At 43.2% G+C, this 121,896-nt stretch overlaps 7 protein-coding genes across 7 annotated transcripts in view; 4 read left to right on the forward strand and 3 right to left on the reverse strand.

Moving 5' to 3' along the window:
- The window catches only part of rdh14b (retinol dehydrogenase 14b), a 4,832-nt gene extending 2,182 nt beyond the window's left edge, over positions 1–2,650 (forward strand). Inside the window, exon 2 of the mRNA XM_084560164.1 lies at positions 476–2,650. Coding sequence (XP_084416290.1) covers positions 476–1,093 — 618 coding nt within the window. The 3' untranslated portion in view covers positions 1,094–2,650. The remainder of the gene's footprint in view (positions 1–475) is intronic.
- Positions 2,651–3,656: 1,006 nt separating this feature from the next.
- Positions 3,657–34,286, reverse strand: LOC311499007 (brain-enriched guanylate kinase-associated protein). The gene is made up of 7 exons (XM_084559817.1): positions 34,087–34,286; positions 29,637–29,674; positions 16,227–16,388; positions 12,617–12,683; positions 11,091–11,198; positions 8,624–8,704; positions 3,657–5,904 (listed from the first exon to the last, which is right to left on the reverse strand). The coding sequence occupies exons 1-7, from the start codon at positions 34,168–34,170 to the stop codon at positions 4,492–4,494; spliced, it is 1,953 nt and encodes a 650-aa protein (XP_084415943.1). The 5' UTR covers positions 34,171–34,286; the 3' UTR covers positions 3,657–4,491.
- Positions 34,287–44,873: 10,587 nt separating this feature from the next.
- On the reverse strand, positions 44,874–51,500 carry LOC311499836 (cytosolic 5'-nucleotidase 1A-like). Its single transcript, XM_084560973.1, has 6 exons — positions 51,274–51,500; positions 50,934–51,101; positions 48,191–48,320; positions 47,966–48,088; positions 46,747–46,931; positions 44,874–46,138 (listed from the first exon to the last, which is right to left on the reverse strand). The coding sequence occupies exons 1-6, from the start codon at positions 51,385–51,387 to the stop codon at positions 45,773–45,775; spliced, it is 1,086 nt and encodes a 361-aa protein (XP_084417099.1). The 5' UTR covers positions 51,388–51,500; the 3' UTR covers positions 44,874–45,772.
- Positions 51,501–61,990: 10,490 nt separating this feature from the next.
- LOC311498957 (synaptotagmin-14-like) lies at positions 61,991–68,231 on the forward strand. Its single transcript, XM_084559754.1, has 7 exons — positions 61,991–63,046; positions 63,247–63,375; positions 64,432–64,694; positions 64,833–65,270; positions 65,350–65,530; positions 65,882–65,938; positions 66,929–68,231. Exons 1-7 carry the CDS (start codon positions 62,110–62,112, stop codon positions 67,243–67,245), a joined length of 2,322 nt encoding a protein of 773 aa, XP_084415880.1. The 5' UTR covers positions 61,991–62,109; the 3' UTR covers positions 67,246–68,231.
- Positions 68,232–69,391: 1,160 nt separating this feature from the next.
- On the reverse strand, positions 69,392–103,711 carry extl3 (exostosin-like glycosyltransferase 3). Its single transcript, XM_084560974.1, has 6 exons — positions 103,526–103,711; positions 76,584–79,214; positions 75,916–76,043; positions 74,609–74,753; positions 74,401–74,529; positions 69,392–72,897 (listed from the first exon to the last, which is right to left on the reverse strand). The coding sequence occupies exons 2-6, from the start codon at positions 78,714–78,716 to the stop codon at positions 72,688–72,690; spliced, it is 2,745 nt and encodes a 914-aa protein (XP_084417100.1). The 5' UTR covers positions 78,717–79,214; positions 103,526–103,711; the 3' UTR covers positions 69,392–72,687.
- A 1,483-nt stretch (positions 103,712–105,194) lies between these two features.
- Positions 105,195–111,224, forward strand: riox1 (ribosomal oxygenase 1). The gene is made up of 15 exons (XM_084559874.1): positions 105,195–105,295; positions 105,464–105,634; positions 105,752–105,891; positions 106,412–106,511; positions 107,058–107,171; positions 107,482–107,588; positions 107,684–107,791; positions 108,885–108,919; positions 109,006–109,184; positions 109,833–109,937; positions 110,019–110,160; positions 110,258–110,378; positions 110,469–110,568; positions 110,646–110,732; positions 110,824–111,224. The coding sequence occupies exons 1-15, from the start codon at positions 105,206–105,208 to the stop codon at positions 110,881–110,883; spliced, it is 1,659 nt and encodes a 552-aa protein (XP_084416000.1). The 5' UTR covers positions 105,195–105,205; the 3' UTR covers positions 110,884–111,224.
- Positions 111,225–112,970: 1,746 nt separating this feature from the next.
- On the forward strand, positions 112,971–120,911 carry cpsf2 (cleavage and polyadenylation specific factor 2). The gene is made up of 15 exons (XM_084560811.1): positions 112,971–113,192; positions 113,567–113,734; positions 113,820–113,979; positions 114,068–114,173; positions 114,782–114,911; positions 115,006–115,121; positions 115,219–115,406; positions 115,555–115,845; positions 116,028–116,128; positions 116,397–116,600; positions 116,691–116,843; positions 118,011–118,233; positions 118,366–118,680; positions 119,192–119,326; positions 120,683–120,911. The coding sequence occupies exons 2-15, from the start codon at positions 113,586–113,588 to the stop codon at positions 120,773–120,775; spliced, it is 2,364 nt and encodes a 787-aa protein (XP_084416937.1). The 5' UTR covers positions 112,971–113,192; positions 113,567–113,585; the 3' UTR covers positions 120,776–120,911.
- Positions 120,912–121,896: the final 985 nt, after the last annotated feature.

A 121,896-nucleotide genomic window follows, 5' to 3' on the forward strand; every position in this document is an offset into this window, starting at 1 on the left:
TCTTCATTTCTCTATCACACTGAGAAAAGCAAACAAGACAGGCATTAGCATTTATAGTAATATAAATCACAGTGCAGTCAATGGTAAACATTTGGTTCTGTGCCACTTGCTAACAATTACCCCCTGTAACCACTGGGTGTCTCAGTGCTGTCACCAATGAGACCACATTTGTTATATTTCAAAGAATGCTAATTAGTTGTTAAGTTGTTTTGTTAAACATTGTGTTTTGTCACGTATGTTCTTGTGATAAAGCAAAGTCTAATCAGATATTATCAGCAGTCAGTAATCAGCAGGACTTAGTAGGACTTGTTAGACTAATATATACAAGCTTATGTCCTACAGGTGGCTAATTACAATGGCAAATGAAACCACTAGCAATTTTAAGGTCATGTTTTAGATGATTATCTTTGCTGTACAGATGTTATTAGTCTGATATCAGGAAGTCCTGAATGTTTAATTGTCTCTTGTCTTTTAGGAGGAACCCAAGATTGATGTGCTCATCAACAATGCAGGCATCTACCAGTGTCCCTACACGAAGACAGAGGACGGCTTTGAGATGCAGTTCGGTGTGAATCACCTGGGTCACTTCCTCCTCACTCACCTGCTCCTGGACCTCCTGAAGATTTCAGCTCCCAGCCGCATCGTCGTGGTCTCCTCTAAACTTTACAAGTACGGCCAAATCAACTTTGACGACCTGAACAGCGAGAACAACTACGACAAGGCCTTCTGCTACAGTCAGAGCAAGCTGGCTAACCTGCTGTTCACGTTAGAGCTGGCTCGTCGGCTCGAGGGAACGGGGGTCACGGTCAACGCCCTCACCCCGGGCATTGTGAGGACCAGGCTGGGCAGACACGTTCAAATCCCTCTCCTGGCAAAGCCTCTCTTCTCCCTCGCCTCGATGGTCTTCTTCAAGAGCCCGCTGGAGGGGGCCCAGACTCCCCTCTATCTGGCCTGCTCCCCGGAGGTGGAGGGAGTGTCGGGGAAATGTTTCGCTGACTGCAAAGAAGAGGAGCTGCTGCCTAAAGCTACAGATGGACAGGCGGCCAAGAAGCTGTGGGACATCAGCAGGAGGATGGTTGGACTCGATAAGTGAGCAGGGTCCGGTTCTGAGTGGATTTAAGTGTTCTTGGACCACATGGTTAATCTCTTGCAGCACCATTCCCCAAGAAATGGGATGTAAAAAGACCAATTGCCGCCGTGGGAATACAAATATTAACTGCATGACATGTTGTGCCACTGAAGAGTCATAATTAAGTGTCTGTGAGCAAGAGTGCTTTGTTGCAGTGGGCTATTAAAGATTGAAATTTAAAATGTGTCTGTAAAAGGGTATTGCAACATAAAATGATCTACTTTCGTCTCAATAACTCTTCAGTTTTCCCATAAAATTCACATGTGTGCGACACTTAAGAAATCTGCTTACTGCGGGAAATACAATGCTAAGAACTTGTGACTGGACTTCCTATAACATCGCTCTGGAATGGGGAACTACTATCAGACTGTCTGCAAAGGAAATTAAGAAACGTTTAAATAAAAACAGATGAGAAATTCTGACTAAAACGAATTTTCTGTCACCTGTCAATCCAAGACGGCCTTGTTTCTTGACCCGAACAAGATTCAAACAAACACCGACGTCAAAGGGAGTGAAATCTTGAGCAAATTCGCCTTGTGGCTTCCATCAAAGCCGAGCTGAGTTGTCACATTTCCCTGCGTTGTAAGGTCTCATTACTGCTCGTCTTCTGCAAATTCCTGAGAGCGGAGTGAAACCCCGTCCTTTTCGGCCTCTGTTATTGCGTCTGAGCGCTAAATGTGTGCATAGTTTAGCATCTGTTTTGCCAAGGAGAGGTGGGGGAGTTAATCTGGTTTCCCCCTCTTGTTGTGTTTGAAGTGTAAATGCTTTGGAACAATAAGGTCGACTGTGCAGATCGGTGAGCTGCTGCTGCGTGACACGTCTCCCCCTATAGGATGTTTTTAGACTCGCAACTAAATCCCTTCTCACCTCTGCAGGAAGGAAAGACAGGGGGACGCTTACCTGAAAGACAGATTCAAGCTATGCGCTCGTAGTTGACTGACACATGTGCAGACCAGTCAGCATCGTGTGAGGAACCACTAGCGGGTATAGGTGTGTTTTTAAGTGTTGCAAAGACAGCAGGAATCATCAATATGCTTGTCTTGTCTTTTTTTTTTTCTTTTAAGTGCCTGTCATTTTCCATACTGTTTATAAAGACAACTGGTTCTGTCGTTTTAAGGAGAAACAGCAATAAAAATGTGAAACTAAGATGCATAAGAATAAACTAAAGAACATTTCTTCCACAACTCAACGCCTTGTCACTTTCCAAAACATCATGTGCACCAGTGGAAACAAATATTACAGTCCTGAATTAAATCTTGATGATTTTGATGGATGTAGTTTGTGGTGCTGTTGAACTGTATTGAAGTAAACAGCTAAGTGTTTCTGTTATTTAGCCCACTGACTACAATTCAGCAGCACTGCAAACCACAGCCTCTAGATTTCAAACACGGTTTAAACTACGACTCTCAGTGATTTTAAACTAATTCTGAACACCATAACCTTCATGAAGATAAGATTTAGTACAGGACTGTTTTACTGGAATGTGTTCATTAATGAACCGGTATGTGAGTATGTGCTAACAGGACAGCTGCACCTGCTGCAGCAAACCACTATTTTCACTCGGGAATCATCTGTTGTCCGACCTGTGAATTGTGAGAAAAATCCTCAGATTCGAGAGGACGACGCAAAGGCGTGTTTGGCAATTGTGTCCATTAGAAATTACTAGAAAACTATTTTTTGTTAACGCTACTCCTCATTATCGACCTATTATTTCCCTGAAAAGAGTAGAGTTGGCGGTGCAGCATTCAGAATTGGAAGCACGTCTGCGGCGGACCATTATTTCCATTACTGAGTCATCTGACAGTTATTTTGAGGAACGATCACTTGTTTGGTCATAAATCGTGAGACCAATAACTCAGCCAATACAGAAAAGCAGCGAATCTGCAAATTTGACTGGGTGGGGCCAAGATGTGGCATCTGGGAAAAAATGAAATGACTAATCCCTTTTTTTTTTTTTGACATAGTTTCAACAAATAAGCTTCACAAAAGTGTTATTTTCAGAATGACATGTTGTTTTTCAAGTATTTTGTCCACCCCCTGTATATTTATCACTTATTAAAGACATCAAAAAAAGAGTATATACTAGTGTATACTGATAGCAGCACTTATTTAGTGTATTAGACATCCTAGAAACTCACCGCTCATGATACATTGGCTGATGCTGCGGTGTCTCCGTGACGACGACCACCACTCTGAAAAACAAAAATAAAAACTTCCTCTCTGTTTTGAGTTTGCTGATCTTGGCAAAAATGAATTTTAAAAAATCCCTCTCTCCTAACCTATTTTAAAAGTGCACAACGGTGATGAAGCAGATCTCCACAGTGACTCAGCAGGCTGGCACCACATGGTTCCAGCAAGCGCGAGTCTGAACGGTGAAAGTTCGGCCTCTCGTCTCAGAGGACTTAACGGCAGACGTGTAATTATCTGACCGCACGTGACCGCACTCCTTCACATCACATCCCCACATCGTGCAAGCATTAAAGGAAGGCTGGCAGCTTCTATGTGTAATTTGTGCTTTATTAGGCGAACAAAACAACCAAAATATATAAACATGCATCGTCGTCAAAGAAACGGGGGTTACAGTGGCCTGGTGGGATGTGGGCATCCAAATTTGAGGTAGAAAGGGGGGCAGGAAAACCTCTCTGAAAGGATATACTGTAGAAGGGCGGGAATAAAGAAATACCGACTGCTAAGACAGACGTTTACATCTCAAAACGCTCCATCGATAACAATAAAAACACACCCATCGATACTGTCAGTTAAGAACAAAAAGTAGGTTTCTCGTCGTTCGTTTTCAGGGACTCGTTTGTTTCTATTTCTGTGAAACTCCACAAGGCCGGCGCCGTTTCAGCCGGGTCAAAATGAAACGAAACGCAGTTAATGTCACGGGGCCAATTAAAATACCTCAAATATAGCATTGGCAGTTTTTAATTTATATACAAGCTCCATGATTAGATTGGTTTGATTGTGTCGGATGTATTTCTCGCTAACAGCTACATACAAAATATATCACTCAATTTGGACTTAGTATATATTTGTACATTCGTTATTTAAATACATAAACATTATTACAGATTTGAAGAGCTGCTTTTTTAGCTTTTAGCTCCTCTCTGCCTCTTTACAAACTTCAGCTCTTACTATGACTTACTTCCTCTGGACAATGTAAACGGTTTCCATACGCTGCCGCACAATTAGCGCCTTCAAACCATCAATAGTTACATGTTTGTGATTTATTCGGCTCCTGGCTCCCGTTTGGACCATCTTCTATTAAAAATGGTCGCGCTAACAGAAGGTGTAGCTGAACACGCCAGGGGCTTTGCGTCTACTACCTTATCAAAGATTGAACCTGATTGTAGAGTCCTTCAGTTCAGAAGTGTCCCGTAAAGCTGGGCCTTAGTCAGACTGTCCTTCCTGGAAAGACCCAGGGAGCCGAATGTTTGGTTGTACGGAGGAGGAGGGGGCGGAGCCGGTGGTGGCGACTGGCTCACCTGTGGAGGCAGGTTGTGCATCTCCACTTGATAGTGCTGCAGCTCTGCCGCCATCTCCAGGGACCTCTGGTTGAGAGACTCAGTGGAGCTGTTGGGGCTGGGGTCCACGTAATCCGTGCTCTGGCCCCCTGCTGCCACGTTGCCTTCTCTCTCTTTGGAGCTCCCTGAGTGGTAGAGGCTGTGCTCTGACCCCTGGCTGTCCTCAGCTCGGTACAGGTGGGCTTGGCTGTGTGCCGGCCGCAGCCCTGGGCTGCATTCGGGGCTGGGGCTGGCACCTACCCACACCGGGTCCATGACACTCACTCCGTGATGGTAGTAGTCAGCCCCTTCCTGGAAACTGCTGTAAAGCGGTCCGAGCCGGATCTTAGCGGGGCGGACGGAGAAGTGCTGCTCTGAGAAGCTGTAAGGTGAGGCCCGGCCGGGGCTGCGGTAGCTGTGAGCACTTAAGTCCTCCACACTGAGTTGCCTCCATCGACCGATCAGCTCCTCCTCCTCAGGGGCTAATGTGCTGCCCCGACGGCTGTCTCCGTAGGCGACACTTGGGGAGGAGGATGGAGGGAGCGGCTCATAGGGCTCACTGAAACAGGAGGACATGGTGCGGCTGTAGACAGGCGAGCTGCCGTTCTGGTGGTGGCTCAGCTCCGTCTGCTGGAAGGGATGAGCGTTGGCAAAGCCCCTTGGACTGTCCCTCTCCCAGGATGAGTCACTCTTTCTCTCATAGTCCCCTGCATCTCTCCACTCCATGTAGAGGGAGTGATGACGCGGGGAGGAAGCTGCACTGCTGGGCGGCCCGTTGCCTTTGTCCTCAGACCCACCTCCACTGAAGCTGGAGTAGGAGCTGGAGCCTCCACCCAGAGTGGCCGGAAACTTGGCAAAGTGCTCCTGGGAGAAGCCAGCCGTCAGCCCCATGGAACCCTCCTCCGGGTTGCTGTCGGTGGAGTTCTGGGGTCCGTACAGCAGCTTCCTCTGACCGTGGAGATCCATGCTCGGCCTGCGCTCCCGGTGGCGGTCATCGGGGCAGTACAGAGCCGTGTCGCTGCTGTACAGGTCAGATTTGTAGGCTGCACGGAGCCCCAGGCGCTCTCCAGGGCCCAAGCTCTCCAAAATAAAAGCGTGGTCCTGTGCCTGCGGGCTAGGGGAGCGAGAGGCCTGGCTGCTGCTGCAGGCCTCGTCCGGCTTCTCGAGCACTTTGCCTATGAGGGAGGCTGGCACCGAGTCGGAGTAGGTGTGACAGAGCGGAGTGTCCTCCAGGTGCATGGTGAGCCGCTCCTGAAAGTCAGCAGGCAGCTAGACGAGTGAGAGAAAAAGAGAAGGCCGGGGAAACACGTGTGATAAATGTGTTGACGCAAGAAGAAAACAATCCTCATGCCCTTATTCTGCTCAGTGTAAACTGTTTCTTTAACTCTGTTGACTTTTTACTACAAAACCATAGTCATTGTAATCATAAAGATCAATTAGACTGTCTACGTTTAGCCTCTTTTAAACAACAATTAAAGAGATTACGGTTTCTTGAATGTCACACTGAGCAAATAAAGTCCCATTATCGGAGAGACCCTCCTGTAAAGCGCCGCGGGACACTTTCAACAACAAACATGACATTTCTGTTGTGTCAGAGGTGGTCGTATAATTGCGAAACCTTCCAAGCGTCTATATAAAAACTTTTTGTTTTGCTAGCGTGGCGTCGTCACAGCGTGGCAGCAGACCCACAATCTGGGAAAACAAAAACTTTTAAACCTTGGTATATGATATATGGTTTATTGAATGCGTGGTCCCTGTACCCTGCAGTACGTGTGGCTGTGACTATAACGCCACAACATAGTCATTTGCATTTACCCGCCCTGACTACAACAATCGTCTCCACGACTCTCAGTCAGACTTTCAGAGCCTCAACATGACAGGAGAACGTGTGCGATGATGAATTCAAACTCAGTCGCCTTCCCTTGAAATGAAAGACGCTCTCCTATTTCAAGCGTCTCTCAGTAAAGAAGCCTCCATCCACTATCTGTACCTTCTCCATAGCAACAAGCAGCGAGCTAACTGCAGCACATCATCAGCAGGAATCTAGTCAGTTGTTCCTAATTGGCAATGAAAGGCGAGCTTATTATAACTTTGTAGATAGAGAAGAGACAAACACTGCGGAGAACATGAAAAGACGTTTTTATCATAACAGTTTTATTACAACTCGGACCAAACTAAATGCCGCTTAATTGCCGTCCACACATCCTCTTCTTTTTTTATTCATTTGGGGCTCGTTTTGATCACAATTAGCTATTATGTGGCGCTTGTAAATCCGACCCCGGTCGTTTCACTCCCTCTCCCTGCTTGTTTTGCAGCAAAAACAAACGACTGAAGCGCTTCAGTCGGCGCTGAAGAGCCACTGCACTTCTCAAAATGCTGCAACCACCATTTATCAATATGCTTTCGATTAGCCCCCACCCGGCAGGAGCGTCAGAACGGCAGCGGACATGAAGGGAGTGCATGTATAGCCTCTGACCCACATTTGGCAGTGAGCCTGCGGTATTTGCACTTTATGATAGACCCTATACAGCGTCGGTGGCTCTGTCCATGTTCAAGGGGAAGGGGTATTTTATTAGCCTTACTTAACCTAACGCAGTTTGCATTGACATTTCCGTTCAGTCCATACGGGTAAAACGCGGAGAGGCGTACTTTAAACCCGTGGATACTTGCCAGCTATAAAATTGTCACATGGGCACGAGGCCCACGGCTGACGCAGCAGAAAGTGGCGCAAGCTGGCCTGGCATGGAAACGCTCATCAATACAAACAGAGGAGTCATATAGATCGACCGTATGTGCAGCTGTTACCGCTCAGGTTCAAGTCTTTGTGTGACTTCGGTTCGCCGCCAAGAGGAACTCCATTTGGACAAAAGCACAGTTGCAGAAATGCACTTGTTTTCTTGTTTGACGTACATTAAATGCATCATTGAAACTGAGCTTGAAACTGTTGAAATGCTTCGTAACAGTTACACTTTAATGACACAAACGTAATCCACACAGAGCCAAATCAGTGTCTATGGCCTTCAGTGTTACCGGTTAACAATGCACATGATAACATGCACCGATCAGCCTCAACATTACAATGTAATAAGTACCATCACCTGAACACTGCTGCAGACCGAGCACACCTCCATGGCAACAACCAGGAGGTGTTTCTTGAATCCAGGAAGAAGAAAACGTAATCCATCAGACCAGGCCACCTCCTTTCCATTGCTTCAGAGATGCTCACGCGCCCATTGTAGGGGCTTTCAGCAGTGGACAGGGGACAACAAGGGCACCCTGACTGGTCAGAGGCTACACAGCTCCATATACAAGAAGCTGTGACGCATCCTGTGTTGTAACTGACTGGGCATGTGGAAGGTGTCCATCATAAGAAGATAACATATGTTATTCACATGACCAGTCATAATGTTCTGGCTGAATGGTGTTCAAATAGACTGTATCTTTTTCAATAAACCTCTTATTTGAACCCGTGCCTCTTTCATGTCTCTCAGGTTGTAGGTTATTTAGCTAAAAAAAAAAAATCACCCAGCTTTAATTCTTCAGTCTCCGTCCTTCCTGCACCGCTCCACAGAGTCTTGTCTCTTATCTTTTTCTCGCTCACAAAGGCAAGATGACCTTCCCGTTACAGTCGAGACAGCAAATTCTGAAATTTCAGCCTAGCGCTACTCAAGAAACACCTCACTCGCACCTCTCCATTTTAGCACAGCGATTCCACCAAAAGCCTTCCCTCTTCTCCACGAGACGACCGCTGCTGAATTGAACAATTATTGGTTTTCCTCTTTTCTGGTTCACAAATGTCAGCGCAAAAAGCCCGAAGCTCTCACGGCTCTTGCTCCTGGTCGCGAGTGACCTTGGCGGATTTTGGTGTATTCTGTTTAAATTGACTAGAACCCAGATTAAACGAGCACAAACGTGCGTCGGAAAGGGTAAAAGAGCGGAGGATGTAAGTGGAGATTCGGAAGCTTGTAAAAGTGAGTGTGGGCCTCACCTCGGAGAGCTGGGCCCTGTAAAGAGACTTGTTGCACTGGAGAAGCTGAGCGGCCAGGTTACAGTCCTTTCTGTAAAGGTCCTGTGGAGGAACATCAAAGATTTGTGATATTTCTTTTACTTCTACCTAAAACTTGCTTTTCTTGTTCAGAAAATATGACTAAACCATTTATATCTGCAAATAAAATCACCTGTATCTATCATGGCGACACACCTTTTTGTTCCTTTTGTGCTGCGTTACATTAAAAGCAATTTGCTCATCAGTTTGGCTGCCATCATTTCTACCTTCTCTTTCTGTAAACTCATTGTGTCTCACTACCATACTTTACAATTTCATGTTGTTTTAATAACTCGAGTTCACTGAACAAATTAACATGCGGTGAAATATGCTGCGACAAGCTTCGCAGAATACCGACCAGAGGAGTTTTGCAGAATAATCCCTTTAGTCTGGGCTACTATCCTCTATCTGTTTATTAAAATGTGTAACATTTGAGAAGCGGATTCATGCCTCATTGCCTAATGCTGTGTTCACAACAATGCTGCGTTCACACTACGAGCTGCAAAAGCTACGACATGATCAGAGAGGCCAGGGACATTGTCGGCAAGACCGTTAAATCTGATAGATTAAAGCGTCATTGAACGGTTGAAAAAAGCCATCGAAAATAAAAATGATTTGTAGACAGTCGCTCTATCGCCGCTGGTGTGATAGCAGCACAGAGCAACAAGTCATATCAATGCAAGCCAGTGTCATGAATTGATATAAATCAAATGTGTTTGTTTAACTTTTAAGGAGACGAGGAAATCCAAGAGCATTTGAGCTGCTGCACCGACACTGTAGCTGACCTCGCTTGGCTGCTTTGTAACCTTTGTTGCTCGTAGCGTGAACACAGGACGAGAGTCCTTTTAAATGTGCTTTCTGACCACAGGGACATTTTTTTCAGGGTTCATAGAAAGAACTTTTCATGTGTTTCCGCACTGCAGGAGCTGAAGAACTGCAGGAATGAGTGCAGTCCTAAGAGCCCTGACTTTAGCTCCCACATCATGGTAGGTACCTTTGTAGAATAACGGAAACCTTGAATGATTGCAAACTGATTGGTTGAACATGAATGCAGCACCAGCACCTGCTGTTAAGAAGACAACAGCAAAAAAAGTAATTTTACTTTGACAAAACACGAGAGGTGCCGGTTTATTTCTGTGTGACTTTGATGTTTTAAGACGTTCACTCCAATCCAAGCAGGCATGTTGACACCCCAAAGTCACACAATAAAAACCGAGGCGAGGTGAGACAAGCACCTCTCGTGTTTGACAAGGTAAAATTACTGTTTTTGTCGTGGAGTCGGTTGGCTTTGAAGACATGGATATGATGGCTTCCGTTCCTTGTAGGAAAAGACTGACAGAAAGGTCCACCGAGGCTCATATAAATATGCCATACAGCCACTGCGAGTGGCTAAAATACATATTGCGGGAGATCCCATCCACAGCGGCTCATTACTTCGCTTGCACTCCTCTCTGATTTTACAAACTGCGCACGGGTCTTCACTGACTTCATACCTCATGCAAACCTTCTTCTAATAAACTAAACTATCCCGTTAAAGGGGAATTACCATTTTTTACAACCTGGACCTTATTTCTGGCATAAAATATGATCGTTTACTCATCCATATAACTTTGGTGTCATTTGGAGTCATTCAGACGATATTTACGATATTTACATCCGCGTATGTCCATATAGTGGGAGTGACTGGGGCACCGAAACGCAGCCTCTAAATAACACATTATCTGCCGTGAAACTCGTTCATTTCACCAATATTTTGTTATAATACGCTAGTGCTATTCCCCGTTGAGTCCGGATTTACCTGTTATCATCATGTTGAGCAGTGCGATATTCACTGGACTCTTCCTTGTGTCTGTAGATTGACCGACTAACCTCTGACCTGGATGATGTCATCTCTGAGCACCACGCGCACCCGCTGTCGGCTTGTTTACCTGTAATTTGCTACTGCTAGTTTTTTGCAACATGGCTGAATATTTTTCCGATTCTGAGGTTGTGGACGACAACTTTGTTTATGATGGACGTCCTTACTGTTTTTAACCAGAGTATACGGATGAGGAGCTTGTTGAAAGGAGGATGCGGAAGCAGAGAGAGGAACAGTGGCCAAAAAACAACAAACCGCTGCACGTCAGTGAATAGATAACAGGTAACTCCGGATTCAACGGGGAATAGCACCAGCGTATCATAACAAAATATTGGTGAAATGAACGAGTTTCGCGGCACTCCCACTATATGGATATATGAGCCGCTGGCTCTAAATATCTTCCAAACGACTCCAAATGACACCAAAGTTATATGGGTGAGTAAATGATCGTATTTTATGCCAGAAATAAGGTCCAGGTTGTAAAAAACGGTAATTCCCCTTTAATGTTGAGGCAGTGTTGAGCAGTGCGATGTTCACTGGACTCTTCCTTACATTGTCTTCTTGTAGCTTCTCGATGGTGAGCTTTGCCTCCATCAGGTGGTTGTTGAGGACGATGATCTCTCTGCTCAGGGCTCGCTTTTCATCGTCATGGTGCTGCGACTGTTGGCAGCAAAGCAGGAGTTTAAGAGAAAGCATGGAAAAACAAAATGACTACATTTAAAAACATGCCTTTAGCTGTGTCAAATAACTGGATTTTTCTTTTCCGTAATGTGCTTTTCCTAATGAAGAAAGAATACGTCTACGGGAAAGACGCAAAGCCTTTAAAGAGCAACTGAGCTTTTTCCAGTCTAAATATGGATCTTGATAAATTTGTAAATGGAATGGAAAACTAAAAGTAGACGCACAATAGATCTGAAGATGCACTACGCGGTTTAAATGGTAGCGAGATATACAAAAAAAATAATAATCCAATTCAGTGTGTTCAATTAATCAGAGAGATCACTCTAATAATCTGCCCACATCAGAGTTACGCTGTCCCATTTTACAACACGCTGTGGAGTACCATTAAATCCTCTCGATGGTGCTGAGTTGCTGCCTGTTTTTATACAGGCTATGCATATCTGTATGTAGCGCATGAGCTGTCTGTTCTCAGCATATGTATTCAGGTCAAGAATATAGATTTCATTGTTGCAAAGCATCACTTTCTGCTGTGTTTTTCTTAGTGATCAGAGAGCAGTCTGAGCTGTAATCCATATGTTTTCTTGTGGTTTCGGTGTGCCAAAGATTTGTGGAAAACTATGCAAGTAAAGGCAGAGACGCTCACAGTGCATCGCTGTGTTTATCTGTCTTGTAATTACGTTCTCGGCAGTCGTGCGGGGCCGAGGGGTCAGATGGGTTTGTGGCACCTCAGGAGTAAACAAGCTTTACGATTACAGAGAGACTCAGCACCTCTCTCACCCTTGAGGAGTCTATACGTGAGATGCATCAATAACAGCTGATGAGAACGCTTCATAGTGGGGGGAAAATAAAGCAGTTGGCCTTTATTTTTAAAATGACGAATTTTCTTTACACACACACACAAAAAAAGCTGGATGACCTTCAGCTCCTTATTATCTGTACCTGCTATCTCACATTGTAATCACAGCAGCCGTGATGATTATTATGTTGTGCTGTAACAAACGCACTCGTCGAGCTTTCTCGGCTGTCTATTCAACAGCGGAGACACCTGATGGTCATTGAGCGTTCTCAGGAAGACTGGTTAATTGTATCTTTCCACCGGCAAAAGCAATGTCTGACAAATGAAGTGAGGTGCGGGTGCACTGAGGAACAATGGGTGTGCGATCACTCTGCCACTGGAAGGAGGACAGCCAATTGTAATAGGCCCTAATTAACGTCAGTGGTACCAACAGCGATGGCATTCATATTCAAAGTGGCTCTCAAAGAGTGTTCAGTGCCATCTCTAAACCCCCGTGACTTGCTTACATGCATATCTCGCTTCTCTGTCTTCGGGTACTTGACCACAATCAGGAGAGTTTTTCATGCGTGGGAGCAGGAAACACACAAACACAGACTCTTACATTTCTGTGGATCTTCTCCTCCAGATCCTGGTTGATCCTCTGCAGCGCCGAGTAGCCGCTTTGTATTCTAAAAAAGGACACAGCAAAAGACGTTGCTCGCTTGCAGGTAATAGCTTTTACATGCGGTGTGTTTACAGTAGCAGCCGGGGACCTCTCCGAACTGCAAATGGATAAATATGCAGACTCAGCAGTGTACGAGTCAGAGCTAAATCAAAGTTATCCATCTTATAAGAGTCATTTTAAATATCTCGCTGAGGTGATATGATAATGGAGGGACATTTGCTCTATTAATTGTAATCCAGAAGGCAGACAGGTGCAGTACCTGTCTGCCTTCAAATAACATCACCCACTCCCTATGAGTTCGAAGTATTTCATTACTCTTTGGTTGATCTGGCAGTCTTAATCATTTCATTTTAAGGGCTGTGGCACACCAAGCCGGCGATGAGCCATTTGCCGGTGTCGAGCCATCGGTTAGAGTCTGTGACCTTAGTCTTTTGGCACTAGAGAGACCACTGTCAGCAGCTTTCCAGCCGATTCAGCACGTTGACTCGCCAGCAGAGTGAGTCGGTGATAGAGACCACCCTGATTGGCTGTTGGGCTTGGAGAAGCAGCGGAGGAGAAGAGAAATTGAAGTGGGGAAAGTGGACAAGACAACAAAGTTCGGAGGACACACGCAGGAGGCTCTTAAAAATACAAATACACCGATCAGGCATAACATTATGACCATATTCCTAATATTGTGTAGGTCTCCCTTGTGTCTCCAGAACAGTTATGACTCATCAGAGAATGGACATGGTCCTTCTGAGGGTGTCCTGTGGTGTCTGGTAACAGGATGTTGTTAGGGTCTTTGGGTCCTATGAGTTAAGGGGAGGGGCCACAGTGGATCATCCCACAGATACTTGATCAGTTTGGGATCTAGTGAATTTGGAGGCCAGGTCAACACCTTGTGCTGTTCCTCATGTTTTTTTTGTTTTTTTTTTAGTTCCTAAAAAGTTTTTGTGTGTGTGTCTGTGTCCTGCATCCTGTGCGGGGTAGCTGCTGCCATCAAGGAGTGTCATTGCTATGGGTTGGGGGTACCTCGTCTCGTTTAGGTGGGTGCTACATGTCTAATTAACATCCACATCAATGCTAAGTCCAAAAGTTTCCCAGCAGAACATTGCATTGTCACAAGATGGTCAATGTTATTTACTTCTCCATTGGTCATAATGTTATGCCTGATCGGTGTAGCTAATATCTTGACATGTGACACCATTGCAGTTTGACCTAATAAATAAAACTGCCAAGGATTAGGAGATCCTGCATTGCACCACTTGTTTTACCAATCGTCTGCATATATTGATGGTCCCAAACCACATCTCCGTGAATAATAATAATTGTCTCTCAACAAAAACTGTTCAAATATCCTGTCAGAAATCTTCTCACATCTTGTATTGTGCATCGTTTTCAAGTTCACCGTTTTTTCCTACTTTACTGGAAATTACACTCTCATGTATGTGCAGAGGAGGTTCCATCTTTCTACAGCGCATTTGTATAATCGGAGCCTGATTTGCTTCACAAAATCACTTCACATGCCCGCCCACTTCAACTAAGCTTTAAGTGGAGAACTAGAAACTTTTTTTCCCCCTTCAGCAGATGGATGTAACTTTGCATATACAGCAGTTAATGCCACTAAATGGTCTCAAATCTTGTCCGTCGAAAATTCCCCTCCTGTAAACCTTCTTGAGATTGGGAGTCAGTATCTGGGGACATATTTGCCTTCATAGCTTCATCTGTAAAAGTCATCTCCGCTATACAGGTTTTTCATTCATGCACCTCCGTATCAGCAAACATCCACCTCCATGTTTTTTTTAACAAATTGCACTCTATAGTCATTGGTCATCTTGGCCAGCTCCAAGCCAAACACGCCGGACCTCATCTGATCCACACAAATTTATTTTGCTTTCGTCTGACTGAAAAGCATGCTGCCAATATCCATCTGATGTGTTCTCATACTCTTTGGCAAAGTTTAATCTTGCCTTTTTGAGCTGTTCTGTGAGCAATAGTTTTTTTTTCATGAACCCCCATCTCTGAGCCAAATAGCAAATTGTGTTAGGTGCCATTTTGTGATGATGGCCACTACACCTTCAGTTATTCGTAGTGTTGTGCATCCTACAGCTCCCTGCCAACGCTGCAGAAGTGTATCAGCTATATTAAACAGCTTGTTACACCTATATGCACCTCTACTGGCAAATGTCTTCGGCGGGTGCATGTTCTTGACTGATGATGTCCTGATCAGCCAAAACTGCTTCCTGATTTTATCTAATTCATTAAAAACTCCAGGTTAGTACATACCTCAGTCTAAATGAAGTTCTATGTTGTGACTTGTGTATTCATATGATCAAACACGCAACATTATATATATATATAATAATCAAAATCACATTCTTTAATTATGAGGGATTTTTATGGCGTACCACAAGGCGCTACTCTTGGGCCATATGGTTTTGTTTCTTTTTAAATATGTTTTTGCAAATTAAATTGTCATAAATTAAATGTGTTTTTTAAAAAATTGTGTTTGACTCCTAAAACAGCTGTCTTTAATTTACAAGAACCCATATTTTCCTGAATCCACTTCCCTTTTCTCAGTATTTGTGCACTGATACATACTTCCTTAGGATTTCAGGGAAGTCTTCTTTCATAATCTGATGCTAAATAAAAAGGAAACAAAATTTGTATGTAGTTTTATTTATACTGTATTACTCTTTACATGATTGGAAAACCCAACCGTGCCCGTGCTTAATCCTTTCATATGGCGCTATAAGGGTCTCTCTCTTTCTAAAACCCACAATATTTCATTTCATTTCCTCGGTTTCAAAGTTTCTGTTCAGTGGACCAGAACTCCAGGCTTGCTAACTGTTGGACACCCATGGGTAAATGTTGAATTTGAAAAGTTCAGTGCGGCACTTTGCAGAAATAGAAATAGTGTGAAAAAGATGGTTTTAAAACTCGAACGTCTAATCCCTTTGGATTACTTTAGACTCGTAGCCATTTGGACCTTTTTTTTTGTTTGAATATCTATTTATTTGTGTGACTGAACTATATTTGTCACTATGTCATCGGTGAATTAACATTTCCTGGATATGGGTTTGGATTTAGGTTACAAAAATATACCTCTTTTACATACTAAAAAACAATAATAAGATACTTTATACAGCTAGTTCATCACATTTGAGAGATGCACTTTTAACTAAACTACATTTATATGACAGCTATAATTATATTTATAGTTCTTATCAATACCTGTGTATGTTTAATATAAGACTGACTGTATTTTACATTGGGTAATTTTGCTTTTATTTCAATACTTTAGCAAAAAGATCCACTGATAAAGTTTTTTTGAGCTTTCTGCTGCAACTGACACCCATATTGAGACTATGTTTTTTCATGATATTTTTAATATTTTTGTCTCCACATCTACTATTATTGTCATTTCTTCTCTCTGCTTGTGTTTCCTTTGCTACAACGGGAGAAAAGAAAATAATTTCAAACTCAAATCTTCTGTGCCACAGAGCAATCATCTTCTCCCCCCTTTTATATCCTGAGTGTTGTGCAGCAAGTACTCTGGGCATACCTGCGCAGTTTATCAGTAAACTTGTCCAGCTCCTCCTGTGCTCGGCGCAGCTCCGTCTCCAGGTACTGCCGCGTGGAGTCAAATTCGCTCTGCAGCAGCTCCAGCTTGTGTGTTGTGTAGGAAAGCCTCTTCCGTAAGTCCTCCTTCTGCTCCAGCAACGAGCTACACATAATAGACACACACACACAGAGAGAAATCGTATGATGGAGGGAAACAAGCTTGCAACTTGGCTGTACGCTCATCTAAATGGACTTGTACGGGTCTGCATATCTTTTTAATGCACCCCTGAATGGCCATGCAGCTGTGATGAGAACATCATAACAGGATGATAGAGGCGGAAAAGTTGTTTACAAAAGTGCTTTGTATGAAGAAAACCTGGAACCAAAACACTGATCTCTAATTAAGAATCTCAGGCAGGGCTGAGCAAGAGTCTAGAGCTTTCTAAGACATTACACCTTTGAGCATTAGATGTGTTTTCTTTTTTGGTATTAAAGCTCTGCAGCACATCAGAGAAACCCAATCACCTAGTGAGATTGGTCCCACCGACAAAAAAAAAAAAAAAAGAAAAGAAAAGAGGGTGTAATCTGTGATGAAATATGAGCCAATGAACTCCAATACATCACATGAATAGACCCTGAAGGCTCAGATTTACGAAACAGCGATATCCCCCACATGCAATTCAGTGAGACAGCACAATGATGACTATTTTTAGAGTATGTGCATTACCTGGGCTTCAATCTAATAAAAGGGCAAGTGTGAGTAGGAAAAGAGGAAATGTCTGTTGCCGTGATGGATCTGAGCGTGCGCGGCTAGGCTTAATGGACCTTGTATTGACGGACAGATGGAGGGAGGGAGGGTAATGACTCTATCTGCAGCCAGATAACAGATAGCACAGAGTGGATGGAGATGTGGTCGCTCTTTTCACTTCCTCTCTTTGTCTCTTTTTCTGTCTTTTAACGAGATCATACAGAGAGAGACACGGGGAGGAAAAAATGGGATTAGGTTCCTTTCAATGATCTTTTCAGGTCACTAAGTAGACGTATCACCTAGTTTCCATCTAATTAGCAAGCATGATAATATTCCTGCAATCATTCGGATGAAAAGTAGACCGGGTCAATCCAGAGTTCATACTGAACTTCAGTTTCTTTGCCATCAGTTTCTCAATAGTTTTAATGCAGGTAACAAAAGTGTGCTGTAGATTCATGGAGACAGAGCTCCTCCGGAGGCAAAAAGACTTCCCGCTGAAAAGATATTCCACATGACTTCACTTGTCTTACAAGCCCATTTCCTGATCTGCCAGAAGTGTTTTTATTGCGAAGGCGCTCTGTTCCTGTGCACACTTAGCTGAGGCAGAAATAAAAAATGAATGAAATAGTCAGTGAATATAATTCCTAGAACTGAACTGAACATCGTGATTCAAAGTGAGCCTTGAGTGTAACTATATTTAAGCGGCGAATGATACTCGATTAAAGTTAGTGAAACTTTATATTTACTGATAAAAGACAGAGACGAGATGTTTTGTACGACAGTGTCAAAGGTTTTGTAGCCGCTACTTTCCACTGTAAGAGGATTTATGCTGATCTGTTCAGTCTAAAGCAGCCTTTACCCTGAAATAACATATTTTAATGTCACAGGTAAAGGTCATTGTGTTGGTTAAAGTCCCCATGAAATCAAATTTGAGCTGTCAGTTACTATGGGTCACCTATACATCACTATCTACTTTAACATTATTTATTATTTACTGATAAACAATTTGAAAATGTTGATGACTCATCCTGCACTTGGGGGCGTGTGGTAATCAAAGTAGTTGGGGCTTTTTTTGGAGTTTTTTTTTTTTTTTTTCTCCACAGGACACACGCAATCAAATGTCTCTGAGAAGTGTTTCATTGGGACTTTAAAACGGAGGACATTTGACGCAGTTGTTAAAATATTTAACACAATCACAGTTTAAACAATCACCGATAACTGGTTTCAAATGGGAGACAAACACCAGTCTTTCACGTTAAATGGGAACTACCGTTTTTTATAACCTGGACCTTATTTCTGGCATAAAATACGATCATTTACTCACCCATATAACTTTGGTGTCATTTGGAGTCCTTCGAACGATATTTAGATCCACGTATATCCATATAGTGGGAGTGACTGGGGCACCGGAACGCAGCCTCTAAAAAACACATTATCTGCCGCGAAACTCATTCATTTCACCAATATTTTGTTATCGTACACTAGTGCTATTCCCCGTTGAGTCTGGAGTTACCTGTTATCATCATCTGGGGTCTTTAGATTGACCTACTAAGCTCTGACCTGGATGATGTCATCTCTGAGCGCCGCGCGTACCCGGTCAGCTTGTTTACCTGTAATGTGCTACTGCTAGTTTTTTGCAACATGGCTGAATATTTTTCCGATTATGAGGTTGTGGACGACAACTTTGTTTATGATGGACGTCCTAACCATTTTGAGCCAGAGTATACGGATGAGGAGCTCGTTGAAAGGAGGATGCGGAGGCAGAGAGAGGAACAGCTGGCCAAAGAACAACAAATAGATAACAGGTAACTCCGGACTCAACGGGGAATAGCTCTAGCGTATTATAACAAAATACTGGTGAAATGAACGAGTTTTGCTGCAGATAATGCGTTATTTAGAGGCTACGTTTCGGTGCCCCAGTCACTCCCACTATATGGATATACGCGGCGCTCCGCTCCGAAGTTGCATTTTCGAACAAGTCACTCTAGCTAGCAGCTATAAAATATAAAATAAAATCCTTTTTTTTTTCCATTTTGACAATCATTGCAAGCAGCTAAAATTTTGTCATTTCAGTGTTTTAAGTATTTTTGCCTCCAGAACAGCTCAGCCCAGTCTCCATTCAGTCATAAAGAATGATTTAACAGGCTAAATGCTAAATAAGGAGACACCTCTTGGTAATTATGAACGTTATCTTCAGACTGGATCTGAAATATTGTTTATGTGAAAGCTGCTGCGTCTACAACTCTGTCAGTGAGTAAAGAATACCTGCCTACAGAGCGATTCAATGAACGTCTCAACTGACTGGATGGCATTTGAGTGGTGCATTACTCGGCAGCCCCCACCTCCTCACCTCCGCCTGCGTTTTTTTGATTGGCAGGCATTAGCATGGGAATACAGGTGTTTGTTGTTTGGTAGAGGATGAGTTTACGTGAAGTGGCTCCAGGGATGAAAAAATAAATAAAAAAAATCCCCCATTAGTGACCTTCTCTGTGAACAGGAGCTGAGTCAGACATAATGAGTGTTTTCATTCCAGTGAGATGAGATGACGAGGCAGCATGACTTCTGGGCTTGGAGAGGCGGGATGAGGCTGCTCTAGCACCACTGGACGGCGAGAGGAGACACCTCGTGGGCGGATGGACGGACAAACAGATAAAGAAAACGAGGACGGATGGAAGGATGGCGTCTGAGAGATTCGCTCTTACCTCTTTTTTGGATGTTTGCCACCATTTCGGGGGACTTTTAAGGCTGTTTTGCCAATGTATATCTTTTTCATGGTTTGTCTGTGTTCCTTCCTTCTCATGTGTTTATAGGGCTTGACCACAGGGAGCCGGCATGTATGTTAGTTTCCCCAAAGGAGACCAGCTAAGTGTGGCCTGCAGAGTAACTGAGTGCTCTATCTGTGTTGACCCTGCCAAACAAAGCAAACAGACAAGGTCGGCAACTATTAGAAACTACGCTTCAAGCAAGGCGTCCTGTTTGAAGGACACAGTCGATATTCGAATACCGTGCTGATGCTGCAGACATTTTACATTAATAGTCATTTTAAAGGAAAAAAAAAATACCCACAGCTTTCTCCTTGGTGGGAAAAGAAAGACTTAAGCAGAATTAATCTCCGCACTAAACGCGTCTGAAGGTCAATATCTTTCAAAAGATTATAATCCATCTTCAGTAATGGAGTTTTGAGGATTTTCTTTTTTACTGTTTTTCACTTTTTCCACTGATGTTGTTTCCACCAATGGCACAGTGGAAGGGAAAATGAAAGTACAGCTATCTCAGACATCAGTGGTAAATGTCAAGCTATAGACTCCGTCCTTCAGAAATAAAGAGCACGGGCTTCTATCGGTTATCCTTCAAAGTTCAGCGAGGGAATCCACAGAAGGAGAGGCAATATGTGCTCCACAGGAAGTGTGGGATATATATATTGTTTATGAAATGAAAACAAAGCTCCTCGCAAAAAACCTGTTTCTTTTTTAAGTCTGGGTTTCCCAACTAATGTTAAAACGGCATGAAAACATGGTTTCGGATTAAACATATTTCCCTGGGACGATAAATATAAAAAAACCTCCATTAATAGTTTGACTCCCTAAAACTTTACACACTAAACGGCTTCATCAGGACCTTGGGGGTGGGTTTGAGCAACAGTCTCACAACCGCTGTCGCAACTTAATTTATATTTCGATTACTGCAATTTGTCACACCCATTTAAAACCATGAAGGAAAGGGGAAAAGCACAAAAGTATCACATTTGAAACAGCCAAAACAGTTGCAAATTCAGTTGAAGACAGTGGAGAATTTCTTCGTTTAATGTAGAAAATGTGCCGTCAGGTCCATTAAAAGGAAATGCATCATATCTGTAGGTTTCATTAACTACGTTTGGGTTCTTCTGGTGGGATGCAAACTGACTTCATGTCACTGGTGGCGGTGGATGACTTATCCACTAAAACAAACACGGCCCAGCGTCTTCATCTCCTGCATGTCCAAACACGAAGGACACGAGCTGGCACTTCCACCCAGTCTGAGTGAAAAGAGTGTGACAAGGCCAAGAGAGTGTGAAACTTCCTGTTTAAACATTTCCTCCGTCCCTCCAATCCACCGCGTCGTGATGGCGTCCGTGGCACAGGTGCAGCCTTCAGCGTGGATAAACGGTGCCGGTTATTAGATGAGACAGGCAGAGACAAAGCTTGATCAAAGCTCCTCTGATCCGAGCGCCGGACTGACCATCCGGGGAGGAAACAATGACAGACTAGGGATGTGACTGCAGTAGCTCGGCAAGGCGAGGCGAGACGAGGCGAGGCGTCCTGTTTGGGGCCTAGAAACTGCAGGTACTGTGCAAAAAAAAAAAAACAGCTGACTGCAAAGACACGTGTTGATCCATGGACACCCGCTTGTTGGGAGGTGATTTGTGCTGCTGCTGGATGAGGAGGCAGGGAGACATGCACTCCTCCAGATGGTGACAGCTCACCGCCGCCACTGGAGCCTTCACTCCAGCTGCTCCCTTCTGAGTCATAGCTCACCAGATGAATGTGTGCGTGAGATCTGGCAGGTGTGTGTCTTTGCGTGAGGTTCAGAAATGTGTGCGATTATTCCATGTAGGTGCGCACTTGCCTTGCAATATGTTTGCGTGTCTAAGTGTGTACCTGCATGTGCGTCTGTGTGTGTGTGTGTGTGTGTGTGTGTGTGTGTGTTTATGCTGCGGCATCAGCTCTGCCTGTTCAACCTCTTTCTTTCTCCCAGGAGCGAAATAAACCAATATTCATCTGGCACAAAAGTCAAGAACAACACGGCTGTTAGCGACACATCTCAGACCAGGTATCTGCCGTCAAACTGAAAACACACAGCACACACACACACAGGCGCACACACTGCCTCGCTCATTCACTCTCCTGCTTCTTCGTCTCCCTTTAGCCGATCCTCACACTGCAGCAAAACCTTAGAAGGGGCTCGTTCAAATGGCGCTGCCTGCCACCCACTCGTGCCATGCTGACATTTGAGAGGAACTCGGAGCATTGAAAAGGAGAGGAAGAGGGAGGAGGTAAAGGAGGAGGAGGACATTAAAGTTGCGGAATGGGAGAAAAGGGAAAGCAGGAAGCTTCTGGGGATGGTGTTAGCCAGGGTATTTAGCCAAAATGCAGTAAAGAGGAAGCAAGCTTAGCCAGCTCGGGAAGGAAAAGCAAAGCGAGTGGGTGTGAACTCTCCGCGGAATATCACAATTTCTCTTTCCTTTCCCTCGCCTCTTGTGTCTCTCTGATTCCTCCTTCTTGATCGCATCTACCTTGCAGATAGACCGGCTCTCAGGAGAAGCCCTTATCACAGGCCCAGACCTCAGCATTAGAGGGAAGCCGAGTGGCTGACTCATCCAGAGAAACACAGCAAAGATGAGACACCATCTGCCCCGGTATGCCTTCAGATTAACCCTCAGCCGTCACTCAGTCCGCTCACATGTACAGTACGAGTCAGCCGGCGCAGAGAAATAAAAGTCAGCTTTCAAATTAAGGTGCTGTTCTGCTAGCGTGTGTGGGGTGGGGGTAGAGGTGGGGGGGGGGCTTATGTCTTTTGCTCTACCTTTGCCCATTGTTGATTAGCAAGGGAGCAGACAAAACTAAGTAGTTACACCCCAACTACCAACATCATTAGCGGCAGCAGGGGGATAATGACCCGCTGAACGGATTTCATGTGCCGCTGATGGCACTCGGCACAGGGGAGTGTGTAATCACGACAACATCCCGGGAGGGTTTGAGGACGAGCGAAAGAGGTGAGGTGAGGTTAGCCGAGTCCCGAATACAAGCAGACAAATATATGAAGATGTGTGCTGTTAAATTAATAATAATAAAAAAAATGGATCCGACATCAAAACAAGCTGTAAGATGACACTGGAAAAACACTGAAAAGGAAAGAAGATCCCAGAAGAATTACACCAACACCTCTAATCTACACCGCTAATTAACACCTTCAGTCTTCTTGATTTAATTTTTATAAAACAGAACATTATTGTAGGTCCTTTAAAACTTAAACACTGCATCACAAAGCCATCGCTGTCCAAACTAAAAGTAAATGAATGTTTTTTTTATGTTTCACATAAGACGTAAATGCCGTGAAGACAGGAAGAGACTAGAGACGTTGACGAAATGTAGTGAGCTGTAGCGTTGATGGTACGAAAAAGACTTTGGCTTTGCTGGACTAATCTCAACTTTGTGGAAAACTGGCTGATAAATCGGAATCTGAAATATCTGGGGATGGGTCAAATATGCAAGGGGGTTACCTAGGTAACCAGAGCCTGCATTGCCACTAGCAACCAGTTGTCAGCTACGAAGCGATGGGCGACAGTTTAATTGCTTCATGCCGTCCGTATGTCGATGGAGCTCAATAATTAATAATGTTGTTCTTGGTCAAATCTTGGAAATATCAATAACATTTAAAAATTATTGAAATAAGATAGAAAATGCAATCAAACCTTAGGTCCCTCTAATTAATTTTTTTTAAAAAGAAAGAAAATTAGCCAGTTTTCTACCATTTATGATCTCCTATAATCAATAATACTGTTTCTGAATATGACAAATCATATAATAAATATACACAAATATTAGCAAAGACGGCAGAGAAACAACTGAACATATTGTAAAACTTGCAGGCACTGAAAAACGCCTCGAGACATTATAGCACGGACACAAACACACACACACAGACTGAGCACATTAAACGCACAACAAGCACATGCTGTTCTAGAGAAAGAAGAAGAAAAAAAAAAACACCACCACCACCACCACCAGCCTAGAGACATGAAATTCATGTTACGGTGCCAGCGAATCCTACTGAGAGCTGTCCTAGCAAAGCCATCGAGACGTCGTCTTCCTTCGACCCAGAACGCACACGCACTCACTCCGAAACTTTCCGAACTGTTCTACTCAAAAAAAAGTTTCCGGTGATGGCTCCGTTCCAAGCCAGTGATCCCGAATTGCTTTCGGATTTCCTAAATTGAAAGAAAAACGCTATTTCTGTCCGCAGTCTTTTCCGCAACCTCTTCATATTATTAGGCTCGGACGGCTCTAAATAAAAGCTAAGTGTTGCGGCATTTCTGACTCCATTGCGACACAAAAATAAGGCCATCTTTGCAGCCACGACCAAAAAGGAGATGGGATGGAAAAGCACAGGCAGCTTTCCGAAGGGTTCAGCTCATTAAAAATAGAACAGACACAAACACAGAGGCATGCACGGACACACACACATGAACAGCACGCCACCCACCATCACAACATATTGTTTACAAGTGGAGCTTGAACGGACAGGTAGTGATTAGACGCAACAAAGGAACATATCTCCGAGCCTGCAGTGCTACTGCTCTGTGTTTCTGTGTGTGTGTCCATGAGCTTTTCCCTCAACCACTTTTACATATATAACAGGAGGCTCAGATGTACTTACTGGTCCATCCATGACTCTCAAGAGGCCGCCTAAAAAGCCTCAACTCGGAGCTGCATGAATGGAGCTTTTACTAAAAAGTCTATATTCAGATAGTATAGAAAGCAATATAGCACTAATAGCTTTCCAGCGCTGTGCTATTAATGCAGAGGCTGAGGAAAACTTGTGTAATCCACGACCTCCATCTCAGGATCATCACAGGTAAACAACCTGCAGAGATTTGTTAGAAAAGCATTAACTTATGGGTTTAATTCCCTTCTAAACTCCCTCACAAATCGCTTCTTCATATTAGAAAGGTGACTGGGATTTTACGTCTAAAAGGTTTACGGTTAACGTGAAGGTTTAAAGGGGAACCACTGTTTTTTACAAACTGGACCTTATTTCTGGCATAAAATACGATCATTTACTCACCCATATAACTTTTCTGTTATTTCTATTAGTTTGGGAGATATTTAGATCTGCGTATATCCATATAGTGGGAGTGACTGGGGCACCGAAACACAGCCTCTAAATAACGCATTATCTGCTGCAAAACTCGTTCATTTCGTTCATAGACCCCGGATGATGTCTTCTGACCTGGATGATGTCGTCTCTGAGCGCCACTCGCACCCACAACAGTCGGCTTGCTTACCTGTAATTTGCTACTGCTATGGTTCGTCCACAACCTCAGAATCGGAAAAATATTCAGCCATGTTGCAAAAAACTAGCAGTAGCAAATTACAGGTAAACAAGCCAACCAGAAGACATCATCCAGGTTCTGTAGGTCAATCTACAGACCCCAGATGATGATAACAGGTAACTCCGGACTCAACGGGGAATAGCACTAGCATATGATAACAACATATTGGCGAAATGAACGAGTTTCGCGGCAGATAATGCGTTATTTAGAGGCTGCGTCTCGGTGCCCCAGTCACTCCCACTATATGGATATACGTTGATCTAATTATCTCCTGAATGATTAGAAATGCCACAAAAGTTGTATGGGTGAGCAAACGAACGTATTTTATGCTAGAAATAAGGTCCAGGTTGTAAAAAACAGAAGTTCCCCTTTAAAGCAATAGGCTGGACAGTTTTTGGAAATTGATTTGTTTCCTGATCTGCTCAAAGTTTTACAAGAGGACAAACCTTTTGTCTTGTTTAAGACAAAGTGTAGTTTTACGTTGGGTATATGCTTCATATGTGTACGACAGATTCAAAGGCACAAGAGTGGCTATTTTATATGATCATTTTGATTTTATAATTTGTGTAGAAATACGTGCATGAACAGGAACAAACAAAGATCAAGAAGCCATGGTTTTACAGATGCCACCACTGTCACTTTGACACCATTTTACACAAACTCTTTGTTTCAATTCTTCATCTTCATTTTTCTAAATCGACTGCTCATTGCTAAACCGTTAGCCTTGGTGGCTTCTAGATGCTAATGGTGCATTCACCTTAGCAGAGAGACAAGCTACGCCGCTACATTTTGCGAGACGTCTGACGTGAATGTTGAGCTGGCTTCAACTCTTCTTCTGTCACAGTGACGCGACCAGTCGTCTTGCTCTACTTGTTGCCGTGTTATATCACAGTCAATGTCCCTTCAAGTGCTCGAACGGGAGACTCTGCGGCAATAGCAACACTGTTTGAGTTGTAGCTTTAGTCGCTCTAAGTATGAACGCACCGTAACTGTTACGTAGCAGCGGTGTTCTCACAATTTACCGCTGATGCTACCACCAAACATTTTGTGTACACGTCTTTTCACGTCATTAGCTTAGCGTTACAGCTAAATGGTTGATGCTAGTTGAGCCTAACTGCATACAGTATTGTGGCGTTGTTCCATTACTATCACTGGAAGAAATACAAGTGTCTGCAGTTCAAGCTTCAATTAATAAGTCATTAAATCGTGGAGCAATTCAGATTAATATGCAAATGTTTCATTCAAATTACCAGCTGTCACATGAAATATGAAACTGTTTAGGCAGCTTCATCACCATGAGGGTAAATCTGACTTGCGCGATCTGACCACTGGTGCAGAGGAGGGCAAAGGGGAGGAGGAATAATGTGGTTGAGATGATAAGATGCACGTAATGACCCCCAGAGGAGCTGTCAGGGCTTCAGGAGGGAGAAACCCACAGATAAAGTGGGAGAGAGAGAGAGAGGCTGACGGTTCAGACCACACAGGACAGAGGAGAGTCTGTTAGGGTAACACTGTCCACTTAGACAGGTCAGAGCTGTGTTTCAGCCTCTTCAGTACAGCCTCTTTTTATACACACACATCCACTTTGTCTGAACTGATGCGTCAAATTATTATGAACACCTCCGGGGAATGGACTCCGGAGGATCCCTGAGGTTCCAGCACATCACTTAAGGACCATCACCTCACAAGCCCGGCTATTTCAGAGATAAATCAACCAATCGTTTGGTCAAAGGATCACTTATTTAATCCCAGACATTCAAATTAAGTAACTGGTTGGGGTAGGGGCGCAATCTTAGGACAGGCTAACCAAGCATTCGTTTGGCAACACATCAGTAATTGATGTGAATCCTGATTTGATTCTGCAAGCTAATTATTGGGCTTTAGAGGTGCAGGATCTATTCATTTTTTTACCATCAGGCGAACCGTTTCTCTTTTTTCAGTCTCTCTGCGACGCCAAATGTCTCAGAGCAAGACAAGACAGTGAACGTGCATTTCTCGAAATGCCAAACCGTCATTTTAAAGGAAAACAGAACAAAGTAGTTGAGAACTATAACGATTACAGATGCTTTCACACGAGGCACAGAGTGGTCACGGAGTGGTTTAATGAGCATGAAAATGATCGCGCACCGCGGCCTTCACAGTCACCAGATCTCAACTCAAGTGAACACTTGGGAAATAACGTGTTAGAGCGATAGCGCTCCTCACCATCATCATTAAAACTTCAAATGATGGAGGAACTATTCAAGGTATTGATGATATTGAGGATTTAAGCTGTTCTTTTGACGCTTTCAGTTCCTTATTTCCCTTAATCGACTCTTCCGTGAGACTAATATGAACAAAGAGAACTTAAATGTGACTGGAAGAGTGTAAAGCACGTTTTAAATGCCTTCTTTTTGCCACTTTAGCGTGAGGAAAACTGAATACATATTATTTAAAAGCGACACCCATGTTTGTTGCAATCATTGAGAAGGAAAATGATTCTCATCAATCATCGTCTTGAAAGTTTAAAGTCCAACTTTTGTTTTCTTGCCACCCAAGGGCGTCATCTCACCATCACTCTTCCAGACAGCAGCATAATTGTTTTGCTCAATTCTGGGCTGTCAATCACCGGGGGCAGCTGTCACTTCTTCTTTTTTTTATTTTCTTTTTTTAACCGTTGTCAGTCTCATTTTTTAAACTGAAACTCTTCGCATTGTTAGACATTTGCCGGGATATTCTGACAACACTTTTTTTGAAAGTTTTAAATCTGTCCTCCAAGTGAGGTCTGGAGCTCCGATGCTCCAACGTGTCACCATGTAAAATTTACATCTCTATCTCTGCCACAGGGCCCCCCGGCGCTGGAGCCCAGCCAAGGGAGGGTTAGAGAAAAGAGACAGAGAGACAGAGGGGGAGATTTCAGGACATTTCATCATCTAGGCTAGAAGGCGTCTTGGAGATGAGGTGTGTGGGCGGAGGTGTGATGGAGAGGTAGGGTTCACGTTGGCCCTGCTTGCCGTTTAACCTCATCACGGCTTATTCCGAGGCCACAGGTGACCTTGTTTCCTATGCAAAGCGCGAGGAGAAGCAAGGCGCAGGACTCCCCTCCTTCTTCTTATCTCGGGCAGAGCTGCTATAATTCAATCAAAGCCGCGACACAGAGGTGAGGACAATTGATGCTTCGTATTAGAGAAAAACCCCGTCAAGATTAATTACCCCTCATCTGCTGGTTAAACGGCTTTTAAGCTGTAATCTGCCTGAAATCGTAATAACACCATCAGCAATTCCAACACAAAAGGAGAGAAGAATCTATTTCCATCTGCGCCGGATTAATAATGGTTCATTAGTGATAGTATTAATTAAATCTACTGTAGGACAGTGAGGTGAAAAAAAATGAAAAGGTAGAGGAGAGGAGAGGAGAGGAAGGAGAAGCTGCTCCTGCATCTCGTCAGGTTTCCGTTGCCGCTTTAATTCCTGCGTAATGCAACTTTAATCGGAAAAGTGCAAGAGAGCACTTGTCATTTTGCGACAAGCTCGTTAAAATCTGTTCACGCAGGCTTCAGTTCGGTTATCACCCAGGTCTGAGCTAACATCTGAGGCTGTCGCACTCATTTAAACACATAACAAGAACCAGAACCAGAGCTTTCATTGCTTAGTTCCTTGCGGTGGTGGTGGTGGTGGTGAAGTGGCGTTGTAATGCAGAGTAATTAATCAGTGTGACGGGTGCATTCCGACAGGTGTTGTTCGAATTCACGCACAAAACAGACACGGGCAGACATTTTTACAACCTTTAACACACATTTAACACTAATTTAAAAAAAGATTTGTTAGAGGAGAAGCAGCTTTTACACTACACCACGTTCACTGCGGTGGATTTTGAGATTCCCTGCACACAAACATCAACCTGCAAAAAACACAGAACACCTTTAATGTTTGACAAAACTCACAGGAAAGAGAGAGATCATTCCTAGCAGCTCCGCATCGGCACAACAGACGGCACAAAACTGACACTGCAAGCGCGGCCACATCACACACATCACACACACACACACGTTCTCACAGAAGAGGTGCAGACACAACCGAGCCAGCTTTCCTAATCCAAATCAAAGATGAGAAACAGTGAAGCAGTACCTTCCGCTCACGCAGAGCTTCATCCTGGAGACCGAGAGATGAAAAAATCCTGCTTCCTGAGCCTCGCCGGGGATGGAGAACCCCCTCCACCCCTATATATATATATATATATATATATATACCCAGCTCTCCCTTCAAGCTCAGAGAAAACCCCAACACATGCACACCTCACCACCACCACCTCTGCTACCGCCGCCACCAACGCCACTCCAACACCAGCAGCAGCAGCAGCAGCTGAGCCAGCCAGGAGGAAAGACAGAGGGAGTGAGAGAGAGAGAGACTGTGCAAGAGTAGAAAGACAGAGAGGAAGAGTGGGAGGGAAGGAGCTTAAAGGAAGAGGACAGGGGGAACGCGGGGGCGTGATGATGGAGCGCTGAAAGATATGTGCAGAAAAAGAGAGGGGGAGATGGGAAGACAGAGAGAGAGAGAGAGAGACAGAGTGAGAGAGAGAGAGAGAAGCATACCTGATAGTGTCTATGTGGTTCATCTCCTCGTCCGGCACCTAAAGGAAATGACAGCATGTTAGTGGAGGGGACCCGTCAAACTGGTCCAGGAGCTGCCAAGTAGAGCATCGCTGCAGCACACATCCGAAAAGAAATAAAAAATAAAATGAAAACATACATATTCAGCAGGCACGCTCTCTCTGTGTTTCCCTCTGTTTTTGTTTATGCCCCCTCCTCATCTTCTCCATCCTCCTCGCTCTCTCTCTCCCTCCCTCTTCCCTGCTCACTCATTCCCCCTCTCCCCCTTCCACTCTCCCGCTCGTGAGAAAGCTCATCAGACTGCACCCGGATGTCTACATCTGCGCTCACTTGAGGTGAGAAGAGAACAATCATATCATACTAAGAGTGTGAGAGGGGAGAGTGAGAAAGAGAGAGAGAGAGTGTGGGGGGGTAAAGAGGAGAAAGAAGGGAGGGAAGGAGGGAGGGATTGAGAGTGGAAACCTCCATTGCAGCCAGACTGCAGATACATGGCAAGCCCCCCCAACGAGGGATACTGGCAGCTACCCTGTATCTCTGTCGAGGTGCTGAATCGGAGAGAAGACGACACGGAGAGAGAAAAGAGGAGGAGGAGGAGGGGAGGTGGAGAAAGAAGGGAGGAAGGGGGGAGGTGAGGGGGGGAACAGGTGGTTCAATCTGTTGAATCTTACATCAAGTCCCCAGGCTGTTAGGGAGAATACGTCGTAGTCTGCTGCTGGCCTTTTTTTTTCCTGAAGGCAATGGATTATGCATCAATTTGAGAGAAAATTCCCCCAGATTTAGGGCCTGATTGAGCGCGGCGTCCACGCTGCTGCGGTATCATGTCTGGGGTTTAACACTCAACGCGTGTTTGTCTGGTGTAATTAACGCAGCCACGAAGAGATTATCTGATCTCGAGGGTCAGTGGGAAACACCGCTGAATCAGAATCCGAGAAGGGAGACGCTTAATGAGTTGAGCGAGCACTGGCAGGGGAAGGTCGAGTGGCCGCGGACGACGTCTCGTTACTCTCCTCGCACGAGTCCTTGTACTCTTGCGAGGAGATGAAACTTTGCACCGAGACTGAGATGAACACCAGCAGGCTCACATGCCTGCCTGCCTCTCAGCCCCCACACCGCCCACCTTTTTTTTTTTTTTTTTTTCAAGCAGTTGCTAAGGTGACGGCAAAGGCTGAATTTTAATCAGACAATAAATTAAAGCAATGTGATCTTCTGTTTTATTACTAAATGACAGCAATGCTGCTTTTGAAGATCTGTGAAGTTTTAAGTAGAAACTGATGCTGTTTGAGCTCTTTAATGCTTTCTAGTGAGGGAAGTGATGTGCATCTCTAAACAAGATAGCCAGATGGATTGTCATCTACCAGTGAGATGAATGTCACGCCGAGACTGCAAATACATTCGCTTGTGATACAGTAATTGCTGATTGAGCCTCCGGTCCCCATGGGAAAGGCGCACTACTGCCACCGAGTCTGTCTGTGGAAACACCAGTTGCTATTCCTGACGACGCCAGTTGCTTGAACAGGTTTTCTGCTTCCACGTTCATTTCTCAAGCTGGGTAAATGATGGATGTCACACTATAAATGCAAGCGAGTGGGCTGAGTCTGTAAATGGCTGCATTGTTGAGTTTGAATTGTTTATGTGGAGGAGTTGCTGATGGGCAGAATGCTAATGAGCAGTATCGTGAAAAAATCATCAGCTACTCAAACAAGTGGATCAGCTCAGTGAGTGTTAAAGGGGAACTACTGTTTTTTACAACCTGGACCTTATTTCTGGCATAAAATATGATCGTTTACTCACCCATATAACTCTTGTGTCATTTGGAGTCGTTTGGAAGATATTTAGATCCGCGTATATCCATATAGTGGGAGTGACTGGGGCACCGAAATGCAGCCTCTAAATAACGCAAACTCGTTCATTTCACCAATATTTTGTTATAATACGCTAGTGCTATTCCCCGTTGAGTCCAGAGTTACCTGTTTTCATCATCTGGGGTCTGTAGATTGACCTACTAACCTCTGACCTGGATGATGTCATCTCTGAGCGCCGCACACGCACCCACGACAGTCGGCTTGTTTACCTGTAATTTGCTACTGCTAGTTTTTTACAACATGGCTGAATATTTTTCCGATTCTGAGGTTGTGGACGACGACTTTGTTTATGATGGATGTCCTTACTGTTTTGAGCCAGAGTATACGGATGAGGAGCTTGTTGAAAGGAGAATGCAGAGGCAGAGAGAGGAGCAGCTGGCCAAAGAACAACAAACCGCTGCACGTCCGCGAATAGATAACAGGTAACTCCGGACTCAACGGGGAATAGCACTAGTGTATCATAACAAATTATTGGTGAAATGAACGAGTTTCGTGGCAGATAATGTGTTATTTAGAGGCTGCATTTCGGTGCCCCAGTCACACCCACTACATCCGCGGCGCTCCACTGGATCTAAATATCTTCCGAACGACTCCAAATGACAAAGTTATATGGGTGAGTAAACAATCGGATTTTATGGCAGAAATAAGGTCCAGGTTGTAAAAAAACGGTAATTCCCCTTTAATTCTAACTCTAAACTCATCATTTTAAGACTTTTACTTAGCCCTGGGGAGCAACATATTTTTTAAAATGTTAGCAAACACAGGAGATTTGGAGTAATTTGATCATTCATTTCAATTATGTTTTTTGATTAATGCAATGAAAGTTCAATATTAATCAGTTTTTTTAATGTTTTCTTTTTTTTTTTTCCTGAAAATAAATTCCTGCTGCAGCCAAAAGTGCAAAAACAAACCAAACTTGTGTGGCGAAAGTGGCTCACAAGGGCTTGTATTATTTAAAATGCACTTTTTATCATTATTTTTGACCATAAATAAGTGTCTCCAGAGTCTCTAGAGCCCATTGACTTAATATAACCCTCCGTTACATCACCTATAAGCTTCCTGAAGATTTCTTCTGAGGCTGTGAGGTGTGGGGGGCACTGGCCGTCGCTATCTTGGCAGTTCCTGACTCCACCTAACTCCCGGCTTATTCAAAAGTAGGCAGAGCTTCAAAAGAGGTGGAGCTTGAGTAGAGTTCTGTCACAACACCACATTACTTCAATCATTCACACACTTTAAATGGGTGAGTTAGCAAATCTTTTGTTTTTTAATTACCAGGCTGTTTATTTATGCTATAAACGTGGAGATCTTTGGGGATTGATTCACTTTTAGAGCCAGCCTGCAGTCTTTTTGGCACTTCTCCCTTGACTTAATTTTCCAGTCTTGGAGTTTTACTGCAAATATAAGAAAATACAGTCTTGTTGTTTCTTTCCATTCCCCATTTATCAAAATCAATGTGTCTGAATTAGTCCTTCAGATCTTTTTTTGCGAACCCTTGTTTCATCGGTTAACTTTGACAGCTGAACTCTTCTTTATTTGCTTCCAGCCACACTGGTTCGCGCACTGAAACAGCTCGTTGGGAACAGAGTTAAAATCACCAGGGATAAAATTTTGGTTGTATGAACAATCTTGTCTGTATTTTAAGCTGAAACTTTAAAGACACGTTCTGAGAACACGTGAGATTTAAATCAAACTTGTTAAAAGTAATCACAGGGGACCTTTAACTTTTAAAGGTGCCACAGTCCATATTTCAATGTTCAGCAGAGAATCCGATAAGTGTGCGCATGTGGCCGAGAGAGAATCATCATTCAAATATTGATGTCCTCTCAGCTCTGTGAGGCCATTCAGCTCATTGGTTTTCTGGTCTCGAACATTAATGTTGAAGCTTTCAGCAGCAGGAGGACACAGCACACAGTGCCAAACAAGAGACAAACTAAGTTAGCAATTAGCTGGTGGAAACAGTGGAGCATTTATCAGCTAAAGAGTCAGATATGGATTAAAGTAGCCACTAAAAGGAATTAAATGTTAGACAAATATGTATTAAATGTGTCCAGAAACACTTCAACACCAAAGGTGTCAGTGTGGAAAAATAAAATGTTAATGCGGTCTTTAAAAAAAATGCTTCAGTGTAAGAATAACTCTAGGCTCTAGGGATATACATTACAATAATTTCTTTTTTTGTTTGTGTATGCAAGTATATGCATACATTTTTGCAAGAAAATGAACCGACTGAAAAAAATAAATCCCCTTGTGGGACAGTAAAGATTTCTTCTATTTATTTTTCTACATATATCTTACTATAAGAATTTCCAGTTTATTTTTTTCTTGCATACCGCTGCTTGGATTATTAAAACAAAAACCCTAGAGGCTGCAGTAATAAAAAGAAGTTGTATCTTTATGATATTTGTTTTTCTGTAAACCAGAAGAGGCCTAGAAAAATCAAGAACAGTTCGCTGAAATCCTTGATTTTTTTATTCATTTCAGACACTATAAGAAACAATTTGCACTCCAATCATAACATATGTTCAGAGGCCTAGCTTTGATTAAAGACTGGGACGACTTTCATCACTCACCATGTTGATGCCCTTGGGCAGAGAGGCAGATCTGTAGGGGGCTCTGGGGAAGTCGCAGTGAAACGCGGGGAAGAGACTCTTCATCTCAAATCCTTGACAGAACTGTGGAGGAGGCGGGATCACGTTTTGCTCCAGCTGCGGCGCTGTCTCTGTTTTTATCTTCAGGTCCTGTGGCTCGACCTCCCTCCTCACAGCGTCGATGTCCGTCTCCAGATAGGTTTTCTGCGTTGGCTCAGGTGAAGTCTGCTCGTCTGGAGTCTTCTGCTCGAGTAAAGTGGTCTGCTGCTGGGCCATTGAGTGGGGCAGCCTGGGGCTCTCCGGTTGGATCTGGTCTTCAGGCTGATCTGGGTTTGTGGTGGCGAAGCCGGGGGGAGGTGGTGGTTTACCAAATGCTTGCAGGCTGTTTGGGTCGAGCACGTTGGATGTCACCTCATCCAGAAATTGAGAAAACTTCAGTTTGGCTGTGATCTTTTCCTCCAGCAGCCACTGTAGTTTTACACTCTCAGCGCTGGTGTGGATTGGTGTAGGGCCCCTCCCCTGACACAGCCCACCCCTTTCTGGCCATGCGGGGAGTTTGTTATAGTAGCTGCCTTCTCCCTGCTCCACCTCTGGACGATGCCCGCCATGAGGCCTACTGGAAGCTGGAAGCTTCCCACACCCTTTGTCTTGTCTGAGTCGAGTTTTAAAAGCTTCCCGGCTCTGCCTCTTGATGGAGCTGTGCAGGTAGCAGGTCACCCCGGAGCTCCAGCTGTACAGGCTGCCGGTTCCTGCGCTGCTGCTCCTGCTGCTTCCTGGGCCACTAGGGCTGGATGCATGGCTTGTCGAGGACTGGTTAGAAGATTGGCCTATCAGCTCCTCCAGCCAGATGTGATCACTGTTAAACACGGAGCAGGTGGGACTAGAGAAGGCCCAAGCTCTCGGCAATGGCCGCCCCTGATTTGGTGCTCCTCTCTGGGCGAGGTAGCTGGCCGTGCTGCTTGTCCAGTCCATTGGCTTGAATCCAGTCTGCACAGATGTGTCCTCACTCTAACAGCTTCAATTGGCAGATGATCCATGGTCCAACGGATAGCTCCGATTTTAAAGAGTTTTACCCCAAATCCTGTCTCACTATTGTGCAAGCCTGACCTAAAAGTGATCCGATACTTTTCACTCTAGGCAGAACAGATGGCCTCCTTCAGTGCCAGCATAACCCCCTGCTATGTCAGGCAAGGACATCCATGTTCTGAGACCAAAGTCAAAGACAATAAGAAATCACAGCTCCTGAGCTGTTTATCTGCAGAGGCTTCGGGTTTGGGTTTAATGAGAGGGAATTTTCATACACTCCTAGCGAGCGTCTTTTGCTAGTTGAGCAGCGATTACTCTGAGGGTGCTGTTCTTAATTAGACTGTCTATTGATAGCGGAGCAGGCAGAGCTTTTTCAGCTTTTTCCAGGTCAGTGGTCGTATAAGAGCATTGATCCAGCAGAGCACATGGCAGCTGACACAAAAACACAGACTAATGGACACACTCGTTGGGTAATGGATTACGCTAATCTCATCAATATCTCTCATTAACAAAACAGCACTGCTTATGAAAAAGTAAATATAAGGCGAACTGTAGTATACCAATTTGTGAGTTTTCTGCTTTGCCTTATTTAGTATAATTACTCCCTGGAGATGAAAGAAAGATCAGGTTAACCAGGAGATAGAACATTTTAACTCAAGCTCGAGCTTTGGAGATATTGTTTTTGATAGTTTTGAGATCTAGATTAGGTATTCATGATGAGCGAAAGGCAAGAGAAGAGCGTGTAAAGGCATAACTCTTTATACTAGCCGTTGACAAAAGTTTGCATTTGCCTTTCACGGTGGGAAACTGAAGGAGCAACTTTTAGCATGGAAGCTAGGAAGAGCAACAAACCATCGTACGGAGTCACGCCGATCAGTTCAGTCCACAGTTTATCAATTATAAATGATCATTTTGTCGTAGTAATATTTTTGTTTTTGAATGTTCTGGTGGCACGAAGGTGAAAGCTCAGCCACAACATTAAAATCGCTGACAGGAGAAGTGAATACAATGTTCTGCTGGGAAACTTTTGTTGTTATGCCTGATTGGTGTATACTTCAGTGTATATGTGTGTGGTCAATCTAAAATGTTCACAGATGAGCTTTACGGTTTCTTTTAATTTAAAGGAATAGTTCTATCTTTTTCTAAAATGTAATTTTTCACTTTCTTATTAGATTAAAGGGGAACTACCATTATTTACAACCTGGACCTTATTTCTGGCATAAAATACTTCATATAACTTCGGTGTCATTTGGATTCGTTCGAGAAAGAAGATCAGCATATATCCATATAATGGGAGTGACTGGGGCACCGAAACGCAGCCTATCTATTCGCGGACGTGCAGCGGTTTGTTGTTCTTTGGCCAGCTCCTCATCCGTATACTCTGGCTCGAAACGGTAAGGACGTCCATCATAAACAAAGTCGTCGTCCACAACCTCAGAATCGGAAAAATATTCAGCCCTGTTGCAAAAAACTAGCAGTAGCAAATTACAGGTAAACAAGCCACGTGGGGTGCATGCGGCACTCAGAGATGACATCATCCAGGTCAGAGGTTGGTAGGTCAATCTACAGACCATAATAACAGGCAACTCCAGACTCAACAGGGAATAGCACTAGCGTATCATAACAAAATGTTAGTGACATTAATGAGTTTTGCGACAGATAATGCGTTATTTAGAGGCTGCGTTTCGGTGCCCCAGTCACTTCCACTACATAGATATACGCAGATCTAAATATTGTCCGAACGACTCCAAATGACACCAAAGTTATATGGGTGAGTAAATGATCGTATTTTATGCCAGAAATAAGGTCCAGGTTGTAAAAAATGGTAATTCCCTTTTAAGAAGATCGATACGATTTGTGGAGCTGTAGCCATAATACAGTTAGTTTAGGTGTCCTGTTCAGTAATACATTAAGTAATCCTATCAATATGGAAAAGATTTATTGTGTGTTTAAAACATAAAGAGACCTTGGATTGTGGAAGTATTGATGATAACAATATTAATGCACTCTACATAAATGGACAGGGTAGAGTCAACTTATCTGCTGAGGAAGCTGAAGGTCCTTCAGTGTCCAGGGAGCACTCTCGAGGACATTTTTTGACTCTTAAGTGGCGTCAGTAATCTGCCACGATGTAGCCTGATGGAGCAGCTGCATCTCGACTCTAATAAAGTGGTCGGGAAAGGTCGGTTCTGTCCTGAGATGCTCCCTTGACCCAGCGCAGGTGGTGGGATACAGGGGGCGGCCAAGCTGTCATCTTTAATGGAGAACATGTCCCTTCAGTGACCGGTTGCTTCATCCGCAGTGTCAACCACAGGTCCTCTCCTCTGCTGTCAGACTCGATCAGACTAATCAAGCCTCTAACCAATTACGCAATACCTTCACACATAGTATTATTAATATTACTAATATTTCCAGTGTACAACAATGTGTGCACTAATGTCAACACAGCGTTTGAGAAATGTTTTGGAAAATTTAAATAGTTCTTTGCTTGAGTATGTCTTTTGTACTTTTTACTTATTGATCGTATTTACTGTTTCATGTTCTCTTAACAATATTTAAACGATGTGACACACCCAGCATAACATTATGACCACCTTCCTAATATTCTGTAGGTCTCCCTTGTGCCTCCAAAACAGTTGTGACTCATCAGAGAATAGACATGGGCCTTCTGAGGGTGTCCTGTGGTGTCTGGCAACAGGATGTTGTTAGTGGGGGCCTTTGTGTCCTATGGGTTGAGGGGAGGGGCCTCTGAGGATCATCACACAGATACTTGATCATTTTGGGATCTAGTGAATTTGGAGGCCAGGTCAACACCTTGTGCTCTTTTTCAAGTTTTTTTTGAGTTGTTCCTAAACAGTTTTTGTGTGTGTGCCTGTGTCAGGCTGCATCCTGCTGGGGATGGCTGCTGCCATCAAGGAGTGTCATTGCTATGGGGTGGTGGTGCCTGGTCTTGTCTAGGTGGGTGCTACATGTCTAAGTAACATCCACATGAATGAATGCCAGGTCCAAAAGTTTCCCAGCAGAATACTGAATTGTCACAAGATGGTCAATGTTATTTACTTCTCCCGTCAGTGGTCCTAATGTTATGGCTGATTGGTGTATATTATATATTCATGCACTGCAAAATGTGTCCTAACCTACCAGCCACGGCCGCTGTTAAGTTCAGATTTTCTGGCCTCACTTTACTTAACTCCCACCATAATCATTTTCCTGATACGCATACAATCTGTATCATGGAGACAGCTCTCCAATACTGAAGCATGTATTCATATGGGCATACTGTAGCTGTACTGTTCATCAATATTCAGGCGGTTACATAACTGCATCAATAACACTTCTGTTAGTCTGTGCATGGGAGGACTGTAAGAGCGATCGGGATTAGTGGCAGTTTGACAGAAATAAAATAGCACATTCAAAGAGGTGTCGGGTGGAGGGGGGGTGGGTGGGGGTTATTAAAAGTGTTAAATATGTACGAAACTTGATTGAAGGTTTAATCTTCTACAGTACTCATGAGGGAGGGTGGGGGGGGGGCTCATTGCAGCATCCGCATTTAAACTTCTTATTTTCCACTGGTGTGCTGGAAAGTTTCTTTGTCTTTTATTATTCTGAGCTGCTACCATCTAATTTAATGTCTAAGAATAAGGCCAGGGAGCAGACCCACGGCTTGTCCTACCTGCACAGCCTTCCCCCAAGAAATCACCTTGGATCAGATGGGGATAATAAACTGCATAGTGCATCCTGTCATGTATAGGAGCCAGACTGTTTGGGTCTCCAGGGGCATCATTAGCGCTGCATCCGATATGTTCTAGCCATGACTGGGTGGCTTGCTGCGCGCACAGACTTGGGCCCCACACCCTGGCCGCTGCTGCAGCCCATCCGAGTCACCCATGGGACCACCATGTTTGTCTGGAGGAGGCTACAGGAACACCAAGCCTTCAGCGCAGACGCATCTCTATATCATTTCCTCCCCGCTCCATCCCTCCTTTTTTTTTCCCCTTCTCTTTCCATTGTGCCACCATTTCTCACCATTTCCAGGAAGACTCAGGTCTCTCCTATGATGAATGTCTTTAATAATCTCTTTTCAATCTCAGGAGGAGGAGAGGGGTGGGAGCCAATTTAGAACTATCGCCCTGACAGGAGAGACTGTCAGCCCGTGGCTGCCCAGAGGTAATGGCGCTGAAATGGATTCCCGCTACAAGCGCAGAAGTGGATATAATTGGTGATGCTTGCTTGCTCCGTGGTTGCATTCTGCTTTCCCTCGCCGGCTAGTTGTGTCGCTGCCTGGCCGGGCCGAGTCTCTGCAGGGGCCGCAGCTTGCGTCCCTCGCTAAGCCTGCAGAGCTGATTAAATGCCACAGCTGATCAGCCCCGGCCACGAAGCAGTACGGCTGCTCAGCTGTTACTATGGCAGTGTGTTTTGCCTCTGCTCAGGCTGCCTTCCCCGTCAGATCAAAGACTGCTCTCCCATCTGTCCACGCAGCTTTATGCTAAACACTGGCTGGACAGGAAATCAGTGTGATGCCTTTCAGAATGACAAAAGCAGATTTAACGGGAGTAAAATAAAATGGATGTATGTTGGAGAAAAAGTAATCATCTGCACTATTTAATTGAAAACTTGAGGCAACATGCTATCAACGAGATCAGTGTCTCCCTCCCCTGCTCGGTTGTTCAAAAGCAACAGGAACAGGCGCCGATTGATTTCAGATTGTTAGAAGCACTTTCCGAGAATCACTTAACCTGTTCCTATCTTTAGGTCTGCATATTGGATGCTCGAGTGCGGAGCTCGCTAACTGCGTCTCCATCTTAGCTGAGCCCGTCAATAATGGCTAACAGGTGCACCCGCGAGAGGCCGGGGAACAGGAAACGGCAATCCGTGTCGTGCAGAGACTCTTGTCAATGCCTCGGGACCCGCGCGGTCGCTTTCAGAGAAGCACACTGTGCAAACAGATGAGGACGGGCTAAATTGAATAAGGGCCAGCTCATCACGGAGGTGCAGAGATGGGTTTCCTGGGATCACCCGCGGAACAAACAGTGAGGCCTGCAATAACATCAGTCAGGCAGCAATTATAGAAAAGCACATAATGCGTACCACAACAGCGATGAGCATCTGTTTCTGACAGGCGGCGCGTTGCCACAGTTTCGTCTTTACAGAGCGCTCAGAAACAGCTCGATCAAAGACTTCAGGAGTGTAAACACGCGCCTCTGAATACAGTAGAGTTACAGTCTGTGACTTGTGGCTTTGACTTGTAGCCGGATGATGATTCTATGAGGAGGTGGACCGGCTGACCTCAATGCATGTCATTATCATACCACAGTCTTCTGTCAACAGAGTCTGTCATGTCACCGTGTGTGTGTGTGTGTGTGTGTAGTAGCTCAGTCGCTCTGCAAACGGCGACCGTAGCATCGTGCGGCAGATTCCGCCGAGCTGTGATCACGAGCGTTTTCACGACTGAACAGACGAAGAGACGAGCGCCGCCTGCAGAAACTCCCCGGAAAAAAATCAACAGGGATTCATTTTAATTATCTTCACAGGAGCAGCGGTGGGATGTCGTGAAACGCATTCACAAAGCATGTGTTTGATTTTTTTTTTTTTTTATGCAACGTCTACTGCTTTTCACGCTGCACTCTCATTTGACAGCACGGTACCTCATAGTATGTGCAAGTAAAGCTGAAACCGTTAATTGATTCACCATTCAGACATCTCAGAAAATTGGAAAACCATGTGTATGTAAAATGCAAAATATGCTATAGGTAGGCTACAACATGTCAATTCTACTTAAAGTTTTTACGTTTCATTGAGAAATGAACCTCCAAAATAATCAAAACAGAACATAATGAGGAATAGTAACAGTAAAAGCTGCATAATAGATGTGTAATGATAATTACACAGTCATATAATAGCAGAGCTCCCTCTTGGGGGCATTTTTCGTTTTCAGAATGGAGTATTAAGTGTCCCCTCCTCCACAACCTTCTCGTAAGTTGCATCTGATAAGTAAAACCTCTTTGGCCTAAGAAGGCTTCCAGGGCCTCTGTGATGTGGGACTGCCAGTTCTATATTTCTTGAATTCATAACTTTAAAATGAACCATAAAAAGGCCGTGCCTGCTTTTCTTTTAAATGATGCACGATAGGCATCTAAAAACATCAGTGCAGGTTCTTGTCAGTAAGTGTAACTAAAGCTAAGAAGAAGTGTCTTGTAATACGGCTGCTGTTTGGCTCTGCATCGCTCACCTTGGACCTATTAATGTTTATTAAAAAGTTTGACCCACTTCCTGTTTTCATATTTAATAATGCAGCCTTGGTGAGCTGCATATGATTAAGCGAATCATTTAATAAAAAAGTCGATTGCTGCAAAGGGAAATAATCTGGGTTTCTGGTGATTTTGGGAAGCGTAATAAAAAACTGCAAACAAAATAAAGAAAAAAAACAACATGGATCGTCAAGTTTCTGTCTGCTTTTGTTGGCCTCTGGATCAGAGCCTAAAGTAACCGAGCCCATACTCCATGTAATGCTCATAGTTAAATAAAGAGACACCAATTATCTAATTATAAATGTGGCATTCATGTCCCCTACGATGTCCCGTTGAGGCATCAGGGAGCCCACCAAAGATGACGCCCGGTCCAAATAAATTACTTTCAGAAAACATTTTGAAACACCGACCAAGAAAACATATTTAGAGCAAATTGCTTGTCAGGAAGATAAATGCAGCAGCAGAGAATGAGAGCACTGTTTCCACGGTTATTTATTTTTTTTCTTTTTCCAGCAACTTTCCTTGTGGCGTCCACACACACACACACACACACACACACACACACACACAGACAGGGTGCCAATTATAGTAACTGTGTGATGAGGTTTCTCATACTGAGCCCCGTGCTACCTTTCCCTCTAATCCTTTGTTATTAATTATATCTTCAACAAGCCTACACAGTTCTTGTGGTGTCAGCACCGGGTATCCATGGCAACAGCCGGTCGGTCCCAGCTCTGCAGGATGCACGCACGCTCTGCTGCCTGACAAAACCAGACCGCGGCTGGCTGGATGGCTGGCTGGCTAGCTGGCTGCAGAGATGCCTCCTCTGACAAGACGAACAACTGAACTGGACCGAAATCTCACCTCGGACGAGACTCGTAAAGATGGACGTTACCAAACTCTGAAGCGTGATCAAGAGGCTGCCACTAAAATCAGCGCTGGAATTTAAATGAGTACACTCTGTACCTAAATACATCAATTTAAAGTATTTCCAGTTTATGTCGGTTTAAGCTTCTACTCCGGTACATTCCCGAGTGACATGTTGAACTTTAAATCTATTTCACGGCTTTAGCAACTTTGCACATTATAATTTTACATTTAAACATGGCAGATTTACACATGAATTCATCAATATCTCTAATACCTAATTAGCATTCTGCACTTAACTAATTTAAGAACATTTAGATAATAACACTTGTTCATTAGCGGTCTGGAAGAAACCAGTGCATATACCAAATAAAGCTGCCTTCTTTTGGTCCAGAGGGAGATGCAGTAAGTCTGGTAAGTTGCACATGAGCCAGCGTAGGTTGGAATAGAAGCCAAATACAAATCTGAAAATAAATAAATAAATAAATAAATAAATGCGGTTTGAAAGAAGTTCTCCTGACCTCTAGTAACCTTTGCTTTAGCAGCTCGAGGCGATACCAGAATAATATGAGCGACTCTCCAAGCCACCTGTTGGTGGTGGAGTTGCAGGAAGGAGAACACTGTGGACTCTACATCCACATCTTGTTTGCATCATCTTTACATGCTTCTCTCTTCTCCTCCATCTTTTTTCCTGCCTCTACCCCGACCTATATCAGTCTGAGCTGGGATCTGCTCGAAGTGTCTTCCTGTTTTTTTCTTGCCGTCGACAATTTAGTGCTTTCTCTGGGGGGGTTTCGGGCTCTGGGTTCTGTCAGTTTGGATTTTTATTGATGCTACATAGATAAAATGAAATCAAACTGAAATAAAAGAAAGATTTATTCTATGGCGGCGCTGCATTTTAAACTCTTTTAGTGTCAGAGCACGCTTTAATGTGTTTTTACAGTCTGATAGTCTTACATTTATTTAAAGGGCCACTTCACTAATTTTTAACAGGCTTTCTATGCTTATAAAACAAGAACACCTGTGTTACAGTACTTTCAGTTGCCTACATTGCCTTTTCATTCACCTGCAGCACTCACATCTACCAGAGGAGTCTGTCTAAAACTACAAAACTGACCTCGAAAAAAAAAAATACCAGTGCTGCTCCCAGCTCAGATATTCTAATATATCTGGAACTGCAGGATAGCTCATTAACTTCCAATTAGAGCTAATGTTCAGTGAGAACAAAGTGAATTGCATGTTGCTGCTGTTCTCGCAGCACTTGGCGGGAACACATACGGGCCAAGCGGGAGCTCAGTTGGAATAAGAAAAGAGGACATATATTCTTCAAAGCGTACAGGAGATTTGACATAGTTTCGACGGCGGTGTTTCGAGGAAAGGCTTTCAATATTTTAAACAACGCTCTCTGCGGTGATGTGCTTGAGAAAATGTGCTCACAAGAAAACCTTGGGGTCTTCCTCCTCCTTGTTGAATCTTAGTTGAGCAGCGGCGCCCCCTGGTGGCTCCTGTAATCACGTACACCACGTAAGGCGATAGTTGGCTGAACAGAGAAAGAAACGTGGAGGTTTTAATGACAGCACAGATCTGCACAGAGATACGCTGCAGAGATAGAGACAGTTGACCTCCGAGGGTTTAGGTGACTCGCCGCCACGAACACGACACTGTGGGGCAAACAGGCGAAAGAGTGAGAGCACGGAGGGGAGCAATTACAGCTAAATGCCATCATCTACTGCTGAGAGAACCCAGTAAAAATGCTCAGCCTTATTTAGTTAAGAGTGCGGATGTACTGTCGAGAAAATGTATATCAACACAATCTGAAATATTATACTGGTGCAGCTGGTCTTCATATGGAGATTTAATCTGGTGATTCCCAAGATCAGGGTCGTGACCCCTAAAACGGTCGCGAGACAAATCTGAGGGGTCATGAGCCTTTTACTGAGGTAGAAGAAAATATTTGAAAAACTGTGTTATACAAATTTACAATAGTTTTTCGGTCTAAACCACATGAGAGAATGATTGCTTGGTGAAACTTTGAACCTCAGTCGGAACAGACCAGCCCAATCAGAATCAGGAGTTTTTATTTGATCGGAAGAGGTGGTTAATCCGTTCAGTGGGAAAATATTAGCGCCTAATAACTATGCAAATGCTTCGTCTGATCGTTTCTCTCTGAGTGGAATAACTACAGTCTCTCTGCGCGTGTTTGCCCCATGTGGGTTAAGCTGCAAGGTCCCGGGACCGAAACATGGAAGGAGCAAAACAAACAATGCAATGACAATTATTTCTACTTATTTATTTATTCTTATGTATGACACGTTGTATGGACTGCTTGTTGTTTTTACTGTTTTGATGGTGTGAAGTACTGCTGCCGTAACACTACAATTTCCTTTTAAATGATTAATAAATTATCTTGAATCTTAATAATCTTTAATTTCTTTCTTTTGTTTTATTTCCAGCGGGTTCAAAGTTCCACTGTGGGCAGTAGAATTAATTTATTTCAGATGCTCGTCGTGTTTTAAATGCAAACTCTCTTGTTAAATTAATGCAACAGACTTTAAAAAGAAAACAATCCCTCTGAAATGATCCAGAGCAGAAACATAAAGCAGCAGAAATACTTCCAACTCCAGCAGCTGGGGTTTAGCCTCTACCACATTCCTTTATTATAACCAGCCACATCCACGGTGCTCAGTGCACTCACATATTCATAGAAAAGTTGAACGGCGCAAGACTGATTTAACAGTGTTCCCACAAAAAATATTTTAGTTGTGCAGATGTTAACATTTTTGAGAAAATATTAAATATACGATATGCTGCCCGGGAACGTGCAGTGAGTCCGACCGACGTAAAACATGATGCAGAAAAGTTGTAAGTGTAAACAGCCTGCAGAACAGGAGCATAAAAAAAAAAAAAACACATAGTTTCATGGTCGTTTGTGCGCATCAGCAGCAAGAATGGTAAACACAGAACTACAGCATCGGTGTAAGCCAAAGCACGTCTACCCTGATAAATCTCCCTTTTAAAACTCTTAAGCCCATTAAACAGCTGAGATCACTGCCAGACACCAGTGACGTTTTTATGTTTTTATATCAAACAACTACTACGGAATATACCTTCTCTGATCCTGGCCGTGTGCATCTGCCTAAAGCGCAGAAAAATACGATTAAAAAAAAGTGTTAATGGTATAAAAGTGTATAAAAACATGACATAAACTCACGTGTAAATGAGGACGCATGTTGTTCCTCAAACAGCAACCCTTCATAGTGTAAAGAGATATGCTTAAAAGCTGCAAAGTGCGGTTCTCGTCCAAAACAGTATTAAGTGAAACAGTGTATACGGCACCTTGTGTAACTCTTGCGTCCCCCCACTCAGTAATTATATCCTCTCATGAAAGTATAAAACACCTTGAAACTTTATCGACTGCATTACCAATTAACTAAATCTTGTAAAAATGTCAATAAGAATTTAATTCAAAGCAAACCCATTTCTATGCAGATGACATCGTAGTGTGCGTTTGACATCTGAACCTCAGTTTACTCCTTTTTCGCAGGCTGCTCGATGAGTTTCCCTTTGTGGTACTTCTGTCCGATCCCGTAGGGGACGTGTGCGGCTATGGTTCCCAGCTCCTTGGCGCCCTCGATGTGGAACATCTGGTCGTCGAAGAAGATGTGCGGCCTGATCTTCTGCAGCAGGGGCCCTTTGGGAGCCCCGGCCAGGAAGAGGGCCTCGTCGATCTCCAGGCCCCAGCTGCGGAGGGTCTTGAGCACGCGGGCGCCGGAGCTGGCGGCGCTGCGGGCCGTCACCAGGAAGGTTCGGATGGGACAGTTCATGCGCTCGTTCTTGGCGTAGAATTTTCTCTGGAGCTTCCCCAGGGCCTCCAGGAAGCACTTTAAAGGGCCCTGAGAGATGCACACAATGAAAAGTATGTTATCTAATATACTGAAGAAAGTACCTCTTTCCTCTTTTAACTTTATCACCCAACCATTCTGTTATATAAATCTCATAGAAAGATGATAGACACATAAGGACAAGCTGTAGCCGTTGATTCAAAACATATTTACAGCCAGTCGAGCAGGTTCCTAGACCCTGCAGACATTTCCCACAGCCCGACGTGCACGTATCAACACTTACAGACCTCAGGAATCTATTAGGCTGCATTTGTATGCAAGTCAGCGACGGTCGGTTCTCTCTAGCGATTCTCAGACAGCTATTCGGCCACCGTGGCACAATAAAACTATCAACTCCAACCCTGATCGAAGAGCTCGTTTAAGAGGGTGTATGACAGCGAAACACTACGTCGGCAGTATTCAGAGAAGACTGAAGGGTAACTCGCAACAATAATAAAAAGAAAAAAAAAAAGCAATCAATTTTGGCTGAGAGTTTCTACACAGCTTTTACTAGAGAGCAGCTTATGGTGCCTTATATTAGGATCGATATCAGGCCTTGTGTTTGTGGTTATTCTATTAAGACAGTTTCTACTCTCTATGAGGTCAGGGCGAAGTGTTACCTGAGCGAGGGGCTTGTTCTCGTACTGCTTCTCGTGCTCGAAGAAAGTGTCCAGGCCGTGCTGCTTCACGATGATCTCCGACTCGTCCGAGAAGAGGACGGCGTCGCCATCGAACGCCACCCTCAGCTGAGTGTCGCTCAGCTGAACCTCTGACTCCCGTGCGAACATTGTGGCCGCAGCGATTCCTGACGGAGGGGAGGTTAGGGTGAAAAGTGAATGCATCGAATGCATCAAAAGTCCGGCAGCAGGTAATCTCCGACTTCACATTTTAGGACGTTTTAGTTTGAGGAGTGACCGAAACGTCACTTTCTTTCCTTCCAGAACGACATATTGGCGCACACTTTACTCTACATGCTCACAAGCAATGGCATACTGAATAGTGTGCGGATTTTGCAGTCACGGATTTACATGCAGGCCAAATGAAGTCATGTCAAAAAGCCTGGCTTGTAGTGTTAGCATGCATACAGTAATAATGAGCTTTATTTAAAAGGCACTCTTACAAAATGTTTGAGGAAAGAATAAAAAAAAATACACAATTTGAATAAATTTCACAATTTTTTCAAGCAATATTTTGAGAAGAGATAAAACAGATTTTAGATCATCCCACAGAACAGCCATTACTCACAGACTGTGCTCTGGGAACAACGAACAAAGATCGCAACCTGTTAGTATATGGAGTATATTGATGTAGCTGGAGGCCTGGTGGAGTAAAGCCTTGAAAGTCATTAATAATATTTCTATGCATGATGCGAGCAACTGTGGTCTTAGAAAGTTACGAGTCGATTTTATCTACAAACACATAAGTGGGGCTAATTTATTAGAAGCTAACTTATTCCATTTTGCTTCTTTTAGTCTGAAAACTCAAATACATTCAATTTATAATGACATATATCTTATTTTCATAATGATATCCTTGTATTTAAGAAGCGTATTATTCATTTCAGTGATATTTAGAGCCTTTCTGCTTCATATATATGTTTGTTTATGTGTTCATTCGGAGCCATGAATCCCACGCCGTCTTCAACCGGCTCCTTCTCGCAGCTCAGCATGAGGTCGTGATTTCCCTCAAAAGCGCGAATGAGTCACGCGCAAAGTCAACATGCGAGCGTGTAAATATCAGAACTGCATAAACAACCCAAGGCTAATGAACAAAGCCGACAGCCTCAGCTATTCACCGGGACACTAAAGGGTTTCAATCAAAGCCGGCGGCAGCGCTTACCTTCCTCTATGGCCTCTGTGACCTTCTCTGAATCTTTGGAGAGGTAAAGATTCGTCATGTAGGCCTTCAGGTAACCTATAGGACTCTGCCCTCCCGTCATACAGAACCTCTCTATGGTCAGATCTGAAAGACGGAAAGCACGATGGAGATGTTTGAAGAAATAAATAACCCCTTTCTTTCCATTCATCCGGCTCCATCACGTGTTTGACTTAAGGTGCAGCGTACCGTAGTGATTGATGCTGTTTATGAGGCGCACTCCGACCTGGGCATGGTTGTTAGTCATTAAGACGATGTCAAACAGCTCCTCGCTGTCGGGGTAGAGCTCCCGCAGCCGAGAGTTGACATTCATCAGCGCCTGAGAGAGAAGGAGAGAGAGAGGAGGGACAGCTTGGTTTACAAAGCCCAAAGCCAGGATATTGAGTCAGTTCATGGTGAGGTTACACCAGAGGTTTTACAATAGTTCAACCACACGGTTAAATCAGTAAATGAGGACATCAAGGCAAAGCAGAAAAAAAGCAATCTTTGTATGGACACAGAGGGTAAAGCCACAGTCAAACTCAAGGTCCTTTTAGAGTAGTGCGGGACATAGACGCGAGCCATTTACACATCAGTCTGGCTCGCCCTGTAAGAACGCCACCCAAACGCTAGTCAGAGCTGTGTATTTTTTGCCAGTCGGGTTCATTTTTGTTTCTACTTCCTGCTTCACTTTCAACAATCACATCTACTTACAGCAGAAGTCTAAACCACCTATATAAGAGTTCCACTTCTGCAAAGGAAGCAGGCCGGTTGGAGGGTGTGGTGGGATATCCTTCTCTGACTCATAACCCGGACAAGTCTGAACGCACCAAATGATGTGAATCATTTTCGAAAATCCCGTCAAATCTTTCAGAAGGAGCTTCTTATGTCATAAGTTGCCTGAGAGTCATAATGATTTTACATTTTCTTCAGTATTAAAGTAAATACACTGATAGCTGCCCGTACTTCAATAAGTACATCTGCTAATAGCTCATGTGGCGTACGTTTAATGGTGCCAATTGACCAAAATAAGAACAAACATATATAATAGAGCTTAAAGTTTAGCCCGCAGCTAACCCTACACATATTACACTACACTAACTACTACATGACTATGACCACCAATAACCAAGACAACGTCATGTCATGTGACAGTTTATATTCTTTCAATCAGTTCAACCAGATGTTTTCACGACAAAAGTGAGAAAATGTGCACTAATTAAACAATATGTCACATTCCTATCCCTTTAGAGCAGAGGTGTCAAACTCATTTTTGTTCAGGGGCCACATGCAGCCCAACTTGATCTCAAGCGGGCCGGACCAGTAAGATAACAGCATGATAACCTATAAGTAATGACAACTCCAGATTTTGTCCATTTGTTTTAGAGCAAAAAAGAAATTTCTTAACAAAAGTAAGTGAAATTTGGGTACATTGCTGTCTGCTGTTTAGTCCTGGGTCTCAGTGTTAGTGTTCTGTCCACTTCTCTTACTAAAACAGTGGACAAATTAGGGATATCAGATATTTTCATTGAAAAATTGCAGTCTATGTGATTTTTGCACTTTCCAAATTCATGCTGCGGGCCAGATTAGACCCTCTGGTCGGCCGGTTTTGGCCCGCGGGCCATATGTTTGACAGCTGTGCTTTAGAGTGATGACATGGTCTCATTATTGTCCTCTGCCAGTTTATTAGGTACACCTTGCTAAAATTAGCCGAGCCTAATCCATCCACCCTGAAACACTTAAATGAAAATAGCTTTAAAGATGCATTAATTAATCTTACAAAACTTATCATCATTTTTGGAAGCCACCATTTGTGCCGTGATTGAGTTTTATTATACTGGGAGGAACTTCTAATAGTTTGTCCAACATGTTTTGTATCACTAAGACTAAGCAGACAAAGCGTTTCTCATTATGCCTCAACACAACTAAATAGCTCCTTGAACTGCATCGTCCGAATGATCCAACAGCTCAACATTATTACCGTCATGGAAGTTGGATGCATTGCAGGGCTGTAGTTGTAGAAGTTGTACATGTTGTAATTTTAGACAGATTCATAGTCCTACAAGTGACTGTATGCAGTAAAGAACTGAATTAGCGTTTCCAGAATCCCAAACACGGGAAAACAATCAAACAGCACAAAGATCGACGTTGTTATCCCTTCACATGGACGGGTTTGCAATAAATTGATGCCCACGGTGCCTGTTTTCACCTGTGCCGTCACGTCTGTAGACTACAGAGACAACGATTATACAGCTAAGGGATGCAAGACTGCACCTCTCGATAACATGACGCTAAACGTGCCCGAGAGCGGTCTGATGAATGCCAACGCTCGTCCAGATATGGACTCTGGACATCAGTCAACCATTGTGGGGAGTCACAAAGTAAAGTAGACTTGAATGGAATAGCTACAGGTTTTTCTGGTTGATAATTCTTGATCCCACTGCTTGTTTGGCAGCATTCTGAGTGGGAGTGGTGCAGGTTTTAAAACAACGGAGAGCTTTAAAGTGAATCCTCGCTTTAAGTCAGGTATTTCTCTTATTTTGACCGCACTCTGAAGACATTAGATAACTCTAAAGATAACTAATTTTATAAGTTTGTTGTTGTTGTTTTTTGTATGTACGTCTGGTTCTGGATCAAAAGTTTTGCACCAACTTAGTGATTTAGAAAAAGGAACTGCAGGATGAAAAAACAAAACATGGAGTAACAGTTTTTTGACTGTACTGACTGATTTCTTTGACACCATGTAGAGACGTTGTCGCAGGTAAAACAAAGATTTAAGTCTCAGAAACACACTCTACCAGACTCTGCATGAACTTGTGCATGTCTGTTTGCGTGCATATTTTGTAAAAAAGTGCATACTGTGTCAACATAGTGCCAAATGCATGTATTTCAGGGAGCCACACCCTGCAAAACTTGCATCAGGTTGACACTTCCTGGGCTCGGGCCTACCTACCTTGACGAAGGGGAAAGCAGCTCCTGGCTTCAGAGGCTCGTTTTCATGCTCCTGCTGATAAGCCACATACGTCTCAACTCCTTCCTCCTCGTAGACCTTCCTCTCTGCTGCCATGTTGAAGAGGGTGCGGGAGGACACGGCGATGGTGACAGCATACCGGGGTTTGGGCTGCGGGAAGTGGATGGAAAAGCAGAAACATTATATATATGTGTCTATGAAATACTTAGACTTGTTTAGCAATAACACTAGTTGCAAGCTTAAGTTGCACTCAAGCTTATAGTACAAAAAATAGTGACATTCCCCAGTTTGGGATTAATAAAGCACCTATCTAAACACTTACAGGTCTCGGTTTCTTTGTTTTGAGGTTGTCAAAAAAAGCTTTGGCCGCAGCCCAGTCTTGTTCCTCGCCGTTTTCATCCGGTGCAGTTGAGTCGCTTGGTTTGATTTCACTCATGTTTGTTTAAATAAATTGCCGTGTGTCTAAAAACCCCTGACAAGACCCAAATAAGCCGAGACTGGTGAAACTGGAAAACTTTGCGGAAGTGTAGTAAGGGAATGGATGGTGGGCGTGGCTTCCACCGGTGACGCGCTGGTCCTGAGCATCACACGCGTCACGCGGTTTATTGTTGTAAATGACCCAGAAAGAGTGAGTTTCTTCAATCTGCTCTATTTTCTTGGTAAAAGTAGTGGAACACGCTCACAGTGCTTGCTATATCTAAACCTCAATGTTATTAATAATTAATGAAACACATTAATATATATGTAAAAGCAAAGGCAACAAGTTTCAGAGGCTAAAATAATGACACAGTGCTATTTTTTTTTTGCATGAAGAATTACAGTTCTACTTGTGTTGACATTTGACAACAAAGCATCAGATTTTATAAGCCCTAAAAAAAAATATATATATATATATAAAATGTATTTAGTGGTGTAAAAGGTATAATATTACCAAGTATGACATAGAAAGAAAATACAGATGACCCAGTGTAGGATTTAATCAGAATCAGAATCAGAAACAGAATACTTTATTAATCCTTCGAGGAAATTGTTTTGTTGCTGTTGCTCCCATACAGTGACAGTTGCTAGTTGAATAAAGGTAATGCAAAAATATATAAAAAAAAAATAAGTAAGATGCATTTAAAGTAAAGGAACAATATTGCACAAGTACTCACAATATACAGAGGTAGAGGTTGCAAATAAATTAACATATCCATATCCTATAACTATTAATAGGGACATATCCATCCTGTGATTGCTGTCAGCAAAGCCATATAATATATAACGATATTCATATTTTGTATCTTTGTCCTTCCTTATGGGCGGCACAGTGGCGTGGTGGTTAGCACTGATGCCTCACAGCAAGAAGGTCACCAGGTTCGAATCCATGGGCCAGCTGGCCTTTCTGTGTGGAGTTTGCATGTTCTCCCTGTGTCTGCGTGGGTTCTCTCCGGGTACTCCGGCTTCCTCCCACCATCCAAAGGCATGCTCATTAGGTTAATTGGTGATTCTAAATTGGCCGTAGGTGTGCGTGTGAGTGTGAATGGTTGTCTGTCTCTCTGTGTTAGCCCTGCGATGGACTGGCGACCTGTCCAGGGTGTACCCCTGCCTCTCGCCCGATGACAGCTGGGATAGGCTCCAGCAGACCCCCGTGACCCTTAACAGGACTAAACGGGTTTAGAAAATGAATGAATGAATGAATGAATGTCCTTCCTTATATAGACATTTGACAGACGTTTTTATAACTTTACCTCAGGTAGCTATCTGGTGTTAATATTGCTCCATTCACTGCGTTATTATCACCTATACACCTCTCTTGCTCTAACAGAAATATGACTGGATTCACTACTTGGCCAGAAACGCCAATATTGTTAAAGTGGAAATCCTCACATCCACCTGCACTCACAGACGATTGATTAAGGAAGTGCCCCTTTATCTTATACGTCCAGATTGTTAGTTTTCAGATTGAACTGAGGTTTATTCGTGTATTTGTTCATTTCTTTATACAGACAATAGGTATATAAATATATGGAGAGCTGTGTTTGAGGAGCTATGTACTGTAGAAGGGGCCCCAGGGGTTATACATAGTTTTGTAATGTGTGCATTGTTTATAGTATGACTGCTTGGTGATGATAATCTACGTATATCGATATATTTGCAAAATATCAGGTATGAAATAGAAATAAATAGTTAATATACAGCACAACAGATGTCCTCTAGCTTGACAGTTCATCCCTGCACCAGATCTATAAGCTTTATGAAGGTTATGGTATTTAGTATGCGTTTAAAATAACTGATTCAGCTGTGTTTCCATTTTGTATGCTGTAGTTTGTTGTATACATACTGAATTGCATGTTACTGGACTGACACAAGTTTCTATTATTCTGACAAGAACCATTCTTACGCTGTTTTCATGTAAACGGAACATTATAAAAGTCATGATGGAGTATTTAGTGCAGGACTGTTAGATTAGATTCGTTTTCACGTGTGTACCTAATGTTTTGGCGAGTTAGTGCACGTTTCATGGTAGTAAATGATTCCTCGTATCAATAACACACACGCTGCGAACTTGATATTGAAATACTGTTATATTTAAAATGTTTACAATTTTCTAATTGCATATAAATATATATATATATAGAGAAAGGTCGCTTAAACAACGTCTGTGTCTTACACACAAACCTTACGTTTCATGAATGACCTCCCTCCTCCGTCTCATCCCCCCCCCACCCCCACACCCCCTCTACAGTTGGTAGAGTCCGGGACGGAGCATCATGGCGATTGACGGTAGGTACTCGGTCTCGGGTGTCCTGCGGGACTCGTGTGAAACTTTGCTCGGGACAGAATGGGAACGCGGTTTTAAGACATCACGCTGTAGTCACCGAGTGTGTCATTTATTTAGTCTTGTCGAGTTTTTTTTATTTTATTTTTTTTTTTCACGCAACGGGTACCGCAGTGCTCCGGAGCTGGGACAGCTGACTGGCGGTGCGGTGCTGATGCTGAAGTGCGGACGCTGATGCAGGACCGTTGACGTTCCTTCACGGGATGCGCGCGTGGAGCGATGCTGAAGTAAAACTGAGCGCGGCCGTTGACAGTTCCCCTGTGCTGTAATTGATTGGCTCGTTTTAAGACGTTGGTAAAATCGATAATTGATTAAAACACACCTGTAGCCACGTATCGATTAATTTAAATATCTATTAGCATGCTGCTACTGAGCATGGCATGACAACTACTTTTCTTTTTGCCACTGTTATGGGACTACATCATTCGGCGGATGAATATGAGAAACATTAAAAAAAAAAAAAAAAAAAAATGGAACGTTTTGATTTTAAAAACACTCCGCCGTCGTCAAACCGTTATTTCTAAGCCACACGTTGCTCCACTAATCTCTCACGGTTTAACGGGGGGGTGATAACAACCGACATGCCCGTCGATAAATGTCTCTCTGGGGTTTTAGTGAAAGTGACCGGGACACATCACCGGGCAGCGACAAAGAGTAAGCACGTGCCCTTTGCCGTCCCGTTATGTTATGGACACAGTGTTATTGTGTCACGTGCAGCCATGCGTGCAGCAGCGTTTGTTGATAGAGCATGACACCTGAGATAAGAGAGGTGGAGGATCTATTAAAGAAAAGAAAGAAGAAAATTTACTCTATTTACCTTTAATTAAACGACCCACACTAATGAATTGAATTCATTCTTTTATATTGAGATATTTTGATTTAAGGTTTTGGTTTATTGTGTCAGTCATACACACATACTTGTCCATATAGTCACAGGAGAAGCTCAAATTCAAGTTCAAATACCTTTCGTGATAACAAGATTTAATTTTATAAGCGTATCTGTATGCATGAATGATTTGAACTTGAGGAAACAACACAGTGATCATGAGTTACACCCGAGACTTCAAAATATTTGACAGCTTCTGTCATAAGAGTGTCAGTTATTTGACATGTCCCCCTGGAAAAGTGAAGACATGTGACAATCAAGAGAGGATCTAATAAACTGTGCTTTTGAGATGCATTATGGGAATTGTAGTATCCAATATAGTCTGACCAATATAAGGCACTAAGAGTCAAAATATCTCAAACTCTGCTCTGTGAACAGATGATCTTATCACATCTTAGATCACTGGAAAATCCTGCAAAGCTGATTTGTTTTAAGACTTCAAATAAAATACTTTGCTTACTTTTTAATTGTAAAGGTTAATATTATCTCATGTTAAACAAATATGACAAAAGATTAATTGGCCCCTGAGGGTACAAACACAGTTGCGTAGAGACAGGCTGAAAGATGACAATAAAGATGAACTATTTTAATTAAAAATGTTCCTCTTTGCTTGATTCATACACCTCTTAAATCCACGGCCCTTACGACATCTTAATTTATTTTGTAATAAACAAAGTAAGGAAAGGATACTCAAAATATCAACCTCTTACGCGAAAAGCCCTTTGGTGAACTGTGATTTTGACAGAAGCAGTGACAGTTTTGGCAAGAACAGCCAACAGACAGTTTTAGTACTGTTACAATTAAGTGAATTAGTTCCCAGAGGCCCCGTCTGCTGTGAGACAAAAGATGTCTCAGAGGTTTCTCTTTGCTTTGGCATTAGCTCACAGTCTCTGTCGGATCACTTCCAGCAGCCAGTCTATATAGTCAAGAGAGTATTTTATTTCCCCAAATATTATGATATTGTCTTTAGGTTAAGACAAATATGATACAGCTTGTAGACTAAGACACCATTAACATTTTTAATCGCTCAAACTCCCCACATTCAGAGCCAAGATGTGCTCACCCTTGACTGCAGACAGCTGGATCATTTGATACTGAAATGTTGAGCCAAGGTAGCGTGTGAGTGTGTAAACATATAAGCCTGTGAGAATGTCAGGATCCAGTGCCAGTATCCTTCATTAACTTCATCCTCAGAATGATTATACTTTAAAGACCTGGTGATATGTTACGGACTTGTAAGAAAATGCTCTAGTTCAAACCGTAAAACCTGCAACGTACAGCATTTTGATATTATTTTAGTATTAAAATAAATTAATTTTTTTTTATTTTTCTAATTTTTTTCCAGCTTATAAGTTTTATGTTTTCTGGCATATACACCTGTCTACTCATTTAAACTAATATGAATCATGAGTTTTATGTTTGCTACTCATTGAACCTAATGTGAGTTTGAGGTCAGGAAAGGTAAGCTTAGCTTAATTTAGCATAAGCTAAGCTAACCTAGTTTTTATTTAATACTATTTTTAGCCAAGTATTACACACTTCTTTGAGTCTGTGTCAGGGTAAGCTAAGCAGTTTATGGATCCTACTTTATATAACTTTATATGCCCCACTTTATGTAGGCCAGGAGATGATTATCTCATATAAACTTAGCATAAGCTAAACTATCCTGGTTCTATCCAGAGGTCACAAAATGCCCCAGCCTGCACATGTAGAGCTAACTAGTTCACACATATCTAGTGAATTTAGTTAGTTTTACTTGCACAAAGACAGAAGTGGAAACAGAATTTATGGACCATTTCTTGGCTAGGATTGCTAACTTTGAGTTCATGTTACGCTAAGCTATAAGATATAAGATGAGAGAGTCTTCTTGTCCAACTCTCTGTATGAAAAGCAAATGACAATGACATGATTAGGTTTGTTTCAGTTAGTCCAGCTAGCCGATATTATGTTTCCGAACATGTGCAATACGTCTGGCTCTTTATCTAACTTAATATGAAGCTGGGGTCAAGTGATGGTTAGCTTAGTTTACAACATGCCCAAACCACCACTTGTAAAGCTAACCAGTTAAAACACATATAGCTAATTTAGTCAGTTTAATCAGTTTAATTTCTTTACTTGTCTTTATTCAACGCACGTAAGCATCTGAACTGTGCCCAACTTACTGCAGACATGAGTCTGTACTTGCCCAACCCTCTAAAAAAAGCAAATACGTTTTTTTTTTCTTCATTCGGTTCCGGCTAATCAGTTTAATGTTTGCTGACATGTACATCTGCCAGCTCATTTGACCTAAGGACAGAGCATATGTTTCTACAGAACACAGAGTCATATTTATTTTATCCCCTGACTCTGAATGTTCATCTCTATCTGTTTCTCTCAGGAGGGGGGAGGAACTGTGGTGTCCATGAGCTCATCTGTGCCAGACGAGGTGAGACTGTGCTACCGCCGAACATGTCTTTGCAAACTATCTGTGTCTCCATAAGCACACAGAGGCATGTGTGTGTGTGTGTGCGCATGTTTAGCCTGTTTGGTAGCATGACAGGTGAAGATGTCCAAATATGCAACCCAAGCACTCCTTGTTTCCAGTGAATTCTTACTGAAGTGTGATGTATAGAAAGTTTTTCTACTGTATATAGACCTCAGAAAACATAATGTTTGTGAATTATGCATGGCGTATCAAGTTTTAGTTCTCTTCAGCAAACGAAGGCAGCTGTGTGTTCATGATTTATTCAGCGTGGAGGTTTTGTTTCGTATCGGAGATCCATGTGTAAGCACATTTACCGATTGCGTAAATGTTTTAAAGAAGCATGCTCCATAAAATTCACTATACACTGGCCTAAAATAAACTTAAAATAAAGTAATTACATGAGTAAATTAACAAAGACTGATATTCACAATGAGGAAACGTTGGTCAATCGGCGTCTCAGTGAAGTAGAAACATTACAGAATAATTAGTCAGGCTTGTTTTTGTTTGACACAGACATTTCATCAAAACACATTTCTCTGAGGTTATTATTCATTTGCTGTTTTCACACCGAATGGTTCATTAATCCTCATGTTTGTCCCGTTGGAGTCATTACCTGGACAAAAAAAGTAGACTGAATCAGTTCAGAGCCTCAGGTTCAGCCTCAGTTCACACGCTGTAAAATCATTTTTTCGTGTTTATTCTGTGCAGAGACACAAATTGTACTCACACACTCTGAGAGGATGGAATAAGGTGAAAGAGTGGAGCTGAAAAATCCACTTTAATCTGCTCTGCCGTTAAGAGAAATGTCAGCCTTCCCTGGGAATGATGGGTAGAAAAAAAAGTAGGAGGGTGAACGGTTTCAAAGACTGGCCTGCTGCCCTGCTCCACTTTCCAAGTGTACATTGATGGAGAGGTCAGGTTACCTCAGGTGTTTAAATTATTCAGGCATTGTTGACATTTACAGAGCAGGGCCATGTATGAAGTGTCATCACACCCAGGGGCACAGGGCCATAAGCTGTTCATTTTCGAGAGACGGCTGCTGCACTCGTGGCTGCAGAGGTCATTCTGGCTCAATCAACACTACTGTCGGCAGTGAGAGTTGATACGTAAGCCTGGCAAGTGCTGGACCGGACTAAAGTGTAAGGGATTTATTACATGTCGGATTACTTCAGAGTAGGATAACTTTGTTTTTTGTTTTTTTTCCTCCTCTTAGATCATTTATAGCTGCAGAAGTACTGGTAGTAGTGCTTTTTGAGAGCAGCTGGCTTTAAAGAGGATATTCATTTAGAGAAGGTAAGCCTCTGCTGCCACGTTGCTCTCTTATCTTCTTCTCTTGCCATTCTTGGGAATTTAGCATTCATCATTTTGGCAGTCTTGCGGCAGGCAGCCCTTCGTTGTCAGGCTGCAGCGGTCTCAGCCTGTTGCCATGGTGAGACACTTCTGTCCATGATAAGTTCAATCTGTAGTAAGAAGCTTTGAGAAAGTGTGCCCTTTGTGTTCTCTATCTTTCTTTCTTCAACGTAATCAGTCACCGGTGATGATTGCTTAGGATATGAGCACCTGCTACACGGACACATGCTGCATTTAATCTCTGTCTGCTTGGTCTGAAATTCATCACCATTTGATCTCTGTTTTGTTAGGGTTAGAGCTGCAGCTAACAGTCGTTTTCAGAATATATTTCAATTGTTTGTTTAGTTAGTCATTGTCGACAGTTTTGAAAAATGTTTCTAAAGCCAAGATGATGCCTTCAAATTAAGTTTTATTTCCTTTAGGCAGTGATTACCAATATATTATCAACAAATGCCAAGAAAATCTGTTTTTATGGTTTTGCTATGAAAATACATTTCCTGTAAACTTCAAATTCAACCTTTATTTAAGAAGAGGCACCATGTTCACATTAAAAAGAACAATATGAAACCAGTAACGCTAAATATAGTGTGTATATAGTAAGAATCAGAATAACACAAAACACTTAAAATTATAAATAAAATTGTCAGTAAGAATTGTATGAAATATAATCTGGAAAGGATTTGGGCTGGCACATTAAAATTTCACTGATCAGAAGGTGGTCGTTTGAAATAACCCTCAGCGTTGCGATGCATTTCAGTGTCTCTCAGCTTATTGTTTTTACTACGTGGCATGTAGCTGCATCGTTTTGGTTCACTCTCATTATTCTCATCTGAGTCATTTTCCCGACACAATAGGCTTGGTTTTTCAGTTAAATTAAAAAAAACTAAAAACAAATATTTCACTGTGCAGCAGGGGCGTTACTAGACCTTATTCACTGGGGCACGTGCCTTAGTAAAAGTCTCCAGTGCCCCAGTAAAATTCTAGCGCTGCTCTCGCTGGAAACGGCATTCATGAGCGCATCTCCGTGCCTGCTTTAGTCATGACTCGAGCCTGTCACTATCCTTGTATCTTTACCAGTGGTTTAATATAGCCTACAGTATGACAGTGACAATAATGATTTTGAAGCTTGTACCCGTAGGCTAGCCATTTATTTCATATTGCGCACACATTTAATTTATTATTATTATTTTTTTAATGTATTGGGAGTTGGGGGCCTGTGCCCCAGCAAAGCTCTAGGTCTAGAATCGCCCCTGCTGTGCAGTAAACAGCAGACGAGGCTAGCGGCTAGCGGCTAGTGGGCGGACACTAGTTTGTTAAGATTTGTCATTTTAATACAAATCCCTAAAAAACAACATTAAAGTATTAAAGTATAGTATTATTAATATTACATTCATTTAAAAAATATATATATATTAGTATTTTCTAATGAGGTTAGGTAATGCTACATTTATTAACCTTAGCTGTGATTGTTGAGGTAAACAGACCTGCTAATATTAGCATAAACTCTGATAGCATCTTGCCTGCTGGACCAGATTACAAACTGACAAAATACTAACTATACAGTGGTTGTGTTAGTTGTGATCAGGGGTTTTAACTTAAAATGTTTGGTTCGTGCCCAACTATGCCCTATATGTACTAAACTCTTTGTGTACTACTGCTCACAGCTTTATCATGTGCAGAAGTCCAAACATTCACAAACAATTGTAAAGCTATAATTGGATAAATGCCACTTGGGGGGGGGGAGGGGCTTCACAGATTTTTAATTTAAAACACCTGTATGGACATGGAAAGCCTTTAAGAGTGGCGTCCCTAATAAAATATTAAGGGATTTATTCCTTAATGTGCTCGTATAGTTGGATCAAACTGTATATTTAATTCCCGCAAGTACTTAAACTGAAAACTCCTCATGTAACAGAACCTCGCCCGGAGTCTCCTTTAATTTACAAGCTGCTCTTTCCGCTGAGGCATTTGATCTTTAGAAATGCCGCACAGACTTCATTGTCCACCTACTTCTCATTTTCTCCAGCTCTTGCTTTGTGGTGCGTCTGTGTTGTAGCCTATTAAGCACAAGCCCAGTCGTTTCTTTCTTCTTTTTTTTTTCGGGTTTACTGAGTCTACGTTTCAGTTAGATACAGTCCCTTTGAGGCTCTCATAAAAATAGCACTGGGCTGCATGGTTACATGAAGTATGGTTGGCCTACATACAGCGGTGTAGATTATATCTGGTGTGCCTTTGAAGTGGAAACAACACTGACTCTTTAAAAGTACAATAGCTAATGCTCCCTTGACAAGCCAGAGTTTGAGAGGGTGTTACTGCAACGTAAGATCATCAAACGAATTTATTTATGGTGTCTGTGCCGCGTTTCCTTAAAAACTAGAATGCTTTGGTGTTTTAATTCATCTGTTACGTACCCAAATTATCACTGCTGCTAATGTTTGTCTAATTTGCGATCCTCTTTCTGTCTGTCTTTGCTTCTCTTCCCCTCTTCCCGTCCATTCTTCTTGTCTTCCCCAGTCTCTCCCGAGCTTCTGGGTGTCCTGTCTTCCGTTGCAGCCTTCATGGCGTTGATGGCTCTGTTTTTTCTTTACCTCAGCAACAAGCTGTCAGTGGAGAGTCCCGACGATCTGTCACACCTCAGTGGCTATAAGAACAACCAGCCAGGTACTGGGCACACTTACAGATTAAAAAAAAAGTTTCCACGCACGTTAACGTGGCAGATGAGCTTCCTCTGCTAAAATGACTGCAGCTTCCTCACCTGAGATTGAAGTCACACTCATAATATGGCCTCAGATTACTATTTTATTTCTCAACGTGACATATTTTGGCAAATAAGCCTCAATCAGAGCAACACAAGTGTTGTGTCTTCCTATTTTCTATAAAGTAAGTAGGGGAGGTTTAAGAAAAGTGAGTAGGGTTCAATGCTGATTAGTTTAGAAAAAAATGCATTCAGAATTTGTTGTGCAAGTTGTCCAAGAGAGTGAATTTTCCCGCAAGCAGTTTGCCAAGTTAAAGTACAAATCGAGCAAAATTATTAACATTATAAACAGACCAGCTGTTTGTTTTACTGCCACGGTCAGCTGATCAGTCAGTACACGTTCTGCTCAGAGCGGCGCAATCAAAGCTTTTGCACGGAGTACAACTTTGTTTTCTTGCTCCAAGCTCCTCTGGGAGCTACCTCTCTCCTCCTTAAAGGGATCGAAACAACCACCCCAGCGCTAGACAATGATCAATTAGCCCGTCATCTGGTGGAGGAGCGAGTAAGCATAATTAGCAGAATGGAAAGCGCCGAGATCAGAGTTAGCACTTGGGGGCGAAAAACAAAGCTGATGAAATTCGTAGAAACTAAGTTAAGCGGAGACTGAAAAAAAATGATGACACAGTTTAGAGACTTTCTTGTTATTTTCTTGTGTAATCATCCCAATTCAGAAATGAATACTTATTTTATTGTGTTTGCTTTCTAAAACCTACATTATAACGTCCGAGCACGAGACACGACACAAGCATAATCTTTACTATCACCATGCTGGCACACACTGTGATGCTGGCACCACATCCCGCTAACAACCACATGTCCGTGTCAGTGCCTCTGATGAGCTAATCTAGTGGTCAGCGTGGTGACGAGATCCCCGGCTGAGAGATGGCCTTCCTCAAGAGCTTCCAGCAGAACCTCCCATCTGTCAACATTTCCTCCATCTTCGACTCGGTCACCAGCCGCGTGGACGACCTGGCCAACGCCGTCAGCGATGTCACGTATGCTGTCAGCGACCAGCTGACGGAGCAGGTCACCACGATCATCAACAAGGTGCAGGAGGATGAAGACGGGGAAAACGGCAGCGGCCAGGAGCCCGGTCAGGCGTCTGCCGCGCAGGAGGGCAAGGCCGGCAATAAAAGCATGTGGCAAATGCATAAAGACTCTGATGCTGGCAACGCAGGGGCGAGGAACAACCAAACCAGCGACACAACAGAGGCAGAGACCACTACAAGTCAGCTCGAGTGGGAATGGAGGGACGGATGCTGGCGTGTTAAAAAGACAGAGGCCGAGTTAGCAGAGGAAGAGAAGAAGAAGAAAGAGGAGAAGGAGATGCAGGAGAGGAGAGAACAGAGGAGAAGAGAAAAGAGAGAGAAGCAGCTGGAGAAAGAAGCTAAGAGAAGCAAAGAAGAACCCCAAGAGGGAGAGCTGGAGGGGGAGGCTGCTTTAGAGAAGACAGATGAAGGTGGCGGACAAGACAGAAAGGCAAGTGGCAGTGGAGAACAATCAGCAGCTCAGCAAGGACGCGATGACTGCGACGAAACCGCTGGTTCACCTGGCTGTGAAACCGAACCCAAAGAGAAAGAGCAAAGAGACGACGGAGAAGAAAAGGAAGAGGTGGAGGACGGCCCAGAGAGAGAGGGAGACAACGAGGAAGAGGGCAAGCTTTCCAGATCTTCTTCTAAAACCAAAAAGAAAAAATCAGACAAGAAGAAGGGGAAAGGTGCAAAGGAGGGTCAGAAGAAATCAGAAAAGGCTTCAGATGAGGGGAAAAAGAAGGACAAAGGCAAGAAAGGCAGCAAGAAGAAAAAGAAAGGAAACCAAGGTTAGAGGGTGTGCTGCTTCTCTTTCACCACCTCTCTTCGGAGCTTCTCTACCTCTCTGGTTTTTAAGTCCTCACCCTGTTACCTGCCAGTGTCAGCAGAAGCATCTTGACTCTCCTTCCCCCTCTTCACACATTGCACTCATTACAGTCTGCGAGACCTGTGTATTGTTTGAATAACAGCGCCCGTGTGTCTCGTGCAGAGGGGGTAGTATCAGACAGCGAGGAGGACCGAGGCCCCGAGGCGGCGGCCCAGCAGAACACGACATCTGCGTGGAGCAAGGCGTCCACCGAGCAGGGAGGATACAGCAGCGAGGCGTCCAGCGAGCGAGGTGAGAGGAGACATATGTGCTGGCACTCTCACGTTGTGTAACGAACGGATTTAATCAGCAGGAGCAGCCGGGCACATGGACGCCGTTTACAATGACACGTGAAGGTTACACACACACGGATACAGGAAACTGATAAAATAACAGCAATAAATATGGTATTATATTCCAGTAAGAAGAGACAATGTATGTCAAACTACACTGAATATAAAGGTGGAGAATAAAATGAGTTGTGAAGCTAAAATCCTTAAAATAAATGCACAAATTGTGAATTCGCGGAGCTACACACACAAAGTTGCTTTGTGTTTAGCCCTGCTTTGTGTTTAGCAACTCTAAAAGGCATCAGCTACAAAATTTGGCTTTAAAAATAAATTTTTTATGATATTTTAAGTTTCTTTATTGATTCACTTTTTGGTTATTTTAGAACATTTAGGTCACGCTTTCCTAAAATGAGATGAGATGAGATTAGATGAGCTCGAGAGGACCACAGAGAGATAAATTTCTTTCCATTACGGGAAAGAAAATAAGTTTAATAAATATGATGATGCATTAAATATGAAGCTACCACGAGCAGATAATTAGCGTAGCTCAGTTTACACAGGACTGGAGACAGGTAGCCAGGCTTTGTCTAGAAGTAACAAACTGTTATCAGTGCCTCTAAAGCTCTCTGGTTATATCTTGTATAAATATGACAGTTTCCTGCTCAGGATTTGCTCATTAAAGGATTGTGTTAGCTGTTTCCTCTTGTTTCCTATTGTCGTTCTAAGTTAAGCTGCTGTGGCTTCGTATTAACCCACACACAAGAGGTACTGATCTCCTCACTCACCTGGTGGCAAGAGCAATATAGGATAAAATAATTAGATGTCAGATTTTCTCGTGATTGGAACTGAAGACAGATTTCAGCTTTGTAAAGATCCAAATGTGGTTTAGTTGGAGAGGTTTAGCCTGACTCTGGTGTAGACCCTGAGGTACGTTGCATACCTGATGAGCACAGCATCTCTCCAGTAACACTCCCTCCGTATCACATTACTCCTCATGCATCCGTCGCTGTCACGAAAGCAGCCAACAGCATCCAGAGGATAAAGAACGAGTCCTCCCTCAGCGAGCTGCAGCCCCCTCCGTACCAGGACGAGGGCTCGGGGGCCCGCGTGTCCTCCCGTCCCCGCTCGGAGCGAGGGGTCAGGAGGGCGTCGTCCCCGCAGCGCTGCGACAGCCCCCGCTGCTCCAGCGAGGCCAGCGGGGACCAGGACACCGAGAGCTACCTCAACAAAGGCTGTGAGGAGGACATCCCCAGCGACAGCACTGCTGTTCTGGGCCCAGAGGTGTGGCCGCTGTTACTCTTTGTCACAAAAAACGACACTCAGCAAGTTGTTTCTTTACATTTTTACTGCCCTGTAGTTGGACAAGTTATCAGGGTCAGCTAATAACAACAAACTTTCTTTCCTACTTTGTGCATTCAGGACGGTTCTGGTCCTCAGCTTCCCACTGCCTACGAGCCAGAGCCCTTCGCCAAATACGGCACTCTGGACGTGGCCTTCGAGTACGACTCCAGCGAGCAGTGGCTGGCCGTCACGGTCACCGCCGCCACCGACATCCCCGCCCTCAAGCAGACCGGCAACATCTCGTGGCAGGTCCACCTGGTCCTGCTGCCCACCAAAAAGCAACGGGCAAAGACGGGCGTGCAGAAAGGCCCGTGTCCTGTCTTCACGGAAACATTCAAGTTTTCCAGAGTGGAACAGGAGGCCCTGGGGGACTACGCTGTTCGTTTCCGCCTGTACAGCATAAGGCGGATGAAAAAAGAGAAGGTCCTAGGAGAGAAGGTGTTCTACCTGACTAAGCTCAACTTGCAGGGCAAAATCGCTCTGCCTGTCACCCTGGAGCCCGGCTCTGAACTCACAGTGAGAACACTTTGTGAAGTTCAATCTTAGCTGCCCTCTTTATTCTTTTCATAATCCCCTTCTGTGATCTGTACTCCAGGGTTGCGGCTCTCTGGTGAGTGTGTCGCGAAGTGCAGGAGCCGTGTCCTACCGCTCTACTGAAGACTCCTCCATGCCGGAGATCCTCCTGGGTCTCATCTACAACTCTGCCACAGGACAGCTGTCGGCTGAGGTCATACAGGGAAGCCATTTCAAAACAGCCGCATCTGAAAAGCCTGTCAGTAAGTACAAAAGCTGCCATGTTAGATCACGTTGGGACTGAGGTGCTGTAAATTTTTCTGTTCAGTAAAACTCGCTTGTTTCCGGGAAAAAAGCAGATGGGCAGGACTCCCGGCGGCGTGCAACAAAAACAAATTGTGCATCATTACTTTTTAATGTTCTCTGGCACCAATCTATTTAATAACCTGAACTACTAAAGCCCCAACGCCGAAGCAGCTGCTGCTCATCACAGCTCCCATGAAAGCTGACCTTCTCCTGTGTATCTCAATCCTTAAACTGCTTCCTCTCTTTCTTCTTTTCTTACATCATGTGTGCCGTGGTGTGTGCCGTGGTGTGTGTGTGTGTGAACACAGATGGTCTGTTTTGTTGTGTAAAGCACTTCGTAGGGGGACAGCTTTATATCATGAGAGGTAAGAACAACAGTGATTTGCTCTTTGTTGACTTTAACAAACACCACATTAAATGAAAGAACGCTTTGTGGTCATCAATCATTCGGCCCTTGGAAGTCACAGTTCAAATAGGTTTTAAATGTTATAAGAAATATTCATATTCACTTTCCTGTCAAGAGATAAGACCTGTACCAAATAAATTAAAGCTAGAGCTGGGAGACTGTTAGCTTAGCTTAGCATAGACTTGAAGCATGGGGAACAATCTAACCGAGTTTCGCTGCAGCTTTTATGCTAAGCTAATCCACCATCCTGTCTCTAACTCCGTGTTTACTGAGAACCAGTACTGTTTTCTAATATAATAGTTACTCTGAAGGCAGCGTTGTCGTTTACAGCCCGACATTTGATTTCCCCAGTTTATCGGATCAGTCTGACCACTATACCGTAACAAATTAGCACACTTTATGAGATCCTTGCCACCACCCAGATACAAAGCAGATGATTTGCATTCTTGGAAAATAGTGTATGCACTTCTTTGCGGAGCGTTAGCTTAAATATCTGAAAGGCTATTCTGTAACTGGAGCCACTAGCCGGTTAGCTTAGCACAGTATAAAGGCCGAAAAGGGAAACAGCTCTGCTAAAAGGTATCAGAATCCACCTATCTGCACTTTCTAAATGTCACTAGTTAACTTTCTGAATCCCAGGTTTTTTTAACAGTTTGTTTCTGTGTGGTAGGTTGTCATTGTCAGTGGTTTTTATAGGGTCTTCTTCTTCAATAAAATGCAGCTACAATGAAAACTTGACTTTCTAAAGTAACTTTAATGCTGTTTGGGGAAATACAAGTTGCTATTATATTGTATCATAAAAACCATTAACCTCTATTGATGCTGTTGATTTATTATTTGTGTAATCAGAGTGAAATCTTTCTTTGATCACATTTCTACTCACGCTGCAGTGCTCACATCCCACCACTTGATGGCACTGCCTCACTGCTCTCCCACGCCTCCTTTTCAGACACTTACGTGAAGCTCACCATGCTGGACTCCAAGGGGAAGGAGATGTCCAAGTGCAAGACGGCCGTGTGCCGCGGACAGCCCAACCCCACCTACAAGGAGACGTTCGTCTTCCAGGTGGCGCTCTTCCAGCTGTCCGAGGTGTCGCTGGTGCTGTCGGTGTTCTGCCGCCGGAGCAGCATGAGGCCCAGGGAGAGGCTGGGCTGGGTCTCCCTGGGCCTCAACAGCACCAGCGAGGAGCAGCAGCAGCACTGGACAGAGATGAAGGAGGCGGAGGGACAGCAGGTCTGCCACTGGCACACACTCACCGACACATAGGGCGGATTGTAGAGACTAGACCAGCCTGGACTTTTTAGATTCACAGAAGAGCAGGAAGCACCTTGTGTTGTGTGTGTTGCGTACAGGTGTGAGGATGGGCACGGGTTCCCAGTCTTCACTGCCAGACTGCATGAAAACCCTTTAATCTGCCTACATTACTGGCTGAGGTGTAAACTTCACCTCCAGCCTTTCAGCTAGAACTGAACGAAGGACAGAAGTTAGCCGAGTGATTCCGGTCACGGCAAAAACCTGCATGCCCTCTTAACTGTTTACATTAAGACACTTCCGAACATTTCTGAACCTTGGACCAAAGAGCTCGGTCCAGGACTCCTTCCTATTTTTTCTGGGCTCCTCTGGACTTCAGCTGCCACCAGCATACCAGACATTTCTCTATCGCAGCCACTGGCGAGAGAGAATGCAACGGGAAAGACTGTTACAAAGGGCCCACGACATGCTGCAACTATACGCTTACAAGCTATGCTTTGTACAGTCTGTTTACATGCACATGACATTATGCAAGATCCAGTCATCGTTTTCCTCTTTTATGTTAAATTATCAGTCACCAGTTTTATTGCAGTCCCTCTGGGGTGTGTTTTTTTTTTTTTTATTGCATAACTCCATACACTATGCATCTGCCACTTTAAACGAGAGGAATGCAATTTTCTTCTAGAGCTTGCCGAGCCTCTTGCAGAATTGGACACAGCTCTGCATGCCACCGGTATCAAAGAGCAGCTTCCCTTCCCCGTGTAGTACAGATTGAGCCTGTCTCACCATTCAGCCTTTTGACAACTCAGCCATGTTCATTCATGTAGAAACACGGTGCTTCCCGCTGAGGAGGAATATGCAAAGGCCTGCGCCGTCCAATAAACCTGGCTGTCTCTGGGAGGCAGGTTCACCGACGGCCTCGGCTCCGCTAAGGGGAGTCTGGCTGGAGCGGTTGGAACTAATTTACGGGGGAAAGGAGATCATGTTTTCTCATTTCGTGTGGACGTTAAAGTGTGCTATTAAATGAATGAGAAATTAAATTAAAAATAAATCTGTGGGAAATTGTACCTGCGACGTCTTAATTTGGAACAAAGTCGGTTTTAAGCCCTCATTTCAAAGCTGTGAGTCAGAAAATCCCCCAGAAGACTAGCGAAGGCTCCACAGCCACGCCCGCGGTTCAGTGAATGAAACCCTCACCCCTCTCTCTCTGCTGGCTGAGGACGAGGGGTGTGGGGAAGCATTTCTTTCTGCTTGTCCCACTGACGTCAGATTGGGGTTAGGGGTGATGCAGCCGCTCCTCGTCCCCTCGGTTCTCGTTTAAAACTCGCATTTAATTCACTTCTTATTATTATTATTCCGAACTGAATGAAAACGAGAAGTTTCCTGCCCGTGGGCATTTTGTTTTAAGAACAGTTTGTGCATAACCAGCACTTATAACCCCCGAGGGAATGCGAAGACATTTTTTTCAATTTCTTAAATGTCTGTAAGGCTAATCTGCAAGTGGTAACCTTAGCATAGCCTCCAGACTCACTCGAGGTATCAGAATTCATTTACTTGCACTTCTAAACTGTTTTCGAGGCAGGTTACATCCTGGGCTGTGTCTTGACAGACACCAAGTACCTTCCTGGATGTGCAGCAACTAATTAACACCCAAGGAATAGTCTGCATTGTCCACAGCACGGACAAACATATCCTCCTGTAACCTGGCCAAGTGTGTTTTTATACTTATTTTTTACACACTTAACTTAAAAGACATGCTCCCTGTTCATTTACAAGACTTAGGTTTTGTCAAATTCAGATGAAGAACTATTTCCTCATGCTAAGCTAATTTGAAGCAGACTGTTGCTTCCATACAAATTGTCATGAATGTAACGTTAAATCTCCACTAGAGGAGGACCAGGACTTTTGGAAAGTAGCCGATTCATCCGTTCCTCAGAGTTATGCACGTCTGAACAGTTTCTGTGGTGCCCTGTATGCTGGACTCTTTCTTAGATGAGACTGGAATCTCAGCTGTATATGCGGCAACCGATCCCATCCAAGAAATAGTCTGATCCACATCGACAACTATATCCCTCTCTGGACTGACACACTTTGCTTTATACTACAAAAAAAAAAGAAAGCAACCTATTCATTTGTGAGATTTAGAGATATCCCAGGAATGTACTTTGGAAAGGTGATGGATACATGAATGAGTACAGGAGTCAAGATAAATCTTTTTAAACAATGTTGAGAGATTTTATTTCCATTCATCTTGGCCTTCAATGGTATGTTTGACGCTGTCGTCACTCATCAGCCTGGTGCGGTGCGAGCGAGCAGCGTTGCAGGTGGCTGGAGCCTCGCCCACGGGCGTGGATCAAACCCAGGAGCACATAGTTTCACAACTTTAGACACCTAGCAGAGCGACTGCGGCCTTCCAGGCAAATATATCCTTGCTCTGAGCCACGGAAAACCAGCTGTGCCGCAGATCCTTGGGGGGGGAGGGGGACCACAGGGACGAGAGGAATACCAGCCGACCCAAACTGCACCCTGAGGGCCAGTTAAGAGTCAGCCAGGTAATTATGAGGCCCCTGGAGCTCCAATAAAACTGCTCAGATGTGACGAGGACGTCAGGAGCCTCCTCCAGGCTGGTTTTTCAATTTTGGTGCCGCGGCACAAAATGGAAATTTAAGACTTGTGTTTAGAACTTTTCCACACTAATTAATAATCTGGCTTCTTGTTTGTCCTTCTGTTAAAAAGGCCTGATTCAATACGTCACTGCAGGGGTTACCTGGAGCAGGTAGAGGTTTGGCTTCCAAGCACCGTTAGCAGCAGCAGCTAGTTTTCTGTGGCAATGAAATCTGACAGCTCCATCAGGTTGGGACTTCTGTGTGAGTTGGAATAATAAACTACAATGTCTCCTCATGTTATTGCATGTGTCATTTTCAGTTTTTAACAAAAAAAAAAAAAATCTTTTTTTTTTTAATAATATATTCAATAAATATACAGGAACCATGGACTTACAAGAGTTTTTGTTTCATCAAAGCATCTTCACAACTAGAACATGGTTCGGAGAAAAACACTAATTTAGATATCTTTTATAAGGAATCCTATTTGTCTTCAGATGAATCGGGTCAAATAAAGGACTCTGGGTTTATAATACAGAACGGGCTGGCCTCTAAATGGACTGACTCCTGGTGAAGTACCGTGCAGAGTTGGATACGGGTGTACCAGACTGCATCCCTTGAACAAGCATTCACACTGGATGCTCTAAAGCAGGCGACATTGTACCTATTTGGCAAAGAAAACATTCATCAAGCAATGGTACAAAGAAAGTGAAACCAATATGGCGACACCGTAAAGTGACGTTAAACTGTCTGAAGTGGGGGATATATGAAGTGGGGGGGAAGATGGTGGGACATACAGTATCTAATACTTGTGCTTCAAAGCCTGAGTGGCCGTTTATCACAGAGAATAGTTCTACACTATGGAAAATACACCGCCTTGCTTTCTGGAGGAGAGTTCTTGTCCATTCACGCCGGTCTGTTAGCCAGTTAGCTTAGCATATGTCAAAGACTGGAAACGGACACAAAAGGAAACACAATTTTCTGAAGCTCGAAACACTGACACATTAAATCTCATTTGCTCAATCCAGACAGAAACCGAAGAATAAAAGCTACGGTTTTAAGACCACAGCTTAGGGACTATTAACCTGCCGGAGACTCCTGTGGTTGCTTGGCAACTGCTCGGAGCCACATTATCCCCCATGAAATTAATATGTGATCTGATAAATTATCAGCTTTAAAAGGTATTTGTAGGTGGTACTTGTTGCCTTTAGATAAGAGCTACGCTAGCTACTTCCTGTCCATTAGCCAGTTAGCTTAGCACAAAGATGGATACAGAGGTAAGAAATTTTATCACATTATATTTAATTTGCTTAATCCATACGAGAACCAGAGAGTAAAAATGACTAGTCTTTGACATGGCGCTGGGCTATTTCTAAACTTAGCGCCCATTAGCGTCATGGAGCCTCTCCACTGGTTGCCTGGCAACCGGCTAAGCTAGAGGCAAGAACTGTTCACGTCACCCCGCAATTAAATGACGACCAATGTGTTCTTTAGAGAGCGTTAAAGGTGCAACTAAGTGGTAGTTGTTGCCTTTGGAGAGAGCCAGGGTAATTACTTCCTGTCTGTTAGCTGGTTAGCTTGGCACGAAAACAAAATAAACTTGAAGAAAATCTTGTGAAGCTCAAATATTAACGGGTTACATTCAATATGATCCGCACAGAAACTAAAATGTGCTATTTCTAGACTGGGACTATTAACTTCCTGGAGTCAACCAGCTGCTGACAATTTTTTTTTTTCCATCCAACTCTCAACCAGAAAGCAACTAAGTGTATTCCTCAAACCCTCTCCAAGGTTTTATCGTATTTCTAATAGCACATGTAACGTCCTGTTTAATTACAACCGTGATTAGACAACAAAAGCTTTGCAACTTTTTGTCGAGTTTGGCAGCTGTGCTCGTCCTTGACCTTGTTGCACTGCAGCTAGAGACATTATTAACAGTTAACTGGTCGATACCGTTACATTTAAACGCCATTTCCACGACCCCGGCCCAGTTTCATAAACATATGTAAGCATTAATAAAAATCAGGCTCTTTTAAACACAGAGTGCAGATCATGTAAGCGTAACAAAATGACAAAATGGCGGCTGTTTGTTGTTTTTTTTTTATGACAAATTTGAGGCATTATGGTGACCGCTGAAGTGAATCTCCTCTTGAGCACTGTTTGTTTTTACCCATTAGATGACGTCCTGCCTCAGTCTGATCTCCCACAGGCAGAGGCTCTGGAAAACGCTCACTCCACGTAGAGATTTACACATTTAAACAACGTTATTAAAAAAAGAAAAGTTCAATAAAATACTTCTGACCTTCAGTGCTTCTTTCACGGTCTGTACATGTATAAGAAGTACAGTTTGTAACTGGAAAATGGAGAAAAAAAAAAAAAAAAAAAGTAGTGGCAGCTATGTGCTGTTGCTGCTTTTGCTCTATTAGCTGAAACCGTTGTCAGTTTTTTTTATCGGTTATTCAGTGACTCCTTAACCTGGGAGAGTTTCTGTACACGGTGTACACCCGCCCTCTTTCCTCAGCAGGCAGTTTGGAGGTGCAAATGAACTTCTGTAGTTAGTGGTTGATGATTGAGCATGATTGAGGAACATGGAAAAAAGAGGAGAAACATCCACTGAAAAGGCTTCATTTGTTGGCAGTGGTCCCTTTCAGCTTCAAATTTTCAGTAGCGTTGTGGATTAGACCACCAGCCAACAGCTTTTAAGTGTAACTCGTCTATCCGCCTGGGCAAAAAATCCTAACCACAAACGTTTCTTCTGTGCGTTCATCCTGCAGCCAAAAACCCAACGGGAGCCGCTGTCCTCTTTTTAAATACCTCCTTCGATCCGCGCGTTGCCGTGTCGCTCAGCCCGACGCTAGATGAACTTGAAGCATTTGGTCTTATCGTGGGGCAAACGAGTCTTGAAGAGCACAGAGTCCACTCGAAACTGCGTGTACAGCAGCGGCATGTAGCCGTACACCTTGACGAAGAAGTTGATGCACTTGTGCCGCTCGTGGAAATGCGAGTCGTCGTGCGAAAGGGCCTGAGGGCAGCCGGGGCAGCGGAAAGTCCAGCGAGACGTTACCTAGGACAGAGAGAAAGCCTCTAAATTTAGATGTATTTTTACGTAGTTTGTTCTCGTTGTACTTCACAGCACAACGCTACTATGGGAGGAAAGATGTGCGTTTCATGAATGAACCCCTTCCCAGATCATTGGATACCAAATCTTAACAATGTCATCATAAGTGGCACCTTTTAAAACCAAAAAACACAATCGCAAAAGTGTTATTAATGGATTAAACAGTACATTTAAAGATGCAAACTAGATTAGTAGCATTAAGTAGTAAAAGTAAATAAGTAATAACCTAGAAAATACATCAAAATGTCTAATTTAGCCACAAAAATAGCTTATTTTTTTCCTAAACGATACACTTGCTGTGTGGAAGCTATTTCCACGTGGTATCAGAGTTTAAGCAAACGTTAACACCTCTGTCCCTCGTCCAAGAAATCTAAAAATCAACCTTTTTTGCTTTTAACATTAAAACATACAGGTAATAGGTATGAAATATGCCGAGCAACGAAAGCAGTTTTATCTTATAACGACGTACTAGCGCAGACTACCTCTACTCTGCAGTGTAAAAGCTGTTCTTTTTTGGTTCATCAACCCGTCAAGGTTGTCGAGTTTTTGTCCAGGACATTTGGATTCAGTCCTAAAAACCACAACGTCAACGTGCGGCGCCGTCAAGTACATATTTAAAATCCGCCTTTACAAGATTCTGCTTTTAGTACGAGTCAGCTGAAGACATTAAAGATTGAGCCTGAGAGTCATCAAACAAACATATGGAGCTAACGTTAGCATATTCGGCTACCTAGCAACAAGCTGCTGAAATCTCCCTGTGAAACTAATTTGCCTAATAGAAAAGGAGAAGCTTGTTTTTGTTTGTTTTTTTTGTCGAGCGCTATCTGAAGTCTGGGAATGTTTAAAAAGGAAATACTGTGCTACATCTGCTGTCGCCGCATATGTTCACCGCATGAGCGTGAAGGGATTCTTCACCAGTGAGGCATAAAAACCAATTCAATTTGTAATATTTGGTCTAAAATAAGAGTAAAATGTTCCCTTCGCAGTCAAACTTGCCCTAAATTCATTATTCACAAGGCTCCTTCCTAGCAGTGAAATGCTGTCATGCAACACGTTCAAAGGCGTCCTTAATTCCCCTCTGAAACCCCCCTGAAACCCCCCCATCTGAATATTAACACCCCTCTAAATCAGAAAGAACTTAAACCGAGAGCTGCAATGACATTTCTGCTCCAACGGCTTCCCCGCCTTGATTGCTATAATTATTTGTCTGGCCATAAATATGCTCTACGGCGGTAAATGTCCTTCCAATAAAATAAAAAAATAAATAAATAAAAAAAATCCAGGAGAAAAACCAGGCGTAGCGCACCATTTCGATCTTGCGGTTTTAATTTATAATTTGTGTCTGATATTGGATATGCCAGTTTGAGTAATAGCAAGGCTAAGAAGGCAAAAATATAAATACACGGCGGGCCCCGGGGGAGACACAGAGCTGCACGCTCCATCACTGACCTTGATGGGTGGTTTGCGGGTGATATGGGACACCAGGAAGTTCATGGCAATGTCCTCACAGTTTATGTACTCGTCCACCATGTCTCTGATGGCCTGGGGCATGACGTAGGAGTACAGGTAGGCGTAGTACTACAAGAACACAAAACACATGTCAGTCACAGGATAAAAGGTTAACCCAAAAGGGTGGAGTAGGGTTATTTTTTCTGACCTTATGAAAGAACGCAGCTCCCGTCAGGACCATGGAGAGCTCGCAGGAGTAGTTGGAGTTGTAGAGCCAGGACTGGTGGTTGACGTCCCACGCGTGATACCTTCCGGGGAAACCCACGATACGATCTCTGGCCTCACGCCACACTCTGTGAGAAACAACCAACCACAGAGTCAACAAAATATCTCATTTAACCATTTAAGACCGACTGAATTAATAAAAGTTTAACGGCAGACTTTAGTAAGGATGTTTTTTTTTTATTAGTGTGGACAGTGTTGGCCCGTTTCAGTTTGTCTTCCCCCCTCTTAAAGATCAATTAAATGTCCATTCTCTTATCTTCTATTTGTATATGGAGAGTTTTTAAGATATTACTTAAAAGCAAATGGTCACTCTTGGCTCGCGTTCAGAGCCGCCGAAGCGTACTCACAGAAATGAGTCGCAGTCTTTCGAAAAGCATTTCGCTTTATTAGATGAGATTCTTCGAATTCCAGGGACGCAGGAAATGTCAAAGACCATTTTCAAGTCTGAAGCGAGTTCATGTGAGACCACTTTAATGCCCGAACACAGTCAGCTGCTGCGTAATTTCTCGTCTTTGGCGAGAAAGGAGGTAAGAAAGCATTCCTGGGTAATTCTGGGGGAGCTGGAGACAACTCATGACGAATGACCCCGTACACACACACACACACACACACACACACACACACACACACACACACGGAGAGCCAGTTTTTTCCTGCCTGGACAAGCTGCTACAGCACCGAGCCGTAGACGAGTGTGGACGAGGGGAGAGGTTGCGCACAGAAATAACTTAACAGCGTTCCTGATGGTTTAATTGGTTTAAACACGGCCTTCACTTTCATGTTATGCGAGCGCTGTTTGAATGAGATGCTGACAGAATCTTTCCTTTTTCTATTTTCTGAACTTCAGTCTCCGGCGGTGGGTTGGTTCAGTGCTTCTGTCAGACTCTGTTCTTGCAGGAATGAGATGCTTCTCCATTTTTTTTTTTGGACATTTCTGCTACTTACAGGAGACAAAGCTTTCTCTTCTACTTAACTCGATTTGTGTTCATTGGTCTCCACAGACCTATTCCTGAGAAAATATCAGGTTGCAACTTAAAATCGATTAATCTAATCAAGTAGTTACTTCCTTAGACAATACAGTAAAATACATATCCAAACAAGTGTTGTTTATTTTATTGTGGTAAATCAGTCAGATGATTTTCTGTCGGTTCGGATTACAACCACCCTGGAAGTGTTTTTGGTGCTGCAACGTTAAATCATAGTGTGTTGGATTCCCAGAGCTGCACTGACCGAAACCCGAACATGATCTCATCGTGGCGGAGATGAGCGTCATCGTCGATGGACAGGATGGCCTCGGTTTCCACGGCGTCCCAGGGAAGGAAGCGGTTGTTGAGGCTGTTCTTTTCTGTGCGGACGACCTGCAGGCATGAGATGAGATGTAGAATTGAAAGAGCATTTACTGCTTAATAAACGACTTGAGCGACTATTCAATCAATAAAGCTGACAAAGCAGTTCATGGAAGGAAACTTAGCAATTAATCAGCTATTAGTTTTAGCCGTATAAAAAGACGAGCACGTCTCAGGTCTCAGTGCCAGGTAGCTTCAAACACTCCTGACAAAACCAGAGCTCAACTCTTTAGTTCGTCTCTGTCAGCTCGCCACTCTGTGTGAATATTAAATGCACGAATATTAGATTTTTCAGGCTTAATTCAAAAGCACTGGTTTTATTATTCATGGACGTCAAACTTTTTTTAAACCTTTCAGTAAAGCTTTTGGTAATTTGTACGGGTTTAACAAGGTTTCAAAGCGACAATGATCCAAACGGCTCAAAGGTACACACTCAAGCTAAATTTGCAAATGTAACACCAGAAACATTACATTTGCGTTTCATTATATGAGAAGGAGATGTATTCATCACAACAGATATCAACGCCGTTTAGTTTCCGCGGGGGCACTCACCACAATGGGCAGGCCGATGTCTGGCCACAGCAGGTCATCTGAAGGAGGCTTGGGCGAATTCCACACCACCACGACCTTGTTGAGGTACGGCAGCCCGTTCAACCTCTCCAGAGAGTTCATCAGCACCTCCTCCCTCTCGTATGTTAGCATGACCACGGTGAACTGTTCTCTGGGCACGTTCCCGCCCAGAGCCGCCTGAAACTCCTTCCCGGAGCCTCCCGTACCTCCACCGATGGGCCTGAAACCGGTACCGGAGCCAAGGAATTTGGCTTCAGAAGGCAGCACGGGGTCAAGGGGGGTGTGAGGAAACAGGTGGAAGGGTCCGGGAGCCCGGTTCCAAGCTCTGTAGGTGTCTGCAGCAGTGTAGGTGAAGTTGCGGAGGAAGCGTGGCGAGGCATAAGGAGGCTCCGTCTCGACGGGACCCAAATCCAAATCACCGTTGTCAGCCAAGTTGGCGTCAGTTCCCGCCAGCTTTCCAGCTTTGTGAGGAATCTCGTGGGCAGGCTCTTCCTTGATGGGCGAAGCTGGGACTTGGATGCTGGTCCTGATACTGGCCAGGATGGTGTTGAGTACATTCTCTGAGGTGGAGAAGTAGGTTTCCCACAGAAAGCGGCCCTGCCGCCTCATCGCCAACATATCATTGTCTGATAGGCTGCGCAACAGGAAGTGTAGTTCTGTGACACGGGGCTTGGGGACGATGAGGGCAGCTTCACTCCAGCGGATAAACTGGTGGTAAGGCAGCCTTAAGTGGTCCCCCAGAACGACTGGGATAGCCCCTACCTCTAAGGCCTCAAACAGCCTCATCCCACAGCCTGCTGAGGCCACCAGCTGTCCATCCCCTGCAGCAATCACCAAGGCAAACGTAGAAGCCTTGAGCACCTCCAGCCTTTCCTCCCTCTCTCCACAAAGAGCCCACTCTGTTGGCAGACTCGACCTTGGGTTCTTGCAGGTGAACTCTACCAGCACCTGGTCCAAGTGGCTGTCCTGCACCGCCTTCAAAGTGCCGATTATGCGATCATCATAGTCGGCCGGCGGATCTCCTTCCAGCTCCTCCTCAAAAGACTGAGGGGGCGCTTCCTGTAGGCTGCTCCTCAGCGACTCCACCCTCTCACCCTGGAAAGTGAAAAGGTATTTCCTCTTTACAGGGACTTGAGGTGGTACTTCTAAAAAGTTGGGTTCTGAGAGGGCGTGAACCAGCGGGGACACGACCAAGTCAAAGCCCTCGCGGTACTGCTGCTCCAGGAAGGTGGACTGAGCGACCGCTGCTCGTCCTGCGCTCACATTATACAGGAAGTTCTGTGTCATAGACTTTCTAGATAGATGCACAAGTACATGGTTGTGCCCATCAGATCTCCAGTAAGGAAGAGTTTTCAGCTGCTTTTCCAGCTCTGAAGGAGGCGGCAGTGTGGAGGACTCTTGTAGCTCCCCTACCAGCACCAGATACAGACAGGCGACGCTAGGGTTATTAGTTACATAAATGTTGCTCTTTACCGACGCTGCAAAAGCCTGCTTCACCAGTGGATCAAGATACTCCCCCCATGGATAGGAGCCTGTGTCATAAACATAGACCGGAAACCCAGACGTAAGAGGACAGCGTGCATAGTCGAAGCAGGAGCGCAGGCGGCAGGAGCGAGTAGATTTGGGCGGTGGTAGTCCTGGGTCCTCCTTGTCAGGCAACAACCTGACAGGTAAGGACAGCTTGGGCTGGTTCTGGGCCATCAGTTCTTTATAGGAATGCTCTGTCTGACTGATAACATTCTTCAGCTGCAGCAGATCCTGCTTGGCGCTGTCGATGCTGCGCTTGCAAGCTTCGATGCGCAGGTTGAGTCGGGCGATCTCCCCGTTGAGCTCCTGCCTCTTGGCCTCCAGCTGGAGCAGCTCCTCGCTGACCGACTCACGAATGCGGCACAGATCCTGCACGTGTTTGGCCTCGCACAGTTCACCGCCAGGCCGTGGCCCGAAGATGCGCTTATCGGGACCCCCGGCTTCGTCAATGGTAGTGAGGTAGTAGTGAGCGATGAGAGGGAAGAAGACCAGGATAAAGAAGAGCATAAAACTGAGCCACGTGAGACGCACGCGCCGCAACACCCACGGCTGGCCTCCAACGCCTACCCCACCACCGTTACGCTGCATTGTTGACCCTCTCAGTCGGTTCCTCGCCCCACCAAGGAACTGTTGCTATGGAGATCAGCAGCAGCCATGGTTGACCTTGTCAGCAAGACAGCAGGATGGATACTAAATCATCAAAGCTGTGGTGCAACTCTGTCCTTCCGTAAAGGTCATCTGAGGCGGTTTACCCCCTCTTTAGCGTCCCGTGGGTATTGGCTAGAGGCTTAGCCTCACCTATACTCTAAGATATACTCTGATGCGTCATAGCCGACACAAGCGAATCCCATTGCCGTCGTTAGGTTTTGCTATTCTTCCTAATCTATGTCAGAAAACAGTCCTGCATGTGGGGAGGGGTTCCCCTCGATGGGTGGTCGAGAAAAGGCATGGTTTATCACAGATCAGCAAGATCGCTGGGAGGCCCGGGTGTTTCAGTCTCGGATGTTCTCATTTTCTGACCGACTCCTCAATAAATCCTCGAAAGATGAAGCCTTCAGAAACCTTTCTTCGTCTTAATACGGGAACCTGAGAGAGGAAACAAGAAAAAGAGCAAATAAGTGACGATGAATATCTGCAGCAAGATCAAAAGAAAGGCTGTTTAGCTCTATGACAGGAGGAACTGCATTTAATAGCCTATTAGAAGTGGGGCTTATTAGACGGTCTTAGTTTAATGTAGGAAAATACATAATTGCTTACGAACACCTTACACCTCACTTAAAACTGAGCAAGATGTATTCAATTTTGTTTCAGAAAACTGAGCTGCATTTAGTAAAGTCAACTTATTAGCCACAGCACTGAGGTCGGTCTCTTAGCACTTTATTATTAATAAGAGCAGCCGAGGCCGTCTTCACAGAGAAGTGAAAGTACATCTCTGATATATGTAGTCTAGATTTCCAGCACCATCCACAAAATTTCTTTAAAAAGCAAGACTGCAGCTCATCCAGTTTCTCACTCTATTCCGTTTCCTATACTACGAAAAAAATCAGCAATGTGGTGCAGAGTACCAGCGGGTGTCTTTTTCTTTCAATATATTCTCTTCCCAAGTCACAGAGAAAAGAGCACAAAACAGGGGAGAGCCATCACTGGTAAACTAAACGCAGTCGGAGAGCCAACACCAGCTGCACCTCCAGCAAATCTCATTAAAAGTCCTCCTCCTGCATCCCAACCTCATCACTGACTCAAATTACCGAGCATCCTTGACAACAGTCCGTCCCGGAGAGTGATGCACAATTATCCTCAAGTCTCGGGCTTACACAGAGGAAGCCAGCTGTACCTTCTGGTGCAAGGTACTGCAGTATTGCTGGTATTATTTCTAGAGATGCACCGATTTATCGGCTGGTGACCAGAATCGGCCGATTTTCACGTGATCGGCCATGACCGGAGACCGGCCGGTCTGTCTGACATATGCCGATTTTTTGCCGGTCAAATGCACTCTAGCGCCGCATGATTTACATCGCGCATCATCAGCATCACACGCAGGCCAGCTGACAGTCTTGCCTGGGCCCGGGACGAGATAATCTTAGATGATCTTCTCTCTCTTCTCTCAACTTTAGCCTGACTCTGTCCCTCCGCTCCGGGACAGCGTGCCCCTCCCAGCTTCACCGTCACCACCTTTTTTTAAATATTTGTTAAGAAAATCTTTAAGGCCTATATTTTCTTCTCTTCTTCTCTTTTCTTTCCTTTTCTGAGCACCGGACTTGTGCTGACCGGACATTTTGAGCGTACTGAACATCAAATTTTGATCAGTGGCCAAACCATTTTTGTGTTGGGGGTGGGGGGGTTCTTGACCACTATTTCAAGGACAATTAGGAAGAAAACAAATAAAAAGCTTTTATGTAACTCAAATATTACATATTTTTTTCCACAAATAGGCCTATTTTAATTTTTTTTTTCCCACACCAGGAGTAATTTATATAGTTCTATTTTTATAGTGATAGCGATTATCTGTTCAAAAAACGTTCTATTAAAGAAAAGATAATATTAATATTCTATCAAAGAAGAGAAAATAAATCTTTGTGTGTGTTGTAAAGTGGTTAGAAAAAATGAAATTGGAATCGGCTAAAATCGGTATCGGCAGGTCAAACTCAATGAAAAATCGGAAATCGGAATCGGCCTGGAAAATTGTAATCGGTGCATCTCTAATTATTTCAGCTTTACAAGAAGTTCCTGGGGCGACTGCAGGTGAGCTTTCAGATCAATTCCAAGAATAACCTCACATACATGTTATCCTATCTGGCTCACTTCAACCCTGTGTTATTAAGTGGTTTGAAAAATTCAAGACCTCAAAGCTGCTATTCAGCGCATAGAAAAGACAGCTCTAGGCCAGTAACAGTAGAAGTCGCTGCAGCTCCCCTCCAACAGGCGTTAACATCTCGGAAAGATTCTTACATCATCTAATTTTTTTTTGCAGAAGGCAAGCTAAGTCACACCACAGCACAAGCCCCGAGGTTGTCAACCGATAAGCCAAGTGGCGAACTGTCCTTATCAAATCCCAACACTGAGAGCGAGCCTTGATCAAGTAGTTCAGACTGACAGAGACCAGAGGAATCCAGGTGGTGTTTACCTTTGACCAACAGCTCTCCTTGATAAGGATATTATTCCCTGGGCCGACTGGCGACTTTAAACCTCTGTGGTTGTTGTTGCTGTTGTGGCAACGCCTTCATTACAGCTCAGACAGATACTAATCTTAAATGTAAACTTAGGAAAACGCCATCTTCCATTCTGTCTGAGTCAAGTAGTTAATTCTCCCTGCTGCCTACATGTGATCAGCATTTCTGATGTTTGGGGAGATTACTATGCTCCTGAAAAACAGCATCTTGCAAACAGCTGGTGTATGTTTGTCAGCGTGGATATCAAGAGAAGGAATGAGGAAAAACACGCCGGCCAATCACACGACGGGGCACGTGAGCTGATCTTGCCTAAACTGGCCAGCGTCCTGCCGCTACTTGTCTCCTTGTCTCCTGAACGCATCTTAAACATTAAATATGCTGCAAATATATTTCTTTAATTGCTTGATACATATCATATGCATCTTCGTCTGTTCCTCCATTATGAAAAAACATTTCAACAGAGTCACAACTAATTCATTTCAACATCAAATCCTTGGAAGATTATTTACGAAATATTTTTTATTTTTATTTTGCCAATACAATGATTAAGATAGCATCTTTGTGTCTAAATTAAACGCATATGACATTTACAGAAGAGTAAACCCCCTCTCAAAACCTGAGGTTTTTCAAAATATGTCAACGCTTACTAAAACCTTAATTTCTCAGGCTCTGTAGCAGATAAAATATGAGATAAAAAGCATTTGACAGCTTACTTCTTTGGCTTTCAACTTGACTGACTTGATAGGGCATAATCTTCAAATGCATTTTTTTAAAAAAATCAATAAACACCAAACATTTTTAAAATTTTGAAAATCAGTAAAGATCTATTTTTTCAATTACTTCGTCAATATCACTTCCTTCACTTGAGTCAGCCATGACGGATCGCTAGCACGGTGTTTAAAATTTTCGACCAAAACATACTCCACGTGTAGGCTTATTTCGACCAATCACAAAGCGTTTTATTAGTCACATGAGTTTAAAAAAAAACCCTAAGCATCTCTGTCACTCACCCCAAGAATATTTCAGCCAATCACAGTGCATATAATTGGCCATGTGCCTCGAAAAAGACGACAACGCTCAAAATGACACAGACGCGTTTGCCGGCCTTAATGGTAACTACGCACAGATGCGTGATCCGGTCTGAATGGGTTAAAGTATTAAAAACTAAAAGAAATTGCAAACCCTTACATTAGTGAGGCTGAAAAACGGGAAATGCATTTGCAATTCTGCAACATCATTATCAAGCATCTGATCAGTGGCTGATTTGAATTTTCTCCCGGCCAGCGTTAGTGCCAGTTACAGAGCATCCGTATGCAACAGACGCAGCAGTGAATACAGAGTATAAAAAAGGTGCAGCCAAAGGCAAACGAAGGTTAATATTAGGAAAGATTCTCTGGTGCTATAGAGCAGCTACAGCCCTGCCTTCAATTGACCTTTGGCTAAGCCCCGCCCCCCTTAGTTACTGTTGCTACGTCCGACATTCTCTTCTGGGCTGTGGTTTTCTGGTTATCTATAAGGCTCTGGTATCAACATGGCTTATGCTGTGACAGCTCTTCCTGCTGAACTTTTGTCAAACTTTTATAAAGCAGCAAATAAAGTGTCCGATAGAAGTAGGCAAAAGGGGCTGCAATATGCGTTCAAAGGCTATATTCAGGACATACAAGTGAAACGCAACGAACAACAAGGCATCCAAATGGAGGCAAAAGCATACCGGTCACAGTCAAAAAATGAACCACCGCATATCCTATTAATGGAGACGGAGGCTGGGACTGACAATATCAAGGAGCAACACTGTTCATGCAAAGCTGGGTACGTGTCTATTCACTTCTATAATCGTTATTACGAAGCAAACGGACTAACGTTACGCACGTATAACGTTGTATTTCTTCAGCGTGTGCTAGCGTATCAACAACTACGCAACTTAAACTGTAACGGTGATGTTTTGGTTACTGGAGCGCTGTGGAAAAAGTGTCGGACCCCTGTGGGAGCTCTCTTGGCTGTGATTGGTCAGTCTACATTCTAGGGTGTGGCTTAGCCAAAGGTCAATTGTTGGTATGCCGATACTAAAACCTCTGATCACATGTGACCCTTTGAACGCTGACCTCACATCCTGCAGCTGGGCGATGAGCCTGAGGTGCAGAGTGACCGAGAGGCAACTATCTATCACAACAGCCTGATTAATTGCCACATGACTACCAGTGTCACAGGGGTAATGGCAGACAGATGTTGGCAAATGCTGCCGTTTGGCCTAATCTGGATCCAAAGCATGCTGGCTTAAAACTTTTGCCTGTGACCACGCAGATAAAACTAAATCTCTTCAGTTGTAGCTTTCTAATCTGCTGAACGTCCCCTCTCCGCTACGCTCGGCTTAATCTGTCTGCTGTCTGCACGGAGACCACGCAGAAAAGCATTGATCGCTCCGGACTTACTTTGTGTGGGATCGATGATAATGCCATCATTAGCCCACCTCTGAGCTGCAAGGTGGTTTGGTGTTGAGGGCTGCCGCGGTAGCCATTTTGTAGGGCTTTATGCAGCGCAGGTGTAGGAGTGAGCTATATAAAATGCTCAGAGATAACGACATGCTCGTCCTTGCCTTCACCTTAAACAACACGGTGGGCAGTTACAACACGACATGTGGACACCTTGGAGCTGTGACTGAAGGACTGCGAGCGCTACATATCATTATTGTCCTCACTGATTTTGCTATGTCCAAATACGTCCTTGCAGATCATGACTAATCTCTGTATATAGAAATATTACTCATGTGGAAATAAAAAAAAAATCTATATGCATTTCTTTCCCTTTCTCCAAAAGCAAAATCCGACAGTCAAGAGCGCTGTAGTCTGCTCAGGGGAAAGAAGAAGATGAAGCACAGTTGTCTAGCTGATGACCCAGATAAAGAAACCTTTTGCTCCACGTGGTGAGCACCGAACAAGCACAGACTTAGTCAGCAAATTGTTGGTCAGGCCTATGAATAACGCAGACAGCATTAGTCTAGCCCTAATTTGATTGAAAGGAATACAGAATGATGAGATGATGCAGTAAACACCGGTACTGCTATCCGTCAAGATCAAATTCACGGCTCACGCCAGGTTCGGGTCAAATTCAGATTCTTGTGGGAGAATGTACAGTGATCTTTGCAGGCACTGGGAGGTGCATCGCGACGTGATTAATACAGATCTGGAAAAAATATATTCATCTGAGGCCAAAAGAGGGACAGCAGCAGGTGCTGAGCTTTGGGCCTAAACGAAGAACTACCTCTAGGTTCCCAAACACTGGAGGGCATGCGCTTGTATAAATGTTTGAACAGCCTCTGCACACTGGCAGCGCTTTCTGAAATTCCTCTATGCAGAAACGTGAGGCACACACAGAACTGACATCCAGCAATAACATGTTACAGTCAATTCCACTCAAGGGCCACATCATGTGCGGGGTGTGTGATGGGGGAAGGCAGCTGTAGCAGCAAGTGAATGAGTCAAGCTCATGAGGAAAAGCACGTCCTGTAACAAAGTTAAGATCGGAGGGGTTTAACCGTTTTCAGCCCGTCTTTGAGGCGTCACACGGGGCTTCTGACAGATTTGAGGACAGATGGAAAGATCATGCAGCTTGTGGTTTTTATGAGGCCTGACTTGTGTTGCACCATGAGGTGGCGAAACTGATATATTAAAAAGATGGACCCGTGAGATAACTTCCTAAAATAAAAATGAGAGTGGTTATCAACACCATTTGAAATGCTCCATCCATGACCCGCTCCCAAATTAAAGGGGAATTACCGTTTTTTTTACAACCTGGACCTTATTTCTGGCATAAAATACGATCGTTCACTCACCCATATAACTTTGGTGTCATTTGGAGTTGTTCGGACGATATTTGGATCCAGTGGAGCGCCGCGTATATCCATACAGTGGGAGTGACTGGGGCACCGATACACAGTCTCTAAATAACGCATTATCTGCCGTGAAACTCGTTCATTTCACCAATTCACCATCACCCCGGATGATGATAACAGGTAACTCTGGACTCAACAGGGAATAGCACTAGAGTATCATAACAAAATATTGGTGAAATAAACGAGTTTCGCGGCAGATAATGTGTTATTTAGAGGCTGCATTTCGGTGCCCCAGTCACTCCCATTATATGGATATGCGCGGCGTTCCGATCTAAATTTTGTCAGAACGACTCCAAATGACACCAAAGTTATATGGGCGAGCAAGCGATGGTATTTTATGACAGAAATAAGATCCAGGTTGTAAAAAACGGTAAGTCCCCTTTAAGATAAAATAATAAAACATTGGAACGTCATTAGTTTTGCGGATCATAATCAAAGATGAATGCAAATCATCACACTATTTTTCAGTTATGAACTCAACTTAAACTGGATTTTCTGTGAGACTTCAAATATTCAGGACAATAAAACATAACGTAAACATAAATCAATACAGATTTATTAAAAAAAAAAAATACATCAGAAAATTCACATTCACTGTTCTTTCTCTTCTCAGACCTGCACACACTACGGGATATTATTTAGATCCTCATTTTAAATCATTAATATCAAACGTGTGATATTAACTGATGAGTATGGGAGAAGTTCGGGAGGTTTAAGAGCGAATCTACAAACACACATCGCAAAATAATCTGGGCCGATCTTCTCAGAGATAAATTGACCCAAAACTTCTAGTCTGAGTCCAGCGTAAGTGCCATTGCCCTAAAGTTAATTGTCGAAATGTCAGCTGGTGCTGTGCCCTTGTGCAACAGCATATAATGGGACGATACAGATCTTGTGCTGAAAAGTTCGAGATCACCAAAGTTATTCGGATAAAACTGAACTTTTCCAGATTTTATTAACCTCGTGACAAAACACGACATGGGACAGCCAAAGTCTGCAGACTGGGTCCTTGCCGCATTTCTTGGCTATTCATTCAATAGTTGCTGAGAAATGTATGCCTGTACAAAAGTAGAGGACCTAATGAGCTACCAGCTGAATGGGAGACTGACAGTGCTATTCCAGGAGTGGTGCTGCTACCGCGGCTGAAAACAGTCCATATTTCATCCATGCATCTGTCACGCAAAGCAGCAGAGTCCGTCTTTGCCACAACGCACAGCATATCCAGCACGTCATTGATCTAAAAGAAAACAACCCAAGGACAAAGGAAGGACTGCTTTACCATGTTTCACACATTCATTTCTCTAGTTTCAGCCACTTAGCGCTTACCGCAGCAGCAGGATGGTTTTATACTGGATGACTGGGACCACTTATCGTTAAAACCGTGAAATCAATATGAAAAATAACTTCTCTCAGTGAATAAACGTACGGCACACACATTGCTCTAAACTGGGGGCTGAGGGGGATGTAGAGCATTTATCATTTTTAATGCCTTTACATCTTCTCATGGATTTTCCTGTTTGGATGAAGCCTAGCATCTTTACAGGGCCATAACCTGTCTTTATAATCACTGTGTCACTAACACGAGGATGTTCTTAAATACTAGAACAATCTAAATTCACCCAATTCTGCCGTACTGCAGCAGTGAGTACGGGCCTCTGGAGAAGATGCTGCGGCACTTGAGGAAATCGTCGTGCCTGCGGGGGATTCCCGGTTACCCCGGTGCTTTATTCCCCCTTAAGGGGCTTTGGCTCATTGTTTCCAGCAGACTACCCTTACCCATAATTAATTGTGATTTCATGGAGGAGATCGAGGTATGGCATTCCCTGTGGAGGTGGCGGGGGAGAAAGAGGAAAAAAAAAAAAAAGATGGAGGCAGCTGCAGGGGAAGGCGCAGTCAGAGGGGAGCAGCTGTCGTAGCCATGGATCACAGCTCATCGCCAGACGACTGACTGAGCCGTCTCAAGGACTTTTTTCACTGTCAAGTTACAGAGGTGACTGCGGAGCTGTGGAGTGGCACCCAAAGAGGTAATTAAGAAGCCAAAAAAAAAATGTAAAACTTTATTTAAATTCCTCTCTTGTAGATAAACAACTGGTGGTCTAATTTAGAGTCAAGCTTTAACTTTATTTGAGCATTCATTACTGTTTGCTGTATTCTGTACACGCGCAAAAATAAAATGCTTGCATCTTGCAAATACACTGGAAAGCAGCGTTGCCAATCTAGCAATTCACATCTGCTTTAGAGAGTCTTTGTTGAGTTCTTGTTGAAGACACAACTAAGACTCGTAGACACTATACACCAAACACTAACCAGACAAAACTCACTGTAATAGTCCAAATACTGACGCTGCTGTCTCGTTGTTTAGAAAAAGCATCACTGCAGCCCTATAGAGAGCCGAAGTCCCGCCCCCTCTACTTCCGGGTTATGGGACCTATCTTTCAAAAAAATATGAACGGCAGTCTATGGCGAAAGATAAATTATTTTCTGGTCCCGATCGACTTGTGCCTTGGATTATACATATGTTGTTTTTCAGAATAAAAAAATGATTTTACATGTCAAGAATGTCACAGTTTGTCGCAAGATAGTTAAGTAAAACGCTATGGAAAATACGTAATTAAACGAACTACAAGTCCCGCATGCTGGCGCGTACAGAACCGACCAAAACTCCCTTCGTGTAACTACAGCTCTCGACATGACCCGATTTATAATGATTTTCACCTCGTTTGATGCTTCTGCCTTCGTCCTGGAAGAAGACGGTAAAGCTCAACAAGGAGACAGCCGTAGTTCTGTAGTTACGTACATTGTTCGAGACGAGAGATGTAGTTCACTAAGCGATCTCATACAAAACCTAATGTTGTTCAGCTTATTTACGTCAAATAATTTATCTCTTGACGTGAAAAATGATCTTTTAAATTCACACACATCATATGTGAAATTCATGCCACAATTCGAACGGGACCAAAAAATAATTACGGTCTCTCCATAGACTGCCGTTCATATTTTTTCGAAAGATAGGTCCCATGACCCGGAAGTAGAGGGGCGGGACTTCGGCTCTCTATTCTGATCAAATCACACTTTGAACAATTTCTTTTCTTTTTTTTTTTTTTTTGTTATATTCTTTCAAAGTTTGTAGTTTCATTTTTGGAGAGAGTAAATTTATTCCATGAAATAAACAACCAACCATACCAGCATCATTATTCTCTGATCTTATCCGTTTATTTAAAAACAGTTATGTTCTATGCGCATTTCTTGCTGAAACAATACTGCCTATAAATATAAGACATCGCCTTGAGCTCTTTGAAATGCATAGTACAGTAAAGAAAGACCCAACAGCTGTCTGACATTTGAAAAAGAACCTGAAGGTCTCAGGTGAAGGACGGCTCCGTTGGCATCCTCGAAATCAACAAACAGATTATCTTACCTTCCGATAAGAGAGCACATACATTGTCTGTGTAGTTCTCAAATATGATTTATGAATCCCTGTTGATTTTCAGCTTTAGAGAAATATCGGCGGAACAACAGCGCGCACCACGCGGCCCGACTCCAACTACCAGCTCGTATTAGCACATGCTTTGAATTGCATGACTTTACAGGTTAATAATTTACAGAGCTACCGAGGAGGAGGAGAAATATATAGTATACATTAAGTCAATAAGAATGCCAAGCCATTAAAAGCCTTTTACAAGAGTTTTTTTTTACTTAAAAATAAGTTGGAAGAATTAAACATTTGAATAGAGAGTCTTTGTATCGTAATATGTATCTGGATATGGTCCAAATATGAATCGTATCTTGAATAAGATAGGCATAAAGATTACAGCGGGATACCAAAGTGCATTTAAACGTACTCTCTGTGATCAATTAAGTTAGAAAAATGAATGTCTGGGCTCAGAAACTGAGACAAAAATCAAAACAAAGCTAAAAAAAAAAAGACGCAACTGGACATTTTGCCCTACGAACTGTGTTGATCATTAATTAGAATATAGAGTACAGAGCCTATTTCATGCTAAGAACAACATAATAAAACCACCTGATCTTACTAAAGCGCTTTTTAATGACGGTATCAAACACAGTCTGTCTCAGCGCTGGAAACCGTCCAATGGCGGCCGCTTTCTGCTCCTTCCTTTTATTACCCAATAACAAAGAGGAGATAACAATGAGGATGTTATGATCACCGAGGTGTGATGATGACCCGGAGCAGGAGCAATTAACATCTCCCTCCGCGTGGACCGCCGCCTCCTACTCCTAAAATATTATGCGAATGTGATGACCTTTATACATCAGCGTGAGCATTAAGACGACGGAGACAAACGGAGGAAGACAGGAAGTCCACCCTCAGCTGTCCTCATGTTTGCAAACAGATATATATCACAAGGGGCGTATTTGGAGGGTGAGAAAGGGAGAGACAGAGAGAGAAAGGGGGAGAGAAAAAGAGAAAACAATGAGAGAGAAAGGGAGAGAGAAAAAGAGAAAACAATGAGAGAGAAAGGGAGAGAGAAAAAGAGAAAACAATGAGAGAGAAAGGGAGAGAGAAAAAGAGAAAACAATGAGAGAGAAAGGGAGAGAGAGAAAGAGAGAGACAGACAGTAAGAGAGAGAGAGAGAGACAGTAAGGGAGAGAGGAGATACAGTAAGTGTGAGAGAGAGAGACAGTAAGGGAGAAAGAGAGAGAGACAGTAAGGAAGAGAGAGAAAGAGAGACAGTAAGGGAGAGAGAGAAAGAGAGACAGTAAGGGAGAGAGAGGAAGAGAGACAGTAAGGGAGAGAGAGAGAAAGAGAGACGGTAAGGGAGAGACAGTAAGTGAGAGAAAGACAGACAGTAAGGGAGAGAGACAGTAAGGGAGAGAGAGAAAGAGAGACAGTAAGGGAGAGAGAGAAAGAGAGACAGTAAGGGAGAGAGAGGAAGAGAGACAGTAAGGGCGAGAGAGAGAAAGAGAGACGGTAAGGGAGAGACAGTAAGTGAGAGAAAGACAGACAGTAAGGGAGAGAGACAGTAAGGGAGAGAGAGAAAGAGAGACAGTAAGGGAGAGAGAGAAAGAGAGACAGTAAGGGAGAGAAAGAGAGACAGTAAGGGAGAGAGAGAGAGAGAGACAGTAAGGGAGAGAGAGAAAGCGAGACAGTAAGGGAGAGAGAGAAAGAGAGACAGTAAGGGAGAGAAAGAGAGACAGTAAGGGAGAGAAAGAGAGACAGTAAGGGAGTGAGAGAAAGAGAGACAGTAAGGGCGAGAAAGAGAGACAGTAAGGGAGTGAGAGAGAGACAGTAAGGGAGTGAGAGAAAGAGAGACAGTAAGGGAGAGAGAGAAAGAGAGACAGTAAGGGAGAGAAAGAGAGACAGTAAGGGAGTGAGAGAAAGAGAGACAGTAAGGGGGAGAGAGGGAGAGACAGTAAGGGAGAGAGAGAGAGACAGTAAGTGAGAGAAAGAGAGAGAAAGACAGAGAGACAGAGCGTGAGAGAGAGAGAGAGAGAGACAGTAAGCATCAGAGAGACAGAGAGGAAGAGAGAGAGAGAGTGAGAGAGGAGGAATGAGTTCATAATGACAGATGGGCCTGGGAGCCTTCCAACCTCCATGGCTCTATAACGAAGATTACACAGGAGAGAATTCAAAAAGAGGTGGACATGTCCGTGTGGAGATCACACACACACGTGGTAAATCAAATATTAAACGTATGCAAAGATTCCACCGCTAATATCCACCAAGCCGTGAACATCTCCAGCGATGATGCTTCGCGTTTACAGGAGCTGGGAAAGTGATAAACAAAATGGATCACACTGTTGTTTGCAGCGAGCGCTAATCTGTCGGCGAAGCCTCCGCTGTTAAACTGCGGCGGGCGGCACGAGCTGCCCCGCAGGGGTGAGTCGAGGAGAGCCTCTCGCTGTGTTGGTGCGAATTGAGAGTGTGACAGCCAATTAGGAGTCAGAGCGGACATACAGACACACAGGACTCCCCGGTTTCTCAGCGCACAACAGCTCACACATTTTCCTAATGAGCTTCGGCTTCCAAAAACCTCTTAAGAGATTCTGACATTTAATTTTTTGTTGGTCTTTTCTTTGCCAGAAACTCACAGAGAAGGCAAAAAAAAAAAAAAAAAAAATTTAATCATGTATCCCTCAGTTTCCCAGAAACGGTTAGTTAGCATTGCTTTGCTCCTCCCTGAAAACAAAAGGACAGAGTTGGCTGAAAACATGCAGATGGTTTCACCACTTTCCGTTAATTATGGTTCTTCTGGTATTTAGAAAGAAAAAAAAACAAAAAAAAACAGCATGCATAATGTCGGACTGAATGTCTTCAAATTAAGTCAAATTAAGTCTATTATAAAGCAAAAAGGGGGAAAAGAAAACACATCACAATCACAGTTTGCAAACCCACCGAGGGCAAGAAAGAGATGCGAATGTATTCCGAGTTAAACTCTGGATCTGCATTGTAGAAAAAACAGATGCATGAGATGAGGCGTCTCGTGAGAGGACTCCGGGCGAGATGCGCAGCTAATCCTTCTTGATGTAGTATGAAAAGCAGCATTTAACAATTTTCCTTGGCATTTCCTTTGCCAGAACAGCCTGGTTGTACATTTCAGACTGGATTTCCTCATGAGCAAGGTTATCTGAAGCATCTCTAGGGCTCACACGCTGAAACACTGAATGCCCTTTTTTCCTACATTTTATTTACTACTTGGACTGCTCCAACGTGCCTTAAACACTAAAGATTTGGTTTCACTTCATCAAAGAGGACGGGGAAAAATAACAACAACTGCAGAGATGTGTGATAAATTAGAATAACTTTCAGTAATCCAGTGTTTCATGACAAACACTAAGCTTCTCCTTGTGTTCATGTGCCACAGATTGATTTCTACAACCAGAAATAAACTGCGTGCCCCAGCTTTCTTGATTAGTCGGCGCTGATAAACTTCCTGGATTAATCAACGACTGTCGGAGGTGCCAGATCTGCAGATACGGTGGTTGTTTATACTTGCAGAGGAGTGGGAAAATAATCTGAAATCTACATTAAAAAAGGTCTATTTGTGGACATCAAGTCAAGGGTCCACAGAACTCATTTGCACATGTAAAAACAAAAAAACGATTGTCACGTCTACAGCATCACCGACAACGCGCGCCTTGTTAGTTTCAACGGTGCTAAGAAAAGATTTTTGGGAAACCAAAGTTCAAACAGGCTTTTCATCCGCTGTGCAACGGCCGCCCTAAACGACACACGTCCCAGTTCCTCGTGACGCACCGACTATATTGTCAAGCCCCGTCTTCAGAGGAAATCTCCGAGCTCGAATGCCTGCAACTGGTATCTGACCCATTCATTACCAAAAATCTAATTACAGGGTGCCACATGGTACTCATTTAACCATTAGCTCCTGCATAATTACTTTAGGCAGAGATGAAATGGGACAGAAGAGTCCGGGGCTACAAACAGGCCTCTCTCTCGAGCACTGTTCCCTCAGGCAGAATCAAGTAGAGAACGTCATTTAAATGGAAACTAAACCAGTTTTAGGTTAAACACAATGGCATTTATTATCACGGTCTGAGGCCAACAGTGGCTCATACAGTGCTACGTTAGTCCCTGTCTACATCTTACTGTGTTATTTTACAGAGTTAAAGGGGAACTACTGTTTTTTTTTTTTTTTTACAACCTGGACCTTATTTCTGGCATAAAATACGATCGTTTACTCACCCATATAACTGTGGTGTTTGGTGGTGTCGTTCGTCAGATATTTACATCCGCGTATATCCATATAGTGGGAGTGAATGGGGCACCGAAACGCAGCCTCTAAATAACGCATTATCTGCCGCGAAACTCGTTCATTTCATAGACTGCGTGGTCTTTAGTATCCCGATTTTGAGGCTTATCCCGGCTTTGAGCATATTCGGGATATGGTGTTTACTTGGAACACAGAGAAACCCGGTTATTCATATCCCCGTATACATGATAAATACCAGTATCCCGTTTTCCGATCGCTGCATCCTATCTGCGCATGCGTGTTTTACGTCTTTTTCAATGTTTTCCAACGCGACCTAACTTGTTCAACAGAGCGAGGTGGAAAACCAGCGTCACGTAGCTTTTCCGCAACAGATTTGAATACGTCAGCATTTCTGTGTTTTCTGCCATCGAAACACGTCGTTATGTTTAGTTCTTTCATTACTTTAAGGGAAAATTCTGTCTCTTCGTCGCTCCAAAAGTGAGACGTTCTCGTTGCCGCCATGTTGTTTGTATATCTAGTGCGTCACTTGGCGTCACTCGCGCCTGCGCAGACAGTGGGCAGCCGTCAGAAATCGGGATAAGGTGTATACATGCTTCAGTATCCCGGCTTCTATCGGAGTACTCCAGGTAGCAAAGCCGGGTTTCTTGAAATCGGGAAATGGGCATATCCCGATTTCTGAATTCGGGATATGGTGTTTACATGGACAAACACGAAAACGGGATACTTCAAAATCCGATCAAATTCGGGATACTAAAGACCATGTAAACGCAGTCATTGCGGCGAATAGCACTAGTGTATCATAACAAAATATTGGTGAAATGAATGAGTTTCGCGGCAGATAACGCGTTATTTAGAGGCTGCGTTTCGGTGCCCCATTCACTCCCACTATATGGATATACGCGGATGTAAATATCTGACGAACGACACCACCAAACACCACAGTTACGTGGGTGAGTAAACGATCGTATTTTATACCAGAAATAAGTTCCAGGTTGTAAAAAACAGTAGTTCCCCTTTAATCCTTTAGCTTATTTACCGCCAAATAATTACCATAAATTCATCATTAATGTTTCAACCTAATCTGTCAAGGAACCATTTCAACCTTTAACTTTTGCCTAATTATACCATTTATCTCATTCAGTGTAAACCTAATTAGGAAAGACGTTCTTTATGATATTCTGTAGTTAATTCACACAGACAGTGTTGAGTACGTTTTAGCGCCAATGACCTGTGCTGATTAGAATTGGAAATCCGGGTGCATCGATTATCTGCTTACACCCACTTAGAGTGCAATGCTGAATGTCATGTAGTTTTATATGTCTGTCTATATGTTCTTAAAACTAGTTTGAACTTGCAAATGCAGAGGACAGCGGCGTCGCCATACGTAGCCGTTATTTGTCTGCTCTTTGTTGTGTCTTTGTATGAAGCACAACACAACAGACAATCTGTTATGTAACACATGGCAACTTAGCGGTTGTGCAGCTGTGATAGGCGGGACTACACATTGCAGAGTGGTTACATATTCCACGATAAACGGGCGTATATTCATAATTGACGTCATCAATAATGCATTTTTGCAGCACTAACCATACGCGTCAAAGTGTGTAATAATTAGCTGACTTCCTTCATGCGACATCAATCTTTCTCGCCTTCATTCGTAGCCTTCATTGCCTCTGATCTCTGGATAAAAAACATTTTTCCAGCTCACCATTATCAAATACGTCCATGCAGATTTAAATCAAGATAAATTCCTCTCATTAATCAGAAGCTTGGGACGTTTCACAACCCGATACGTGACATATTCTGAAAGGCACCGTCGCCTTAATTAGTCGCCCGGTCTATATTCACTGCTTTATCTGGAGCAAAGTGAATCCGGCCGGTCACAACTACAAGAACTTCTGCAGCTCAGCGTTAACAGCAGCTCGTCTGAGACAGGAAGAAGAATGAGGGCAGGACAAAAAAAATAAAAAATGTCTTTTTGTATTCCAGAGTGGAAACTGATTGAATACATGTCAAGTTCACCACCGCAGAGGCTCTCGCGTGTCAAAGACAAAACCTCTTTCTTTCTCTCAGAGCAGCAACATCAACAAGGCACAGTGTCCACCAAATCCAGACTCTCCATAAGAATGTGGAGTATATATTATTGTTTTTTACATCGAGGGAAATGTGCTGTATTTTCTTGCCAACTTCAAATTAAACCACTTCACACGTCTGTGGAATAAACAACGAGCAAATATAGCTCAAACTGAAATAGGTTAATGACTGCAGTTTTGGCTGATATTGAGAAATGACGGCTGTTAATTAGCACAAGTGACTTCCCTTCTTAGTTTAAAGCATTTCATTTATGCTTATCTACAACTTTTCCAGCTGCAAACCCTGACGAGTGTCAGTCAAAGAAAACCATGTACGTCCAGGTCCATTACCAAGTTAAAAGGCTGTGACCGTGTCCTGCTCTTGGCGTTAATACTGCTCGATTACATCCAGTTGTGTGTTTGCTCTGGGTTCTTTGTCGTACATGTGACCTTGACTCTTCACCTCACGCCACTATCTGTGTGCACTATATTTCCTGGACTGACCTGCATCTCTGAAGCCTGAAATAGCCTTGTGAATATCTATAATTATTAACGGTTGGCTTAATGTTTTTGTCCCTAATTTGTGATACAGATATATATATATATATATATATATATATATATACACACACACAGCAGAACAATTCTTTTTCTGTGCATAATTAGAGAGACGACCTGAAAGAAGGGAGGGAGGGAGGGAGGGAGGGAAGCAGTCTCGGTTCAGTTCCCTGTCTGTCCTTCTGCTCTTTGTCATCATTTCAGATAAAAACGAACCAAAACGCAGGTCAATGCAGCGAGCCGTGCTGCCAGATTAGCTGCGCTGACATTTAAAATGTGAGAAGAATGATGAATTTAGCCACGCTTGTCCGCCAGGAGGTGATTGGATTGTCTATCAACAAGCTCTGGTAATGACAAAAAAAAAAATAAAATAAATACATACAAATAAGTGCCCTACTCTGATCAGAGCTAGTTCTGAATTACGACCTTTATTTGATTTATTTATTCAATACTAAACTGAAAAAACACCTTGAACTTTAATTTTTTTGGCATTTCCTGCCTCATTAATGGTATTAAATGTAAACTGTGATAATTAGTAATGCTGATCAATGAGACAAACACTATCCAGGGGGTCCCCATATGTCGGTGGTCATCTATCAAGACATGGGAAAGACCGGCGCTGGTGATGACAGTGAATCTTTTGATGACAACAGCTGTTGTCGCTCATTATCAGCTTTCAAGATCACGCCGAACAAATGTTTGCAATGTTTTCTTTTCCACAGCGGGCACCGTGACAATGTCAGACAATGATAAAGTTTCATTTAAGTGCAGGGGCCCTGTTGTTGTGGCGGACCGAAACAGAACCAAGCCGTTATTAATGTTGCTCGTTACACCTGCGCTTTTCCTCCCACGATAAATCAAAATGTCTGCCTTAAAAATATTTCGCGAGAGTAATTTAATCTTCGAGGGTGTCTGCCGGTTTGCACGCCCCAAACTTTTATCGCCTGGTTGTGATTATTTTCAAGTTTTCTCTGCGTAGTATTACCATTTCCAAGTGGAGACTTTCTGCCACTTTCCCTCTCCATCTGCCCACAGAAAGCTGTGAAAAGCCACTCTGAGTAGCCCAGCAAATGGAAGTTATGTCTCAAAATATTTGCTTTGACGACTGGGTCTAATTGTGTGTGTGTGGTCTCTGCCAAGCCCCTCTCCCGGCATCGGCGGCGCTCTGTGCCAACCCCCGCAATATCAACAACTGCGCTAAATCCATAAGTAGGTCTAGTTTGTAAGCGATGATAATCACGCAGCAAAATAGCCTCTGTCTGGCTGAAACTCAAAGGCGATTTAAATCCACCGGGCGCTGTCCTCGTTCGCTAAACTTCAACATACATCTCTTTGATGGTGTTACCATAAATGTCTTTATATATATCTTTGAGTTACAAAACTACAAATTACTAGTTCTCATGTTGTGTGTGTGCGTGTGTGTGTGTGTGTATGCATATAGTGGAGGAGAGTTTAAGACGGTGCAACTTTAAAAAACACACACACACAGTAGAGAAGGCACCAGCAAACACAGAACCACGATGAAAACAACAACGGAAATGTTTTCAGGCAAGACCAAAAGGTGATGAAAAGAGTCGGAATACATTATTTACTTTTATTTTGTCAGATTATCTGAATTGGCAAGATAATAATAGCCAAAAGGCTTATAGGGAATCAAGCGATGGGGATGTTAAAATAAAGAAGACAACTTACATTTTCTACTCATTTCAAGCTCTCATAAAGCTTTGAGCAACAAAGGCATCCCAGGCAGGTTCATTACTTTATGAGGTCTCCATTGTTGTGTGCATTAGGGCTTTGACTTTTGCCCAAAAATCATATTCGAAGTTTGTTTGTTTATTAATATTAAAATTTGAATATATTCTAATATTTATTAATTATATTTTGACCATTAAATGTCTTCAGTAAGACTGATATTGGTATCAAACTTAAGTTCTATATGTTCTGTCCACCAGAGGGCAGTGTATCAGTCAATGTTAATAGACTACGTGCACGAAAGGCTGAGTATTTATGCGTGTTAAAATTTTTATTATTAAGCAAACAAGATATGCAGTGTCGGAATGAAGATGTAACGAGCAGAATATAACAGAAGATGCTGTTACGACACAGTTAACGCTCCATCGGAAATACACAAGCTTACAGGAACCTAGCATGCTAACGTTAGCCTACCTACAGGAGCCCAGATGACCAACAATAGCCTTGCTAATGAGCTCGCGATTTTACTTCACCAGGCGTAAAAAAAAAAAACTCGGAATCTGAATTGAAAACAACGTTTACAAGCAACACATTTACAAAAAATAATTCCCATACAGGTTCGAATATTAAGAGATTCCTAAAATTCGTTCGAATATCTTCAATTTTTAAAATAATCGAATTATATTCGAATAACGAAGTTCGGAGTCAAAGCCCTAGTGTGCATTACTCACTACTTGTGGGTCTGTATTCGGTTGCAGAGCATGTACTACTACTGAAGAGCTTTTCTTTATTTGCTATTGCGTTTTTATCTTCTTGCAAGGGGCAGTGCATTAACCTTTGTTGGACACTGTATATTTCAATAGAATAGCTTAGCCTGTAGCCTGTAAAAAAAAAATATTGTCATTACTACTTTCTAATCCTTTAAATTCCCAATTCATGGATTAATGATTATGTCTAGAAAAAGTCTCACTTGATAAAAGCGAAACAATTAAGAGTTATCAATACAATCAATTAGCTCATCCCGTCATCATTTCAGTTCCACTATCTTTAACTCATGTTCATAAACTTCCCCCCCGCCCCACAACTGTGCTCTCCACTGCAAAGACTTCACACAGAGGACGGTTAGTGGGTAACGCAGCAAAATTAACACACAAGCCCTAAAACCCTGCCCGCCTAACGAATAAATCCTCTTGTTATCTCGCCATAGCAGCGGAAGCAGCCCTGCTCGCCGTGTCCTCCGAGAGCTCTTCCTTCCCCTCCTGTGCAGGCTGGCGTGGACCATAACAGATTGACTCAGCCTGACAACAGCTGCCAGAACCCCACAAGCCTCGTCCTCCGCACACTGATGGATTGTGGGAGGGGAGCCAGGGTGATTACCCCCTGACATGGGAGAATTATTGCAGTGTACCACCCCAAAAGAGAAAGCACCTGAGTGTCAGCGCAGGGCATTTTCATGTTGTTAATGTCCACTCGGTCCACGCATTGGGTTTGAACTCGGCACGCCTGTGACAACAAGTGGCAGAAATGTGCAGGGACACTGATCCGTCTCCACGGTGTCCAGGAGAAAATTCAGATGTCTTAGAAAGGGACTGCCTCATTACCAACCAGAACAGCATGTTCTTTAGCGTCAAAGCATGTATTCTCTAACTTATTTGGCAACATATGGCTCTCACCTTGCGCTTGGCAGCAGCGAAATACGCTCACTGACGTCCACTGGACGTGATGGGCAAATGGTGTTTCTATTTAAGGAAAAACTGCTCCGTGGAAATGAATTAGCCGACAAATCCTACAGCTCGACCAGCAGGCATGGCACGGGGAGCTGCTGTTTGCTTACTCTGGCAAAAGTAAAACCAGTCCTGCAGTCCCTTTGTCCTCGCAGCATTTTTCCTCCTCTGACACAGCTACGAGGCGCTGCATCTGTTCTTGTCCGAATTTTCATTCATGCAATTTATTTCTATCTTGACTAGTGTTACTCAACAAACATACAGAACAAGATGTCCTGGCTTAGTGTAGCCCGACTGTTCATGCCTCTAAAAGCAGATGTTTCCAAGAAGAAGAGCTTTGAAGATCCATAGCAGGAATATTTGACTGTTCAAACAGTCTTACACCTCTGAACTTTATCAGATCAGGATTAATATTATTATGGCATTCATCCAGTCCTTTGGAAAGATGTGGCAATTACTGGCCAAAACTCAAACCCCGCACAGACCAACCCTCTCATTCTGGCCTGTGAAATTTTTATGAGACGAAAACTCTCTTATTCTTTCCCCCTAGACAGTGTTGAGGCCGAACGCTGCCATCAATCCACATTTTAGATGGTGCCGGTTGTAGCTATGTGCAACCGACCAGCGAGCTCAACTATGTCAAGGCTACTCTGATGCACCAACCCCCTATGATAAGTTGTAATCGAACGGCTACGTCCGGGGCTGAAAAACTGACCTAATGCGGAAACGGCAGTTCTGCAAATAGCTACTGGAGGCTGGCTCCGGGAATGAGTGGATCCCCATGGACTTCCGTGTTAAAATATACAACTTTACAGTAGAAAATTAAGATGATTACAGGCTGGTATGAAAACCGTTTTCTCCTCTTAAGCTAACTTCCTCGCTCATGGCAACTTGTATGGGGTCAATTTTTAAATCACCTACACCTTTATATGCATAATTACACTTTTAGTGACGTGTGGTTCCCTCACTAGTTGCTAGAATTAACTGGAGTTCGGTACTGCCAAGGTGGCAACGGCCAGAGCCGCCCCACTGAGCTTCAAAACTCGTAATCTACGGGTGACCTCATGGAGGCTTTGCCCAACACTATATCCGCTCATTGGTAATTATGTAAAAAGCCTTTGTGATATAGACCTAATTCAGGAACGCATTAGCACTACATTTCCTCCGATAGTCGGGTCGATTGTCAATCTAATCGGCGCTATATGATTTTGGCCTAACGCGGCGGCCTTCCATCAGCCACTCAGGCATTTAAGACTCCTTGATAGCGTTAGAAGAGTCCATAATTTGCTCTTACATTAGACTGTCACAGAAATCAAGACTAAATGACTATAAATCTCGACGACTAACTCGACACTTGTGCTTCCTGGGTAGTACTCATCTTCTGACAGAAACGAAGGAAACATGGTTCCTAATTTCTGCGGCGAAATTACAAGGCGTAGCCAGTGGTGAGAAGACCACATTGGAAATCGTTTTCGTTTTGGTATTTCTGGAAATGATATAGACTCTGGATTTTCTCCTAAGTGATCCTTAAATTCTACAAAGAGGCACAAGTCATGTCATCGTGATTTTTAGCTTGAAAGGAGTACGAATCTATCCAGAATATGTACTGAAATAAACACTGACTAATCTATTAGTTAGATCTAGGCAACGATTAATGTCTACTGCCGACAAGAAACCAGCCACACATGAAGATTTGTGGGCTCATCATATTTAAAAAGTTGATTACAGTAATACAGCATTCTTGGCGAGTAAGCCAAACACTTATTTAATGATATTTGGTCAGAAAACACCTCGTCTTCCAAGATCTATTTTTACAGCAAACTTATTGGCTAGCGATGGCATAAAAAAAAAAGCACAGGTGTAACTTCTAAGAATAATGAACTGTCCCGGTGAGCCCAGCCAGTGAGACAGCGTGGGCATAACTAGAAGTCTGGAGCTGGGAAACAGAATTTAAAAAGTATTAATGTCATTAGATAGACTGTGCATATCCTGCATGTATAAATGTCTGCAGTGAGAACTATTACTCTAACAGTGTACAAATGTGGGACACTAAGGCACTAAATGTGGACACTTTTGCAGCATTTGTCTTTAACCCCTTGTTATGGAAGATCTTCGCCACAAAGCTGAACAGTGTACAATCTCAGAAACAGCTGATCCGTGCTATTTTCACATATATGACTTCCTGCTAACAATGAAACTTCCCCGACTTGAAAAACACCAACCACGGCTTATTATCAAAGTCAAGCAATTGTTTACAGATACTAGCTCGCAGCAAATTACATTTTAAGACAATGTTTACAAAATGGGCCCCATTAGATCTTTGATTTTGTCTGGGGGAAAGGTTTTTTTTTTTTTTTTTATTGGCAAAATATCATGTTTGCGTTTAATCATCAGCACCCAAAACACGGGACAAGCACATATCTTTCAAAAGCCAAAAATGCTCCCCTGCAGCTGTGGGATTGCTTTTTTTTTTTTTTTTTTAACTTCCAAATTATTAACATCTGTATCGTATCAAAACACTATGCAACGACAGAGCACTGCTCATCATGTCACGAGAACGGCTCCTCGACATGAGAACATTAAGAACCCCTTCGTAGAGCACCACATCCACGAGTCCCTTGTTCCATTAAGAAATGCAGATTTTGACATTGTTCTGCGCTGAGGTAGACGGCGACCGCTGGTGCGCGACCACAAGGAAATGAAATCATTCAAAGAAAGACAAGTGTGGCAGTGATGCCCCTGAGAAAAAGTGATCAATATTCCCCGTCCACAGCGGAAGACGCGCCGCCCGGCACGGTCTGCATTAATTCACAGTGTGGTCTAATCTAACCATGACGGGGTGCAAGTTCAAACCATGCCAACATTTGCTTTGTAATTATTTTAACAAGATTAAGATGATGTCTATTTGACGTATTAGTTCGTGTTTGAATGACGAAACATCCGAGATGAGAAAAGCCCTAAAATAAAAACACAAATCTGTAACTAACACCACGATTAAGCGACAAATTCGATTACAAAGACGACAGTTTACACAGTCTCACATATACATCTAATAATATATGACAAATAAAGTGACGAGTATTGGCTGTGAAATGAGGAAAGTACCTGGACAGCTATGTGAAACCTGAACTCTCTAACTTTTGTCTCTTATTTCCAGTATTTTGTCTCCTGTCATCAACTCCCTGCCTTTCCCTTTTCAGTTTCATCTGAATCATCACATTCAGACCGCTGCATACGTACGCACTTTGAGACTTTGAGAGAGTCACATCATGTGTAATCCAACTACCACATCTTCAACTCATTAACCGTGACTTGTTTACCGATTTGGCAAAACCAAGACCCCGTCGAGAATAAAAAAGGCATGTGATGAACTGACCTCACAGCGCCGGGACGACAGCGACTCTGATGAACCAGCTATTACTTGGGGCTTAGAAATGTGATTGAAAATTGGTTTCCTGGTTACTGAAACATGTTCTAAAAGCATTCCCCCGGGCAGTAAAGCGCAGGCTTACCACAAACTTGCTAAGCCTTGCTTTAATGGCAGTCACTCTGTTATATTCACCAATCCGCAGGGAGCTTGCTCACCCGATTCAACTTATATTCTCCGTTGGAGATAATAACGTTTGGCTTTTAGAACTTGAAAGGTGCCAAATCTACTTTATTTTTATTTTAGACATCACAGTTTGTGTCTAATATATAAAGTGTGCCCTCACTTTATGTCCAAGCCCAAATTTAAACCATATTACAAAGAATCAATAATGTTTAATGGAGTGAAACACTGAATCAATTATAAGATCAAGGAGTGAAGGTCACTTTGAATATTATGTAAAAAAAAAAAAATGTTTTAAAAAGCATCCTTTTCTAGTGGCAAACCTAATCTATTGTACATTTCTTTACATTTATTTCTAAATCCTTTGTTTTATAACCGATTTTCCAATTATAATAGCATGTTTACATACACAATATTAAAATGTAACGTGATGTCGGATATGATGTTAAACTTTCGGCGGTGTATTAACAATGAGAGCATGTTTCTTTTAAATACAGGCATACATTTTCAATCCCGAGCATGCGAGTTTACCGGTAAGCGGGTCGTCATTAAATGTGCAGTTTTTTTAAATGGAGTTTGGTGTAAGATTCTACTCGCGCTTAAAAAGCTGCATATTGTGGTGCTGCGAGCCACTAATATGTAATGTATGTGTGAATTAAAATGCATTTCTAGCCGGAACATATTTGGGGAACGGGGGGGGCTGCCAAATTCAGACTAAATCACGGCAGAGCTCAAAACTACACCGGCTCGGTTGACGTGTGCTTCAACCGGGATCAAAGCAAAACAGACTCACGACTTGCAACGGACACAGAAATCGACTCAACTGCCGTTTTTTTCCCCAAAATTAGACCAGTTGCACATTATAACACAATAAAGACGATGTGTATATACTGTTAAAGGTGGAGAAGGGGTAAAAGGGAAAAGACACAAGGAGCCATATGTTTCATCTGGCCAATTAGCTAGCCTGCTAGCCAGCAGTGGTCACAACAAAATGCATTTGCTCCGTACTACACTGGCAGACCCAACGTTAGCTTCAGCGGCTACTCACCGCAGCAGAATAGTCCGGGGTCCCCTGAAAACTGAGTCAAAGCCGCCCGAAAGGTTTGGCAAACCGAAAAAAATCCCGAAGCGTGTGAATATGCACGACTACGGTCTCCGGACAAGCCCGCGGCGTTGCAGCGTTTCCATCTCGCCCCGCTCACAGCACCATTAAAAGCTGCATTGTTGGAGCGACGGCTGGACAAACAGCAGCGACTGCACGCCGCAAGGCATCGTGGGAAACGGTGTTGATAACTGTGTGCAGTTGAAGAACGTGCAGGACGAGAAAACAGCGCCACCTGGTGTTCAGTGTGGACGTGCGCTTTTAAATGATTAATAAACTAAAAAAATGATTGATTTAGCTATATTTTATTTTTAAATAATGTATTAACTGATTAAAATGTTGATGTTTTAATCACTTATTTTACCAATTTAAGTAGCTCAGTAGTCAATTTATAAAAACTTCCATGGTAACAATTGCCAGTTAATTAATCAACTCATTCATTCATGGTTTTTGGGTCATCTTTGACAGTCTTTGTAGTTGCTAGTTAGCTTATTTACTTGTTTTCTTTTTTTAATTCATACGCCAATTGATAACAGTTGGTGGCAGCCTCAAATCTAAACCCCACAAACAATCAAAGTATATTATATTATATAAAAATTCAAGATTCAAGATTTCTTTATTGTCAGTTTCTCAGTATGTTCACGACATACAGAAAAATCGGGGAAAAAAACCGTTTCTCTCTCTCTCTCTCACACACATAAGAATTAAAAAGTAAACATTCATGTAGCTGCTAAATACTGTAAATGTATGTACATATACAACTACTCACCCCCCTCTAAGTTTACACTTGAGTCTTACAGTCGATATTTTATTCTATATTACAGTCTATATTTTTATTCTATTTCTCTCGGTGACCATTACACTTATATTGCTTACCTTGTGTGTAAACTACTGTTTTACTGTAGTACTTGTATTTTTTTACTACTGGCTGCAGGTACGACAATACATTTCACTGTCCATTGTACTATGTATAACTGTGCATGTGACAAATAAAACCTATCTATCTATCTATCTATCTATCTATCTATCTATCTATCTATCTATCTATCTATCTATCTGTCTATATATATATAAATATAGTGAGTAAATAGAAATCTAGTCTATGTACAACAGTGCAATGTATGGTTTCAGCTTGGATTTACCCAGTAAGTGCAAAGGTGCAGTAAGGTGCAGATAACTGTCATATTATATTATATTATATTATATTATATTATATTATATTATATTATATTATATTGTGAATGCAAATTCGTACATTTTTAAATCCTTAAAATCAAATACATTTCATTAGCACACTATACCTCAACTGTTCGTGCGGTATTTTCTTTTATAAGGGAGTTGATTTTTATAATTCTGTCAAGCTGGGAATATGACTAAACAAACAGACTTAGATAACAAGACTGACTTTATAAACCATTGCTCTTGCTTGTTTAAAATTGCCGTACCTGACAAAACGAGCATAACACGGGGGGGTTAAAGTACACCAAAGGTTCTTGCAAATGTTTCTTATATTGCAACGTCCGTACTACTCTATGGGTGGCGGTAGTGAGTCATTTAACAACAGCCGTAGAAGAAGAGAAGAAACTGCTGGTTGCCGTCGCAGCCGTATGACGTACACTTTGGACCATGGAGACAAAACACATGTCAGCTTTTGCCTTGTATCAAACTTTGCCGGCAGACCAGAAGCCTCCTCCTGCTAAGAGGCCTCCATCACAGGTTTACATGTTAAAATAATGTTATATTTACTGACTTAGTGCACGACGAGGTCATAGACTTTTTGTTTGTCACAAATGTAGCAGGGAGTAGTACTGCAGCGACATCAGTCCTCTTAACTGTCTGGCACCAAAGCATTGTTTGACATTTCATTAACCTGTGTTTATTTAGGTGGAAGCTAAGGAGAAAAAGAAGAAGAAGAAGAAAAGGCACAATGAGCCTGAACCCGCTAATGTGAAAGTACTTAAACCCAAAATGAAAGCTGAGAAGAAGATGATGAAAAAGAAGCAGCTGAAGTCTGCACAAAAAGAGAAGAGCCTTAAGAAAAATACAGATGCACCAGTGAGTACCTGCTCATGTACACAATGTTAACATGTTTTTTTTTAATTATTTTTATTATTATTCCCTAAAGCAATACTCTTGTTATTTCTTCTAAACCTGAAAACACTAATGTTTCAGAAGGAGAAGTGTGCAGATGTAAATGGTGAGTCTCTAGAAGATCTGCTGACCGGCCTGTCAAAGGTCAACAACAGCAAGGAGAGGGCGAGCGAGCTGTTCCAGTGGCTCATCAGCCCCATTCCCGCCACTTCCTTTTTCAGGTACTGAAGTGTTTCTGTCTGCTGGGTCATTAATCTGGATGTGCTGGACATTAAGGCATCCTTTTCTCTCTACAGCTGTAAATACTCAGAGGTTCTTGTTGATCGCAAATACACACTGCTGTCAGTTTAATGTCTTGCTAAAATTATTCATGATAATTTTAACGTTATTGAAGGATATCATGTTACTTTTTGGTTGAATATGTTTTAGAGAGGTGTTGAGGGACATTTTAGAGGTTGCAACTTGTTGTGCTGTTGAACTGTGCTGTGGTATACAAATAGATGTGTCCGTTATTTACTTCGTCTTTGTTGGTATATGTAAATGAGACAACATTCACCGCAAACAGATTCAACTAAAGCCGATCATTGTAAACATCACTGACACTGGATTTATTGGCAAGATGGGGATACCTGAAAATATGCCCCCCAAAAAAATAATAAAATAAAGAATATTAGAAAACCTCCAGCTCTGCATTTAATATCAGTTCTTCAGATAACGTTTTATTTCGTGTTCTGTCTTAAGGGAAACGTGGGAAAAGAAGCCCATCTTTGTCCAGCGCAAGAATCGACATTACTACCAGGGACTGTTCTCCACAGCCGAGTTTGACCGCATATTGAGAGAGGTAAGGATCGGAAAGTTTGTATTTTGTGCATTTAAAAAAATTAAATTTGTCTGCAGTAATCAAAGCTAAAGGCGGTCCAGCGAAATATTAGAGTGTGTGACTTTTCTTTTGGTAGCGACTGTTTTTTTGGCCGGGCAGTGTACGTTCCTCTTTTTAATGTGGAAAATTGGCTGAATAAACAAAGGCCAGACTGTTTCCATGCTGTGTTTTATGGAACAGTAGCTCTGCACCATATCAGAATACTCTGCAATGACAATGGGATGACAATATTACTTCAAGACGTAAACACATATTGAAGTGTGGCCAATTTTTCCTTTACGTCTCTACTACTTATCATAGATCAGATTTTATTGGCACTTCTATGATTGTCCTGTTTTGTGGATGAGCCACATAAATCTTGAGTTTACTGAACAACGATTACAGACATTAATATCCTTTTAAACTTCTAATTACACAGACTAATACTTATCAAGACAAGATCAGAATTAAAATGTAGAGTTCAAGTCCCAAAAGACTTAAATCACAAATATTTTTGTGTAATTAAAGGAGGATGTTCATTTTGGGGTCAACCTGGATGTCACAAGCTACACTAATGGCAAGAGAGAGACGCACAATCCTCCAGGGAGAGCTCTGCCGTTCACTGTGTGGGATTTCTACGAGGTAAGGTCACAGAGATTCAGGCCTATTATTGTTATTATTACTTCTAATGGAAGGTTTGAGGTCCTGTTTACATTCTTTACATTTGGCCTTTTGTAGCTTATTTGTTGCAGCGACTTTGTCTCTGGAAGTCATTTAACTTTATTCACATTGTCATATTTTTGACATTATTATGTCAGATAAATATTTAAGTATTAAGCATAATATAAGATTAAACATCTTCAGTGCTGCAAGCTAGACATTATCTGTTCGGTGCATTAGCCGTGTCAGTGCACCATCTGCACATCATCATCCTGGTATCTCCATTTCCCAGAGCGGCTGCTCCCTGCGCATGCTGAATCCTCAGGCTTTCTCCTCCACAGTGTGGAACGTGCTGTCCATCCTCCAGGAGCAGTTTGGCAGCATGGCAGGAGCCAACGTGTAGGTGTTCAGTAACTGTACAAAAAAATAAAATACCTGCAGCTGAAAAAAACCCTTTGTTTTGATATTAAAACTGTTCATTTTCCTTTAACCAGATACCTGACCCCGCCCGGAACACAAGGCTTTGCGCCGCATTACGACGACATTGAGGCGTTTGTGGTTCAGCTGGAGGGGAAGAAACACTGGCGAGTGTACAACCCAAGGTGAAATTTATCAAACCGGCTATGTTTTAATTTATCGGATTAAAGCCAATGTCGTCAATCAGTTATATATGGTATATATTAGGTAATATAGACCCTTTTATGGCCTACGTCACGAGTACGCCACTGGGGTTAGCTGGAGGCAAAAGCAGAATAGGAAGCTGCGTACCGGTAGGCCAGTCTGGTCCCGTCTATTAATGTAAACCCTTTTAAGTAACACTCTCGGTCCTGGGGAATGAGTGACATATACATATACATTTGTTTACATATTCATGTAAAAAAACATGCGTTTTCTTCCACCATTGTCAAAAACAAGCCTACACAAACTGTAAGTCTAGAGTTAACTAACATATTCCTGTGGATTGTTTTGCCTCCAGCTAAGCCCCACCCACTTAAAAACGTCATCATGTTCAGTAACACAAAAGGGGGTCTATTAGGAATAAGTAATTTTCCTGATATTTGGTCCCCAGTGGACGTTCCAGCCTCTGGTTGCCTAGGTAACCCTTTTGCATGTTTCAAAGTGAGACAAGCTCTGAATGATTTACTCAAGCACAAAAAGAGTCAATCATGGAACCAATAAACTCATACTACAAGTAAGTTGTAGTATATATCAGGTACAGTAAAGCTGCTTCCAAATACTGAGCGATTTGCTCTCTGCTTTCTGTAGCTGACAGTTGGTCCTTGGTGGACGTTAGTGGACGTTTCACATTTCACGTCCACTTGTTGCCTAGTGAAACAAGCGGACTGTATAAATATTGACAGCTCTCTATTTGAAAAGAAAATACCGTCAATGCCGATGCTTCAAACCAGCTATCAGCATGTTAAATTTGGCGGTAGAAACCAAAGTGCGTTTCCTTGGGGTAAACGTTAGGGGAAATCTGCCTGCGTCATCTACGGTACTAGTTGCTCCCATTGTCCGTAGCCTCAAAGTTGAGATTAGTTCAGCTTGGTACCCACTCTCTTCACGGCGTCAAAGTTTTTTTTTTTGCCTGCCATCTCTACAAGGAATTTAACATTTAGTGGTTTCCTGTTTCCACATCACTGCTGGTCTATTCCGAACTGTTATGCACAATTGTTGTTTCTTTTTACATTTCAGATCAGACGAAGAGGTCTTGCCCGTGCTTTCAAGTCGTGAGTAAAATATATTATGTAAAGTCTTGAATTATTATTGAAAGTGTTTGCAGACATTTCTCAGATACAACATCTCTCCTCTTCAGCAAACTTCAACCAGAAAGACATCGGGAAGCCGATCCTGGACGTGGTGGTAGAAGCCGGCGATCTCCTCTACTTTCCTCGGGGCTTCATCCATCAGGGCGACTGCCTGCCCGACGCGCACTCCCTGCACATCACCATCTCCTCCTACCAGAAGAACAGCTGGGGAGATCTGCTGCGGAAGGTGAAACACTGATTTCTGTGTAGATAAAGACACAATCTGTATATTTAGAAACCTACATAGTTCACAGAAGGGTACGTTAGCCACGGCTTACAAGAAACATTGGTTTTGCATTAGAGATGTAATTTGCCAGTCTATCACAGGGTTATCGCAGAAAGGCAAACAACCATTCACACTCAGACCTGCAGTCAATTTAGAATCCTAGCATGCATGTGTTTGGATTGTGGGAGGAAGCCTGAGCACATGGACAAAACCCACACAGGCACAGGGAGGATATGCAAATTCAGCACAGAAAGGCCCACAGCACATTTGAATCCTAGGACGTTCTGGCATTACGTTGTTGCATCATTAAAATACATTTGCACGGGAAATTATAAAATTTATGTCTGTGGCTGCAGCAGCGCAAGTTTTATTTGAAGTAATTCCAGTTTATGACGGCTTATCCGCTGACTGTTTAATATGCCTCACTGATGCAAACTGCAGTAGTATATCTGCCACTGGAAAATAAAAGCTAAGGATTTCTTGCTCCTGGTTACAAACGATGCAGAAGACAAACAGTAAGCCCTGGGATTGTCTAATTACAAACACCGCCTTCACAGTCGAGTGGTTATATTCACAAAAAGGTCTTCATATTTTACTTTCTTCTTTAAGGTGGTCCCAGCAGCACTGGAGATCGCTATGGAGGAGGACGTGGACTACAGAAGGGGTTTACCGCTGGATTACCTGACGTATATGGGAGTACAGAACTCTGACAAGGTAATTATGCATTCACGGTTCATTTGTTTTACACATCGGTGTCTTCTTAAACCACTAACGACCGAAGTTGTTGTCGTGCAGGAGGACCCACGCAGGGGGAAATTCTTCTCACGCATCGAGAGCCTGATGAAGAGGCTGGCGAATTTCGCTCCAGTGGACGCCGCAGTCGATCAGAAAGCCAGAGAGTTCCTCCACGACTGCCTGCCTCCCATGCTCACTCCGGGTAAGTAATGGGAGTTATATTAATTACATAACATTAAAGCAACATTTTAGATGTGTGCTGCTTTTGATTAAAAGTAATTCATGCCATCGCCCCGCAGAGGAATTGGCCAGCAGCGTGCAAGGTGCTCCAGCAAGGTGGGCCGGTGGACAAGTTAAGGGTGTGGGTATGCACATCACCACCAAAACACAAGTCAGACTTCTTCGTGCTGGATGTGCCAGGTAATACTAGTAGTGACAGTTTCTCTTGACAAGAATCAGTAACCCATTGACTTACAATGAAATGTAATCAGGTGCCTCCTCCGTTGCCAGGTTATGCAGTGACGGAGGCACTATTGAGCTTTACTACACCTCAGAAAACTCCAGAGTTTACCACAAAGAGGAGCCCAAGAGTTTTGAAGTGAAAGCAGAGGTAGAGATCGGTATCGAATCTCATGTTTTGCACACAGTGTCCCAATGACGACGTTAAGGTGATGTATTTTCTTTCAGCACACAGATGCCATCGAGTTTCTGATCCATTCATATCCCAACTTCGTGACGGTAGAAAGCTTGCCGTGCGATTCTGTGCAGGACAGGGTACGTGTCGACATTCAGACGCTGTCAGTTCTGTGAAATCAGTGGTTTAAATTGTTTGCTTGATGTTTTTATTTAATTTTTTTCCCCCTAGATTGTTCTGGCTGAACTGCTTTTTGAGAAGGGGATAATCCACACTGCACAGCCTCTGTAGTGGCCACAGATTCTTCAGTCATGCCGACTGCATGAACATATTCAAATGATTTTCCTACAAAATAAGATCCTTCATGCAAAACACTTCTGCACCCAGATGTCTTCATTACTGAAACTTCACAATCCATTTTTGAATTTGCAAGAGCAACTTCAAATAAATCATGTTTTATGCAACCAAAATCACTGACGAGTACCGAATTATTTTGTTGGGAAAGAGCATGTTTATTATTGGTTGATACAACTCAACAGCATAGATACAGGATTTTTTTATTTATTATTTTTTTAAATTAATGTGGACCAGCGATCAAACATTTACACCACGGGCAGCAGGATGTTCCATGCAGAGGTCGGTCTACTTCCAGGTCACCTCCTCGCCAGGCTTCAGCTCTCTGCAGAGAAGAAATGAGAAATAGATTCTGACTGGAGTGCTTTATACCGTGATCAAAGGCAACATCTCTAAAGTAACCTTCAACTTGTTCTGGTCAGCGTTATTGTTCTCAGATCTTTTGAGTTCAATGGCAAAAGACTGTTGTCATGGTTACATGCACCACTTATTCGGGAGCCAATCTCGCACAAGCGTGATGTGGAAACCTGGAGCCTTACTTAGCAGATACATTGAGAATGGACTTCCGGGGATGTAGAAGACATTTATATTCTGATGGTTAAAGTTTTGAGATGAAAAAGATTTGCATATTTGTAGATTGTGGATATTGCAAGAGGAAGTTACTTAACATTTTTACGTTAAACACTTTTAATTGGTTTTAAACTTGACATTCATGAGCTCCGGTTTAGACACAGAACTTGTGCTGTATTTAGCTTGTGGTTACTTGGTTTGTGTCCTCCCAAATGCTGAGTGCTAATTTCCAACTGTAGGTAAAATATTATTTGGGGGATATTTTTTTAACTGTGTATTATTTTAAGTGATGCACGATTATTTTTCTCACCTGCTGAACAAAGCGCTCTTGTTCCTGAAAGCCGTCAGCTTCTTGTCCTGTTGTTTGTCAAGGTACCATCCGATCACAAAGCCAATGGGCACAAACGTGAGCGCATAATACTCCCGGGCAAATGCTATAAAGTTCACCATGATTCCTAGAGAAAGAAGGAGAAGATACTGTAAATTCTGTGGCTCTGATTTAAAGCAACCGTTATGCTGGCACTTGGGAGTCTTTAATACAGACAAAATAATATTGAAACACTTCTATAGATTATCTGCTGTGCATGCCAGCCCATCTTCTCTTTGTAGAAACATTTGCACAATAAGGAAATGTGCAAATGTTTTTACTTTCAGTCATCAGCATCACATAGGCCAGAAGATATTTAATGCATTTGCTGAAAATGTAGATCCATACCAGACAGGGTTCTCTGTCAGTCACTGAATCAGAAAGTCGCTGTAATCCTTCGCAAATTGTTGTGTTTTACTAAATCTGAGTTAAATGATTAATTCAAAAATGTCATCCAACCTGGACACCTGACAGGAAGACCAGTTACTTTACCATCACTCCATCTTTAACTTCAATACACAAAACTAGTGATTTATACTCGAGATCGCTTGGTCCTATTTAGATCGTGTATGAGTCTGATTTCATAAGTAAACGTAAATTTGACAAGTTTCATAGGCAAACTTTAGTTACGATAGACGACATACAAGCATTGCATTATAACAACCCGCAAAGTCTAGCATTAAGTTGCCAGCAGCGATTGGCTAGCTAGCCTGTTAGCTTGTTAGCATTCGAAATAGGTATCAGGTTTTTACTGGAGGACGGTTTCTTTATTAAAATGGTTATGGTTTGTTTAGCATAGGAAACGCGTTAGAGAACAGTATATCCAACAATAAAGACACACACAACAATAAGTTGTCTTATATTCACCTTCTGTTTACACCTAGCCGTGGCCTTCAGGTCTTCATTCAGCAAGAGAAGGACATTGGACTCTACCAACTGTGCAACTGCGCTGAGGTTATTTCAAATAATTTAAATACTAATATTACTGTCCTGTGCCGTGTGGTAGATCATTAAATACAAGTATGAATAGCAAATATGAACCATAAATATTAGATTAAATTAGACTTTACCCAAATATAGTGTGAAAAGAGAGCATTTGATAATTTGACATAAATGTTTTTGTACCAACACCGCTATACATGGTACGCTCCGTTACCCTTTGACACATGATGCGGCGGCAAACATGTCCGCTACTCAAGTGTGTGTTGAGAAAGAGCTAGCCAAAATGTCTTAATATTGGAACTATATAAAGTCAAATTAACTGTTTCTATGTCAGACGGAGAGACCTTATATTATCTTAAACTTAATGGTATGCTTTAAGTTCCCTTACATCCACGAGCTAACACGTTGCTACCATGCTAAACAGACTTTACCGGGATGCTAACGTAGCTGACTGCGGCTAGCTGTAGCTAGCAAAACTGTTTATTTCGAAAACATTTACTCTTCGTATAGCCAGCTACATGCAACACGGACCGGATTTATGCAACACTGAGCTATTAACCCAATCTGTACAATGCTATTTCAAATTTAAACAAGTTTTGGTTCGTTTTCTTTGTTGATGTGATTCATTGAAATGAATGGGTATTGTGGGCAGTCGTAATTAAATACACACAAACAGCGGAAGTAGCTCCTGTTATGGTGTTTGCGTTGTTAACTAACATGCAAACTTAACTACTCTTTCAGTGTGACAACTGAAGAAAAAATGACGTCCATTATTAAACTGACCGCCGTGTCAGGGGTTCAGGAGGAGTCCGCCCTTTGCTACCTGCTGCAGGTGGATGAGTTCCGCTTCCTCCTGGACTGTGGCTGGGATGAGAACTTCTCAATGGACATCATTGATGCTATGAAACGGTATGTACGAGATCCACCTTCCAAGTGCATAAATATCCCCACATTCTGTTATTTTAAACAGGTGTGATGTCTTTTTCTCCTCCAGATATGTTCATCAGGTTGATGCCGTGCTTCTCTCCCACCCTGACCCCATACACCTGGGAGCTCTGCCGTATGCTGTGGGCAAACTGGGTCTAAACTGCACTATCTATGCCACCATTCCTGTCTACAAGATGGGTCAGATGTTCATGTATGATCTGTATCAGGTAAGACGCAGGTGTAGGAAATGATGTAGCAGGCTTTCTTTCTTGCATGCTTACAATTGTATTCTCAAATGTTCTGTTTGTTTTTTAGTCTCGAAACAACAGCGAAGATTTCAAACTCTTCACCCTCGATGACGTGGATTGTGCTTTTGATAAAATCCAGCAGCTGAAATACTCTCAGATTGTCAATTTGAAAGGTGAGTTAGCCTCAGCCGTCACAGGTCAGGAGTCACCACAATTTAAAATAAGATATGATGTCCTTTTATCGTTCTACTAATGGGAGATTCAAAAGTAGCACAGCAGAAATAGAATAAGCCAGTAAGAAAATATAGTAATGTCTATATATACGTGTGCACCAGAGATAAAAATAAAAATTTTCTTTTTACAGTGTTCTTACATATATGTGTAGTTCGGTTCACTGATGAAAAACTAATTAATTCTAATGGAACAGTTCTGATCTAAGTCTTAGCTTCATGTTGTCATGTTTTCATTTTGTAGTCTGTTTTTTATTGTGTTCTATTATTTTGACAACCCCATTTCAGTCAGTGGGCTAGGCTAAATAACAGACACACTTTAGTGTTTAATTCAATGTAGTTTAACAGCACCACAAACTACATCCTCCACAATGATCAGACAGTTGAATTACCATGCTGTTTTAACATAAAATGAACACTATAACAGTACTGAAAGTGGATTTTGTGTGGGACTGTTGTATTAGAATGCAGTACAGTTTGTACAGGAAGTAGTCGAGCTTTTGTAAAACAGCTGAGTTATGCTTGACATATAATCTGCTTTTACCTGACAGGAAAAGGACACGGCCTCTCTATCACTCCTCTCCCTGCTGGACACATGATTGGAGGCACCATATGGAAAATTGTGAAGGACGGGGAGGAGGAGATTGTATACGCTGTGGACTTCAACCATAAGAGAGAAATGTATGCAGACAAAAAAAAAAAAACATGCACATGAAGTTGAGTTTTGTTTTTCGTTTGTTCCTTGGTTTGTGAACTGTTTTGCTCTCTGTTTTAGCCACCTCAACGGCTGCTCGTTGGAGAGCATTAGTCGTCCGTCCTTGCTGATTACAGATTCCTTCAATGCTGCGTATGTACAACCGCGTCGCAAACAAAGAGATGAGCAGCTACTAAGTAAGTATAAACAGGACACTATGGACCCAGCCTTGCATGTTCACTCCTCAGGTTTATAATGCGGTTTGTTTTTATTTCCCTTTTTCCCCTCCCAAAGCCAATGTAATGGAGACGCTACGTGGGGACGGTAATGTCCTTATCGCCGTGGATACAGCTGGGCGTGTGCTGGAGCTGGCTCAGCTCCTGGACCAGATTTGGAGGACAAAGGATGCTGGGCTGGGAGCTTACCCGCTAGCGTTGCTAAACAATGTCAGCTACAATGTGGTGGAGTTCTCCAAGTCTCAGGTATCATTCACTGATTGCCACGCTTGAGGAAACAAACTGTACTGTTCAGATTTACCAGTCCATTTCATTTGTCAGTAAAAACAATAATTGTAGTTTAATTCATGTTTCCCTTTCAGCTGTTAACTAATTAACTACTCATTTTCTGTAGGTGGAGTGGATGAGCGACAAACTCATGAGGTGTTTTGAGGACAAGAGAAACAACCCCTTCCAGTTCCGACACTTGACTCTTTGCCACAGTCTGGCCGACCTGGCCCGCGTGCCCAGTCCCAAGGTGGTGCTTTGCAGCCAGCCAGACCTCGAGTCCGGCTTTTCCCGGGAACTTTTCATCCAGTGGTGCCAAAGCGCCAAAAACTCCATCATCCTAACGTACCGCACCACACCGGGGACCTTAGCCCGCTACCTCATAGACAACCCTGGAGAAAAGATGCTGGATCTGGAGGTGAGAGCAGGAGTCGCTGTGTTGATTTACTATGACAGAGGGTGGTGATTTATCTCGTCACGCAGCATTTGCCCCACGGGAAGCTCCCGTCTCTCACATTGAGACCCAGCTAAGGCAGGAACAAAATGTGTCATTCTGTCATTTACACCATATCTGTGTTTCACTCTTTCTCATTACGACAGGTGAGGAAAAGAGTGAAGCTTGAAGGCAAGGAGCTGGACGAATTCCTTGAAAAGGATAAAATAAAGAAAGAAGCAGCTAAAAAACTTGAACAAGCAAAAGAGTAAGTCCCAGTGGAAAATTTCTCCGGTGATGCTTAATGCCTGTTGCTGTTACAAAATGTTTGATCAGCTAAAACAGCAAATTAAACAAAAAAACAAACTGTGGTCCAAACTGCGAGTCTATAATAGGATGTTTAAATGGAAATCTGTTGATGGGAGTTGATTCAAGGCACAGTTAAGACAACATTTATACTCCTGAGCAACAACGTGCTGTCTGATCTCAGAGAAATTGGTGTGTACAGAATTAATGCTAATTTTCTGTGTTTGCAGGGTGGATGTGGACTCCAGTGACGAGAGCGATATGGACGACGATCTGGATCAGCCAGCCGCCGTGAAAACCAAACACCACGACTTGATGATGAAGGGCGAGGGGAGCCGCAAAGGCAGTTTCTTCAAACAAGCCAAAAAGTCGTATCCCATGTTCCCCACGCACGAGGAGAGAATCAAATGGGACGAGTATGGAGAAATCATCAGGTATGAGAGTGTCGGCGAGGGGTGCAAAGCGCAGGGAGCGAACTGTAAATTGGCTGCCAGTATTAATAAATGAATTGTGTGCTTTCAAAGGCTAGAGGAGTTCCTGGTTCCTGAGCTGCAAGCCACAGAGGAGGAGAAGAGCAAACTGGAATCTGGGTTGACGAACGGAGACGAGCCCATGGACCAGGATCTGTCTGTCGTTCCCACTAAATGCATCTCAAGCATGGAAAATCTTGAAATAAGGTCATTGATCATCTTTTTCTATAAGCGCCAGGAATCTTTGTGTGTGTTCACTTCACAGTCGGTGGGTGGGTGCATTGCTGTGGACAGTCATGCAACTAACTACATGTGGGCCCCGGGCCGTTAAGGGGCCCCTGAGGGCTCATTAACTTTACTCTACACCTTCCTGGCTTCCATGTATTGCACTTACGCGAGATCTTTAAGCCCCGCATATAAATCAAATCAATTGTCTCCGATCGCTTTGTAGCTGACAGTCGGTTGCTAGTGGATGTCTGGTTGCCTAGGTAACCCTCTTGCATATTTCCCACCCCAAATGTTTTTGAGTAAAACAAACAGAGCAAGAATATATTGCTATCGTATGAACGGAGCTAGCTCTTCCTGCTGTCGCTGCTCAGTTTGAAAGGCAAAGAGTGACGCTGCTTCATCTGTGTTCCCCTGACGCTCCTAGCCTGCTATCAGCTTGGTGAATTTGGTCGTACCAAAGTTGCGGAGGGTGTTTTCTCACTGTAACATTTAGGGAACTCTGTGTTTGCTTCGTACGTCAAGCAGTTGTGTCAACTGCTCCCATTGGTCGTCGCTTCAAAGCTGAGATGCGTCAAACTCGATACCCTGCCAGACTCTTCCTGTGTGTGTACCTTTTTAGCATTAATTGCCTGATTGATATGGTTATTTAAGAACAACCAACTAAGGTATGATCTTTATTTTATTATGTAGTTTGCAACCACCATGTTTGCGTTAGCGCTGCTCCTTTGGTTACTGCAGCAACGCAAAGTCCAAAACCCAGCCACCGTGTGAATTTCACTGAACCTAAAGCAGTGTGAAAACTGTAAAGGAGGCCAAGGTTTAGCATGAGTGGTTCTCAATAAAGCTGCACGCCGCCCATTTTGAACGAACGCCGCAACAGAATTTAAAAACCCATAATGCTGTATTATTCTCTGTTCTCAATGCAGTTGGTCACAGGCCAACAGTCACAGTACAAGACGCTGCTCTAGTGTGCTGGATGTCCTCCAGCTGTGAATGAGTGTAAATGTTTGAATATGAAGCTAAGTGATGCTGAAAAAGGGTTGTGTCCGGTCAGCACGCCTCTCCTGGATAAACTGCAGCTGTATCAAGGAATCTCACGTTCAGCTATGATGGGCTAATTAGCACGCTGTCTCCGTTTGTCCACAGAGCGAGGATAACGTACATAGACTACGAGGGCCGTTCCGACGGCGACTCCATAAAGAAGATTATTAATCAGATGAAACCCAGACAGCTGGTGATCGTTCACGGGCCACCTGAGGCCAGTCTGGACCTGGCTGAATCCTGCAAGGCTTTCAGCAAAGACCTCAAGGTCTACACGCCTAAACTGCAGGAAACGGTGGACGCTACGAGTGAGACGCACATCTACCAGGTAAGTCTCAGTGAAGCCCTGTTTATTTTTTGTTTATTTGCCTTTTTTAGTTTTTAAATATAATGTTATCCCTTCAGTAACTGTCCTAGCAGGGCCTGATTATTCATCCTGTTTCGTCTCTTCCTGATAAAGGTGCGGCTGAAAGACTCTCTGGTGAGCTCTCTGCAGTTCTGCAAGGCCAAAGACACGGAGCTAGCTTGGATTGATGGCGTGCTGGACATGCGCGTGGTGAAGGTGGATACCGGCGTGATGCTGGAGGAGGGTGTGAAAGAGGAGGCGGACGACAGCGAGCTGGCCATGGACGTCGCCCCCGATCTTGGCATCGATCACAGCACCACGGCGGTGGCAGCGCAGCGCGCCATGAAGAGCCTGTTTGGAGAGGACGAGAAGGAGGTGTCCGAAGAGAGCGACGTCATTCCCACGCTGGAGCCGCTGCCTCCAAACGAGGTGGGGAAATGTTGCAGCGATACGCCTGAGTATCCGTGAATCTGCAATATTGTTTATTTTAAAAGTTTAACTGTTGGACGCGACACATTTCTTTCCACGACTGGCTCCAAACCAGTTGAGATGTCACAAAATCTTGCTCATGTTCAAACTATGATGCAAGACAAACAGCCTTTTAGTGTCAAATGCTAAACATCAGCACGTAACAGAATACAGAACGGCACAGAGCTGTTTTAGACCACTAAGACATGAGATATGCTCAAGCTCTGTTCCCTTTCGGCTTTATTTTGCTCATGAAACAGATGTTTTTTTTTTGGGCCCTAGTTGCTGCTGAAGCGAGTCGACCAAAACCATTTCTTTCATGTCCTGAGGCGGTTTGACACAAAAAAGTGTTCATCCCTGACAGATAACCACAGCACTCTCTAGGTTCCTGAGAAGGGATTGTAATATAATTGTGATAGTTTGTATCCAGCAGGGTGCATAAACAGTTCTGACTCTTCTGTTCTCCCTCCAGATTCCAGGGCATCAGTCGGTGTTCATCAACGAGCCTCGTCTGTCTGACTTCAAGCAGGTCCTGCTGAGAGAGGGCATCCAGGCCGAGTTTGTGGGAGGCGTGCTCGTATGCAACAACATGGTGGCCGTTCGCAGGGTGAGTGTCCTTCCCCCTGGCTCACTGAGCGCGCTATCCATCAGCTCTTTCACAGCACTACTCACCATTAGCCAAAGGCGCCAGCTTTTTATTTATTTATTTGCTAATACCTTGCAATCAAAATGTCGAGCTACATCTCCTTCCTGCTGTATTCAGTTCAGACCTCCACTGTATCGCTGAAGGCATTAGAAACAGCTTTTGGACAATTATTTATCACTGCAACAAACCGTATTTACATGGATCAGCCACAACATTATGACCACTGACAGGAGAAGTAAATAACATCTTATGAAAATTCAGTACTCTGCTGGGAAACTTGTGGATGTTACTTAGACATGTAGCACTCACTTACACCAGACCAGACCAGGCACCTCCACCCCATAGCAATGACACTCCTTGATGGCAGCAGCCATCCCCAGCAGGATGCAGCCGGACACAGGCATACACACAAAAATGGTTTAGGAACAACTAAAAAAACACGAAGAACAGCACAAGGTGTTGACCTGGCCTCCAAACTGACTAGATCCCACACTAATCAAGTGCCTGTGGGACGATCCACAGAGGCCCTTCCCCTCAACCCATAGGACCCAAAGGCCCCCACTAACAACATTCTGTTGCTAGACACCACAGGACACCCTCAGAAGGACCATGTCCATTCTCTGATGAGTCACAACTGTTTTGAAGGCACAAGAGAGACCTGCACAATATTAGGAAGGTGGTCATAATGTTATGTCTGATCAGTGTATTGCCTTACATTCGACTGACTGTGAGCCACAGATGAAAATCATCCCCGTGAGACTCACTTATATAGTATACAGAGTTTGACACATTGAGCTTCTCCCTTTGTCTGATGATGGATTGTGGATCTCGAGCCAGCGGCGCCTTTAAGTGCAGACTTGGATAGATATTGGATCCGTTCTTTGAGGGTTACTTAACACAAAGTGGGACACAAAAAGAAACAAATACTTCCTGCCTAAAGTAGGATATAAAAATCCCAAATGAAAAGACCTCCGTTAAAAGAAGAAAGGAAAAAAAAACACAGACAAAACTTAACATCTCAAGTAAAAGGAAAAGTAAGGGTGAGCCAGGATACTAACAACAAACTGCATAATTGACATGAACTTAAAATAGACGCAACCCAGAAAATGGAATCAAAGAACACGGAGACTTAAAGAGGTTTGTGTTTGTGCTGTTTAGCTGGAGAGTCTTGATACTGATCCAACTAATCAGTAGGAAGGAGTGGGGAACATATTTATATTAGCTGCTAGAGGTCAGCGGTTTGCTGTACAAGGCTCGTTTAACGGTGTTGTGGGAGGACTTGGATGACCCGTGCATCTTTGTGCTCTCTGTGTCCAGACGGAGGCCGGACGCATCGGCCTGGAAGGCTGCCTGTGTGACGACTACTATAAGATCCGGGAGCTGCTGTATCAGCAGTATGCTGTTGTATAGCAGCAGCAGCAGCAGCAGGACTCACTGCAGCACAGCATACCATGGCAATACAGAGACAATCCTTTACAAGGACTTTACCCCGAGGAGACGAGTGCAGCTCTGCTCCGTGGGCTCCTCCGGCTTCTTCACTGCAAATCTTGTTGTACGTTCTCCCCCTTTTTTATATTTTTTTCCCAGGTAACATTTTTTTAATAATTTACCTCCATGAAGTGAAAGACAGATGCTTTCCCTGGACTGACCTCTCTGCGTGAACAAAACTCTACAACCCCTGAGGCTCCGACAGCTCCTACCACTGTACAGTTACATACTTTAGAAAGATTTTTTCTCCCTGTTCCAACATTAAAAAGAGATCGTTTTTCAAACACAAACTACTGTGAAACCTTTGTGTCAGGTGTCCACAGCTCGGCGCCGAGTAATGAACATTGTGAGCATTGACTAAAATGTGAATCCACCATCAAGTATCAAGCGTTGGCAATGAATTCTCCTCTTTAGATGCTGTCTGATATATCCCTCCTACTGCTTATATAATAGACACTCAGTACTTACCTCTGTAGTATGCACTCAACTGAGATAATGGGAAGTCATTTTGTGGCATCACTGATAGCTATAGGGTCGAATAAGGCATCAATCTTTTCGCATTTCTTCGTGAAGTAGACTTCGAGCACAAGAGGCTCCTTTTCTGCGCCACTAAAGCCATTTTAGAGGGCATTATGAACTGACACTCGGCTTGCATTTTCTAATAAAGTGGCATACATTGAATCCTGTAGTAAAGCCCAAATCTTGTGACCGTATTTTTTTGGTCAAGTTAACTGAAATGCTTGGGGATTGTTACAGATTAGTTCATTACAGGGGAATTACCGTTTTTTACAATCTGGACCTTATTTCTGGCATAAAATACGATCATTTACTCACCCATATAACTTTGGTGTCATTTGGAGTCGTTCGGACGATATTTAGATCCAGCAGAGCACTGCGTATATCCATATAGTGGGAGTGACTGGGGCACCGAAACGCAGCCTCTAAATAACGCATTATCTGGCGCAAAACTCGTTCATTTCACCAATATTTTGTTATGATACACTAGTGCTATTCCCCATTGAGTACGGAGTTACCTGTTATCA

Source organism: Chelon labrosus, assembly GCF_963514085.1.
Source record: "Chelon labrosus genome assembly, chromosome: 14".
NCBI lineage: Eukaryota > Metazoa > Chordata > Actinopteri > Mugiliformes > Mugilidae > Chelon > Chelon labrosus.

What these genes read in the sequence shown, in the direction of transcription:
- LOC311499007 (XM_084559817.1), bottom strand. Translation starts at nt 34,170, where the DNA reads ATGAAGAGTCTCTTCCCCGCGTTTCACTGCGACTTCCCCAGAGCCCCC. An exon ending in AACCACATAGACACTATCAG is followed by an intron (nt 16,389 to 29,636) that starts GTATGCTTCTCT and finishes TATTATGTGTAG; the next exon opens with CTCGTTGCTGGAGCAGAAGG. An exon ending in AGAAGCTACAAGAAGACAAT is followed by an intron (nt 8,705 to 11,090) that starts GTAAGGAAGAGT and finishes GTTCCTCCACAG; the next exon opens with GACCTTTACAGAAAGGACTG.
- LOC311499836 (XM_084560973.1), bottom strand. Translation starts at nt 51,387, where the DNA reads ATGAGTGAAATCAAACCAAGCGACTCAACTGCACCGGATGAAAACGGC. An exon ending in AAACAAAGAAACCGAGACCT is followed by an intron (nt 51,102 to 51,273) that starts GTAAGTGTTTAG and finishes CACTTCCCGCAG; the next exon opens with CCCAAACCCCGGTATGCTGT. An exon ending in AAACAGCATCAATCACTACG is followed by an intron (nt 48,089 to 48,190) that starts GTACGCTGCACC and finishes TCCGTCTTTCAG; the next exon opens with ATCTGACCATAGAGAGGTTC.
- LOC311498957 (XM_084559754.1), top strand. Translation starts at nt 62,110, where the DNA reads ATGGCCTTCCTCAAGAGCTTCCAGCAGAACCTCCCATCTGTCAACATT. An exon ending in CGAGGCGTCCAGCGAGCGAG is followed by an intron (nt 63,376 to 64,431) that starts GTGAGAGGAGAC and finishes CTGTCACGAAAG; the next exon opens with CAGCCAACAGCATCCAGAGG. An exon ending in ACAGCTTTATATCATGAGAG is followed by an intron (nt 65,939 to 66,928) that starts GTAAGAACAACA and finishes CCTCCTTTTCAG; the next exon opens with ACACTTACGTGAAGCTCACC.
- extl3 (XM_084560974.1), bottom strand. Translation starts at nt 78,716, where the DNA reads ATGCAGCGTAACGGTGGTGGGGTAGGCGTTGGAGGCCAGCCGTGGGTG. An exon ending in ACATCGGCCTGCCCATTGTG is followed by an intron (nt 76,044 to 76,583) that starts GTGAGTGCCCCC and finishes TCATGCCTGCAG; the next exon opens with GTCGTCCGCACAGAAAAGAA. An exon ending in GAGATCATGTTCGGGTTTCG is followed by an intron (nt 74,754 to 75,915) that starts GTCAGTGCAGCT and finishes TGTTTCTCACAG; the next exon opens with AGTGTGGCGTGAGGCCAGAG.
- riox1 (XM_084559874.1), top strand. Translation starts at nt 105,206, where the DNA reads ATGGAGACAAAACACATGTCAGCTTTTGCCTTGTATCAAACTTTGCCG. An exon ending in GCCTCCCATGCTCACTCCGG is followed by an intron (nt 110,161 to 110,257) that starts GTAAGTAATGGG and finishes ATCGCCCCGCAG; the next exon opens with AGGAATTGGCCAGCAGCGTG. An exon ending in CTTCGTGCTGGATGTGCCAG is followed by an intron (nt 110,379 to 110,468) that starts GTAATACTAGTA and finishes CTCCGTTGCCAG; the next exon opens with GTTATGCAGTGACGGAGGCA.
- cpsf2 (XM_084560811.1), top strand. Translation starts at nt 113,586, where the DNA reads ATGACGTCCATTATTAAACTGACCGCCGTGTCAGGGGTTCAGGAGGAG. An exon ending in TCAGATTGTCAATTTGAAAG is followed by an intron (nt 114,174 to 114,781) that starts GTGAGTTAGCCT and finishes TTTACCTGACAG; the next exon opens with GAAAAGGACACGGCCTCTCT. An exon ending in GTGAGACGCACATCTACCAG is followed by an intron (nt 118,234 to 118,365) that starts GTAAGTCTCAGT and finishes TTCCTGATAAAG; the next exon opens with GTGCGGCTGAAAGACTCTCT.